The 144,179-nt window shown below is 38.9% G+C and overlaps 1 protein-coding gene across 1 annotated transcript; it reads left to right on the top strand.

Moving 5' to 3' along the window:
• The first annotated feature begins 59,296 nt into the window (after positions 1 to 59,296).
• On the top strand, positions 59,297 to 115,941 carry Tim9a (translocase of inner membrane 9). The gene is made up of 4 exons (XM_067155249.2): positions 59,297 to 59,449; positions 59,558 to 59,630; positions 59,714 to 59,809; positions 115,489 to 115,941. The coding sequence occupies exons 2-4, from the start codon at positions 59,574 to 59,576 to the stop codon at positions 115,624 to 115,626; spliced, it is 291 nt and encodes a 96-aa protein (XP_067011350.1). The 5' UTR covers positions 59,297 to 59,449; positions 59,558 to 59,573; the 3' UTR covers positions 115,627 to 115,941.
• The last annotated feature ends 28,238 nt before the right edge of the window (positions 115,942 to 144,179 follow it).

Below are 144,179 nucleotides of genomic sequence, written 5' to 3'. Positions count from 1 at the left end.
ATGCGAGGATCTTCAAAAGGCAGAAGTATTCAATCAGCAGTATGTAAAGACTGTTGGTTACAAGGATAATATCCAGATAGAAGAGGTGACTAAGGTGACTAATGCTAAAGAAGTATTAAAATTTACCTATGAGAACAATGACATTTACAGTAAGCTACAAAATTTGAAAACTAGAAAAGCAGCTGGAATTGATAAGGTTTCGGGGGATATACTATAGACAATGGGTTGGGATATAGTACCATATCTGAAGTACTTATTTGATTATTGTTTGGTCAGAGGAGCTATACCAGATGAATGGAGAGTTGTTATAGTAGCCCCTGTGTATAAAGGAAAGGGTAATAGACATAAAGCTTAAAATTACAGGCCAGTCAATTTGACATGCATTGCATGTAAGCTTTGGGAAAGCATTCTTTCTGATTATGTTAGACATGTTTGCAAAATTAATAACTGGTTTGACAGAAGGCAGTTGGTGTTTAGGAAATGTTATTCCACTGAAGCTCAACTTGTAGGATTCCAGCAAGTTATAGCAGATATCCTGGATTCAGAAGGTCAAATGGACTGTATCGCGATTGACCTACCTAAGGGTAGATCATGCGAGACTACTGGCACAAATGAGTGCAATTGGAGTTGACAAAAGAGTGACTAAGTTTCTAGAAAATAGAACGCAGTGAATTAGAGTAGGCAAAGCTTTATCTGTCCCTGTAAGAATTAAGAGGGGAATTCCTCAAGGTAGTATTATTTTTTTTGCTATTTGCTGTATGTCGCACCGACACAGATAGGTCTTATGGCGATGATGGGATAGGGATGGACTAGGAATGGAAAGGAAGCGGCCGTGGCCTTAATTAAGGTACAGCCCCAGCATTTGCCTGGTGTGAAAATGGGAAACCACGGAAAACCATCTTCAGGGCTGCGACAGTGGGGTTCGAACTCACTATCTCCCGCTTACTGGATACTGGCCGCACTTAAGCGACTGCAGCTATCGAGCTCGGTGGCAGTACTTTGATCCTTTATGTTTTCTTATATAGCCTATATCAATGATATGTGTAAAGAAGTGGAATCCCCAAGCTCGATAGCTGCAGTCACTTAAGTGCTGCCAGTATCCAGTAATCGGGAGATAGTGGGCTCGAGCCCCACTGTCGGCAGCCCTGAAGACGTTTTTCCGTGGTTTCCCATTTTCACACCAGGCAAATGCTGGGGCTGTACCTTAATTAAGGTCACGGCCGCTTCCTTCCACTTCCTAGGCCTTTGCTATCCCATCATCGCCATAAGACCTATCTGTGTCGATGCGACGTGAAGCAAAATAGCAAAAAAAAAAAAAAAAAGAAGTGGAATCAGAGATAAGGCTTTTTGCGGATGATGTTATTCTGTACAGAGTAACAAATAAGTTACAAGAATGTGAGCAACTGCAAAATGACCTTGATAATGTTGTAAGATGGACAGTAGGCAATGGTATGAGGATAAATGGGGTTAAAAGTCAGGTTGTGAGTTTCTCAAACAGGAAAAGTCCTCTCAGTTTTAATTGCTGCGTTGATGGGGTGAAATTTCCCTTTGGAGATCATTGTAAGTACCAAGGTCTTAATATAAGGAAAGATCTTCATTGGGGTAATCACATAAATATGACTGTAAATAAAGGGTACATATCTCTGCACATGGTTATGAGGGCATTTAGGGGTTGTAGTAAGGATGTAAAGGAGAGGGCATATAAGCCTCTAGTAAGACCCCACCTAGAGTATGGTTCCAGTGTATGGGACCCTCACCAGGATTACTTGATTCACGAACTGGAAAAAATCCAAAGGAAAGCAGCTTGATTTGTTCTGGGTGAAAAAGAGTAGTGTTACAAAAATGTTGCAAAGTTTGGGCAGGGAAGACTTTAGAGAAAGGAGACAAGCTGCTCGACTAAGAGGTATGTAAAGTCAAATAATAATACTAGATTAGAAATTCTACCTATTTCAATACATAAGAGTTTTTTAATTAAAATTTAAGAAATAGTACGGTACTTAACATATTAGATATAGGGACATGCTTCACCCATAATGAGAACATCATCAGCCTAAAAATCTCATACCTGAAAGAAAGATAGATCAGGATCCTGATTGTTCTTATACGTAGTTTTTAACAAGTCTAAATTATAAATAAGACGATACCGTTTTAGGTACAAATGTGTATAAAATGACTAGCAAGTGGAATATAGTAGCTATGGGTACTCTTATGACAAAGACTTATAATCAAGAGGTACCGGTACCATATGTCCCAAGCTGTCAGTGAAGAGATGGCGTGAAATGACATCAGTAGACGAATAAGTTTGAGTGGTGTCTTTAAAAGTAGGAAAGATCACAATATGAAGATAAAGTTGGAATTCAAGAGGACAAATTGGGGCAAATATTCGTTTATAGGAAGGGGAGTTAGGGATTGGAATAACTTACCAAGGGAGATGTTCAATAAATTTCCAATTTCTTTGCAATCATTTAAGAAAAGGCTAGGAAAACAACAGATAGGGAATCTGCCACCTGGGCGACTGCTCTAAATGCAGATCATTAGTGATTGATTGATTGATTGATTGATTGATTGATTGATTGGATTGAACTAAAACAGAAAAAAAAATAATGGATTCACACAAGAATAAAAATTCAGTGTCTAGTAATATGTAACGGATTTAATCTGTTCCATGTTAACATTGTCTATTCCAGGTTGAAGATTTGATGCCATTTGTTTTAATTTATATGACCTGAAATTAACAATATTTATTGAAAGTAGACACAAAATACCAATTATTTTACACCAATCTCATGTATTACATCAGTAAAGGAAGTGATTAATTATAAATAATGCTAAAAGTATTTCACACCAAAGGCATGAAATGATTAATTTAATATAAACTTGGCATATCAGGACCAAGTCTTCTTCAAAGTACCGACCGAGGAGACGAGTCGAATATCAAAACTCACTTAATTCGAGTTCTAATCGAGAATTTTTTTTCTGAGAACCGAGTAATCAATCACTTGTTCGCTCGAGTATGAGTGCAGAGATTAAGAAATGGTAGTGATGGGCTAGCGACGGAATCGAGTAGAATCGAGTAATGTGCTCTTAGAATCGGTATTACTCGACTCCAGACTCGAGTCCAAGCATACTGGTGTCGCTATCTGTGGACATACCTTAGAACTAAAATCTACTGTACTGGAGTGCACGGCATTCAGGGTCACCCACAGAATATTTTTGTGGTGTGGAGTGCAATATGTTTGCTGCTGATGATTGATGTTCAGTCATCGGTCGTCAATAATTCGATTGTTATGATTATTATTATCATCATCGTAGGCACTAAAGGTTGTGACTTACTAACAAACTGTCAGCTGTTTAGCTAGAACAGAATGACGTCAATAATTCGATTGTTATGATTATTATTATCATCATCATAGTCACTAAAGGTTGTGACTTACTAACAAACTGTCAGCTGTTTAGCTAGAACAGAATGACGTTCTGTCCGCTGATTTGCTGCGTGAACGTACGTCACATTCTGGACGCCTCATCTTAATACCCGACATTATATCTGCCGAAAGTAAGATGTACATATAAACTGCTGTAATTCACCTGTTCCCCCGGACGATTGTAGGCTTTGACACGGTTAGCAATAGGCTATGGTTACAATAAATCTGTCATACTACCAATCATATTAGCACATCTACGCCCGTGTATATGCATAATGGCTACATGAGATATAATTTACCAGTAGCGAAGCAATACAATGTGTGCAGAAATACCGTCTATAGTCTACAAATAGCACATGTTACTGGGAGAGTTGGCCGTGCGCGTAGAGGCGCGCGGCTGTGAGCTTGCATCCGGGAGATAGTAGGTTCGAATCCCACTATCGGCAGCCCTGAAGATGGTTTTCCGTGGTTTCCCATTTTCACACCAGGCAAATGCTGGGGCTGTACCTTAATTAAGGCCACGGCCGCTTCCTTCCAACTCCTAGGCCTTTCCTATCCCATCGTCGCCATAAGACCTATCTGTGTCGGTGCAAAAAAAAATAGCACATGTTTAAAATACACTAATTACAACATACATACCGTGACAGGGATTTGAAATAATAATAATAATAATAATACTGTTATAACTTTTACGTCCAAGTACGTACATTTGTATGGTTTTCGGGGATGCCGAGGTACCGCATTTAGTCCCCCGGGAGATTTTTTACGTCCCAATAATTCTACCGACACTAGGTTGACGTATTTGAGCACCTTCAAATACTACCGGAATAAACCAGTATCGAACCGGCCAAGTTGGGCTATGAAGGCCAGATAAGCTATATTATCAATATTAGAATAGATGGCATATTCAGTGAAGTGTGTGCGAGACGCCGTAAACGGATATTTTCATATCTTATTATGCGTATTAAGTGGCATTATTATCGTTCTCAAGTAATTATCAAATTTAGGTTATTCCTTTTCCGCATTCATTCAGTTTTTTCATATCGTACCGCGCTGTCGCAATCCCATAAACCCTCAGCGACCGCTTGTACGCATGCTTCATCCATCTACGAGCCGGCGAGTGAGCGAACGTGTGACGTCATGCTATCATCGAGCCTTCGCAAGCGAAGCGAGTCCGAGCCTGGACTCGAAAGAATCGAGTACCGCGATTCCAGGCATCACTCGCGCACATCACTACCATTTCTGAAATGGTAATGGAAGGGGAAGCAAGGATCATATAAGTGTCCGAAGAACACCGAGTGCTTTCCGTTGTTTACTTCGTTACCTAAATAAAAAACTTTTTGCTTTACAAATTATAGACACTTTTTCGTTTAGATTCAATATACTATAGAATTAGTTGTTGTTTATTTTTTTATTTTATTTTTTTCGTTTCAAAGGCTTGAGATAATCACTTGGTTCACGTTTGAGAATAACTCAAAATGTTTAACTTATAAATCGTCTTTCCAAGCTGCCAACCGATGTTAATCTAGCATGTATAACAATTCTGACCAAAAATACATTATATTATGACTCCTTCATGCCTCAAAAGAACAACCTCTACGTTCAGTCATAAGTCATAACTCACGTATTCAAGTAAAATCTATGAAAGCAAGAAGTTTCCTCCGCACCTCACTGTTTCGCCATGAATAGCATAATACATGCTTATTGCTTAATCACGTAATAATTCACATTTCAATTATAGTTCCATAGGAACTTCCAAAAATTCCACGCGTCTTTCGACGCCTTTAGCAACTGGGTTAGAGGACGGGCCCGCTCTTTTCCTGTAAGCTGAAACAGAATAGTCACATTACTGAGATTACAATATTTAAACTCTGTGATTTGTCTTGATGTTAAGAGTGCAGATGTGCTTAATGGTAAAATACGTACGATATATTCATTCAATGCAACCTAAATTATATTAGCTAATCAAAACAGAATTATTTTCATCGTAAAATATGCTCAGCGTACGTGATAGAAATTATGCAAGATCATGTAATTGTCCAATTCCATCTCCGCAAGCGGGTCACAGTCTTTCATCCCGGCAAACAACATAGTGCCCATATTATATCGATATATTGAAAAAATATCGATATGTCGCTAACGATAAGCCAAAACCGACTTCTTCTCTTCGATCACAGCCGACTGGATCCCTCGTTGCGCTCCTTATACCGACCTTGACAATCGTTTGTGAAGCCCAGCATAAAGCTGTAATTACAAAGTTTCACCGCAATGCCGCTGGAGCTGTGGCCTACTACCCACTGACCACGTGACGTTACTCGCAGCCCCTGCTCCTCTACCCACGAGCAATGTAAGTTCTGTGATGTAGTCCTATATACCCACTCTTGATCTTCTATGGTGGCTTCAGATTTCGTGATTGGTGGAAGTGATTTTTTGTAATCTAGGCGACTTCGGCGGAGTCCGACTGCGGGGAGGAGTCAAAATTCGCAGTAGTGGGCGGGTAGTGTGAGCGGAATTCAAATTTTGTGAAGCGAAGCCCATAAAATTATAAAGAAGTAGAAATTTTTTCTACTGTAACGCTTCTTCATCTGGATCAAATGCTCTATGAACAAAGGCCTAATTTTTATTTGTGGTAAAATTCTGTGAATGTGTGGCTGTGTTCTGACCATCCTTGTTTTCATTTTTTAATTTTTTGCGGCAGTAGCGTTTCACTGCACTCCACATGTTCTGAGCGTGGCTCTTTTAAATCCGCCTCGTGTTAGCTGCCATTATTTAATTTAACGTGTATTGATGCTTTCTTCTGTTGCAGGTTATGACTTTCGAACATCGCTGTTTTCTGTGTTTAATCCGTAGTTACTGGGAGCAGACTTCATATTTTTTCCCCAGGAACGCTTCGTGTCTTTAAAGTGCTCTACTATAAGGCCTATTTTTATTATTATTATTATTATTATTTTGGTATAATTCAGTGAATGTGTAGTTTTGAGTAAGTAGTTTTACACCACGTGTTCTGGTCATCCTTATTTTTATTTGGTGTAAGTAGCGTTTTGCAGATTTCCACGTGTTCTGGGCATGGCTGTTATAACCTTTATTTTACTGTAAAATCTAGGGATTGAATTGCCTCGTATTAGGTGCCAGTTATGTAATTTAACGTATAATGATGCTGTCTTCTATTGCAGGTACTCAACGTGTTCCGACTTTTCAACATACAGTAGCTTTTTTTTTTTCCTCCCTCTTTTGTAGGAAAAAGCAGTGAAAGTATTTTTATTTTGTGTTTTGTACGCTCTGTGTTTATTATGTTCCATATATTGACACTGGGTTGGTAAGTAGCATTTTCTTACAGCACTCCATTGTGTCTGCATGGCTATTTTTATTTTTGTATTGAGGTAAAATTCCGTGAACCAAATGCCACCTCTCGTTAGCTGCCAAATTTATGACAAAACTTTTCCCAGAATGTACAATTTGAAACGACACATTTCTGTAATTCATCCTGGAATGGAATATAATCCACAGGAAACTAGGCCTATAAGGAACCCGCCAGTTAATCCGTTTAGCTGTCAATTTTGTGACAAATCTTTCCTCAGGGCGCTGAGTTTAAAAAGACACATTTCTAATATTTATCCCAGAGGTGAATATAATCCAGTAGAAACTGTATCATGCCTGTTTAAGTGTGCAATTTACCAGCACGATTATGACCTTGACATTTACAAGGACCATGTGTCTGAGGACCATGGTATTGCAATCGAGACAGAAAGTCACGAATTTCTATCGGAATCAGAATTTTATAAGTGGAAGCAGAAAGGACGATGCATCCTTTGTGATACACAGACAGGGCAAGACTCTATGCGATAATTCTTTCGTTGTAACATTTTATTGCCATCGATCAGGGAAGTATAGGATAAATGTTTTGCCAGGAAGTATAAGGTAAGGTAAGGTTTTTTCTGCCCGAAGGCAGGTCCGAACCTCCGCAGAGGTGTTCCTGAGCCGGAGTTTACGTGCGGTAGGGTGGCCAGTTCCTTTCCGCTCCTCCATTCCCTTACCCCTCACCAACAGCGTGTGGCAACCCATCCAACTCCTGACCACGCCCAATGTTGCTTAACTTCGGAGATCTCACGGGATCTGGTGTTTCAACACGGCTACGGCCGTTGGCAGGAAGTATAAAAGAGAATAAAAAATACAGGGAACTTTAAAAACAGGTGGTTATTATCCTGCTAAATTGAACACAGTTTTTAAAAATGGGCACGTAGCAGTAGAATTTTGCAGTACTCATAGGACACCAAAATGAACTGGCAAAACTTTCTTTAGGCCCAGCTGAACGCCAAGAAATGAAAATTCAGTATTTAATAGTAGTTTTTATATTGATATATTAACTGTTAGTTGATTTAGTTGAACACGGCCTACAATCAAAAATTTCAACCGGAGATGAACAGGTTGACAGGTTGAACAGCTTGATAGTAGGGTAAGCCAGCTGAAAGGAGATATCTCGGACCTCAAGGAGGTCTCTCTGCTGTCAAGGGAAATTTTGGGAGCCGTATTTTTGCTGTTGAATGAAGGTTAGAAAACTGGTTTTCGACCATGAAGGGAGATATGCAGAATATAAGGGAAAACCTTATTTACACAGTAGAAATAGAGTAACTCAAGGACGTATCACCACACCTCGAACCCCCTCAAACCTAACCGTCAATACAGCACACCTTGACCCGAAGGTGCTTATAGAGAGCCTTCTGGAATTCCACGGGTGACTGGAAGAGGACCCGAATAGCTTCATTGAGGGATCGGTCAGTCTGTTTGGAAGGACTAACCTACCAGAGGACATCATCTTGCAACTCATCACACCGCGATAAAAGGGGCAAGCCGCTACCTGGTGGAATAACTTGAAGGGTCTAAATTTAAACTGGATGGACTTCAAGAGGGAATTCCTTGCTAGGTTTAATTTGAAGGGGTGATGAGCTCTGTGATTAGGAAGCTACTGACTGTGTCACAACCCACTGTCATGAGAGCTAGTGCCTTCTTCCTACAGAAGTACCAACTCTTCAAGCGTCTGCAACCCGAAGGATGCGAAAATGAGATCTTACCAGACATCGCAGAGCTACTCCACAATAACATTCGACCCATAGTGAAAGTATCACAACCAAAATCCTTTGATGATCTAAGTGGAATCATCACCCAACTGGAGGAACACAAGAGCAAAGCTACGGAAGATACCAGCACAGGAAGTGCTGCCAGTGTGGAAGAACAGGACACCTGAAGAACAAGTGCTCAACCTTGACGGCGGAACAGTTCAAAGTATGTGATAAGATAAACTCTTGAGGTCATCGAAGTCTGAATACATTTGTTATACTGTGACGTTCGAAGAGACCAATTCCTTGACACATGGTCACTGGCAAGGGATTAACTTCCTTGTAAACCACTCTTTCACATCATCTTTATAGTGTAAATGGTTTTTATTTGTGGCAACAGAAATTGACATTTGTTACTTACTAAGAAGCGTGTGGGTTTTTTCACCACACACAGGCCAACAGGCAGAGAAACGTATGCTGCTGCAGGGACACACACTGTATCCTGCATTACTTTCCTACCTGTCCTTTTTAAGTCATCTTCCTGCTCACTGTTAAATGTGAACCCTTTGTAATTATTCATCCTGTTGTACCAATTACCTTGAAATCCAAATCCATAAAGAAATCAATAATCATAATAATTATCTTGTTTCAGCTTTATTGTTTCCCTGGTAGGGACTGATAAATTATTATGAACCCTGTTTGAAAATTTAATTCTTTAAAATATACTGTATGTGACCAGTTGGCTCACCTCAACACTCGTAGGCATTACATCAGGAGACCTAATTGAAGAAGATGGCCAGTTTGTATTGCTTTGGTGATAATTGTCAGAAAGATCTTACATTTCCAGTGGGAACTCCACCTGTCATGATCCTTTCTTGATGGATTTTAACCCCTTCATTCCTGGATTTCTTCTCCTTATTGATTATTCATTGCACCTAAGGATTGTATCAACTCTTCGTACATTAAGGATTTCATTTTGGACTTTGCATATGATAAGTATTGCCCGAGTATGGGAAATAATTTTACCTTATTAATGTACGTTTTCTTTCAGGTGTCGGTGATTTGCCAATCATTGCCCTCGACAAGTGATTATCTGCTGCCAGGTCAAAAAGATGTTTTGGTGTTTGGCAACCTGATTGATCCGTAGATTATGTAACATTTGTAACTTTCCAATGTAAACATTCGGCTAACAGGAACTGTAAACTTCAGTTTTGAATAAATGTGTGGGTAATTTAAAAATATAAACTGTGTTCTTTGTTTTGTATTTAACTTTTTACTGTTGCATTACCATTAGTGTCATGGGGCGAGGGTGAACCAGGAAATTTGGTTGTGTAAAACGGGTATCCTTGGTAAGTATTTTGGTAATTATAGGTAAACTGATCAGGCGTCACATATTACAACAATCCTGTGTTTGGACGTTTTGTCCATTTGGTGAAGATAAAGGTTTGCTACACAATTGCTGACGTCTCTCGTTTCCAAACATCACTGCTCTGGCGATGGCTGTAAAAAAAAAAAAAAAGTCAGTTATTTCTTGTTCTTGAGTAGTTCGATCACATATTCTGTTTTACTGCATACAGTCAGTCTGGGGTAGCTATTAATTTCCAAGCGAGTTAGCCGTGCTGTTAGGGTCGCGCAGCTGAGAGCTTGCATTCAGGAGATAGTGGGTTCGAACCACACTGTCGACAGCCCTGAGGCTGGTTTCCGATTTTCACACCAAGGAAATGGTGGGGCTGAACCATAACTAAGGCTACGGCCATTTCCTATCCCATCATCGCCGTAAGACTTGTGTCAGTGAGATGTAAAGCAAATTGAAAAAAATATTGTAGGTAGTAATTTTTTATCGGTTGAAAGGAATTTTCTCCCACATGAACAAAGTGGATATTATACTTAAATTTGTGCTAAAATTTAACTCTTCAACTATAGAAATTAGATGTTGGCATTTTTGTTTTCAAGCAATTGTTTGAGAATCTTAGCAATTGTTGTACAGTACAAAGTTTGAACTTTTCCTTTAGGTCGCACTGACACAGATTGGGTCTTATGGCGATGACAGGAACGGACTTGGGGCGGGAAGCCAGTAACCGTGGCCTGGTATGAAAAGGGGAAACCACGGAAAACTAACTTCACGGTTGCTGACAGTGGGGTTCAAACCCACTATCTTCCAATGCGAGCTGACTGCTGCATGGCGCAAACCACGCAGCCACTCGCTCTGTCAAGTTTGAATCAAAGTGAATCTTTGAAATTCAGAATTAAAAATTGATAACAATAACACGTTATCTGTATGTGATTTGTGCTGATATTCAACCTCTGAATTCTTAAAATTTCCAAAATCCCACTGTCTCAGTTTGTCCCTCCGAACATTGCCAGTTTACAGCAATTGTCCTACTCTGAGTTTTCCAAAATACTGAGTTCTGTTTTTATATGGATATTATTGTAGTGATCATTAACCGAAGATTGCATTACTTAATCTGTAGGTGGAAAATTAAAGTAAAATGGTAATGTTGAAGGAATGATGAAGACTCCTGTAAGGGAAGCATTAATAATGTATGTGAATAACTGAAATATTGTTATCTGACAAGCCCTTCCTATCCATTATTTTCCTTGAGACTGGTCACGCCTCTCAGCCTCATGTTGTTATGTAGTCATCGGAACAATTTTTTTTCTGTTCATTTCTCTATGCTTACGAATAAGCGGAGCACAAGTACGTTGTGCAAACGTGCATTCATACAGTAAGGTTCATGATGGATATTTGCATCTCCTGCATACCTTCATAGCCAAATGCTTGTACAGGGGAATGGGAGGAAACAAATGGGGGCTTACAAGTTCTTCCAGGTAGGTCTCGAATGAGGTAAGTATAGGTAAAATCACAGGACAGTTATTTTCTATAGCCATTAAGTAGTGCTTTTTGTGTGTGTGTATGGTTCATGGTGTGCGTTACTGTACTCATGTCCTAGTTCGTGAACCTTGGGGAACGGCTGAGTGGCCTAGTAAGTGGTCCTGAGAGTCGGGATACCAGTTGCTATGGAATGGGAGTGAACATCTCGGACATATTCTGAGTCATGGCCCTCCTTGTGCTCAGGCGGATAGGACTATACAATCCACCAGTGGTCCCTAACCCGTTAGAGGAGAGATCCTCACTTGGACAATGTGTAAGTAGGGTAGCATCCTGCTTCATGAATTTACCAAGGTCAGAACATTTTAAACAAGCCTCGGACCTATGGGAGTAATGGAGTTCCACTACCTTTAGACAGGCGAGGGACTCCTTGGAAACAACTTGGTGAGCGAAATGGAATTCGATGGGCAGCTATAAATATTAGTAGGGCTTATGGAAGAAAGTAGAACTGGCTGAGTCAGCAAAGAGGATGCATCTGGATGTGCTAGGAGTAAGTGATATTCGGGTAAGGGGTGATAATGAGGAAGAGATAGGAGATTATAAAGTGTACTTGACAGGTGGTAAAAAGGGAAGGGCTGTTAATCAGGAATACTATTGCACGCAACATAGTTTCTGTTAGGCATGTAAATGAGCGAATGATGTGGGTAGATTTGGTAGTTCGTGGAATTAGGACGTGAATTGCTCAGTGTATCATGTGAGGATGAAGTTGACAAGTTTTATGAAACATTGAGCGACATTGTAGTCAGTGTCAACAGCAAGGATAGAATAGTGCTAATTGGCAATTTAAATGCGAGAGTTGGAAATAGAACTGAAGGATACGAAAGGGTGATTGTTAAATGCAGGGAAGATATGTAAGCTAATGGGAATGGGAAGAGTTTACTGGACTTCCGTGCGTATGGGTTTAGCAGTTATGAATACATTCTTCAAGCATAAGGCTATTCACCGCTACACATGGGAGGCTAGGGGTACCAGATCCATAATAGACTGTATCTTTACTCACTTCGAATTCAGGAAGTCTGTTGGGAATGTATAGGTTTTTTGGGGATTTTTCTGTTATACAGACTGCTATCTGATGTTTAGTGAACTAAGTGTCTCTAGGCCTAGGGTAGAGAAAGTGAAATCTGTCTGCAAACGAATAAGGGTAAAAAATCTCCAGGACGAGGAAGTTAGACAGAAGTACATGGATATGATTAGTGAGAAGTATTGAACAATAAGCTGTTTCAGGATAGAGAGAGAGAATGGGTGGCATACAGATATGCTTATCAGAAATGTCTCCAAACAGGGAATGGTAAGTACATGAAAGAAATAGAGCTAAACAAATAGTTGTTGAATCCAAAAGAAGTCATGGAAAGATTTTGGTAATAACCTGGAAAGGCTAGGTCAAGCAGCAGGGATACCCTTCTGGACAGTAAAAAAGAATCTTAGGAAAGGAGGGAAAAGGGAAATGAACAGTGTTTTGGGTAATTCAGGTGAACTCATAATAGATCCCAGGGAATCACTGAACAGGTGGAGGGAATATTTTGAAAATCTTCTCAATGTAAAAGGAAATCTTCCTGGTGGTGTCGCGAACAACCAAGCTCATGGGGAGTAGGATGATGTTGGTGAAATTATGCTTGAAGAAGTGGAAAGGATGGTAAATAAACTCCATTGTCCTAAAGCAGCAGGAATAGATGAAATTAGACCTGAAATTGTGAAGTATAGTGGGAAGGCAGGGATGAAATGGCTTCATAGAGTAGTAAGATTAGCATAGAATGTTGGTAAGATATTTTCAGATTGGACAATAGCAGTAATTGCACCTAACTATAAGCAGGAGAACAGGAAGGATTGCAACAACTATTGAGGTATCCCATTGATTAGTATACCAGGCAAAGTATCTCTGGCATCTTGGAAGGGAGGGTGTGATCACTGGTTGAGAGGAAGTTGGATGAAAACCAGTGTGGTTTCAGACCACAGAGCGGATGTCAGGATCAGATTTTCAGTATGTACCAGGCAATTGAAAAATGTTACGAGAGGAATAGGCAGTAGTGTTTATGGTTCGTAGATGTAGAGAAAGCATATGACAGGGTACCGAGGGTAAAGATGTTTGCCATACTGGGGGGCTATGGAATTAAGGGGAGATTATTAAAATCAATTAGAGGCATTTATGTTGAAAATTGGGCTGCAGTGAGAATTCTTGTTTCAGGTTACCTACAGGGGTTAGACAAGGCAATTCTTCCAAAAACCTATATCAGCTGATGATGACGCAAAAAGGGCGTCGAAACTAGTTCTGATTGAAATATATGTTGTAATTTCGTCTAAACAACAGTTTTTATCTATTGAATAAGGTGGATCCTAATTATAATAAAAGTTGTAATCTTGGTTCAGTACGGACAAACAATGAAATGTATTGATTTAACTAAAGGCTGTAATCTTTCACCTTTGTTGTTTGTAGTTTGCATGGATCATCTGCTGAAAGGTATAAAGTGGCAGTGAGGGATTCAGTTACTTGGAAATGTAGTTAGCATTCTGGCCTATGGTGATGACTTGGTCTTAATGGCAGATTGTGCCGAAAGCCTGCAGTCTAATATCTTGAAAATTGAAAATAGGTGCAATGAGTATGGTATGAAAATTAGCCTTTCAAAGACTAAACTGGTGAAATGTAGTTAGCATTCTGGCCTATGGTGATGACTTGGTCTTAATGGCAGATTGTGCCGAAAGCCTGCAGTCTAATATCTTGAAAATTGAAAATAGGTGCAATGAGTATGGTATGAAAATTAGCCTTTCAAAGACTAAACTGATGTAGTAGGTAAGAAATTCACAGAACTGAATGTCATATTGGTGATACAAACTTGGAACAGGTTAGATATTTTCAAGTATTTAGAATGTGTGTTCTCCCAGGATGGTTATATAGTAAGTGAGTCTGAATCAAGATGCAGTGAGCTTGCAGTTGCGATCAACAGTGTTCTGTAAGAAGGAAGTCAGTAACTTTCAGTGAAAATGAAAATCCACAGCCTTTTCCAGTCATTCGACCGCGTCAGGTATGGAATGAATGAAGCCCCCATCTAGCAGCGAGAATAGGAAATGTGCCAACTGCTGAAGCCTGTTGCACTCCTCTGGGGGCAATGATAAATGGCTGACAGATGAAATGAAATGTTAATATAGAGTGTTGCTGGAATGAGAGATTACAGAGAAAACTGGAGTACCCGAAGAAAAACCTGTCCCGCCTCCGCTTTGTCCAGCACAAATCTCGCATGGAGTGACTGGGATTTGAACCACAGTATCCAGCAGTGAGAGGCCAGCATGCTGCCGCCTGAGCAACGGAGGCTCAGTAACTTTCAGTAACAGCTCCAGTATTATTTTGGGCTTGATAACCTAATTATGTATCAGTATCACCTTTTTATTTGTATTTAGTTGAGACATTTTCTTTAAATATTAACATACTAAAAGAAAGTACAAAAGTTTTCAATGTAACACTTCACTTCTTACTACTTCATATCACTACAAAAACTCAAACCAAGCACTATTAATACTACAATGCAAGTGATCAACAGTATCTCTCTCATTTTTACTCCAGTAACTTAACCAGCAGTAAGTATTTGCAATGAAATCAGATTCTTGTGTCTGGCTACACAAATAAATGACAAGAATTACTTAAAATTCTTTAACCAGCCTGCCTGGTGGCCATGATCGTTAGCCACTTTGAGTCTCATGTTCACTGTCAGAATATTGGCCAGCAGAGAAAGAAGGAGAGGTGCAGGTATACAATTTCTAATCACTAGATTGCGTGCCAAAAACCGGGGTTCGATTTCAAACCTTTCTGCATTGCTCATGTGGAATGAGGACATATGACGCTGTTGATGGTGAACGTTGGTTCGATAGAGACGTAAAGTTTTGACCAGACTCCTTTGTGCTACTGGACATGAGTAGGGTATGTGCTGGCACCAGAAACTGCTATGAAGATTCATCTCACTTCATACCCAACCCCTCAGACAAATGGGACAAGGATTGGACATAGATAAACTTAATACCCTTTAACTGAGTGTGTTAACGCGCTACAGCTATGGAGCCAAGCTCCACATTCAGGAGACAGATGAAATCGGACCCCACCGTCAGCTGTCCGGAGAATGGTTTCCTGTGGTTTCCCATTTTCACTTCCAGGCAAATGCCAAGAATGTTCCTATTCATAGGCCACCTTCCACCTCCTTACCCTAATCCTATTTCATTCACCATCATTCATTTCATCTTCATTAGCTCCTCAACTGAGATTGGCATCCGGAAGGGTGTCCGGCTGTAAAAATAATATAATTTCATCTCATCTCATCCCTGACCCCATATCAGGAAACCAGGACTAACGGGTAGGCATACGTACACTTTACAATCTATTTTCCAAGATTTTCAAGTAAGTGGAGTCTAAGAGTTCTCATGCCACTACTTTAACATGCAAACTTTAAAAATCAACAATGAAATCAACAAATAACAATGTAATCTCTCTCTCTCCTCAACCTGATGGTTGGTGGGTAACATGACTGTCCTCATCCAACGACCTTCTGTCCTGAGCCAGCTGCTTGATTAATTGATATGGATGTCACCCTTTAATACCATCGAGGATCCCTGCTCTTGGTCATCCTCCTCTAGTCTTTCCTTCCAGTTTCCCTTCAAGCAGTGTGGTGTACCATGATGAATGCCAGAGTAAATGACTTATCCAACTACATCTTCTTTTCGTGATCATTTTCTCTAGACAGATGGTTTCTTCAGCTCTCTTGAGAACTTCTTCATTTGTTAGCCTGTGAGTCCAGGGTATTTGTAACATTTGACGCCAGCACCACATTTCAAACGCATCTATTCTTTTCTTATCAGCCTTTAATAGAGTCCAGGTTTCAGAGCCATGGGTTGCAATGCTCCAAATGAAGCTCTTAATGAAATGCTTTCTTACTGGTAGGGATATTCCCTTGGAGGTCAACAGGCTTCTTTTTTTATTGAAAGCTTCTTTAGCCTGGGCTATTCGAGAACGGACATGCATTCCACACCTCCCATCAGATGCAGTGATGCTTCCCAAATAACTGAACCGATTTATTTGAGTCAATTTTTCTCCTTCCAACCAAACATTAACATCTTGTTTACCATCCGGAGTACATTTCATTATCTTGGTTTTTGTTTTGTTAACATTCATGTTACATTTTAGTACTACAGGGCGAGTTGGCCATGCGGTTAAGAGCACGCAGCTGTGAAATTGCATCCGGGAGATGGTGGGTTCGACCCCACTGTCGGCAGCCCTAAAGATGGTTTTCCATGGTTTCCCTATTTTCACACCAGGCAAATGCTGGGACTGTACCTTAATCAAGGCCACGGCCGCTTCCTTTCCATTTCTAGGCTTTTCCTATCCCCTCATCACCATAAGACCTATCTGTGTTGGTGGATGTAAAGCAAATACAACCAAAAAAAACATTTTAGTATTAGTAGATCATTCAATTTCTTTAGTGAGGTCTCTATCTCTTTCTCAGTTTCATCTATGAGGGCAATATCATCTGCGAAACGTATTGTTTGGTATAGTTGGCCATTTATTTTTTTTCCATAGGTGGAGGTGGCTGAAAACTCTTTCATTGCTTCTTCTAAATACACATTGAATAATAAAGGTGATAGATCGCATCCTTGCCTTACTCTTTTTCTTATTTTCACATCGATTTGCTCCTTTCCTATAAGCGCTGTCTGGTTCTTGTACAGCTGATGGATGATTTTCCGATCTCTGTAGTCTACTTTCAAACTTCTAAGGGCTTTAAACATAATATTCGAGTTAACATTATCAAACGCTTTCTCTATATCAGTGAAAGCAATTAGGATGTTCTTATTGATTCTTAGGGCTTCTTCAATAATTGTTATAAGCCTCAGAATTGCTTCTCTTGTTCCTCTGTTTCATCTAAACCCGAATTGATCATCTGAGAGATTTTCTGCTATTCTATTCTCCATGCGACGGTAAACAATTCTTGTAATAATTTTGGAGGCATGTGTTACCAGGCTTAACGTTCTATAATCTTGACATCTCTTTGCATGATTACTTTTTGGGATGGGTATCAATACAGTTTTCTCAAAATCTTCTGCTATTTCTCTGCTAGTATAAATATCATTTACTAGTTGAAATAAAGAAGTTTTTGCCTTATCCCCTAGAGCTTGTAGTATTTCAACTGGAATTGAGTCTACTCCAGGAGCTTCCCTTTGTTTTAGCTCATTCAAAGCTTTATCAAATTTCTCTCTAAGAATACATGGTCCCAGCTCATCTTGTTCTATCTCACTATCATTTTCTGTTTCATTCATCTATTTGTCCTTCATATAGGCCTTCTACATATTCTTTCCATATTATAGCTATCTTATCCTGCTCTATTATCACATCTCCGTTGCTTCCTTTTATTGTACTAAAGGGATTTATTTTTCTTTGGAACTGCCTCCGGACTTCTGAAAAACCTTTTTTGGTATTACCTTTGGTTATATTTTCATCTATCTGTTTACAATGTACTTCGATCCACTCTTCCTTTGCTTTTTTAGCTTCTCAATGGAAATTTTTTCTTTTATTCTTCATGATTTCCTTTCCTTTTGGCCATCTGGCGCGCGTTAGTTAGTTCCAAAATGTGGGATGTAACCCATGGCTTATAGATTTTCCTCTCTTCTTTTCCAAAACAATCTTCTGCTGCATCAATTATTTATTTCTTGATTTTTTTTCCCATTTTTCTTGAGCACTACTTCCAACCAGTACTTCGGTATTAATTTTGTTATTAGTTTCTTCTTTGAACATTTTGATAGCCTCGCTGTCTTTCTTTTTACTCAAATTCCATTTTGCGGTGCGTCATTCTATTATTCTATTCTTAAGTTTCAGTTGCCCTGTCATTTCCACGGGGTTATGATCGGAGTCAATATCAGCCCCAGGATAGCTTTTACTTCATTTTGATACCGTTCTCTAACTATTATGTAGTGTATTTGGTATCTACTACCATTTCCAGGCATTGTTCATGTGTATCTTCTCCTTTTTGGCTGTTTGAAGAGAGTATTTGTAATTACAAGGGAGTGACATCGACAAAATTCGATGAGCTTTTCTTCCCTTTTGCTTCTGGAACCAAGACAATAATCACCCTCCATATCATCTCTGCCTTCTTCATATCGCCGAGGACGATGAGGTTTTCTTCATCCTGGACATTTAGCAACACTTCTTCCAGTTGATCGTATACTTCCTCCACTTCGTCATCTGTGTATGTAGAGGTGGGCATGTACATCTGGATTAGAGCTGTAACTCTAAGTTCTGTCTTTAATTTTATGAGCAGTATTCTTTCATTATATCCCCAAATACCTGACACTCGCTGTCCTAACTGCTTTGTCATTATAAATCCAACACCACCTTTTCTGTCTGAACAGCCAGAGTACAAAACTCTGAAATCTCTGCTCCATAAATCTCCGCTATCTGGCCATCTTACCTCACTCATTCCCAAAACATCCATTCCTAGTTGCTTCATTTCGTTCTTCACATTTTCCAGCTTACCAAATTTTTTTCAAGGATCTCACATTCCATGTACCTACTTTGTAGGATTTGCTCCTTGCCTTCTCCTGTACCCCCCTCTGGAGATCCAAATAGGGGGCTATTCCAGAATATTTTACGTTCGAAGATATCATGCTTTCTATTCTTGGGATATCACAAGAATCTTTAATATGGTGGTTTCCTGTTGCCTTCGACATCCCATGCCGTTGACCTACAATTAGTTTCATCCGCCTTAAGAAGTAATTTCTTACTCCAAGGACATCAGGGTGCCCTGCCCTCTTTCCGCTCATCCGCCCTCAAAGAGGCTGTTGGCACTTGGAAGAGGTGAGCCACTTATACCGGTGGTTACTCGGTGTCATACTCTATTAATCCTGAGAATTGGGTTGCCACTTCCGCCATCTATACCATACCGAAGTCCATCTTCTCCGCCACAGATGTCGTTGAGGTCTTCACTCGTAACCCTGAGCTGGGACCCATACCAGATTATACACACCGGGTCAGTACGCTCTGGGACTCACATTGGCAGGGGCGCCACTCCCTGGGTAGGGCTGCCTCCGAGGAGGCTCCCTACCTTTTACCTGTAACAATGTTATAATAACGGTTATATCAAAACATTCTAACACTTACCTAAACTGTCTTATACACCAAATCCATCCATTGGTTCTTGTTTGCTGTGAATGTGTCAAAGACTTTCCTAAAAAAAAAAAGGCAGCATCGGAGGACAGTTCTTCTAAAGTATTTTCTTTTCTACAGCTAAAATGCTTATATCACACAAAGAGGGATTTGTTGTTGAGTCTCATAACACGTTCGCTGCCACCATTTTCTAAAATATCTTTCTCAGGAGCTGTTTTGGCAGTATCAGTAAATCCTAATAAATGGCACTACATTTTATAAAAAATGTGTCCATCGAGTTTTAAAATGAAATACAGCATTACGCATTTAAAACACTTTTTTTTACGCTGTAAAGCGTCCGTGGCAATTTAGGCTGTGTTTCAGATAAGAGTGCCATCTGACGCTTTAAAGTGTCGAGCAATACGTTTCTTTTGTACTAATTATTTGTATAACAATGCACAAGGTGATGGATCATTGCTATTGGATCACCTACTCAGTTAATTTCATCTTCATTTGCGGATGTTGATTGCACATTTTCACGAACACTGTCGTCTTTATTCAGTGCAATTTTGTCACTTTCACTGTCAGAATTCCTCCACTCATTGTCCTCACTGCCTGACAATATATCAGATTCACTGTCAGAAACCTCTAACATTTTAATTAAATCTGCATTAGTATAAAATTGTCTCTCATACTTCTTCTTCTTAGGATGAGATGGACTGGGCTCTGACCTGTTGCTTCTCCATTTCGAAGCAATACTGATTGCCACCCAATTTCTCAACAATGGAACCGCATGGGGCAAATTGTTCTAAAGGCAACCTTCCTGGAGTGCCGGCATAACCACAAGCATCAATCGCCAAACCAGCACGTTTCTATGTAGCTTTAGAAACATAGGGCTCTGGACGCTTTAAAGCGGCAGCGGCATTGCTGTATATATCACCTTCATGCTTTAAAGCGTCAGTGGAAGTGAACGTGTTAAATAGGTTTTAATCCTCTTGCATGTACTCATGGCTCACTCACTACTTGCTGTGGTAGCGGGATATATTGTAACCAAACGCAATAGCTTAGTGATCTCCACCATTATGGTGTCTGTCATTTAAAACCAAATACATCAGTAGGTTTTGTGGTGATAAATGCTTTTGCTCGTAGCTTCTGTGGCTCAGGCAGCAGCCTCTCGCCGCTGGTTTCTGTAGATCAAATCCCAGTCACTCCAAGTGAGATTTTTGCTGGACAAAGCGAAGGCAGGACAGGTTTTTCTCCGAGTACTCTAGTTTTCCTTGTCATTTTTCATTCCAGCAACACTCTCCAATATCATTTCATTATATCTGTCAGTCATTAATAATTGCTCCAGAGGAGTACGACAGGCTTCAGCAGCCGGCACAATTTCTATTCTCACCGATAGATGGGGGCTTCATTCATTCCATTCCTGACCCAGTCGAATGACTGGAAACAGGCTGAGAATTTTCATTTTCAAAATAGCATAAATAATGAAGAGTTCATTTTCAAGCTCATCTACAATCATGGTACCTGTTTTTTACTAGTTTACACATTTTTGTCTTACAAAATTCTTTCATGTGTTCAGTAACTAATTCTACAGACTGGAGCTGTGGAAAATTTATAATTCTGGATTTCATTTGAAGAACTTGGCAGTCGACGATTTTGATGTCAGCACTTTCAACCTCAATTTTTGAGAGTCACTGAAACTTACATTCCCATCTTACATCTTGCATCTTACATCCTGTACACTTGCAACTGCTTTACAGTACTGTATTTTGTACACCCCTTGGTTGGTTTACCATTACCCAGCAAACGTAATAAGTTTGTTTTATAACTTTATTTTAGCTTATATTCTACTAGTAAATGTACCTGTGCTTTGCTACGGTTGTCTATCTTGTATTCGGATTCTCCATAAATTACTGTAAAGGCAGTGTTTAAGATTATATTAAATTGCATTTCTCTTAGCGCTATCCGAGATACAAAACAGAGAGGACACCATACATTGTGTTTCCGATGTTAGGTAGGCATTGAGGAAGTTTTGTTGATAATGGCAGGGTACATTTCCTACTGCCAGTTCCGGAGTTTCTACTATAATGGCAGGCTCACTTGGCACCTGCCATTCACAGTAGAGATGGAGATTTTTCATTATAAAGACAGGCCCCTTTTATAAATGCTGTCACAATCAAGCTGGAAAGATTTGATTATAATCTAAAAATGCAGCGCTATCTAACGTATCAACAATTGAGACACGACAATAAGTCATAGGACCAAAGTTGTAGATCTCTCCAAATTGAACAGTGATTGTGCTATCTGTTTTGTGATAAAACTTACCATTTAGCCACCAATTATCCTGAAACGAAGGTCTGCACCGTCATAAAAATTGCATCCATATTTCGATATTTTCCGGGGCCAAAAGTTATACATTTAAACAGCTTGGAATTTTTCTTAAAAGAAAAGAATGCCCAGGTTTCAGGATTAGCACTTGCATACATACAGAGGAATTAAGAAAGAAAGTAATACAGTTAAGAAAGTTGAAATTAATAGAAAATAGGATTATAACTGAAGACAGCGGTATAGGACAAATATGTAAATACCAAGTGGTTGTATTTAAAAATAAATTGCGATGGTATGAGTTATGGATATAAGAAGGTGGTAACAAAGGAGGAATTTAGGTGCAGGGATTCTTTGGTAAACAGATAAGAAGATGACTTATGGTGTTGTTACTTTAGCTTAAAGAGGCAAGGCAGAGGCAAGAAATTAAAGCAGAAAACAGAAGTAGAATAGAACATACATACATCATCATTATAGTCCATTATGCCTTTCAGTGTTCAGTCTGCAAGCCTCTGCAAATTTACTAAACATTGCCACAATCCTCTATTTGCAACTAGTGCTGTGGCCTCATTTAGTTCTATACCGATACCTCTTATCTTTAAATCATTAGAAACTGAGTCTAACCATCATTGTCTTGGACTCTCTCTACTTCTCTTACACTCCATAACAGTGTCCATTATTCTCCTAGGCAACCTATCCTTCTGTCCGGCCCCGCAGTGTAGGGGGCAACGCGTCTGCCTGTCACCTGGCGGCCCCGGCTTGGTCAGGGGTTTTTAATTGTAAATGATTAATATCAGTGGCCTGGGGACTGGGTGTTTGTGTAGTCCTTAACGTTCCTTTCCTCACATTCAACACTCTACACTTCCGCAATTCCAGTTACACGCAGGTTTATAACATATGGTGCAAGTAGTGGCAAAAGACCTCTACAGGTCAATGCCACGAACAAATAACATTTAAAAAAAGCTATCCTCCATCCGCCTCGCATGACCCCACCACCGAAGCCGGTTTAGTTTAGTTTATTGCCTTTCTTATATGGCGGGGCTCAGGCTATGAAGCCTGCTATTATGCCAAACCATATTATACAACAGCTTGATACAATTTACAGAATCATGTACATAAAATCATTTTTACATATATTTCTAAAAATCACTAAAATTAATTTACTTAACCTCTATTATTTTGTATCCTTATTGATAATTAAGAGCTAATTATTAAATTCTTACGTTAGTAAAATCTACTTTTTACATATTTGTGTACCACATTAAACATTTCCTTTTAAATAACTTTGGATTGCCTATGCCTCTAATTTCAGCTGGGATTGAGTTCCAGGAACGTATGGTAGCAGGTATGAATGAGCTGTTGTACGAGTTACTGTTGTGAATGGGAATGGACAAGAGGGAACGTGTGGATGACCTTGAGGGAGCTCTATCGAAAGGGGAGAGGTATTTAAAGTATGTTCTAAGATAGTCTGGTTTGTTTGTTTGCAGAATACTGTGGAGAAGGGAAACAGCGTGGTATTTCGTCGTTCAGTCAATCTTAGCCACGACAGCTGAGAGAGGAAAGAGCTAATATGAGTTTGGATTGGGATATTTAATACGAATCGGGCACAAGCATTGTAGGCTCGCTATAGTCGACATGAAAGTGTTTTGCTCATACTATTATAAACTACATCTCCGTTGTCAAATATTGGAAATATTAGACTCTGTACTAATAATTTTCTTGTGTTTCTTGGAAGGAAGTCCCTCATCCTTTTTGCAGAATGTAGTGAGTGGAATACTCTTTGACAAATTTTTGTGACATGTTCCGACCAACTTAAATATTTATTGAATACTACTCCAAGGTTCTTTACATGATCGCTAAATATTACTGGTATTCCACTGAGCATAACACTGGGTATAGACGTGTTTTGTATTTTAGCATGAGATTTATACGTGCCAATTATGATGGCCTGTGATTTTGATGGGTTCATTTTCAGGCCATGTCTGCTAGTCCAGTCATTAACATTTGCTAGGTCTTCGTTTAACTTAGTGATTGAATTGTTTAAGTCATTAGGCTTTGTGTGAATATATAACTGAATATCATCTGCATACAGGTGATATTTACAATTGGTCAGCGTCTCAGATAAGTCGTTCATGTACAGTGAGAACAAAAGTGGTGACAATACTCCTCCCTGAGCCACGCCCATCTTAGTGGTTTGCCACGAAGATGTATCGTTTCCCACTGAAGTGCGCTGCTGGCGATCACTAAGATAGGAGTGTACCCAGGTTAAAGTGCTGTAAGAAAATTTCAGTGCCTTAAGTTTAGCGAGTAATATGTCTCTATCTACACAATCGAAGGCTTTGCTTAAGTCCAAGAGAACAATTATAGTCATTTGTCCTTTATCTATCGCTAGTTGCAGCTTCATCCATAGAGTTCATTCCTAACTTAGCCTTTATGTTCTCATTCCAAGTGCCCTCCTGCCATTGTTCCTACCGGTTTGTACCAGCAATCATTCTCACTACTTTCATGTCTGTTACTTCAAACTTATGAATAAGACATCCTGAGTCCACCCAGCTTTCGCTCTCGTAAAGCAAAGTTGGTCTGAAAACAGACCGATGTAAAGATAGTTTCGTCCGGGAGCTGAATTCCTTCTTACAGAATACTGTTGATCGTACCTGTGAGCTCACTCCATTAGCTTTACTGCACCTTGATTCAATCTCACTTACTATAAGTTATTACCATCCTAGTAGAACATACTTGAAATTATCTACCTGTTCCAGCTTTGTATCACCAATCTGACATTCAATTCTGCTGAATTTCTTACCTACTGGCATCAACTTAGTCTTTTAAAGGCTAATTTTCATACCATACTCATTGCACCTATTTTCAAGTTCCAAGATATTAGACTGCAGACTTTTGGTACAATCTGCTAATAAGACCAAGTCGTCAGCATAGGCCAGATTGCTTACTACATTTCCACCTAACTGAATCCCTCCCTGCCACTTAATACCTTTCAGCAGATGATCCATGTAAACTATGAATAGCAAAGGTGAAAGATTACAGCCTTGTCTAACCTCTGTAAGTACCCTGAACCAAGAACTCATTTTACCATAAATTCTCACTGCAGCCCAATTGTCAACATAAATGCCTTTGATTAATTTTAATAATCTACCCTTAATTCCATAGTCCCCCAGTATGGTGAACATCTTCTCCCGCAGTACCCTGTCATATGATTTCTCTAGATCTATGAAACATAAACACAACTGCCTGTTCCTCTTGTAACATTTTTCAATTACCTGGTGCATACGGAAAAACTTACTGAATGGTCAGATTTGTCCAATATTCAGCTTATCTTCAATCCAAAGGAAAAAGGTTCCTTTGAAGTAGCAAGGTGGAACACAGAAACCAATCCTAACTTATGTTTTGTGTCCACTGATCTCCAGGGATACAGTTTACCTGCTATTCGTAGAGTGCTCACAAACTTCCCACACAGTCAGCACCGTCGTGTTCTTTTGGAAATAGCCATTCAGATCCTCATTATAAGATTTTCTCCTTTTCCACAGCGGAATTTTGTCAAAGCTAACTGTGATAGTTGTTGAAGCAATACTTGCCACTGCAAAAAGACACATTCCTAGAGGAGTCAGAAAGGAGTATATACCCGGATGGAAAGAAACATGCGAAAAACTCTACAGTCATTTTCAAAAGAATGGAGAAATGGATGTTGCTGATGAACTCATTAACTTAGATGAAGCCAGACGGAACAAGTGGACAGAAACTATGGAGACTATGGATTTAAAACATTCTAGCAGAAAGACTTGGAGCCTTGTTGACTGCCAGGACACATAGCAGGAAATGTCCCAGTGGCCAAATAATTTTTTCTTCTATGCATATAGTAAATAAACAATAAAGCAAAATTCAAAGTGATATTTCACTTAAGTGTTCAATGTATGTACGAAATACAATAAAAATTCCCAGCACCCCGAGGTACCGCCATGGCCTCACAGAAAAGTTCACTGCATGGTTTTGCCTAGACGGCCAGAGCAGTACAGTCTAGCAGTACTAGAAGCTTGCATTGCTTGAGAGTGAACATTGTAGATAACAGAGCAAGCCACGATTTGTTTACTAGCGCTTAGGATTACAATTGCAAGGCACTCATTCTTTTACAGTAGGGTGTGTGTGAAATAATTGCGAGATATTTCTAAGTTATTTTACCAGTGAACGGAGGGGTTAGTTATAAAAATGAAACCATTTTCTTCTCAAACTCTGAAGATAATGACGCTAGCCCTTCAGTATGAGAATTCTGGTAAGTAGTGTCCATGTCAAACTGATCTATTACGTTTTGCAACATAAAAAACTCCTCACAAAGTTAAATTTGAAGTACCGGTATATTTATTTCCTATTTACTCCTTGCCAAATGCTCGGTGGTAATGTAAAATGTTGCTATGTTGTCAATAATTTAGAAAATGCAAATACGCTCATGTTTACGCTATATTTAGTGCGATAAGCGTAGAAATCAGCTCAAGTATGGGTGCAACAATTTGGAAGGAACCAGTGTGGCCTATTGATTAGGTAAGCATAAGCTTGGGGTGAAAATGGGAAATCACAGAATACCATTAACCAGGTTTCCCGACAGTAGGATTCAAACGCACAGTCTTCAAAATCTTGAGCTTGCGAGTTAGCTAACCTGGTTCACCTAAGCGCATGGCTAAACTGATTGGACAAATACTCACATATTACCAATAAAAGGAGGTTGGATTAATAAAAAATAAAGACTATATTTTGGAAACCAAGCACGCCAGATTTGCTCCGAGGCAAAAGCGGTACCGCTAGCATAGCAAATTCAACGGCTCAGTGGTCCGCCGGCCCGGCAGAGAAAGTCTAATAGCAACACCTGTCAGTGGTACTTTGTACACCCGTTGCCTCATGAGGCACTCACTCAGCTGTACAATGTACCGCTCTGGCAGCCGTCGTGTTAAAGAAGTTGGGGAGATCACCTCACATTCCACAGCCCAAATCTGCTGTATCACCTGATCAAGTTGTCAAATGGATTGCTGGATTGTCTAAAGTGAAACCCAAGAAAGAACTCAATCAGTTAAGAAGAAAAGAACTAACCTTCATGAAAAGACATAATATTGGTTCATCAAATATTTCTGGCCCTTTCACCAAAGAGCTCCTGTCTGCTCTGAAGATAACAAAGAACCGCAAAGCACCTGGTTTTGATGGCATTCACCCTGAATTACTCAAGCATTGTGGGAAGAACACAAGGAAATGGTTGTCACGTTTTTTCTCAAATATTCTGATTACAGGCAAACTTCCTCCAGAGTTCAAACCAAGATTCTGGCTATTCTGAAACCAGGTAAACCTTCTGATTGTCCTGAAAGTTACCATCTAATTGCTCTAATGAGTGTTTGTTACAAACTTCTGGAACGGCTCATTTACAATAGAATAAGCCCTCTGATTTTATGATCACTCTCAGCAGAACAAGCTGGTTTTAGACCTAACCGTAGTTGTGAAGACCAAGTTCTTGTGTTAACAACCCACATAGAAGCAGGTTTTGAAAAATGACTGAAGAGTGGTGCAGTGTTCATAGACCTTACAGGCCACTTATGATGCGGTTTGGAGAGAGGGAGTTTTTCAAACTTGTTGATTTCAGAGTGATGTCACAACTCATAAACAACATGCTATCAGAATGATCCAGGAAGTTATGGATAACAAACATAGTAAAGTTAAAAAGCTCAACTGGTCTCCCTCAAGGATCTGTGGCCTCTCCATTGCTGTTTGATATGTACATTGGTGATATACCTGGCACTACATCACGTCAATATGCTTACGCGGATGACCTGGCAATAGTTACTCAGCAATCCAATGTGAATGAGACAGAAGCAATTCTAAACAGAGATCTTGACATTTTGAGCAAGTACTTTGATAAGTGGTGTTTGATACCTAGCACCAGTAAAACAGAAACCTGTCTCTTTCACCTTAATAACAGGCAGTCAAACATAACTTTGAATATTTCCCTTGATAACTCTCCTCTACCACACAATCCTAACCCCAAGTACCTTGGAGTCACACTATCCTTCAAGAAACTTTTAATGAATACCGCTGCTAAACTGAAGACCAGGAACAATATCGTTCAGAAACTTGCAGGTTCTACATGGAGAGCATCAGCATCCACTCTTAGGTCGTCAGCATTGGACTGGTATAGTCTACTGCCGAGTATTGTTCTTCTGTTTGGCTGAATAGCCCTTATGTTAAAGATATTGATGCTGTTCTGAATCAGACGACACGCACTGTCAGATCTACTCCTTTTTAGGTGCCAGTTTTCAGCCACATAACACCCCCAAGAATACGCAGACAAAACGCCCTAATATGCGAGTTTAGGAAGATAACAATGAACCCAAGTCTTCCCATTCATGAAGACATGGTTGTTAGATATGGATGTCTGATATCAAGATCTCCACCCATTCAGACTACAAGGGAACTCATCAATAGGAACTTTAACGGTTCTGATGAATGGCAATTGGAGTGGACCAACACAGCTCCAGATGAATAGCAGACCCTCTTTAGTCTCAACATCCACCACCTGGTTTTAATCTCCCCAGAAGAAATTGGGTTCTTCTCAACAGTCTGTACCAATCATGGACGATGTGGGTCATTGTTGCATAAGTGGGGTATGCGCTCCTCCCCTGAGTGCGACTGTGGTGAGAAGAAACAGACCATCTGTCATATTGTCATTGAATGTCCAAAGAGGTCATACTCCAGTCAGCTGAAGGCATTTGTGTGCTTCTGACTGGGTTGTACAATGGTTAGACAGTTCAGATTTAAGTTTGTGAACTCTTTTTTGACATTGGTTGATTGTTTGAATTGTTATATTGATTCTTATGTTTTTATGTAGAGTTATGTACTAGCCATAAGCTAAACTGAAAATCTGATCCTGAAATCCCCTCTGTGGTCTGAAACCACAATGGTTTTCATCCAACTTCATCTCAACCACAGATTGCACCCTCCCTTCCAAGATGCCAGTGGATACTTTGCCTGGTATACTAATCAATGGGATACCTCAATAGTTGTTGCAATCCTTCCTGTTCTCTTGCTCATAGATAGGTGCAATTACTGCTTTTGTCCAATCTGAAAGTATCTTACCAACACTCCATGCTAATCTTACTACTCTATGAAGCCATTTCAACTCTGCCTTCCCACTATACTTCACCATTTCAGGTCTAATTTCATCTATTCCTGCTGCTTTATGATAATGGAGTTTATTTACCATCCTTTCCATTTCCTCAAGCATAATTTCACCAACATCCTCCTACTCCCCATGAGCTTGGTTGTTCGCGACACCACCAGGAAGATTTGCTTTCATGTTGAGAAGATGTTCAAAATATTCCCTCCACCTGTTCAGCGATTCCCTGGGATCTATTACGAGTTCACCTGAAATACCCAAAACACTGTCAGACTTGTTGGCTGAATGGTCAGCGTACTGGCCTTCGGTTCAGAGGGTCCCGGGTTCGATTCCCGGCAGGGTCGGGGATTTTAACCTTCATTGGTTAATTCTAATGGCTTGGGGGCTGGGTGTTTGTGCTGTCTCCAACATCCCTGCAACTCGCACACCACACGTAACACTATCCTCCACCACAATAACACGCAGTTACCTCCACATCGCAGATACCGCCCACCCTCATCGGAAGATCTGCCGTATAAGGGCTGCACTCGGCTAGAAATAGCCATACAAAATTAAATTAAAACCCAAAACACTGTTCATTTCCTTTTTCCCTCCATTCCTAAGATTCTTTATTACTGTCCAGAAGGGTTTCCCTGCTGCTTGACCTAGCCTTTCCAGGTTACTACCAAAATCTTCCCACGACTTCTTTTTGGATTCAACAACTATTTGTTTCGCTCTGTTTCTTTCATCTACGAAACATTCCCTGTTGGGAGCCTTTTCTGATAAGCCTTCTTTTTACGTTTAAAAACTGCTCTCACTCCATCATTCCATCAGGATGTTAGTTTTTTCCCATCTTTACACACAGTTGTTCCTAGACTGTTTCTACTACAGCATATCTGTATGCCACCCGTTCTCTTTCTATATCCTGAACCTGCTTACTGTCCACTGTTTAATACTTCTCACTAATCATATCCATGTACTTCTGTCTAACTTCCTCGTCCTGGAGATTTTTTACCCTTATTTGTTTGCAGACAGATTTCACTTTCTCTACCCTAGGCCTAGAGATACTTAGTTCACTACACATCAGATAGTAGTCTGTATAATCGAAAAATCCCCAAAAAACCTGTACATTCCCAACAGACTTCCTGAATTTGAAGTCGGTAATGATACAGTCTATTATGGATCTGGTAACCCTAGCCACCCATGTGTAGCAGTGAAAACCTTATGCTTGAAAAATGAATTCATAACTGCTAAACCCGTACTAGCACAGAAGTCCAGTAAACTCTTCCCATTCCCATTAGCTTCCATATCTTCCCCGCATTTACCAGTCAACCTTTCGTATCCTTCAGTTCTATTTCCAACTCTCGCATTTAAATCGCCCATTAGCACTATCCTATCCTTGCTGTTGACCCTGACTACAATGTCGCTCAATGTTTCATAAAACTTGTCAACTTCATCCTCACATGGTGCATACACTGAGACAATTCACGTCCTAATTCCTCCAACTGCCAAATCTACCCACATCATTCGCACATTTACATGCCTAACAGAAACTATGTTGCGTGCAATAGTATTCCTGATTAACAGCCCTTCCCTTTTTACCACCTGTCAAGTATACTTTATAATCTCCTATCTCTTCCTCATTATCACCCCTTACCCGAATATCACTTACTCCTAGCACATCCAGATGCATCCTCTTTGCTGACTCAGCCAGTTCTACTTTCTTCCATAAGCCCTTCTAATATTTATAGCTCCCCATCGAATTCAATTTCGTTCACTAAGTTGTTTCCACGGAGTCCCTCGCCTGTCAAAAGGGAGTGGGACTCCGTTATTCCCATAGGTCCGAGGCTTGATTCAAATGTTCTGACCTTGGTAAATTCATGAAGCAGGATGCTACCCTACTTACACATTGTCCAAGTGAGGATCTCTCCTCTAACGGGTTAGGGACCACTGGTGGATTGTATAGTCCTAGCTGCCTGAGCACAAGGAAGGCCATGACTCAGAACATGTCCAAGATGCCCACTCCCATTCCATAGCAACTGGTATCGCGACTCTCAGGACCACTTACTAGGCCACTCAACCGTTACCCAAGGTTCACAAACTAGGATGTGACTACAGTAACGCGCACCATGAACCACACACACACACACACACAAAGCACTACTTAATGGCTATAGAAAATAACTGTCCTGTGATTTTACCTATACTTACCTCATTCGACACCTACCTGGAAGAACTTGTAAGCCTCCATTTGTTTCCTCCCATTCCCCTGTACAAGCATGTGACTATGAAGGTATCCAGGAGATGCAATTAATTATCATGAACCTTACTGTATGAATGCACGTTTGCACAACGTACTTGTGCTCCGCTTATTCGTAAGCATAGAGAAATGAACAGAAAAATAATCATTCCGAGGACTACATAACAACATGAGGCTGAGAGGCATGACCAGTCTCAAGGAAAATAATGGATAGGAAGGGCATTGTTAGATAACAATATTTCAGTTATTCATACATTAATAATGCTTCCCTTAGAGATGTCTTCATCATTCCTTCAACATTACCATTTTTCTTGAATTTTCCACCTATAGATTAAGTAATGCAATCTTCGGTTAATGAACATTGGAATAATATTCATATAAAAACAGAACTCAGTATTTTGGAAAACTCAAGAGTAGGACAACTGTAAACTGACAATGTTTGGAGAGACAAACTGTGACAGTGGGATTTTGGAAGTTTTAAGAATTCAGAAATTGAAAATCAGCACAAATCACATACAGATAACGTGTTATTGTTATCAATTCTTAATTTCAAAGATTCACTTTGATTCAAACTTGACAGAGCAGGTGGCTGTGTGGTTTGCACTATGTAGCAGTCAGCTCGCATTGGAAGATACTGGGTTTGAACCCCACTGTCAACAGCCCTGAAGTTAGTTTTCCGTGGTTTCTTGTTTTCACACCAGGCCATGGACACTTGCTTCCCGCCCCAAGTCTGTTCCTATCATCACCATAAGGCCTAATCTGTGTCAGAGCGACCTAAAGCAAATTGTAACAAAAGCAAAAGTTCAAACTTAGTACTGTACAACAATTGCAAAGATTCTCAAACAATTGCTTGAAAACAAAAATGCCAAGATCTGGTTTCTCTAGTTGAAGAGTTAAATTTTAGCACAAATTTAAATATAATATCCACTTTGTTCATTTGGAAGGAAATCCTTTCAACCGATAAACAAATTACTACCTACAATATTTTTTTCTTTCAATTTGCTTTAAATCACACTGACACAAGTCTTAAGGCGACGATGGGATAGGAAATGGCCGTGGCCTTAGTTATGGTTCACTTTCAACCGATAAACAAATTACTACCTACAATATTTTTTTCTTTCAATTTGCTTTAAATCACACTGACACAAGTCTTAAGGCGACGATGGGATAGGAAATGGCCGTGGCCTTAGTTATGGTTCAGCCCCACCATTTCCTTGGTGTGAAAATCGGAAACCAGCCTCACGGCTGTCGACAGTGTGGTTCGAACCCACTATCTCCCGAATGCAAGCTCTCAGCTGCGCGACCCTAACCGCACGGCTAACTCGCTTGGTCATTTTACCTATAATTACCAAAATATTTACCAATGATACCTGTTTTACACGACCACATTTCCTGGTTCACCCTCACCCCATGACAATAATGGTAATGGAGCAGTAAAAAGTTAAATACAAAACAAAGTACACATTTTATATTTTTAAATTACCCACACATTTATTCAAAACTGAAGTTTACAGTTCCTGTTAGGCGAATGTTTACATTGCAAAGTTACAAATGTTACATAATGTACAGATCAATTGAGTTGCCAAACACCAAAACATCTTTTACACCCAGCAGCAGATCATCACTTGTCGAGGGCGATGATTGACAAATCACCGACCCCTGAAAGAAAACGAGTAGAGTATCTAGAAGAATTCTGGACCAGCGCTGCGAGAGAAGAATTCTGGACCAGCGGCAGCCACTGCGCATGCCCCGTGCGCTTCACTCCCTGAAGGGGCCTCTCACTTGGCAAGGCGTGTGTGGAATGTTAACTACACATACTGCAAGTTCTTAATGTGAGAGGTAATTAATTCTTGAAAGGTGTGGGGGGGCAAGGTGCTGTGACTGGATTTTGCTGGAGTAGCTTTCACTGGCTAAGGGGGTCAACCACATGTAGAATGAGGACAACACACTCAGAGGTCTTTATGTAAGAGGTAATTAATTTTCTTGAAAGGTTACTCTTGTGGCCAAGGTACAGTAACTATGTGGCAACTGGATTTGCTTTAATAGGTCACTTGCTGGTGAAAGCTGAACAGGATGTTAGTTTATGTAAAAAAAAAATGATCCCTCACTCCTCTCTTACTAGAGGGGTGAGGGGGAAACACTAAGGAGTGCTACAGTGCAGCTGTTACTAGGCAAGATCCGCTTTCTAACTTGTTGAAGGTTATCTCTGTCACGAACAGGATGTTTATTGTAGGTTGTAATTTTGAGTGAAGGTGAACTAGTGACAAGTCCAGCCTACTGGTGAGGAGTGAAGGTGGTGGCAGGGAGTATTTAAGGAGCAGAGCACAACATGAAAACTATCATCTAGTTGGAAGAGTTCTCTACTACTACTTTTCTTTCCTCTTCAGTAAGTGTAAGTTTATTTAGTTTGTTAATTTTAAAAAGATATAGCAGTTTCAACAAAATGGATATGTTAATGAAATTAAACAAAATTGCCAAGGCACCACAATTTCATAATAGAAAGTTAAGTGAGTTGCAACTTAACCATCCATTTAAGGTTAAAGCGCTGAGAGCGGTAGAAACAAGATTTGGGAGGAAAATAATCGTTGATATAGAAGGGGAAGATGAGGAGACTGTGAGTGTTTTCCTGCCGGTGCAATTCTCAAAACTTACAGCAGAAGAAATAGAAGAAATAAATTCTTTAAAAAACAACTTGAAAATGATGTACAGAGGCATGGAGAGGGGCTACCATCAAGTGTGCTTCCTACAGTAGAATGTCTTCAGTTACGACATCTATTTTAACTAAGTAAGTATGCAGAGAGTATTTTCGTTCTTAATGTAATTTTTTTTTTTCGCCATATTCGCATAATTGTTTTGTTAATTGAAAATAGTATGTGGTGTTTCTTTTCAGGTCCGAGGTGGTAATATGATGAAGTGGAAGAAAGTTGAGATTAAACCAGGAACTGAACATCAAGCATATCCAAGCATACAGAGTCGTCGTCTGCAAGTACATCGAGAGGAGGATGTGGTCGCTACTTCACAGCCTGTTGAAGATGAAGCTGGACAACTGAGCGCACAACAAGAACAAGAAGTGAGTGCTAATTGTATTGAACTATGGAACAGAGGGGGTTCTCTTTTTAATTATACAGTATATGTGACGAACCTGAGTAAAGCTTATGAAAGCCAGCAGGAAGTGACAGCTGCTGTAGTGCGATTTCTTTTGAGTGAACTTTCAAGTAATGAACATTTTCTACTATTTCTTGGCTATAATACATTCGAAGAAATTTATAAAATTGAATTTTCCTTTTCGTCACAAGATTCAAATAACATTTCCTATTACCGTAATACATTGCTAGGGAAGCTTCAGGAGGAGTTTCCTAGCGAAGCTGTACACTGTTCACGCGATGCAGAAGGTAGTGACCTAGCTCGATGGTTATACTGTGTAATGACGGATTGTACATTCTTGATAAGTCGTTGCTACAGCAACTGCTGGACTTGTCTTGAGATTGCTGAAAAATTTAGCACCAAATCGTAATTTTTTTTTGTAGTCATGGAGTATCCTTTGAGCAGCAAACGTAGGAAACTAGACATTAATTTACAGACAGATGAAGATGCGGGTAGAATGCAAACTCATTTTGATAGAGCGTTTGAACGCATTCGCGCGTTTATGAGGGAGGTAAATGGATCAATACTAATTTCATATCGGTTCGAACCTAGCGACGAGCGAGAAGAAGCTCAGTTCAAGCTGATTGAAAATCTTAACGAGCTAGAGGAAATGCGTAATCAGATGTTAGAAATTTATTTTCACGCTCGCGCTGTTAATGGACTAACTTTTCAGATAGAAGATTTGTCTGCTTTCCAGTGTAAACAAATCGAGGAAGCTTTTCGGCGCAGAGTGTACACACTAGCGGTGGTAAATGTTAACAATGATTTCTTACTCCCCGAAGAGTTCCTAGATAAATCTTACGTGTGGTTTAATAAATACGTGAAGGAAGCACTCAAGACACAAGCATTAAAAGTAAATACCGTTCTCTGCACACAACATGTCCTTCACGATAAAATCGATAACAATTATTTTCATTCAAGGAACGCTGAAATTACTGAAGGTACTAATTTAAGAGAATGGTACAACGAACATGTAACGAGACCGATTCTGAAAAAATTATCAGAGTTCGAGGCTCGTGATTCGGGATGGTCTCTGCTACGAATTCGCGAATTGCGGATAAACATTAATAAAAATGTAGGTTTTCACGTGGGCAAGTCGCCAACTAGTCTAACGTTGCCTACAGCAATTCGAAACAAGAAAGCAGTTATTAATCTGCGGAACACACGAGATGCTTGCTTTGCGTGGAGTGTAGTTGCTGGCTTAGTTCCAGCTAAACATCATGTAGATCGCATTTCTTCTTATCCACATTATAATGCAATTTTAAATTTAAAAGACATACCAATCCCGATGGAAATGAGATACATGAGAAAATTTGAAGATCAAAACGAAATCTCCGTGAATGTATTCGGAGCGCAGTATGACGAGAACAACTGGGTGTGCATAGGACGGAATGATGACAAAAAAGAGTTTACTCTTGTACCTTTGTACATTTCACATAAAACGTGTGAAAAGATCGTAGATCTTCTAATGCTTCAGATTGGCGACAGTGAGAAGTATCACTTTTGTTTGATTAAGAATCTTCCACGTCTTGTGCGCTCATCTCTTACGAAGAACCATAATAGAATTTATATTTGCAGACGGTGTTTGTCTTACTTTTCTAATAAGGAAAAATTAGCTTTGCATACTAATAACTGTATACAATTTCCGGTGGGCAAAAGTATAATGCCTTCGGATAGCGAACGGCTAGTGTACTTTACCGAGTATAAGGTTAAAGAGCCAGTGCCTTTTATTGTGTATGCTGACACAGAATGCATACTGAAACCTGTGTCTACTTGTTTTCCAAGTGATGACACCTCACATTCAACTCCAATTCACGAACATGTGCCATACAGCGTAGCATATTATTTACACTGTAGTTTTGACAGAGATTTGTGCTCTTTCAAACTCTATCGAGGTAGTGATTGTGTAAAATGGTTCGTAGATGAGATGTATAACTTGGTGGACACGCTTGCGCCCTATTATTTTGATACGAAACCAATGTTAGCATTAACTGTTGAGCAAGAAAATGAATTTCTTTCGTCTACATTATGTCACATATGTGAGAAGGAAATTGCAGATAATGAAATTAAAGTTCGCGATCATTGTCATTTAACGGGTGTTTACAGGGGATCAGCACATCAATTGTGTAACTTACAGTATCGTAAAATTTCTATCTTGCCGGTAGCATTCCATAATTTGACAGCCTATGATGGTCATTTCATAATTAGAGAACTGCATAGGAAGGGAGGGGATGTTGTGACAAATCTCAGAACGAACATTAAACTATTAGCAGTGAACATGGAACGATACAAAGGATTTTCAAACTTTATACGTTATAACCAAAGACAGTGTGTTGAACTAAGATTTATAGACACTTACAACTTTATTCCTTTTTCGCTGGACAAAATGTCGCTATTACTTAGTGACGAGTCAAAGCTTGTAACGAGACGGTATTTCACCGATGATTTACAGTTTAAACTCGCTTCTCGGAAAGGGATATTTCCATACGAATATGTTACTAGTATGGAGGTGTTAGACGACACTAGTTTACCGTCAAGGAGTTCATTCTTTAGCTCTTTAAAGGGTGAAACTGTTTCGGAAGAAAACTACGCGTTTGCTCAGCTTATTTGGAATAAGTTTAACTGTAAATCGTTGGGTGAATATTCTGATCTTTACTTGAAAATCGATACTTTACTCTTGGCCGATGTATTTGAAAACTTTAGATTGAGTGGAAAAGAGACATATGGTATTGATGCCGCTCATTTCTACACGGTATCGTCTATGGCATGGAGTGCTATGAAGAAAATAACAGCTGTCCAGCTAGAATTACTTCAGGATATCGACATGCTGCAGTTTTTCGAACGCTCCATACGCGGTGGTAATGTGCAATGCGTTACGCGGCATGCAGTAGCAAATAACAAGTACATGTTAACATACGATGAGTCCAAACCGGAATCATACATAATGTACTTTGACGTGAACAATTTGTATGGATTCGCTATGCAACAGTTTCTTCCAACGGGCGGCTTTCAATGGGTCGAAAACGTTGAGAATTTAGACATTATGAATGTAGGAGATGAAGCAGATGTTGGGTTTATGGTAGAAGTTGATTTAATCTACCCGCTAGAACTTCATGATAAACATGCCGATTATCCATTGTGTCCTGAAAAATCTACGAAACTAATGAGCACTCTTTACAACAAGGAACGGTATGTTCTTCATTATAGGCTATTAAAACAGTGTGTAGAATTAGGTATGAAAGTAGCTCACATTTACAGAGCGATTCAGTTTAATCAGAGCGCATGGTTAAAATGCTACATTGATTTGAACACAGAGAAACGAAAGTTAGCAAAAAATGAGTTCGAGAAAAGTTTCTATAAATTAATGAATAACGCAATTTTTGGTCGTTCATTAATGAACGTAAGGAAGCTGCGCGACGTCAGATGGGTCACACAGTGGAAGGGACGTTATGGTGCAGGTACGTTGATCTCAAGAGCAAACTTCAAACGTCGTATTATAGTAGACGAACAGTGTATGGTTATCGAAATGAAGAAACTTCAAATTCATCACAATCAACCGGTTTACCTCGGTGCTACAATTTTGGATTTGTCAAAAATGAAAATGAACGATTTTCACTACAACGTTATTTTGAGAAACACAGAATCAAACTCACAACTACTCTACACTGACACCGACAGTTTGATATACAATTTTTCATTTGATATATATGAGTTTATGAAGGAAAATTCAGTTTTGTTTGATACAGGAAATTATGATGAAAATAATCCTTTCCAAATTGAAAGAAAAAATTCAGGTGAAATAGGATTGATGAAGGATGAAAACGGTGGAAGTATTGTTGAAGAATTTGTAGGTTTGCGACCAAAGATGTATGCTATTAAGTTGTGTGAAAAAGAGAAACCTACATGTAAAGCTAAGGGTGTCAAAAAAAATGTTGTCGATCACCTTACAATTGATCAGTATAGACGTTGTCTGTATGAAGGTGAACAAGTGACCAAACTACAAGTGTGCATTACTTCCAATTCTCATTCTGTGTTCACGGTTCGTCAATACAAACTAGCACTCACAGCTAATGATGACAAAAGGTACATCACAGATAACAAAATTAATACATTACCATTTGGACATTACAGTCTTGCAGAGAAAAGAAGTATAACTAATGTATAGCTATCTTGCAAAGTAGGTTTGCTTTTTTTGTGAACACCTCCTCCACTTTGTCATCAGTTTACCCCTCTGTATGTAAAATAATGTAATTTTCTCTGAAGGTGAATATTAAGTAATAAGAGGAGAAGCTCCTATGATTACTTTAATCATTTTTATTTTAGAGATACTTTTGTTTCATTCTGTAATTAATGAAAAAAATGTAAGCTTATAGAATTTCAAACTAGATAAACATTTCACTCGCTGTTTCTTTTATTCAATGTATTGTACTGTATTTATACTTTTAAAGTACATTGCATACTATTATATTTATTTAATTATGAAAAAAAAAGGAATCTTATAGAATTTCACTCGCTGTTTAAGTACATTGTATACTATTGTACTAACTAGTATTGTACTGTAAGTTAATTTTCTATCATTTATATATTAAAGTGCATTGTAAACCTTTATTTAATCTTTTTTCTTTTTCGAAAAAAAATATAAAAACTCTACACTAGATGATCAAAAAGTTGATTTTCTTTCAAACTATCCTGCGCAGCCTCTCCTTTTATTCCTTGTACTCTTAACTAAAGTAGGAGTAGGAGAATGAAAAAAAGAGAACATATTTCTTTTTTACAATCAAGTTTATTGAATAGGAAACTACAGAGGTTTTTCAAAATATAAACTTCTGATTGAATTTGTAACTGCAACCACGAGGAGAGATCTGCAGAGACTGAATCTTCTACCGCCACCAGAGGAGAGTCCTGCAGAGGGGGAAAAAAAGAAAGAAAAATTAGTTGATAGCAGCATAAAACAGAAAAAACAAGCAAGAAAAAATTGATGAATTAGTAACTAATATCAAGCTCAGACGTCGTTGTTGTTGTTGATTGCACTATGAGGAGACACCTGTTGTTGTTGATTGCACTATGAGGAGACACCTGCAGAGGAGAAAAAATAAATAAATTAGTTAGAAGCAGAATAAAACCGAAAAAACAAGCAAGGAAAAAAGGATGGTATTATATCTATTTTTTTCACCTTAATAATTGATGTATTAGTAGCTGATATCAAGCTCGAACGATGTTGTTGTTGTTAGCTCCTGAATCCTGACAAGCCTGGTGTAAGTTCGCCTTCAGATGATCTGGTAGATACTGCCAGAGCGCACTTAACTGATGTTGTTCGTAAATAGATAATATGTTTTCAGGGAAGAAAGTCCACTCAAATTTATTGAATCTGCTCACACCTTCTTTCTTAAATTTGTTTATCACTAAACACACTATTCTCATCACACCATCTGACGATTTTAGCCAACTATGAACTGCGTGAACGTTGAACATAGCACAGCTGCCTGAATGTCTTGCAACATGTGGTAAATGGCGCGGACAGTCAACAGGGAAACACTCGTTACGCATTGTTCTTAAATCAGGTACACCTTCTATAGTGTTCAAGTCAATTATGCATGTACGAGGATACTCTTGCAGTGCTAATAGACGTAACTCATTAACACAGTTGCACACAACCAGATATTGGTATTGTTGTTCACTGAGAAGATTGAAAAACGACGTAAGCGTGAAATCTAAATTAGGTACACTCATACCTAATAGAGCAGTAGATAACACATTTGTAGACGAATCTATATTACAACAGGCTATCTCGTAACCTCCAGTAGGTAACCTCTGAATGTCAACTATCACTCCTCTGGGTTTTGCACTCATGGTGTGCTTGATATCGAAGAACTGAAGCAGAGAATCTTCACTCTCTCGTTTATATACACTATTAGCAAGGGAAAAAAAAGGAAGAAAAACTCGCGCAAGATTATTGGAAGAAAAATACTTCATTCGTTAGTGGTTTATAATTTATTATGCGATCATGAATAATAATGCAATGTAGAGTAGTGTTGGCTGGAATAGGTTCGTTTGTTTCAATTTCAACGCGAACATCTACAGAAGAAGATTTTATCGATTCAACCTGTTCCATGCAATTAACAACAACAATAGGACAATGCGAGTGAAATTCACTTCGTGATATGTTCGGTTCGGAACGATTATCATCAAGCTGATAGTACGCATTACGAAACTTGATGAACATATCATACAATTCACTGTAGTCACCATTGTTAAAATTAGCTACAGCCTTTTCATAGGGATAAAAGTTTGAATTTAAGAATACGCCAACGGATCGAATATTACAGTGATCGAACAGAGAAGAAGAAACATTAATTTTCTTACGATCGGTTTGGAAAGCAAGCATAAAAACTCTCGGTTTTTCTATTTGTGACGTAGTCATAACAGTCCAATTAATTTTCGTTGAATTTGGAATAGTAGGTAACTCGTGATAACTCCACGATCGAAATGCTACAGGAATAGAAGGATTTTTTGGATTAACTTTATGCGTTTAACTTCTTCCTCGTCGGACAGTATTAGAGTTGGTAGCTTTATATACATTTTTCGTACTTTGACCTTAGCTGTATCTTCCGCGTTGGCTGAAAACAGTGCACATTTGTCATCTCTAGAACGAATAAAGATAAATTCAAGTTTACAGTTTATGAATGGTTTCCTGTAGTCTTCAAATAATCCACAAAGAAGACTCAGTGGGATAATTGCGTGGAACAGCTTTGTAGTTGCGTGGGCAATATTAGCTTCGTTTGGTGGTGTAGAAATTGATGGAAAATAGCCAGCATTTTGCAGCGCTAACATTTCATTTTTAGAATAAGAGGCGAAAGTTTTTATAGCACTAGTTGTGCCTACACGTCGTGTTCTTTCAATCTCTTTCCCATTCAATTCAATACGCATTTCATCGAAGAGATTTGCTGCAAAGTTTTGATCAGGAACGGCTGTAGCTGATGGTGTATTATCTGCGCTTGATCTAACTATTTCACCTTCGATGTGAACATCAGCTTCAGAGGGTAAAAATATATGTTCTTGGTTGTGTACAGGAACTCGAATTTCATCGTTGTTTTCATATTTCGTGCCAGCATATGGATGATAGCTCCTTACTTCCCGCCTAGCAACTCTGTTGTCAAATATAACTTTGTCCGTTACGTTGAACATATTTCTCCTTGATGTTAGCGTGATTGTACACAAAAAGAGACTAAAGTAGTTTTTGGTAGAGAATTAGAATTTATATGCTTTATCCTAGGGGGGTAGTCGGTAGCATTGTAAAGAGATTTCACACAAAAAGAGAGTGATGTTACCTTGATTACGCACACGAAAAGAGAGTAAAGTAGTTTCTGTAGGAGAAATAGAACTTATAGTAGTCGGTAGCCTAGCGATTGTAAAAAGTCTTTATTGTTTGTGGTTAATTTTTTCTTGTCGCGTACACGATGAGATTGTTTTTTTAGCTTTACTCTATATTTTACTACTCTAGCTGCTTCCTCTTTTAATCCTCGGTTTTTTGACTGGTTGTTGTAAATTACTACCATGATGTTGTTGTTCAACTGTTCCTTACTCGAATGATAGTACATAAGTGTACGCTTTATGTTATATATGATTACTGTATTTTTACTGGACGAATAATTAACTCTACTGTTACATCCTCATTTTGTAAGTCGATTGGGTTTTCGAACTGATCTTCGAGTACAACGGATATATGTTGAATAACACTAGTGTTTACCGGTAAGAAGCTTATAGTTGACGGTTGAACTACGATAGGATAGCCTGCTGGAACAAGCGGTTTAAAATTGTATAACGAATGTGTTTTTTTACCGTTGAGGTAGGAACCGGAACCTAACACGAGATTACAACATACACGAATCGAGTTCACGTTATTAATTTTAATAATCTCTCCTGAAATATGTAATTTATTAGCATCATATTTTCGACGTGAAAATCCTAACAAATCAGCAATTGAATCGGAAACATCAAAGTCTACGTCTAGGCTGGAGGACATTTTACAGCGAAGATAGGTCTTTTCGTAAGTAATAGTAATAAATTTACTATCTCCATCTAGAGGGTCATCCTCCTCTTCGAGAATAGGAAAGTTGTTAATTATTGCTTCTTGAACTAGAGCTCCTATTTCCGAAAAAGTGTAACTACCTTCCGGTAATGTGAGTACAGTTGTTTTGTCTCCCTTCATTTTAATACCAATCTGGTTATTTGTGCTATTAACGATTACGTTACCTATTTCATTCAGCTGTGATTCATGGTTAGCATATTTCTCACATACATTTAACAGATAACCTAAGCTAGTGCCAACACTGTTCGGTACATTGAAATCAATGTCAAACGGAGAATGCATAGTAGGTTTGTTGTTAATAGTCGAGATAAAAAAACTAAGTTTTGGAGTGTACTACCGCAGAAATAGTTTCACATTTTTAATAGTTAGCAAACTTTCTATTTTTGCAACAAGATCTTCGAATTCATAAATGCCTTCTGCTACACTCAAAAGAATTTTTTACCATTCAAATATATAGCAAACTTATTATTTTTACTAGTGACATTTCGAATACTATTAGATGTAAATAGTGCGGCAAGACCTATTTCATAGAAAGAAGCTCTATTCAAATAAATCGGAGTTTCTAATACTACATCAATCTTCGAGCCTCTACCCTCGAGTGTAATCCGTCTTTCATACGGCATCGTGCACACTGAACACAAATACTAAGGTCTTGCTTTATTTATACAGTATAAAAATAGTAAACACAGATGACCACAAATTGATGAATTAAAAGTTTGATAAGAATGAAAATTATATCGAATGTAACAGTTTCTTAAATATTCTAATACCTCTTTAGGGGGACGTAAATTACCAAAACTATCGAAGTAGTAGACATACGCACCTCGTTTACTGAACGCAACCCAGTGCGAACCAGATTTACTTATCGGATCTAAATTCAAAATACAACTCTCATTTTTACGAGAAATTTTCGGTAACGTATCTCGCATAAACACACCTCTGAAGTAGGGAATTTTTAAACGATATGCATAACGATACAGATCTATGTTAGTTAATGCTCTATTCGGCAGACCTTCCATTATCTTTTGTATGCTGGAGGATTTAAGTAAATGCCCTTTCCTTTGTTTCGAGTAGAAAGCCCTTTCCCACGCATCGCTTCTAGCATTCGATTGTGGCGCTTCATTTCTTTTAATTCTTCCTGTGCGGCTTTCGCCTTGTTTACAGCCGATGCTATGCCCGCAGCTCCACTTGCTAGACCGCCCAAGCCCGACAAGGCTGCAAATATCGGAAGGAGTGGAAGAAAACCACCTTTCTTTTTTTTACAGCATGTTGTCTTTTTTTTGGTTTTACTCGTTCTCTTCGATGTTTTGATTTTCTTCTTCGTCTACCACCACCTACTTTAGTTTTCGCTTTCATAATACCCGTAACTGCTAGTGCAGCTGCTCTTTCTCCTAATGATGCGTCCTGAGAGTTTACACGAGACCAAGCCTTAGAGGCTAAGATTTCATCTGCTTCTTTCCTTCTGTTCTGGTCTTTGTATGTAGCGTAAGCGATATCGTGTTCTTTACATGCCTTATCTAATAGATTTATTCCTTGATCACCACGCTTAAGTCGTTTTTCTAACTTTGTCCCAGGTCCACAGAATTCATAACCTGGTATGTGCAATTCTACTGGTAAATTATCTATAGCTTTATTAAGAACTTTGCCTATTATTCCTCCTTTCCCTACTCGTTTACATGGAGCTGCTACAACGTTGCGTCTTCGACGCAGCATACTCAAATAAGAGCTCCTGCTATCAAGTGTGTTGTTATATACGAATTACATTTTTACACGATGTGCAACTGTTGAGTACTAAAAATGTATGTAAGTTTATTTTTTTTTTCTTTTTTTTCTGAAAGGTAGAAAGATATATATAAGAGAGATATTTTTCTGCTCTCCTCATTTTACAGCGACATGGCGTACATTCCTCGTCCGTTAAATTTAAAATCTGAGGTAGATCGGATAAGGACTTTCGCTAGATGGCGTGTACCGTGGATAGACCCCTTAAGTTTAGCTAAAGCTGGATTTTACTTCACGGGATACCTAGACACAGTTAAATGTATTTTTTGCGGAATCGAATTATTTTCGTGGGATAAAGATGATGATCCGTTAACAGAACATAGAAAATGGTCGCCTTCTTGTCGGTATATGAGGGGTTGTGAAGTTGGTAACATAGTATTAGATCACTATAACAGGACAGTTCTTCCAGCACTTCTTAATACTACGTGTAGTGTGATGCACGAACCATTTTGGAACTAGATAAGTAAAACAGAAGGTAAAAAAAGTTCGTGTTTATTTAGTAATCAACAATAACTTTGAGAAAAAAGAAATCCACTGTGCACTCGATCGTTGAAAATTATCATCATCAAAAGAAAGTGATGGTGAAGACAATAAAACAATCGATATCTTTACCTGTTGCAAATCTGAACGACACAAAACGTTCAGTAGGAAAGAAAAATAAACATAGTAAACTGTTGCCGGACACAATACGCTGTCTCATATGCGGACCATCGAATGCAGGGAAGACTAATGTAATGATTAATTTGTTATTGCAACCGAACGGGTTACGTTTTGAGAATGTGTATGTTTACTCAAAATCATTGTCGCAGAAGAAATATATTGAGCTAGAGAAGCTTTTAAAATCTATTAAAGAAATAAAATGCGAGTTTTACTCTGATCGTGAGCAAGTAATACCGCCAGAAAAAGCTCAAAGAAATTCCGTGTTTATTTTTGACGATGTAGCAAGCGACAAACAGCAGCACATGAAAGACTACTTTAGTAGAGGTCGACACCATATCGTGGATGTTTTTACTTATGTCAGACCTATTCCTGCATTCCCAAACAACTTATTAGAGACAACGCTAATTTCATTATTCTGTTTAAACAAGATGCAAGAAATCTTCGGCATGTCTACGACGATCACGTGAACACCGATATGAGTTACAACCAGTTCACTGATTTATGTTATCGTTGTTGGTCACAGTCGAAATTCAGCTTTCTCGTTATCGATAAGGATAGCGAAATAAGCAAAGGTCGATATCGAAATGGATTCGATATATTTTATGTGATATAAATACGAGAGTGTATACATTAACGAACTCATTTTCGAATTGTTGAGTAGAGAAAGAACATCACGATGGCATCAAACAACAGAACCAGTAACGTGTATGTAACGCGACCATCATCACGTCATGATATTGCTACTAAATCATATGTAGATGAAAAAATGATGGTTAATACAAATTACGTAACATCAACATCTGACGGAAACTTAAGTATTCATGGTAAACGTTTAAAGAACGTCGGCAATCCTATAAACATGGAGGATGCTTGTAATAAAAATTATGTGTTAAAAACCGTTAAGGACAGTATTAATAAAGAAGAAATACAACGTGACATTTTAGATCTTAAAAATGAAATACATGACATATGTGAACTAGAAGAGGATGCAGTTGATTTTAAGAACAAAAGGCTGAAAGGAATAGCTCCAGCGATGAATGGAAACGAAGCAGTTTCGCTTGACACAATGCGTACGCACACTAACCATGTGCAGAGAAATTTAGAGAAACGAGTTAACGACGTTTCTGCACGCATAGAATATGATGATTCTCTTTTACGTGATATTGTGGATGATCACCTTCCTGTAACTGACAATAACCTCAACATGAACAACAAGAAAATATCGGGTGTGGCAGATCCTGAAGAGGAACAAGATGCAATTTCGCTTTTATTTTTAGAAAAGCATACAAAAGGTAGACTACTACAAGTGAATGACGATGGATCGATAGATATGCAAAATAAACGAGTAACAAACATCGGTAAACCTATTCATTCGACGGATGCGATTAATAAAGCATACCTAGAAAAACATTCAGCAGCGCGTGAAGAACTCGAAAAACTGAAGAATGAAATAAGCAATCAACAGAAACTAAACGTTGATGTGGGTGGTACTTTGAGTATGGAAAATAAGCGAATTACTAACGTACATAATCCGTTAAATGAGAAAGATGTTGCAAATAAAGTCTTTGTAGAACAGTATGCAGCTGCGCGGAGAGAAGTTGACGAGTTAAAACTTGTCATATCTAAACTTCAGAAAAATTCTCTACCAGTAGAATCTAACGGAGAATTAAATATGAAGAACAAACGAATTACAAATGTTGATTCACCTATCCACGAGCAAGATGTTGTTAACAAACAGTATTTAGAAACGTTTGCTACTGCAAAAGAAGAGTTTGAAGTGATGAAAAAGGAACTGCACAAAAAACCAAGAAAAGCTCTTTTTCAAATTAACAGTCTACCGTCAAATCAGTCACCAATATATATGCTACAAAACTGTCGTCTTATGTATAAGCTTCCCTACACGGGTACACTTACACCGTTAACAGTTTCACGTGGTTCTCTGGTATATGCGATGATTAATCACGTGAACAATCCAATCGAATTAGAAGTAGGTACACCAATTGCTGTAAAGGAAGGTGATGAAATTCAATTCCGCCTAAAAGACCCAGAACAATGGAATACTAACGATCTTCCGCTCCATATACTCTTTGAATATACTATATATGAGTAAAACAATAGACGTTACGCTTCAGTTTAAAAAATGCAGGCGAACATAGTGGAAAAAAGTCGTGTAAAGGACAAACTAGCAAAATTAAGAAAAGATGTAAAAAAAATATAACTCTCTTAAAGCAGATATGGCTTTAAACCAACTATAGTTAGAAGAAACATTTAAACCAATAACTGCACCATTAAATAAACTACAGCAGCTTACAGTTAACTCGAATGGATTAATTGCAAAGAAAAATCGAAAATTAAATAGTTATATAAGTGATGAGGAAGAAGAAGAATCAGAAGAAGAAGAAACTCTGGACAGAAAGGTTACAACTCTCCTGCAAAATTATCTTAACCCACAATTGAGACACAAAGTTGATAGAATATTCGGGGTTCGAGTAGTTCATGGAGAACACTATTTAGGGAGTAAAAAAGTACTGTTTCGCGATAACAATCTTATAATTGACAATTTTAACTATCCTTTAACTGAAGGTCTCCTTGAATTAATATTTCAGAAAGATCCGGACGCACAGTTGTATGATGATAAGGATCTGTCAGCTTACAGTCATATATTAAATTACACTAACGTGCACAGGAAACAGTATGACGCAGGCAAGCCAATGAGAGGCACGAAATCGCTCAAATTTCAAAAAATTATCAAGCCATTAGTAGAAGATGCAAAAGTGAAAAAAGGAAGGAGCACACCAAAATTTGTAAGTGTACACAAATACAAACGTACAGGAAGAGGATCAAAAGTAGCCAAGTGGAAAAATGAATAAAGAAAGAAGATCGAATTAGTTCACTGGAATGATCCAAACAGTCTAGTGGAGAGACTGAAAAAGTTAATAGCATCTAGAAGTGCTGGTCATTCGTCACACGAAAACGAAATCTTGTCAATCGAAGAAGAACTTCGAAAGTCGAGGTACATCGAATAAATGAACACTGCGCGGTGGGACGAACTTCCGTTCGCAAATATATTTAAAGCGGTTAGATTCTCAAAGGATATTTCAGTAATCTATGAAATTGGATGTGAAGACAGAAGAAGCAACTGGCAACAACTGGCTATAGATCGACTGCGATTCAAGAAACGAATAGACGACACAGAACGAATTCTTTTACCTATACTTTATGAACAATATCAGAGAAGAAATAGCGAAAGAACTCCACGCTCCAGTGCGAAAGAATTTTGAAAGACGGAGCGTTATTAGCCGGGGGAGAGATGATTTACATCAAGCGGATCTTGTTGATATGTCTCTGTTTTCGAAAGTTAATAGTGGATATAAATACATGTTAACTGTTATTGATGTTTATTCAAAGTATGCCTGGGCAGTTCCACTTAAAACAAAAACAGGAAACGAAGTAGTGGAGAATATAGAACGCATCTATTCAAAATGTAAACGCTATCCAAAACATCTGCAAACTGACAGGGGAAAAGAATTTTATAATAAGATTTTTCAACAGTGGATTACAATAAGAAAAATTAAGCACTATTCGACAGGGAGCAGCTTGAAGGCAAGCGTAGTTGAACGCTTCAATCGAACACTGAAGCAGTGGATGTGGAGGAAATTCTCGGCGTGCGGATCATACCACTGGCTTCGCATGCTACCAAAACTATTAGATGAATATAATAATCGAAAACATCGTACGATTGGTATGAAACCTATAGACGTCACAAACAATCTACAACAACTTGCTACTGTGTACAAATTACGGGAAATGAAGAAAAAGAAGTCACCTTATCCACCAAAATTTAAAGTAGGTGACACAGTACGAATAAGTAAAATTAAGCGATATTTTACAAAGGGCTATACTCCTAATTGGAGTAATGAATTATTTACTGTAAGAAAAGTAAAAGAAACATCACCGAGAACTTACTTGCTTCACGACTATCAAAATAAACCAATATTTGGTGCGTTCTATGAACAAGAACTGCAGAAGACAAAACATCCTAAAATATACCTCATTGATAAAATTTTAAAAAGAAAGAACGACAAAGTTTTCGTATCGTGGCTAGGATTCGACGCCACGCATAATTCATGGATTCCGAAGGAATACGTATTCTAAAAAAATCAATAGTAAGTACGCTAGTATAATATATTTTTAATTTTTTACTCTAATGTCTGATAGATTTACCATCTTATAGTGTCCTCTCTCTATTGTTGCAGACTTCCCTTGCTCAAGAAACTGTGCTGTTTGTTTTGTTGATGACAACGTTGGACATTACCTCAAGCAAGAAGATATTTCCACCTCAACTCTGCATAATTAATTCGAAACATTTGTGTAACATGTATCTGAATAAATTATAATAAACAAAATTTAACTAAAGATAACCTATTGTAATTTTTTAATATTAAATTAAATTCTATCCTTTTTCCTACTCCTTTACGTATCTGTGTTAGTGCGACGTAAAAAAATTATATTTAATTAGTTTATCTTCCTAAGAGCAGAAAAGAAAGCAAGATAAATAAAATATATTTTTGCACTCACCTATAACAGTTCAAATAAATTAAATTCTCCTCTTCCTCCAGGCTCACTTCTTAATCTTCTCCTATATAGAAAGAAAAAGTTAATGTAAGATTAAAATCTTTCGCAATCCGACAATAGACGAAGTCTTGAAATTTAGAAAAAAGTTAAAACTCACCAAAAATATCGCCATCACTTCCGTGATCGTCCATTAGCTCTCTTAGTTCAGCTAACATCGCGTTGCAGGAAAAGAAACTAAATTTGTGGATAAATAATATATTGAAGTTCGGGCTTTCGCGCCGTAACAAAATACGTGTATGCAGCCTAACGAGAAGCCGAAACTCTTCGTTAGTCATATGTCGGATTCTGTTTACAATCGCTCTTTCAAATGAGCCCTGTACTTCCACTATATTATTTATCTCACACATTTCCATTAATCTAACTATTTCCCGCAGCGCTAGAAGCTTTTCAAAGAGAGTTTCTTGGACGGACGGCATTTCGAAGGCAGTTTGAAACTGTAACGTACCTACAGCAAGCGATCGCAGTATATATATACCCGTTCTAACGGCGATATGTAATTTGAAAAAAAAAACTAGTTTCAAAAAACCTGCCTGGATACAACATCTGCTAGTAAGCTGCGTAGCGATCCGGACTTGAGTTCACGCATCCTCTTTTTTTGTAGCCTTGATGAAACCGTGGTCAAAGCACGACCATGACCAGCAATGACCGCGAAAGAAGTAAGGCGTTAACCGGTTTATGCGAAAGCTGCTTGCAGAAAACATCCGGGATAGATATACACTACAAAGGAATGTTCTGCTTCAAACATATGTCTACAAAATAATAATTTTACACACAATAAAGTTGCGTCTGGTAATATAATGTGAGATTATCTTACACCTAGCATTAAAATTTTTATATAAAGCAAGTGAATTCGCTCACATCTAGATGAGTACAAGTTCGATCCTCCTCGTTGGCAATCATAAAATTATTCTCTCTAGTTCGCTATTTTAACACTAGGTAACTGCTAAGAGAAGTGTACTTTAAAGCTAACTGGAGTATACACCATGTCAGTGTGACGTAACGTAAACTGTAGCACACTATTTAAAAAAGTGTGTGAATAAATATTAAGGTATTGTCTTTGTTGGCAACAGTGTGTGCGTGTCATCAGTCATGGAGCGACAAGTAAAGAATGAGTTTGGTGAGAAGAGAAACCGTAACATCCAGTGTAAATGTGAACTTTGTACACCAAGTATTAAACCTGATCCTTTACGTACAATATATTTCTCACTAGTAAGTGAGGCTATTACATCATACTATACACATGGCAGTTTACTTCGAATGCCACAACATCTAATTCGCTATTTACCATCTGGGTTTCTCTCAACATATGCCGCTAAAGATTTAGATGAAGCATGGGAGAAACTACCCTACTATGTAAAAGCAAAACTGGAAATAGCAGTCTGCAGCCCATGTGTCAGACATTATTGCTACAGAGGACAAGACGAGGTTGATGGTTTTGACGGAGCAAATCCAATGATTAAAGACTGTGAGGGATGCAAGAAAGAATTTAATCATGTATTTTGAACTAACAGGTAAATAAAACAGTGTGATGTTCCACTTATTATTCGAGTTGCTTGAATAATTCATCCTAACCTATATATATACATACACATATTTTTTTTGTTTTTACACCATCCAAATGCTATAACCTTGAATCCTTTACTAGATTTTATTTTTTCTACCCTCAAATCACCAACCTGTGTAGGTGTGACAAATTATAGCTTTCACTCACACACTGTCTCAATTCAGAGGTTGATTAAGAAATAATTCGTAATATTTTATTTAAAAAGAAACCATGCTTTACAGTTTTTCAACCAATATTTCAGCTACGTGGCAGCACGTTCTTTTGTTTTGTTAAAACACTGTCGTGTTTGATGTCTTTGTTCACTGAAGTTCTTTGCTGTTGTTCTTTGCGGTGAATTCACGCGCCCCTAACTGATTCATTAGACGATTTATTATTTCATCTTCCGTGCTAAACATATATATTCGATATAATTTTTGATGAGATAGCACATCATGTGTTTGCCTAACTAATTTATTAGTTCAGAGATCATAATGCTTTTTTTTGTGTTAGCCATCTTGGACAAAGATAATAAGAAATCACAGACATGACACTCTCATGTATGAGCTGTTTGACCTCGATGAGTATAAACAGTTGCCGACGTATCCAACAAAAATGGCGAGATGTTTTTGTTTTATTCCGTATGTAAAAATTCATACTATCGCGTTCGTAACAACGGAATGTCTTAATTAACCTCTGATTTCAGACTTTATCAGAGTTTTTTTCTTTTTTTACCTAGTACAATGATATTTCATTGATGACATTTATTGATGTAAGGTTAGTAAACAATGCGTGTATCTATCGTCAAGAATTACAGCTAGATGTGTATCCTGTTGAAAAAATAATTAAAGGTACCGGTAAGTAGTCAAGAAAAATATTTTTATTATTTAATTAAACTAAGCACTTTTGTGTTGTCCTTCACTCATCACCAGTTGGCTAGAGTTGTTACTCGCTAACCTTCAACAGACCAAAGCAGGAGGAGAGGAGCGATTCTTTTTTACAAAAAAAATCTCATATCCTGTTCACCTTTTGGGCAGCAAGTAACCTTGTCAAGCAAATCCAGTTGCTGCAATTATTTAACATGTAGCTGTCTCACCTTGAGCAGTGAGAGGAACTCCAGCAAATAACTTTTAGAAGCAAATCTACTCACAGAACCTTGCCTTTCAAGAAATATTTACCTCTTACATAAAGACCTCTGGGAAGTGTAGTTAACTTTTCCTACATGCACCCTAACAAGTAAAAAGAACTCTGCAAAAAAAATATAAATTTAGTACCATATCTAACATGATGATTTTTGTCAAAATGTCTTTCCTGTCACCAACATAAACATTTCAAGAGGTAATCACATAGGCAAGTAGGGTAGAATATATTTTTTTTTGCTAATTGAACAAAGCAGTTAATTACACTCAATAGAGGATCTTTTTTTTTAAATCTCTACTAGAAGAGTGAGGTTAATAGTGAACTTGTTTTGCTCTTACAATACCTTTCAGTAAAAAGATACTCAATTACGCACCAAAACAAGTGATGTTACCTATCACGCCCACCCACCCTAAGCATAGCAGTAGTAAGCTACCGCAAGGAGCGACATTCCACACTTGTGTGTAGCCTTGACAGCGAGAGGCGCCCCCCGCACGTGCCTTGCCAAGTGAGAGGCCCCTTCAGGGAGTGAAGCGCACGGGGCATGCGCAGTGGCTGCCGCTGGTCCAGAATTCTTCTCTCGCAGCGCTGGTCCAGAATTCTTCTAGATACTCTACTAAAACGTACATTAATAGGGTAAAATTATTTCCCATACTCTGGCAATACTAATCATATGCAAAGTCCAAAATGAAATCCTTAATATATGAAGAGTTGATACAATCCTTAGGTGCAATGAAAGATCAATAAGGAGAAGAAATCCAGGAATGAAGGGGTTAGAACCCATCAAGAAAGAATCATGACAGGTGGAGTTCCCACTGGAATCCACTGATGACAATCATCGCTGAAGCAATACAAAATGCCATCTTCTTCAATTAGATCTCCTCATATAACGCCTATGAGTGTTGAGGTGAGTCAACTGGTCATATATATTTTAAAGAATTAAATTTTCGAATAGAGTTGATAATTTATCGGTCCCTACCAGGGAAAACAATAAAGCTGAAACAAGATAATTATTATGTTTTTCTTTATGGAGTTGGATTTCAAGGTAATTGGTACAACAGGATGAATAGTTACAAAGGGTTCACATTTAACATTGAGCAGGAAGACGACTTAAAAAGGACAGATTGGAAAGTAATGCAGGATACAATGTGGGTCCTTGCCAGCAGCATACGTTTCTCTGCCTGTTGGCCTGTGGGTGGTGAAAAAACCCACACGCTTCTTAGTAAGTAACAAATGTCAATTTCTGTTGCCACAAATAAAAACCATTTACACTATAAAGATGATGTGAAAGAGTGTTTTATGAGGAAGTTAATCCCTTGCCAGGGGCCATGTGTCAAAGAAGTGGTCCCTTCGAACGTCACAGTATAACAATATTAAGACATCGATGAGCTCAAGAGTTTTGCTTCGTGGCTGAGGAAGCGCTGCATTCATTGGTGTGCGTTACTGTGGTAGTCTGTCCTATTTTATTGGTGGTGACTTCCGGAAGGTCCTTTGATGTGTGTCTCAGCTCCGCTTCTTCACTCAGTCGAAGATGTGTTATATGGATAACTCCCAGGTATTCATGCGAGTCCGGAGATTTCCATCTTGCCAGGCGACCCTCAGACGTCTGTCTTTTCTCAAAAAGACTTCATGAGCTGCATAGTCTAGGAACACCTTGTATTCCACCAGAAAGTCATGACCTAATATGATGTCAGCTATCAGGTTCTGAATCACTGCAATGTCAATTACAATAGGCATGTTAATGCATTTAGCGGTTATGTTAGTCTGCCCTTGAATGGAATATGTTTCCCCATCCGCTGCTTCTACTACCCTTTTTGAGATGGTGAGACTTCTTAGGCGGTAGTAACCTGGCAACAGTCACGTTGACAACTGAATGGCTTGCTTGGCTGTCGAGTATGGCTGAAAAAGTCTCGTTGCCAATCCTCAAGATTAGTTGGGTGGGGTTGGCCTATTCTACTCACTATCTGACTAATCCCTCTCCTACTTGACCAGGGTTGCTTATCTGTCAGGTTTTAAGGCGCATTCCTCTTCCCAGTCCCATCCCCCCTCAATCCAGAATGGGCCGGACCTAGTTTTCCGCCGTCAAGGTTGAGCACTTGTTCTTCAGGTGTCCTGTTCTTCCACACTGGTAGCACTTCCTAACTGTGCTAGTATCTTCCGTAGCTTTGCTCGTGTGTTCCTCCAGCTGGGTGATGATTCCGCCTAGATCATCAAAGTATTTTGGTTGTGATACTTTCACTAAGGGTCGAATCTTATTGTGGAGTACCTCTGCGATGTCTGGTAAGATCTCGTTTTCGCTTCCTTCCAGTTGCAGACGCTTGAAGAGTTGGTACTTCTGTAGGTCAAGGCGCTAGCTCTCATGACAGTGGGATGTGCCTCAGTCAGTAGCTTCTTTATCACAGAGCTCATCACCCCTTCAGAATTAAACCTAGCAAGGAATTCCCTCTTGAAGTCCATCAGTTTAAATTTAGACCCTTTAAGTTATTCCACCAGGTAGCGGCTTGCCCCTTTTATCGCGGTGTGGTGAGTTGCACGAAGATGTCCGCTTGTAGGTTAGTCCTTCCTAATAGATTGACCGATCCCTCGATGAAGATAGTCGGGTCCTCTTCCAGTCACCCGTGGAATTCCAGAAGGCTCCCTATAAGCACCTTCGGGTCTAGGTGTGCTGTATTGACGGTTAGGTTTGAGGGGGTTAAAGGTGTGGTGATACGTCCTTTTTGAGTTACCCTATTTCTACTGTGTAAATAATGTTTTCCCTTGTATTCTGCATATCTCCCTTGATGGTCGAAAACCAGTTTTCTGACCTTCCTTCAACAGCAGAAATATGGCTCCCAAAATTTTCCTCTACAGCAGAGAGACCTCCTTGCGGTTCGAGATATCCCCTTCCAGCTGGCTTACCCTACTATCAAGCTGTTCAACCTGTCCATCTCCGGTTAAAATTTTCGATTGTAGGCCGTGTTCAACCAAATCACTGCGTTCAGCTGGGCCTAAAGAAAGTTTTGCCAGTTCATTTTGGTGTCCTATGAGTACTGCAAAATTCTACTGGCACGTGACCATTTTTAAAAACGGTGTTCATTTTAGCAGGACAATAACCACCTGTTTTTGAAGTTCCCTGTATTTTTTATTCTCTTTTATACTTTCTGGCAAAACATTTATCCTATACTTTCCCGATCGATGACAATAAACTGTTACAATGAAAGAATTATCGCAAAGAGTTGCTTAGTCAGTGTATCACACAGGATGGATTGTCCTTATGCTCAACTGTCTGCTTCCACTCATAAAATTCTGATTCCGATAGAAATTCATGACTTTGTCTCAAATGCAATACCATGGGCCTCACACACATGCTCCTTTTAAATGTCTAGGTCATAACAATCTTGCTGGTAAATTGCACACTTAAACAGGCATGATACAGTTTCTACTGGATTATATTCACCTCCGGGATAAATATTAGAAATGTGTCTTTTTAAACTGAACGCTCTGGGGGAAAGATTTGTCATAAAATTGACAGCTAAACGGATTAACTTGCGGGTTCCTTAAAGGCCTAGTTTCTTGTGGATTATATTCCATTCCAGGATGAATTATAGAAATGTGTCGTTTCAAATTGTACATCCTGGGAAAAGTTTTGTCACAAATTCGGCAGCTAACGAGAGGTGGCATTTCGTTCACGGAATTTTACCTCAATACAAAAATAAAAATAGCCACGCAGACACAATGGAGCGCTGTAAGAAAATGCTACTTACCAACCCAGTGTGAATATATGGAACATAATAAACACAGAGTGTACAAAATACAAAATAAAAATACTTTCACTGCTAGTATAACAGCCACGCTCAGAACACGTGGAAAGCTGCGAAACGCTACTTCCACCAAATAAAAACAAGGATGATCAGAACACGTGGTGTAAAACTACTTACTCAAAACTACACATTCACTGAATTATACCAAAATAATAATAATAATAATAATAATAATAATAATAATAATAATAATAATAATAATAATAATAATAATAATAATAATAATAATAAAACTAGGGCTTATAGTACAGCACTTTAAACACACGACGCGTTCCTGGGGAAAAAAATATGAAGTCTGCTCCCACTAACTACGGATTAAACACAGAAAACAGCGATGTTCGAAAGTCGTAACCTGCAACAGAAGAAATCAATATACGTTAAATTAAATAATGGCAGCTAACACGAGGCGGATTTAAAAGAGCCACGCTCAGAACATGTGGAGTGCAGTGAAACGCTACTGCCGCAAAAAATTAAAAAATGAAAACAAGGATGGTCAGAACACAGCCACACATTCACAGAATTTTGCCACAAATAAAAATTAGGCCTTCGTTCATAGAGCATTTGATCCAGATGAAGAAGCGTTACAGTAGAAAAAATAATTTTATGGGTTTCGCTTCACAAAATTTGAATTCCGCTCACACTACCCGCCCACTACTGCGAATTTTGGCTCCTCCCCGCAGTCGGACTCAGCCACTCAGCCCAAGTCGCCTAGATTACAAAAAATCACTTCCACCAATCACGAAATCTGAAGCCACCATAGATGATCAAGAGTGGGTATATAGGACTACATCACAGAATTTACATTGCTCGTGGGTAGAGGAGCAGGGGCTGCGAGTAACGTCACGTGAATAGGGATGTACTGAAACACTACCGATAGATGTCTCACGTGTAGTACCCGGTATGCGCTTGTCGATCGTCATTTGTTTGTATGTGTTTTTAATGCAAGTTACCTAGTTAAATGCTGAAATTAAAGATTTAATATACCGTTACGACAAAAAGATGACAAGAAAATTGTGATGCCTGACTACTGCTGTGTCCCAATGTCCCAAAATCAAGGTCGACCGTATTCATACCATCAATTTCCTAAGCAAGATGCTTTCCGTAAAAAGTGGTTGCATGCGATTCGTGGGCAGGACCTACGAATTAAAAATATGACTCCTAATATCAAAGTCTGCACGAAACATTTTACAGTTGAAGATTATGTCATTACTGAAACTGGTAAGTAAGCTAATTAGTACTAATTAAGAAATAATTTTATAATAAGGTAGTACATTCTGAAAAGTTAATATGACCTATTTCAATAATTTTAGGAGAAAGACGAAGACTTAAGGAGAACGCTGTACCTTCGATATTGTCATGGTATGGCACCGGTACCTTGCAAAATAACTCCGAGAGCAAGAAGATATAGAAGTAGAAAAACAGCCATAACACCGTGTGCGGTACGGTTCCCTGAATCACACAGTGACCTATAATTTGACATTGGGGCACCATCATTTTCAGACTTCCTGAACATTACTTCCAAATTTGAAATTTTTATACCGGTATTTGTCTTATGATCCGAAACAATATCCTGAAACTCGTGCGCTACACGGAAATGAAGTTCAGTCGTACTGGATGTAGCCCCAGGCACTGCTGTCACACCAATGTCGTGCCTTATGTACGCCTATAACCGGCAGAGAAAAGGAAAAAAAATACCGTATTAGGAATGTTTTCAAAATGCTATTTGTACTTTAAGAATTCAATCTTAACAAAAACGCTAAAATAAGGAGTTGCTGCATTTATTCCTTAGTGGTACCTTTCAATCAACTCTTGCATTTTTCCGGATATTTTTTTCGCCCCTTTTCTTCAATTCTGCTTCCAAATCCGCAATCGTCATTGCACCTATATCATTTCCCGTCTTGTTGAAAACATTAGCAGAATATGGTAACTCCATTTTAATGCATTTAAAGCAAACGTTTCGTTTCGATGATCGCAAATGTAGGCATACTCCATATAAGTCTCATGTAAAACAATCGAGCAGCGGAAAGCGCATACCGGGTAATACCATTACGCTGCCTAGCGGACAAGTTTTGCGTGATACATCCCTATTTGACATGCGTGGAGGAAACGTTAGGATCCCTTATCGTAGATGAAATGGCTATCAAGCGCAGAGTACACTATAATCGTAATCCTGATCATCAACAGTTCTGGAAATAGGCCTACTTGATGAGACGCTTGAAGGTAAGCTAACTAATCAATTCGCGATTATTGTATTTTCTTTCAGATGTGCTATTTTTAATAGGCCTAAAATATCTGGAAGTTTTTTTGTTATTGGTTTTACGTCGCACTGACACAGATAGGTCTTATGGCGACGATGGGATAGGAAAGGACTAGGAAGGTAAGGAAGCGGCCGTGGCCTTAATTAAGGTACAGCCCCAGCATTTGCCTGGTGTGAAAGTGGAAAACCATATTCAGGGCTGCTGACAGTAGGAATCGAACCGACTATCTCTCGGATGCAAGCTCACAGCTGCGTGCTCCAAACCGCACGGCCAACTCACCCGGTGGTTTTATATTATCTAAGATGCTATTGATATTAAGAATGACACCATGTCCTGTCACTCTGGAGTTGTCTTCCTTGGCCATGATATGTGGTTATCTTGTTCGAGTTGCGGAAGAAAATTCGAACTGTGAATCATGCTTGGGACAGATATCCTCGGCCACTACCGACAGTCCATTGATGTGCCTCATTAGGATGAAAGATCGTGGAGCATTACGCTACCCCTCAAAAGAATTTGTTTACTTCCAGCGAAATATGTTAAATTTTACGCGTTACTTATTACGTTATCTGGGAAATACGAATTTAGTTTAAAAACTTCGTTTTTGTTGTTCCAAAGTTCATTGAGGCATTCAAAAGTGACGAATGTGATCAGAGAGCACTGACTGTAACTCTCATTACAAAACTTTTAAAACCAATACTCGACAATGAAGCTCATACAATGACAGATGCTCATGACTTGGAAAAGAACTTCAGGACGAAGCCTTTAAGTTGGAAGATATTAAAAATGTGAGTGACACGAGTAGTGATCATGGTCATTTTTAATGTATTTCTTTTATTAATTATCGCACTTGACTTCGCCTAAAATAATTCCGAATACCACTTAAATGTGCTTTACTTTACATCGAATCACTCGAAATCACATTTATGTGGTCCTAACTTCATTATTTGTAGATTTTTTACGTCTTTAGAAACAAACGTGTACCTAGCGGACGTTCGTAAAACTAGTTGCGTTCCGCATTTCTATCGGTCCACTTCCCGGCCTTGTATATCTCGTAGGCAACGGAAGAAAGAAAGAAATAAGAGGAAGGAGAAGAAGAAGTCTCCTCGGAATAATGCTGTGATGAAGACTTGGTCCTGATTTGTCAAGTTTATATGATATTAATCATTTTTTGCTTATAAGTGAAATATTTTTTAGCATTATTTGTAAGTTAATCACTTCCTTTACTGATGTAAAACACGGCATTGGTGCAAAATAATTGGAATTTAATGTCTGACATAACCCTACTTTCAGTAAATATTGTTATTTTTCAGGTCATAAATTCACAAAATGGCATCAAATCTTCAACCTGGAATGGACAATGTTAACACAGAACAGATTAAATCCGTAAGTCCGTTACATAACGTTACATGTTATTAGACGCAGAATTTTATTCTTGTGTGAAATCCATTTTATTTTTTCTGTTTCAGTTTCGTGATTTCCTGTTGTCTTACAACAAACTCTCAGAAATTTGCTTTAATGATTGCATTTGGGATTTCACTACAAGAAAAGTAAAAAACCAGGAGGTAATTTTAATGCTTAATCGTTGTTATGATTTTGTGTTAAATTTTGAAGATTTGTGGTTGTGTAGGGTCTTTAAAATCTAGGCCTACTGCTTTTGTTATGTTACCGAAGTTTTGAGTAGTTATTACGAATTTTGGAAGGTGTGTGCGCGCTTATGTAAAAAATGTTTTAAAATTTAATTTGTCTGTGTCCGAAAATGAGTTTCTTAGGTTGTTTCGGCGCTTTTGCAATCCCTTATTTAATGGTATCTGCTGAAAGCTGTATTTCCCATACAGTGTTAAGGATTTCTGGGTGTGGGGAAACTACAAACCTTCTATGTGTTTTAATGCTGCCATCGCTTTGACTTCCTTATTTCTCTCACTACCTGGGAGAGTAATGTCTATTGTAATGTCAGGCAGATGCGAATGATATTGATCTGATTTAATAAGCTGTAGACACACTTCAGGCTGTAAGAGTCCGGAGGTATAATATATCCTCTGGAACAGTTTACTGTAGGCCTATGATAAGGTCTCATTTACTGTTAAAAACTTTAATCGTAAGGCCATTAAAATACTGTCCTTCATGGCTGATTGGCTAGTGTGCTTTTTTGCATTCAGTCTCCTGTGTTGAAGGTTAATCCCACTAAAGTCGCTTGCTTTTAAAGACATTGTAAATAGTTCCCAGCCTTCTGTTCATGGCACACTATTCTTTATAGTGAGTTCCGTGGCACACAAATGTACAAGTTGGCAAGAGTGTGGGAGATTTGGTCTTGCATCTGTATACACATATTGACAGCAATCGGTTGCTTGTAGTCTTACAGCACCAGGCGAGTTGGCCGTGCACGTAGAGGCGCGCGGCTGTGAGCTTGCATCTGGGAGATAGATAGGTTCGAATGCCACTACTTGGCAGCCCTGAAGATGGTTTTCCGTGGTTTCCCATTTTCACACCAGGCAAATGCTGGGGCTGTACCTTAATTAAGGCCATGGCTGCTTCCTTCCAACTCCTAGGTCTTTCCTATCCCATCGTCGCCATAAGACCTATCTGTGTCGGTGCGACGTAAAGCCCCTAGCAAAAAGAAAAAAATTGTCTTACAGTCGTAATGCCATTTCATCTGTGTTCTTGCCTGTTCTGAGGTTAATTTGTGCGGTTAGGAGCGCGCAGCTGTGAGCTCGCATCCAGGAGATAGTGGGTTCGAATCCCACTGTCGGCAGCCCTGAAGATGGTTTTTCCGTGGTTTCCCATTTTTACACCAGGCAAATGCTTGGGCTGTACCTTAATTAAGGCCACGGCCGCTTCCTTCCCATTCCTAGGCCTTTCCCATCCCATCATCGCCATAAGACCTATCTGTGTCGGTGCAACGTAAAGCAAGTGGCAAAAAAAAGGTAAAATAAATAACTAGAGGACTGGTGCTGCTCTGCAGCATTTGTTATTGCCTAAATAGATCAGGTAACTTGTCTTGTTTTGCCTGTCATAGTCATATTGTTTTGCGTGTCCTTTTCAGTGGTTTTATGAACATTTAATAAGAAGCCCATTATCGTATGCCACAGTTCGCAGTTGGAATTCATCCATTCTGTCATCATGTCGTCCGTTTGATAAAAATCTATCCATATATTTGCTTTCTTGATCCTGCAGTTCTTGATGTAAAGCTTGGTATTGTGTCATTGAAGGCAATGATACTTTTAATTGCAGTTCTTCTATATAGAATGGTTGTCTTGTGAGCACATAGGTTAGTCTCAAAGGAGTGGGTTCTTTTTGCCAGGCAGAGAACTTTTTTAAAGTACTATACGCGCACTTTTTCTTGAGCCCGGAGCTCCCTAGTACTGAATCGGTAAACCTCGGTTATCTTCGACGTCCATATCGGCAACCTTTGAAACACAAACTATGAATCGCTTATTCATCGCTGTGCGACATCTGGCGTACACATTGCATACTAGTACTGTTGTTGTTTACACAGCAAAGCCAAACTATATAATTCATGCTAGTAACAAGATTCGCATTGAGAAATGTTATATAATGTTAAATAATGTATGTGTGACACAATTTTTGACGTAAGATAATAAATGTTTAGAAAATTCATATCGATCGATCATATTATCGATTCAATTCAGATTTCATTTCTATCCAGTTGGCAGTATAACCGGAACTGGCAGCACTCCCTCCTTGCTCCTCACCCCATAAAAATCGGGCTCAAGAAAAAGTGCGCGTATAGTACATGGCCTTATCCCTTTCTCATGTAGCTAGTTTATCCTTTGATAGGTGTTCCCAGATAACGCCTAAGGCATTTGTCATAATGGGATCAGTTTGTACGTAAACTTTTTTTATCTTAGCAGCATGTAAGTTATTATGAACGTCCTGCCATCTGTTGAATATATTGGAAGGTAGGAAAAGTTAGAGAATCAAAGAGTATCTTAACAGGGAATAGTATTTTACCATGATTAGAGGAATGTATATTGTCTGGCTTGACAGGTGGTACTCAAACATGGCTGCATGCAATGACATTACTAGGAATGAAAATTACATGTTCACTGGAAGAGATCATGTGTAGTGGAGCTCCACGATCTTAACATCTTTTCTCGCGTTCTGTTTAGTGTTAGTGGGTATCAGGGAGTATTTGAGCATTTAATTGGTGTGGTGGTTGTGTGAACGTGTTATCTTAAGAGTCTAGAGCTTGTTTTAATTGTTTTGAGAGCATAATTTTATTTCATTTTATTGCCCTAAGTGCCTTCATGCTGGATTTTGCTACAGTTGCTCCATAGATAAATTACTAAGAGTGTATTTTGTTTGCTAACCTTGCCCTAACAACCACCCACTCGCTAAATTTTCTTGGTCTCCATAGATACTACTAACTAGATATATAACTCCACTTTTCCACTGAGGCGTTTCTAAGGCAACAGATCTTTGCCTACTGCTGGGAGCCATCTTGGTGGTCTGCGATAACACAATAATAAACTTAAGAGAAAAACGGTCAACGGCTTCTGAGGCGGATGAAGATGGTTTACATCATCCAACGGCAAGGAAGGCGGAAGAACCACTGTGGGGAAGATTGGTCTCCGTTGTAAGCCTGGGAAGGCAACCAGTCTAAGGGAGAAAACCCTAAATAAACCTACCGGAGCTCACAACCTTGGTAGTAACTCGATCAAGGGGTTTAACCTCTGGTCTCCTAAGACAATTTTCAACTAAAGCATGGAGGACAAACTCACTGAAGTAACTACCCCTTTGGATTCTGGGGAGCCCACACCAACATGCTTTGAGGACGAGTCTGAGCGTCCTGGAACTATTAACATTAAGATCCGATATAAGGAACAGAACTATTTCGCCACATTGAACATCAGCTCACTACTTAAGCTAGGCGAATTGAAGCATTTAACAGACACTTTGACTCACCACAAGATACTACTCACAGCAATACAGGAAACCAGGTATACAGATGAGCATGCCTTTGATTCTCAGGGGTACCGTATTTTTAAGGGAAAAGTAGGGCGCAGGCGAATGAAGAATGTGCCATACCTGGGGACTGGATTCATTGTAAGCCATAAGATACTGGACTCGGTAATTGACTTCAACTCGCCCAATAGTCGAGTATCCCTTCTAACCATCCGGTGCACAAACAAGATATACACTGCATTAAATGTTCACGCACCTATCAGTGAAGACAATAAACGTAGCACTGAAAGTACCGACAAATTTTGGGAAGAACTAGAGGACCTCGTCAGCAAAGTCCCAGAGTGTCATACAATCATTTTACTCTAGGACTTCAACGCACAGTTAGGGAAAGAGCGCAAATTTAGAGACCTGGGAGAATACCCAGCTCACTTACGAACAAATAGAAATGGGGAGCGTCTAGTGGGACTCTGCAAAGCCTTCAACCTGGTAATGAAGTCAACGGCCTTTAAGAGACTACCAAAGAAACAGAAGACCTGGACGTCACCCAACAACCTCTTAGGAGAATTTCAGATGGATCATGTTGCCATTACAAGGAAAGCTTATAGAGAGATCCAGAATGTAAGTGTGTTATGAGGAGCAAATTTGGACTCCGACCACTACCTCTCCAAAATAAAGCTGAAATTTCTACCTAGGAACACTAAAAGAACCAAGTCAGTTAAACTTACTAAGTTTGATTTAGAAAAACTTGCAACTTGCAAATAGTTCACAGAGAAAATGGAAAGAATAGAATGCAGAGACTGGGATGAATTGAGAGAAAAACTAGTTAAAGTAGCACCAGAGATGTGCCATTACTAAAACAGAAGAAACATGCCTGGTGGACAGCTAGATGTGAAGAAGCGGTAATGCAGAGGCAGATGGCCTGGTTAAAGTGGAACTCACAGAAGACAGAAGACACAAGACAACAGAGTGAAGTTCTTAGAGCAACGGAAGATAACTGCCAATATCATCAGACAAGTGAAACGGCAATTCACAAAAGACCAATTGACACAGCTGGATGATGACTTCAAGAGGAAGAACACCAGAAACTTTTACAGAGGCTTTAAACGGAACCTTAGTCACTACAGTCCACCCAGTCTCCATTTCCGTGGACCAGATGGGAAGATAGCATATAATGACTCTGACACTTGCCACCTTCTCGCCAAGTACTTCGAGGATCTCCTTAATTGTGAATCACCTGATACTTTTTTTACTTACCAAGACAACATCAAGCAACCAAACTCGCAACTACCATCCAAAGAAGGAGTATACAAATCATCCAGTCTCTGAAAAACAACAAAGCATCTGGAGAAGATTTAATAGTAGCCAAACTTTGGAAGCAGGCTGGAGACAAGACTGTAAGCAAGTTGACAGAAATTCTACAAAACATCTGGGAGACCGAAACATTACCTAGTGACTGGACGACTGCATTGATTCAGCCTTTGCACAAGAAAGGAGACTTGACTGACATCAATAATTATCGAGGAATCTCATTGGTACCTGTCACATACAAAATTTTCTCTAAAGCCTTATTAAATAGAGCAACCTCAACTAGACCCACAATTAGGAGAGTACCAGGCAGGATTTGGAAAAGGACGCTCTTGTACAGAACAGATACTCAATCTTCAATCAGTATTACATCAAGCAAAAATGGCCGGTAAGAAATATGTTGTCATTTTTGTCGACTTTACAAAGGCGTATGACTCAGTAGACAGACCTACTCTTATGAAGATTTTGCAGGAACTAAGACTAGATGAGAAGACCCACAACCTAATCAAACAGACTTTAAGCAACACCAGGTCACGAGTAAAGTTCAGAGGAACCATATCAGAAAGTTTTGAAATTAAATCAGGAGTGAGACAGGGAGATGGTTTGTCCCCTTTCCTCTTTAACTGTGCCCTGGAAAAGGTAATAAGAGAGTGGTGAAAGGAATTAGCTAGAAAGGGGATTCCAAGTGGCATTTATCTGGGATATAAGCGCAATGAGCTCATTGTTGACTGTCTGGCGTTTGCCGATGACCTGGCCATTATATCTAATTCAATAGAAACTTCAGTGAAACAACTAAATGTTCTCAGACAACAAGCAGCGAAGGTTGGGCTACATGTATCTCTTGAAAAAACACAATTCATCACGAACATCGATGAATCTCCTTGTACATTGCATCTGGAACAGGGAGAGATCAGGAAAACCAACAGGTTTAAGTACTTGGGAGAATGGTTGGAATCTAATGTCACTGAAGGAACAGCTTTGTCAACTCGAGTTAACAGGCTTGAAATGGCCTACCAACTGACGAAGAATACCTATAATAAAAAGTGTCTCTCTCGTAATACTAAGATGAAGCACTACCGGACAGTCATCCGCCCTGAAGCCTTATATGCTTCAGAATGTTTACTCAACAGGAAGGGACTTATGGAAAAACTTGAAATCTGGGAGAGAAAGATAATGAGGAAGATTTTGGGGCCAGTCAAGGAAGGTGACAGTTATAGAAGACGGCCTAACCAAGAGCTCTACAAGTACTGTGAAAGAATAATGAATGTAGCAAGGAAGAGACGCCTAGCATTCTATGGGCACATCTATAGGATGCATCCGACCAGGTTGACCAACCGGATTCTCAGCTACTGGCAAAATAGGAAGACCAAGTCACCATGGTTGATGGAAGTAGATAAAGATCTACAGGAACTGGGAGTAACAGAAGGAAACTTAAAGGTCGGACAACACTCAGGAAGATACTTAAACATAAGGAGTTCCAGGACAGACTACCAACGAAGAAGACTGGCGCCCTTTGGACAAAGGAGAGGAAGGAGCAACACAGCCTGAGGATGCGCAACTACTGGGCAAACATCAAAGCCCATTCCAAAATGTAATAGTTGAATGTCGTGGTCCTTAGCTGGCCTATACGAAACAAGAAGAAGAAAGTGTTGGTCGCTTAGCAACTTGCTAAGTACAGATTGTATTGCAGGTTAGGGTAAGCCTTCGCCTGCAATTATTGGTGTAATCCTTTAATGATATGATTTTATGATTACTCAAAGTTGGCTGAACTTACGGACCTATCAGAGTCTCATAATTCACCGGCAGGTAATTCCGGAGAGAAAACAAAAATAAAGCAAACCGGTCCAGTAGAACCTGTTTTTAGTAAACTCTTTTAATATATAGATGTTAGTGGTTTTACTTCCTACAAGCTACGGCTTTTAAGGCCTTTGGAGATGCTGACGTGATAGAATTTAGTTCCTTTTTTGTATATGCTGGTAAATGTACCGACACAAGACTGACTGTATTTGAGTACTTTCAAATACCACTGGACTGAGGCAGTATCAAACCCCCCAACTTGAGCTCGGAAGGCCAGTGGTCTACCATCTGAGCTACTCAGCAGTGATTTGTATTGAAAATGTGGACTCCATTCAATGTTTCTCTTAATATACGAGTTCATTGTCAATACGGGCTCTAAACATGAAATTTATTTCATGCAATGGGCTACTCAGCCTGGTGCTGTAAAATAGTATTCATAGGCTATACTTAAACACTTGAAAAAAAATTTCTCTGGATTCTTTATCAGAATAAATATTGAGTGAAATTATTTTGATTATTGTTAGCAGCAATATCACAAGGGATCTGGGTGCTTCTTTCCAAACAAGCTCATGTTAATGAAATTGAAATTAGGTTAATACATTGAATGAATATATGCTGTGTGTTATTGAATGCTCACGTCCCACCATCCTGTCGTAAATAGATGTGCGACTTAAAGTATATAGGTGAATGTTTCTTTACAGATGAGTAAATAACGCTGCCATTACGTGTGTATGCTTCATAATTGAAAGAAATTGGGGAGCACTATGAAGCTTACAATATAACTGCTGCGCCTCCCACATGGAGTGAAATGCGCAGATTATGCATAGTTTGTTATTGTCGCATATCACCATTTCCTTGAATTTGTTGTGGTCCCCGATCTTAGACTTTAGTTTGCGTGCATGTATAGAACAGATTTATTATCTAACCAGCTATGGCTCCTCACTTTTTTGTCACAACTGGACTCCAGAGGATGTTATGGGCCTTTTGGCTGCTTTGCGACCCTAAACCTCTTTGCTTGTCCCTGGACCAGTGGTCTTGTCTAGACATCGTGTGGGTGGGTGTGGTGGAATAACAACCACGGTATACCCTGCCTGTCGTAAGAGGCTACTGAAAGGGGCCCCACGGTCTCTTAACTTGGGAGCATGGGTTGGTGACCTTGGGCCCTTACCTGAGTCTTTTCATTGATTCCACTTACATGTGCCAGGCTTCTCACTTTCATCTATCCTATCTGACCTCCCTTGGTCAACACTTGTTCATTTCAGACCCTGGCAGTATTAGATAATTTGAGGTCTAGGGAGACTTTCATTTAAATGCCCTCGTGGCCCTTGTCATTCTTTGGCCGATATCTTCATTTTTTGAAATGTCAGACCTCTTCCATTTTTTCTTCTGATTAGTGTCAATAGAGGATGGTTGCCTACCCCTTTCACGCACAGGCATATTGCAAGATTAAAATTATTAGTGGTGTCACTGAAAACCTGCCATAGTACAACGTGAATGGCTGGCACCCCTCAGAGAGTCTCAAGCTTGGGTGCATGGAGTGGTGATCACAAGGGCTCTAGCTGAATCTGGCATTTTTCCACCTTTTTTGGCCAGGCTCTTGACTATCATCTTTCCTTAATACGTTGAATGCTGTGGTGGTTACTAGCGACTCCCACAGGATATACAAATTTTAGTGAAAAGTGAAAGGGTATGTGTACTTTAAGGCAGAAACAGGTTCAAATAAGAACATTCCAGGAATCATTAATGAACAAGGGGAGTGTGTATGCGAGGATCTTCAAAGGCAGAAGTATTCAGTCAGCAGTATGTAAAGATTGTTGGTTTCAAGGATAATGTCCAGATAGGGGATGTGAGTAATACTAAAGAAGTATTAAAATTTACCTATGATGATAATGACATTTACAGTAAGATACAAAAGGTGAAAACTAGAAAAGCAGCTGGAATTGATATTTCTGTGGATATACTAAAGACAATGGGTTGGGATATAGTACCATATCTGAAATACTTATTTGATTATTGTTTGGTTGAAGGAGCTATACCAAATGAATGGAGAGTTGCTATAGTAGCCCCTGTGTATAAAGGACAGGGTGATAGACATAAAGCTTAAAATTACAGGCCAGTCAGTTTGACATGCATTTTATGTAAGCTTTGGGAAGGCATTCCTTCTTATTATATTAGACATGTTTGCAAAATTAATAACTGGTTTGACAGAAGGCAGTTTGGGTTTAAGAAAGGTTATTCAACTGAAGCTCAGCTTGTAGGATTTCAGCAAGATATAGCAGATATCCTAGATTCAGGAGGCCGAATGGACTGTATTGCGATTGACCTATCTAAGGCATTTGATAGGGTAGATCATGGAAGACTACTGGCAAAAATGAGTGCAATTGGACTAGAAAAAAGTGTGACTCATAGGGTGGCTATATTTCTAGAAAATAGAACTCAGAGAATTAGAGTAGGTGAAGCTTTATCTGACCCTGTAATAATTAAGCGGGGAATTCCTCAAGACAGTATTATTGGACCTTTATGTTTTCTTATATATATCAATGATATGTGTAAAGAAGTGGAATCAGAGATAAGGCTGTTTTGCAGATGATGTTATTCTGTACAGAGTAATAAATAAGTTACAAGATTGTGAGCGGCTGCAGGGTGACCTCGATAGTGTTGTGAGATGGACGGTGGGCAATGGTATGATGATAAACGGGGTTAAAAGTCAGGTTGTGAGTTTCACAAATAGGAAAAGTCCTCGCAGTTTTAATTACTGCGTTGATGGGGTGGAAGTTCCTTTTGGGGATCATTGTAAGTACCTAGGTGTTAATATAAGAAAAGACCTTCATTGGGGTAATCACATAAATATGATTGTGAATAAAGGGTACAGATCTCTGCACATGGTTATGAGGGTATTTAGGGGTTGTAGTAAGGATGTAAAGGAGAGGGCATATAAGTCTCTGGTAAGACCCCAACTGGAGTATGGTTCCAGTGTATAGGACCCTCAGCAGGATAACTTGATTCAAGAACTGGAAAAAATCCAAAGAAAAGCAGCTCGATTTATTCTGGGTGATTTCCGACAAAAGAGTAACGTTACAAAAATGTTGCAAAGTTTGGGCTGGGAAGATTCGGGAGAAAGGAGACGAGCTGCTCGATTAAGTGGTATCTTCCGAGCTGTCAGTGGAGAGATAGCTTGGGAGGACATCAGTAGACGAATAAGTTTGAGTGGTGTCTTTAAAAGTAGGAAAGATCACAATATGAAGATAAAGTTGGAATTCAAGAGGACAAATTGGGGTAAATATTCGTTTATAGGAAGGGGAGTTAGGGATTGGAATAACTTACCAAGGGAAATGTTCAATAATTTTCCAATTTCTTTGCGATCATTTAAGAAAAGGCTAGGGAAACAACGGATAGGGAATCTGCCACCTGGGCGACTGCCCTAAATGCGGGTCAGTAGTGATTGAAAAGATATTATCATCAGGCCATGGAGATCCATAATGACTGCTAGATATCTACTTCATTTATATCACCAGACAAGCTAAGGACCTGCTGCTGAGTAAAATTACACAAATGTTGGGGCTGCTATGGCTCTTGTGAGTTTTTTGACACAACTGAGGTGGGGCTGAGTGTGGGTGTAGTATAGAATTATATTACAATGGTGATGAAAAAAATAATATAATTTGTTTTCTGTATCATTCCACATTGCACCCATCTGCACCCGAGTTGCCTCACATTACTCACAAGGGCCATAGCCATCCCACACATACGTGTAATTTTACTTTGCAATGGTCCATGCCTGTCCATAGTCTAATGGCAGTATCATGTTGCGGTCACTAAAATATGCCGGTAGCAGGGTGAGTAGGTCGACAGTCATTAACGTCACACTTTTCTTTTCTTTTTTATCAGTTGTGTTTGCAAAGGAAAAAAATACAGTAATCTTAAACACAGATAAAGAATATGGTATACACCGTTATACAGGACCGTACATTTAGCAGTAAATTTTTTTTGGCTAGATCCATCACAAATTTTTCGTAAAGTGTGATTTATGAATGCCTTAAATTGCATAATGTTACAGAAACAAATTTCATATTATTCACTGAAATTCATTTTGTGCTGGTCCATAAATTATTTTTCTGAATATCTCCTGGTGCTGAGCCTGTTAATCTCACTCAGTTATCACTGATATGCATTTAAGACTGTCGCCCAGGTGGTAGATTCCTTATCAGTTGTTTACCTAGTCTTTACTTAAATAATTTCAAAGAACTTGGAAATTTATCAAACATTCCCCTTGATAAATTACTCAGTTTTCTAATGCCTCTTCCAATAAATTAATAGTTGCCCCAATTTGTCCTCTTGAATTCCAAATATATCTTTATATTGTGATCTTCCCTACCTTTAAAAGCTCCGAACACTCCAGTTAGTCAAGCAGCTTTTCTCCTTGATCCCAAGTCTCAGCCCAAAATTCACAGCATTGTCATAACACTACTCTTTTGTCGGAAATCACCCAGAATTAATCATGTTGCTTTCCTTTGGATCTGGTTTAGTCAAGTATTGTTTTCATCTAACTTCAACAATATTAATTTTGTGAGGCCTTGTGTGTCTTTAATGGCCCTTCATATGTAGGATGATGCACTTCCTTCAAATTGGATTTGCTTACTGGAAGAGCCTTGCTTTCTGTCTAAAATTGAGAGGGTTGATACAATGTGTACTGAAATGTAGCCTTATGCTGCCTGATTGTACTTGTCGTGGAAGAGTTAGTTTTTGTACAGGTGCATCAATAATACATTCTGGTGGAGAAAAGATTGAGCACACCTCATCAACAATAGTCAGTCAGTTTTTTCATTGTTGACAGTAGGAATAGACCATCACCCCTATTTACTTGGGGCAAAACACTGACAACCAAGAACGAGTTACCTGAAAGATTTATAATTTCCATTAACAGTCTAATTTTATTGGAATTACAGTACTCGTTTGTCAGAAATCACCCAGAACAAATCATGCTGCTTTCCGTTGGATCTTTTCCAGTACTCAGATCAAGTAATCCTGGTGAGGATCCCATACGTTAAAACTGTACTCCTATTGGGGTGCTACTAGTGACGTATATGCCCTCTCCTTTACATCCTTATTCATCATCATCATCATCATCATCATCAATGTCCCACTCCAGTCGCCTGGGTGTGGTTAGCAAGCCTCCTCTACTCCTTTCGGTCCTTCCACTTTTCCTGCTCCATTACTTCTGCTACATCCAATCCAGCTTCTCTTATGTCCTTCCAGATCTGTTCCATCCACCTTCTCCTCGGTCTTCCGACTGGTCTCTTTTCCTTAACTTCTCTTTCTAATTTCCTTTTTGCTACCCATTCCTTTCCCATTCTTTTTACATGTCCGATCCATCTCAGTCTTGTTGGTCTCTTTCCCTTAACTTCTCTTTCTAATTTCCTTTTTGCTACCCGTTCCTTTCCCATTCTTTTTACATGTCCGATCCATCTCAGTCTTGTTGGTCTCTTTCTCTTAACTTCTCTTTCTAATTTCCTTTTTGCTACCCATTCCTTTCCCATTCTTTTTACATGTCCGATCCATCTCAGTCTTGTTTTCTGTATGTTCTGTACTAACGGTTCTATATTTAGCTCTTCTCTGATTCTAATATTTTTTGGCTTCTATCCCTTCTTGCCTTTTTAACTGATCTTAAAAATTTCATTTCTACTGCTTGGATCTTACATCTTGCCTCTTATTAGTTACCAGCGTTTCTAGTCCGTATGTTACAATTCGTATGAAATACTGTTTATATAATGTTAATTTTGTTCTCTTGGGTACTTTGTCATCCCATAAAAGCTCTCTGACTTGATGATAAAATGTTGTACCTTTACTTAGTCTGTTATTGATTTCAGGGTTGATTTCATTACTTCCATTAATAATGCTACCCAGATATGTAAACTGTTCTACATTTTCTAACTGTTCTCCATCTATGTTCACTTGGCTTCTCTTTTTCTTTTTTTTTCACAGTGCATGACTACAGTTTTCTTTTTACTAATTACCATTCCGACCTCCTTCAGATTTTCATTCCAAATGTCCAGTCTCCTTTATACTTCCTTTTCTCCTTTTCTCCAAATCACATCATCTGCAAATACCAAAGCATTCACTTCATCACTACTGATACTCTGTTTTACATGTTTTATGATTTCATCCATCAATATAATAAACAATAATGGCAACAGTGCACTTCCTTGCTTGAGAACTTTTTTTGTATAAAATGTTTCAGAGTCACTGTTCCCCACTTGTACACTGCTTTTACTCTCATGATACAACATTCTTATGTTGTTAATTAATGATTTTGGTTCATTCCTTTTCCGTATGCATTTGCATACATGTTTTCTCGTAACTGTATCATAAGCTTTTTCCAAATCCAAAAATACGAAGATGATTTCCTTGTTCCTTTCCATGTTTTTTTTCTCCATTATCATTCACACTGTAAATATCAAGTCTGTTGTTGATCTAAAGTGGAACCTCGATTCTCCGTTTTTGGTGGGACCCTGGGAAAAAAGCGCACGACACGAGAAAACGGAATATCCGGGAACGAATGAACCATCAACAATTTGGCTAAACATCACAAAAAAAAAAGATATATGTATACTTATAATCTTACAAACACCCCTAAACCAAACCAAACTACAGCCCCAGTGGACCCTCCGCCTACCAAGCGACCACTGCTCGGTCCGAAGGCCTGCAGATTACGAGGTGACGCATGGTCAGTGTGACGAATCTCTCGGCCGTTATTCCTGGCTCTCTAGACCGGGGTCGCTATCTCACCATTAAATAGCGCCTCAATTAAAGGTAATCGTAGAATGAGTGAACCTGGAACCAGCCCCCATATCCAGGTAAAAAATGCCTGACCTGGCCGGGAATCGAACCTGGGCCCTCCGACCGCGGGGCCGGCTTCAAACATTAATTACCGGTACGCGACTTAAAAATTTTGAAACTTTCCATTCAGTTTTACTGGGGAAACTTCGTCATTTTCCTTTGAAAACTTCTTTCAGTTCAGCAACTTTGATCAGTCAGACTGTTCGAAAAACCTAATAACACCAAGCCAAACAACAGTCGACCACAAGTAGTTTTTAATTCTCTAATGTAATAAAAATAAAGCACATTGGATACAAAAGCGCCCAACATGATGGCAAAATCCCGTTTTTTAAATCTTCCGTTGTAATCTGGTCACCGGTATACTGTTCATAGTCAGTTTATGGAAATCTTGTACTTCGTAAATTAGGCCTACATCGACTTTTAAAGGTTGTGTTGAACTCGAGAATATGGTTTCGAATATAAGGATCAATTCTCAAGATCTCAAATGCATTATATTCAATACTGCCCATCACTAATCACAATCATATTGTAAAGAAAGAAATATCATCAAAACTTCTGAAATTACGGTTATTCGCAACCTTGAGCTCAGCTGGATGGAAAGCGCGCTCGCTGTACAAGTTTGTACGAGTGCGAAATAATACAATTTTTTAAAATGTAACGTGCACAGATAAAACGACTGCAGTTTTTATAACATTTTAACACAAAAACATTAAATTCCCAGTCTTATATTAGGACCAGAACCATAATAGGCAATCCCAAAACCTCCCATGGCTTTATGTACTGGTATGTAAGGTGCAACATCTGTTCTGGTCTCGATAACATAATCATATACGATAATATTAAAATATTAGATTTGTGTTGCTTACGGAGGAACAGTTTTGATTCCCTCCTGAAAGCTCAGGGACTATACAGTGCCCTGAGGGAGGTGCCGAAATCCTGTTCAGCGATACACTCGAAAAAAGTAATAAAATAAACATCTATCCCTGGACACAATGTAGACATTTTGCAAGTACGAACATGTGACGAAACTCGTTCCGTCATCAGGTACAGTTGTCTCCTTCCAAATGTTGTGGAAACTCTCTGCTCTGTGATTTTGAATCTCTAAAAAATACCACCAAATGCGTTGTTAAGATGGTTCCTTATGCAAGTTCACCGCCAATCGCTTTTCCGGTATAGTACCGTACTTCCTCAAATTACCGTAATGAGGGGACGTTAACACGTTGGAACGAAATAGAGTTAGAAATGGTTGTGGAAGTAAGGAGAAATTGAAGAACTTACTAGGAAATTGAATCTAGCAGAAGTCAGCTAAGGATAACATGATGGCAAGCATAATTGGTGGTCATACAAATTTTAGTGAAAAATGGAAGGGTATGTATAGGTACTTTAAGGCAGAAACAGCTTCAAAGAAGGACATTCCAGGAATCATTAATGAACAAGGGGAGTGTGTATGCGAGGATCTTCAAAAGGCAGAAGTATTCAGTCAGCAGTATGTAAAGATTGTTGGTTACAAGGATAATGTCCAGATAGAGGAGGTGAGTAATTCTAAAGAAGTATTAAAATTTACCTATGATAACAATGACATTAACAGTAAGGTACAAAAGTTGAAAACTAGAAAAGCAGCTGGAATTGATAAGATTTCGGGGGATATACTAAAGACAATGGGTTGGGATATAGTACCATATCTGAAGTACTTATTTGATTATTGTTTGGTTGAAGGAGCTATACCAAATGAATGGAGGGTTGCTATAGTAGCACCTATGTATAAAGGACAGGGTGATAGACATAAAGCTTAAAATTACAGGCCAGTCATTTTGACATGCATTTTATGTAAGCTTTGGGAAAGCATTCTTTCTGATTATATTAAACATGTTTGCAAAATTAATAACTGGTTTGACAGAAGGCAGTTTGGGTTTAGGAAAGGTTGTTCGACTGAAGCTCAGCTTGTAGGATTTCAGCAAGATATAGCAGATATTCTGGATTCAGGAGGCCAATGGACTGCATTGTGATTGACCTATCTAAGGCATTTGATAGGGTAGATCATGGAAGACTACTGGCAAAAATGAGTGCTATTGGACTAGAAAAAAGAGTGACTGAATGGGTGGCTATATTTCTAGAAAATAGAACTCGGAGAATTAGAGTAGGCGAAGCTTTATCTGAACCTGTAATAATTAAGCGGGGAATTCCTCAAGGTAGTATTATTGGACCTTTATGTTTTCTTATATATATCAATGATATGTGTAAAGAAGTGGAATCAGAGATAAGGCTGTTTTGCAGATGATGTTATTCTGTACAGAGTAATAAATAAGTTACAAGATTGTGAGCGGCTGCAGGGTGACCTCGATAGTGTTGTGAGATGGACGGTGGGCAATGGTATGATGATAAACGGGGATAAAAGTCAGGTTGTGAGTTTCACAAATAGGAAAAGTCCTCTCAGTTTTAATTACTGCGTTGATGGGGGTGAAAGTTCCTTTTGGGGATCATTGTAAGTACCTAGGTGTTAATATAAGAAAAGACCTTCATTGGGGTAATCACATAAATATGAATGTTATTAAAGGGTACAGATCTCTGGACATGGTTATGAGGGTATTTAGGAGTTTAGTAAGGATGTAAAGGAGAGGGCATATAAGTCTCTGGTAAGATCCCAACTAAAGTATGGTTCCATTTTATGGGACCCTCACCAGGATTACTTGATTCAAGAACTGGAAAAAATCCAAAGAAAAGCAGCTCGATTTGTTCTGGGTGATTTCCGACAAAAGAGTAGCGTTACAAAAATGGGCTGGGAAGACTTGGGAGAAACGAGCTGCTCGATTAAGTGGTATGTTCCAAGCTGTCAGTGGAGAGATAGCGTGGGAGGACATCAGTAGACGAATAAGTTTGAGTGGTGTCTTTAAAAGTAGGAAAGATCACAATATGAAGATAAAGTTGGAATTCAAGAGGACAAATTGGGGTAAATATTCGTTTATAGGAAGGGGAGTTAGGGATTGGAATAACTTACCAAGGGAGATGATCAATAATTTTCCAATTTCTTTGCAATCATTTAAGACAAGGCTAGGAAAACAACAGATAGGGAATCTGCCACTTGGGCGACTGCCCTAAATGCAGATCAGAAGTGATTGATTGAAGATCTGTAAGTATGCCGTAGCTGTCCTTTCATGAGATACAGTTTCTTGAAAAACGCATGATCCGAGGATTTAGCGTTGATGGGACTGAAATTTCTGGACGGTTCATATGGGAAATAATTTCTTCGAGGAACGGATAATGCGAGATTTTTAAAACGTGATTTAATTAGGATACTCGCTGAACCACGTAATTTGAATGAAAAATACGGGAAAACTTAGTTTCCAGGAATGTATAATTGAGGTTCTACTGTATTAGGTATAAAGCCATATTGTTCTTCCTCTAACTGTGTTTCTATTATATCTCTCAGTGTTTTGTCTATGACTTTCTCCATTATTTTTAGCCCATGTGATAATAGGGTTATACCTCTATAATTTTCACATTTCTTCCTATTTCTTTTTTGAAATCTTCAGGTATCCTTTCATACTTTTTCCATATGTCATTGAGGGCTCGGTATAGCCACTATAGTCCACTGCTTCCTGCTGCCTTAATCATATCAGCATTGAATTCGTCTTTTCCACTTACTTTACCTTTGGTCATTGCTTTCACTTTCAAGTTCCAACCATGTTATCGAGTTCTCTTCTTTTTCTCCATCTGTTATTTTCATTTTCTTATCTCCGTATTCCTCCGAGCAGTCATCCTCATTATAACGTTTTTCAAAATATATTGCTATCACCTTCTGAAGACCCTTTTCGTCATGTACTATGAATTCATCTTCTCTCTCTAAGGCTTTGATTTTTTCTTGATTTATCCTTTTCAATTTTATTACTCTGTATAATAGTTTCTGATTTACTCGACTATCTTGCTCAATTTTGTTTGTAAACTCTCTCCAACATTTCTCCTTTTTTTCCTTGATACTCCTGTTTACTTGTATTTTCTCTCTTTTGTATTCTACATTTTACATCCTAAATACTTTCATAACCATACAAAGAGATCTGTAACCTGTATTTGCAATAACGTTTATGCAGTGTTGCCAACTTATATTTTCAAGATCCGCTAAATACTACTAAAATCCGCTAAAATTCCGCCAAGAAATCCGATCTCAAATAATGAAAATAGAAATGAGCAGCAATAATAATAATAATAATAATAATAATAATAAATATCTGCACTCACCTGATCTGTGAGTGTCACTGGAATTAACCCCCTGTCTGCTAGCCGGCGAGCTAAAACTTGTAGGCTTTTTAGTGCCGGGTGCAAACTAGGTGAATCCCCTACCTCAAGGGCCACACACAGAACAGGCCAATTCATTAAAGGGTCTTCCTTCATAGCATAAATATAAATGCTACTCTCTCACAGTTTCATTATCTGTCGTCATGCGTCAACTAAGAGAAAAGTACCCTTTCCCCACACATTACAAATTTATGATACCATGATCTCATAACATCAAATCCAAGTAACATGTTTTCTTCATGTGATGCTAGCTCCTGATAAGAAATACAGAATAGCTTGGAGACAGACTGGAGTACAAATTTAAAAAAAGTAAAATAGATAAAACACTAAATTTCGCAATAATGAATCTAGAATTCCGCCAAAAAATCCGCTGTCCGCTAAATTATGTATTTCTCCACCGACAGTATTCTAATTCCGCCAAATTTAGCGGAAAATCTGCTAAGTTGGCAACACTGCGTTTATGTGATTACCCCAATGATCTTTCCTTACATTAACATCTAAGTACTTGTAGTTATCCCCATGAGTTGCTGTCACTCCTGCAACACAGTAATTATAACTGAGAAGACTTCTCCCCTTCTTGATACTTAACAACCTGACGTTTCACTGTTTACCGTCATAACACTTTCAGACCTGAAAGAAAACTGGCGGTGTGGATTTTTGTTTGTTTATACGTCAAAAACTGACTAAAATGCTCTTAAATACATATATTTTTAGTTTATTCTACAAAATGAAAATGGTTCATGGTGTGGTTACTGTAGTCACGCCCTAGTTCGTGAACCATAGGCAACGGCTGATTGGCCTAGTAAGTATTCCTGAGAGTCAGGATACCATTTGCTACGGAGTGGGATTGGGCATCTCGGACATATTCTGTGTCATGGCCTTCCTTGTGCTCAGGAGGCTAGGGCTATACAATCCACCGGTGGTCCCTAACCGGTTAGAGGAGAGATCCTCATTTGGACTATGTGTAAGTAGGGTAGCATCCTGCTTCATGAATTTACCGAGCTCAGAACATTTTAAGCCTGCCTCAGACCTATGGGAGTAACGGAGACCCACTCGCATTTGACAGGCGAGGGACTCTTTGGAAACAACTTGGCGAACAAAATGGAATTCGATGGGGAGCTATCAGTATTAATAGGGCTTATGGAAGAAAGAAAGTAGAACTGGCTGAGTCAGCAAAGACGATGCATCTGATTTTGCTAAGAGTAAGTGATATTCGGGTAAGGGAGATAACGAGGAGGAGCTAGGAGATTATAAAGTGTACTTGACGGGTGTTAAAAAGGGAAGGGCAGAGTCTAGGGTAGGGCTCTTCATCAGGAATTCTATTGCACACAATATAGTTTTTGTTAGGCACATAAAAGAGCAAATGATGTGGGTAGATTTGGCAGTTGGAGGAATTAGGTCGAGAATTGTCTCTGTGTATTCACCACGTGAGGGTGCAGATGAGGATGAAATTGACAAGTTTTATGAAGTATTGAGTGACATCGTAGTCAGGGTCAACAGCAAGGATAGGATAGTGCTAATGGGCGATTTCAATGCGAGAGTTGGAAATAGAACTGAAGTATACGAAGAGTGATGTGTAAATGTGGGGAAGATATGGAAGCTAATGGGAATGGGAAGCGTTTGCTGGACTTTTGAGCTAGTATGTGTTTAGTAGTTACGAATGCATTCTTCATGCATAAGGCTATACACCGCTACATATGGGAGGCTAGGGGTACCAGATCCATAATAAACTATATCTTAACCAACTTCGAATTCTGGAAATCTGTTAGGAATGTACATGTTTTTCGGGGATTTTTCGATGATGCAAACCCCTCTCTGACCTGTGATTTAAGTATCTCTAGGCCTAGGATAGAGAAAGTGAAATCTGACTGTAAACGAATAATGGTAGAAAATCTCCAGGACGAGGAAATTAGGCAGATATACATGGATATACTTAGTAGGAAGTTCCAAACAGTGAACAGTAAGCAGGTTCATGATATAGAAAGAGAATGGGTGGCATGCAGGGATGCTGTAGTAGCAACAGCAAGGGAATGCCTAGGAACAACTGTGTGTAAAGATGGGAAAAACACCAATATAAATGGTCCATTATTGGACACTACAAATTTTCCAGCCAACTCATTTCCGGTTGCCAGCGCCTCGCCCCCGTGTGCCAGGCCGGGCCCATCAGCCGGTACCCAGCACACCCACCAAGACGCATGGCCAGTGCACACCGTGGAGGCCACTGCGCAGGCCACATGGAGCCACCGGCAGTGCCAATGCACTATGAGAGACTCCGTCCCACCACCAAAAACCGATGCCTGCCTGGCCATCAGATGATCAGGTTCCCTATGGGAATCGACATCTACTGTATATCAAAAGATGGGAAAAAGCGAACATCTTGGTGGAATGATGAAGTGAGAGCAGCTCGTAAATGTAAAAGGAAGGCTTATCAGAAATGGCTCCAAACAAAGGCTGATGCAGACAGGGAATTGTACATAGGTGAAAGGAACAGAGCGAAACAAATAGTTGCTGAATCCAAAAAGAAGTCGTGGGAAGATTTTGATAATAACCTGGACAGTAATAAAGAATCTTAGGAAGGAAGGGAAAAAGAAAATGAACAGTGTTTTGGGTAATTCAGATGAACTCATAATAGATCGCAGGGAATCACTGGACAGGTGGAGGGAATATTTTGAAAATCTTCTCAACGTATAAGGAAATCTTCCTGGTGGTGTAGCGAACAACGGAGCTCATGGGGAGGAGGAAAATGATGTAGGTGAAATTATGCTTGAGGAAGTGGAAAGGATGGTAAATAAACTCCATTGCCATAAAGCAGCAGGAATAGATGAAATTAGACCTGAAATGGTGAAGTATAGTGGGAAGGCAGGGATAAAATGGCTTCATGGAATAATAAGATTAGCATGGAGTGTTGGTAAGGTACCTTTAGATTGGACAAAAGCAGTAATTGCACCTATCTATAAGCAAGGGAACAGGAAGGACTGCAACAACTATCGAGGTATCTCGTTGATTAGTGTACTAGGCAAAGTATTCACTGGCATCTTGGAAGGGAGGGTGTGATCAGTGGTTGAGAGGAAGTTGGATGAAAACCAGTGTACCGGGCGAGTTGGCCGTGCGCGTAGAGGCGCACGGCTGTGAGCTTGCATCCGGGAGATAGTAGGTTCGAATCCCACTATCGGCAGCCCTGAAAATGGTTTTCCTGGTTTCCCATTTTCACACCAGGCAAATGCTGGGGCTGTACCTTAATTAAGGCCACGGCCGCTTCCTTCCAACTCCTAGGCCTTTCCTATCCCATCGTCGCCATAAGACCTACCTGTGTCGGTGCGACGTAAAGCCCATAGCAAAAAAAAAAACCAGTGTGGTTTCAGACCACAGAGGGGCTGTCAGGATCAGATTTTCAGTATGCACCAGGTAATTGAAACATGCTATGAGAGGAATATACAGTTTTATTTATGTTTCGTAGGTCTAGAGAAAGCATATGACAGGGTACCAAGGGAAAAGATGTTCACCATACTTGGGGACTATGGGATTAAGGGTAGATTATTAAAATCAATCAAAAGTATTTATGTTGACAATTGGGCTGGAGTGAGAATTGATGGTAGAATGAATACTTGGTTCAGGGTACTTGCAGGGATTATACAAGGCTGTAATCTTTCACCTTTGTTGTTCGTAGTCTACATGGATCATCTACTGAAAGGTATAAAGTGGCAGAGAGGAATTCAGTTAGGTGGAAATGTAGTAAGCAGTCTGGCCTATGCTGATGACTTGGTCTTAATGGCAGATTATGCCGCAAGCCTGCAGTCTAATACCTTGGAACTTGAAAATAGGTACAATGAGTATGGTATGAAAATTAGCCTTTCAAAGACTAAATTGATGTAGTAGGTGAGAAATCCAAGAGAACTGAATGTCAGATTGGTGATACAAAGCTGGAACAGGTAAGTAATTTCAAGTATTTAGGATGTGTGTTCTCCCAGGATAGTCGTACAATAAGTGAGATTGAATCAAGGTGCAGTAAAGCTAATGCATTGAGCTTCAGTTGCGATCAACAGTGATCTGTAAGAAGGAAGTCAGCTCCCAGACAAAAATTTCTTTACATTGATCCGTTTTCAGACAAAGGTTGCTTTATGGGAGTGAAAGCTGGGTGGACTCAGGATATCTTATTCACAAATTAGAAGTAACAGACATGAAAGTACCGAGAATGATTCCTGGTACAAACAGGTGGGAACAATGTCAGGAGGGTACTAGGAATGAGGAGATAAAGGCTAAGTTAGGAATGAACTCGATGGATGAAGCTGTACGCTTAAACCAGCCTCTGTGGTGGGGTCATCTGAGGCGAATGGAGGAGGATTAGTTACCTAGGAAAACACTGGACTCTGTTATGGAGGGTAGGAGAAGTAGATGGAGACCAAGACAACGATAGTTAGAATCAGTTTCTAACGATTTAAAGATAAGAGGTATAGAACTAAATGAGGCCACAGCACTAGTTGCAAATAGACGATTGTGGCAACATTTAGTAAATTCACAGAGGCTTGCAGACTGAACGCTGAAAGGCATAACGGTCTATAATGATGATGTATGTATGCATATACAAAATGAAAATTAACATCTGAGGAAAAGCACCCACACAATTGTGCATGTCAGGACTTAATTCACTATTTTACAAAAAGGAAATATTACCCCAGTGCATGTGAATATACATATGTACATGATCAGATGTTCTGTTTTACTGTGTGGAATAATTTAAAACAATTAAAATCTTTGTTCAAACACAAGTATACATTACATTACATTTTCTACACTGAGGACGAATTTTGATTTTACAGCCCTTGTGGTGGCAGCACCTTGTCGTCAGACCTGAAAGAAAACTGGAGGTGTGAATTTTTGTTTGTACGTCAAAAATTTACTAAACTGCTATAAAATACACGTGTTTACAGTTTATTTTACAGAATAAGAACTATCGTCTGAAAAACAGCACCCACACAATTGTGCGTGTCAGGATTTACAAAAAAAAATTCAGCTCAGTACATGTGAATATACACATGTGCATGATCAAATGTTCTATTTTACAGTATGGAACGATTTTAAACAATTAAAATCTTATACATTACATTTCTCACGTAAAGTATGAATTCTGCTTTCACAGTCTTTCGGTCACAGCACCCAGCACTTCTGCGTGCATTGTCTGTAGGGAAACCTAGCTCGCACAATTGTGCATATCAGCATTCAAAACCTCATGGTATTATGCACAATGTTTTAAGTTCACAATTTACATTCACTAAACAATTCACACACTTCATTGATTACATTCTGATATTCAGTAAAGCTTCTAAATTAATATGAATGCAATAAATAAATACTTACTTTTGGCATTACTGCTTCCCACCATTTTGCCGATGAACTGTATTTTTAAACTCTTCTTCCTGCCCCCTGGTGGTCAAGCGCTAAATAAAAACAACCGAAGTACATGCTACGTCTCCCACACAATCACTGCAGTCCGGTCTAGCGCCAAGAAAACTTCAAATAAGCTCAGACATAAATAAAATACGAACCTGCACAATTGTGCGTACACGGTCTAAAAAGGGATAACATTGTCTGCTGTCCATCTCACAAGTTTATAAGATATGTTTGCAGTCGCTTACAATCCTTTAACTTATTTATTACTCTATACCACAGGTACTCAGGGCATACCGTCCCACGGGCACCCAGTGCTCTAAGTAGCGGGCTGGCAGGCGATGAGCGCAGCTTATCGTCGTTGTCGGGACAAAACCTCCTATGTGATAATATTTTTGGAGATACAGTGACCCGCAACACATACATCATGAAGAGCGAGAATGCCTTGACAATATGCACGCAGTATTGCACCTCAGGTGACAGAACCATACCGGCCAAAGTTCTGACCTAAAATATTTCGTATAGGAGGTTTTGCCCCGAGAGCGACGATATGCTCTTCAACCACAGTGACGTTGTGGTTACGTCACAGGCCGTGAAGGTTGAGCGAAGTTCTCCCCATCACTCTCGATCACTGCTGCGATACCAGAGTTTGAAATTGAGGCAGAAAATAATGAAAGAAAGAGGGCAGACATCCACGTCATTTTGAATTTACTTTCTAAGAAATAAGTTATTTATGTTCATTGCAGTTTATGTATTTTGGCCGGATACAATGAAGACTTAGGCCTACAACCTCAAATATTTTTATAATGTACGTAATGAATAACAATTTTCACTATTAATTTTAAGAAGTGCTTTAGAAACATGTCTAATATAATATGAAGTTAAGGTGGATAAACTGTGGCTTGTGGTTGTTTGGGATTAAATTATCTGATAAACTCACCAACAATCCAGTCATGCTTGCCACGAATGACATCAGTTGGGTTATTTATTTGAAGGCATACAGTATATCTATTGGTAGATATATTTACATTTTTGTTGTGCTCTAATCTTGGATAGTAAATATCTATGTCCTGACTCGTGATAAAACACCCCCTAGCCATTTAGAGGCTAGCGATTATCATTGGACGCCTGTTAAATTTTAAGTACTATTTTCAGAAATTTACTGAACAGACAGTCACACCACACTACAACACTGTGCAAAATCAAAGCAGTAAACTTGTTGAATTACCGACCTCAATAGCTGCAGTCGCTTAAGTGCGGCCAGTATCCAGTAATCGGGAGATACTGGGTTCGAGCCCCACTGTCGTTGGCCCTGAAGATGGTTTTCCGTGGTTTCCCATTTTCACACCAGGCAAATGCCGGGGCTATACCTTAATTAAGGCCACGGCCGCTTCCTTCCAATTCCTAGGCCTTTCCTCTCCCATCGTCGCCGTAAGACATATCTGTGTCGGTGCTACGTAAAGCAAAATAGCAACAACAACAAACTTGTTGAATTATGTAATTATATTACTTTTTGCTTAATGAATAACAGAAATATTACTTTTTTTTTTTTTTTTTTTTTTCTCCTACAATTGGAAATACTATAATTTCATCCAAGGAATTGTAAATTGTAGCTTGTACGCTTAAACAACCTTTGTAGATTGTAACAAGAAAATTATAACGTGTCGGTTTTCTTTGAATGAATAAATATAATAAAATCAAATAGACTGTTTATATCAAGCACAGTATAAATCAGTCTGGAATATCTTGAAAAGGTCTTTTTTTTTTTTTTTTTTCAATTATAGCACTTCGTTTTAAATACTGTACCTCAATCAGCACTTGGCTGAGTAGTGGAGGAGAGCTTCGTAATGACAATCGAACTTCGCCGTTCCCTCCCTGCAAAGTGTGTTCGCTCTCTCACTTCACTGTGGTGTATGCTTGTTACGTAGGCTACCCACATTTACATCACACCAGCCCGGCCGCACTGGGCTAGCCTCAAGGGGCGCCCTGCTGAGCAACTCTGCTCTATACAGTATAACATCATCTGCAAAAAGCCTAATTCATGATTCCAGTTCTTTACGCGTATCATATATATATGCTGGGTGTCACCCTGCCCCTTGCGATCTAGTTTTATGCAACCTGCTGCGCTTACTGCAATTCTGAAATACATCGGTCCCTTTCCCTATAAAGGGTGATATAACGAGATGTGTGGTTATGGGCTACAAAACAGCAGCAATCGTGAGCACCACTATTAATTCATTAAGGGTATCCCCAATGAACCTGTAAAATGAGCACAGACTCAAAATTACAATGTTTTTCTGACGTTGCCACCTAATCAATACTATTTGTAATAAAATTAAGTTATTAACATCTAAATTGCAATACTTGTATTGATCCATGGATCATTCTCAGTTGTTTACATTAACTATTAAAATAGTAACGCACAATCATTAAAACCCACTTCTTGAGTTCGTCATAAATTAAGTTTTAAAATCTAATGACCGTCCATGTTACTGTTGAATGAAAACACCCTTCTTGATTTTTTTTAACTTAAATTTCCTGTCTTAAAATCTAGTGAACTATTAGTTTAATTTGTTTCACTGTCGAGGAGTACAATCACAGTCATTCAAAACCAGTGTGTGTAGTATTTGAATTGTTAATGCAGACAACTGAGGATGATCCATGGATCAAATCTAGTATTGTAATTTTGATGTTAATAAATTCATTTTATAACGTAAATAGTATTGATTAGGTGAGAACGTCAGAAAAAATCTGTAATTGAGAGTCAAAACCACCAGTACAGAAAAATGAAAGTAATCATAGATGAAATGAGCGCCGATGTGAAGATCACGTACCTAACAATGGGAGATGCAAACAGACCAGAAATAGTTATTGTATAGACTGAAAACTGCCCGCTGCATGTCAAACCTTGCAATAGCTCACTTGGCAGGGGTGTAGTGGGGTGCTCGATGATATGAAGAATTTAATTCAATGCAATTATTTTTTCTTCTTTTGCTGTCAGTTTCTTGGGATGTGGTAAGTTTGCATACTTAATAGCTTTCATAGACTGATTTATTTGGCCATGAAAAGGGTCATTGGTATCGTGGCATACAATATGGAGCTGGGTTGGACAAGGATGAGAAGTTGATGTTCTGTGGCTAGGACACAGGCAACCAGTCAGCTATATCATAAGTGTTCCAAACTTCATAGGACACAGGTAGGGCAAAGTATACCCCAATGGAATGATAAATTGTGATGGAAGGTAGGTACAGAATTTTTCTTCAGACTCTGACTCACTGCAACATAGTTACAAAAGGTGTCCACACAGACCAGGAACAGGTAATGTATAGGCTGGGAACTGCTCGCTGCAGGTGAAGCCTCGCAATAGCTTACTTGGCAGGGGTGCAGTCGGACAGTGCTAAGGGTATAGAGATTCGAATCCCACGCTAGTAAGTTTTATATTACTGCCAATTTCTTCGCATATGTCAAGGTTGCATACTTAATAGTTTCCACAGACTGATGGTTTATTTGGCCATGTGTGTTAGTTCCCATATAGCTGATTATTATCGTATCAAATAATTGCACTTCAACGTCAGCCCCACCATTGCCATGTCTGTACACCCCAAAAACATCAAGTTGCCTTTGTTTTTAGAGATGAGCCTTACGCATAGAATTTCATGTTTTTCATCCTTAACTTCTTCATAGCTTACAAATACTTGCCTCACCAGTATGAATAGTCACCCACACTGTCTCTACAATAAACACTCCAGGTCCGGGAGGAAATTTCTGCATCCATAATATCACTTCTTAGCTATGATTAAATACCCATCCCTATTACAATAGGGGCTACCTGTCCGAGATGGTAAAGGCGTGCTCTGTTCACCCGGAAGGACATGGGTTTGTATCCCCGTCAGAAAGTCGTAAAATTTAAGAAACAAGATTTCCACTTCCGGATGTGCATATGGCCCTGAGGTTCACTCAGCCTACACAAAAAATGAGTACCAGGTTAATTCCTGGGGGCAAAGGCGGCCGGGTGTAGAGCTAACCACTCTACCCCATCACGTGCCGAGGCTAACAATGGTGGAAACCTTTACCTTCCACTCCTCCAAGGGCCTTCATGGCCTGTACGGAGGTGATTTTGCTTTGCTTTGCTTTGCTTTGCTTTGCTTTGCCCTATTACAATATGTGGTAAATATATCTATTATTTTTTATTTGATGATGATTAGATTCGTGGAGTTTGCCAGGGGAATGTGAGGTTGCTCACGAGTAAAATTGTCAACATAGCACCCCCAAGAAAGCTAACAAACCTGCTTTCTCTGACCTGATTGTGTCAGCATGTCAAGTGTTGGCTGCCCTGCGCCTCTAGGCAGTCAGAAACACCTACGTAAATTCGCTACAGTCAGTTGTCGTGCAGCTGTGGCATATGACGCACCGGTTGACAGCAGCCGTTGAAGGTAAGGGAAATATTTCCAACACCTAGCGAGTCTCGCAGGCTCACATGTCGCAACAGGCTATAAAATAATATGGATCTGGTGTACTCACGTGTCATCACGGGTTGGTGAGAAACTGCAGTTACATGTAGATGTGTGTTTCCTGACCGTGAATACTTTTTTTTTCCCCCTAGTAATTCGCATTTATTCTTCATCGTAGTATTATTACTATTCCAATATATGAAAATAAGTGAGATTTTCGTTCAGTGCATGGTAAATTAGTTTTGTAACTTGTACTTTTATTTCCTTCTTTATTCAGCGCTTTGTGCAAATGGATAGAAACAAGCTGAGAAAGGACGACCCCAACTTCGCAAAAAAAATTTCAGGATTTGGTTTCTCTTAGTGAAAATGAAGATTATTTAGCAGCCTCGTCTGGTGGTGATGATTCAGACTTTGGTGATCATGGTGCCAGTGGTCTTTTATACTACAGGCCATTGATAAGCAGGATACAATCAGATACATTTTTCGAAGATTCCGACCCAGACTTTCACCCATCGTCCTTAGACCTAGAGTTGCATACCAGCAGTTCAGACGAATCCAGCAGTGATGAAGACAGCTCGGTCGGAAATAAAGGTTTGGCATGTGCAGGTAGTGGAAATACAATTTCGCGTGTTTCAGATAGTGAGAATAACGTAATAATATACAAAGGTAAAAATGGATTGCAGTGGGCATCTTAGGAACCTCAAAGAAGGGGACGGCCCCAAGCCCACAACATTTTGAAATGCAAATTGCCAGGGCTGACTAGCAATGTTTAGATATGAGTCACCCTCTGAACTGGATGTTTGGCGGCAGTTTATAGATTGTGAAATGATCCAAGACATTTGTAAATTCACTACCATTCACATGTCACAATCCCAAATAAAGGCAAGCCTTTCTAAGGAGGAATTACTATGATATTTCAGATAACAAAATAACTGCTTTTATTGGTTTGTTACTGCTCACGTCAATTTATAAATCGAATAAAGAGAGTAGTAAGGCTCTTTTTGTTGCAGGCTATAAGGGTCGCCCAATCTTCAGGGCCATCATGTCTTACCGTCAATTCACTGTATTGAAAGAAGCTTTACGCTTTGATGATCCTGCCACAAGGGCTGTTAGAAGACAAGTCGACATCGCTGCACCCATTTCGGAAATGTTTTCAAAACTTGTGGCAAACAGCCAATGCTTGTATAATGTTAGTGACAGGTGCACCATCGATAAAACCCTTCTTCCCTTCCAGGCTCGATAACATTTCGGGTCTTCATGCCCAATAAGCTGGCACAGTACAGTATTAAGCTGATGACTATGACAGTTGCTAGGACCTCCTATTTTTATAATTCGTACATTTATACTGGGAGAAGATCAGATGAAAAAGGCCTCACAGATGCAGAAAAGTCTCTTAGTGTTCCAACACAATCGCTGATTAAGTTGTCAAAACGTATTCATGATAGCAACAGGAATATTACTGGTGACAACTGGTTCAGTTCAATGGAAGCCGTGGTGGAGCTTCGAAAAAGAGGGTTGACATACGTAGGTACTGTGAAAAAGAAAAAAAGAGTGTTGCCACCAGAGTTCTCGACAATCAAGGGCATTGCTCTGAAAGATTAGTTGTACGGTTTTACCCTCGACGTAAAAACAACACTCTTCGTCGAAGATGAAGAACAACAAAGTTTTGAACGTAATTTCTTCAGTGCATCATTCCAAGGGTAAAAGTGAAGATGGAAAGGCTGTCAAGAGCAGTTTCTACAACGAAACAAAGGGTGGCGTAGATGCTCTTGATTACAAGTGCACTCTCTACAGCTCGCAAAGGAAGGATGAGAGGTGGCCGTTGTGTGTCTTCAGTGCAATGCTGAATATAGCACTGGTTAATTCTTTTATAGTTCACAAATGCTTTGTTTCAAGTAAATTCGAACCTAGATTCAACTTCATCAAAAAGCTAGCCTTACAACTCATAGAATCTCACCTGAAAGACAGAGTTTTGAACCCATAAATCAGTAAAGACATGAAGATGTGGATCAAAAAAGTACTGAATATTGATCCTGAAACAGTCCCCCTTCTTTCGTCTCTCGATGACAGAATCCAAAGAAGAAGTATTGCTCATTGTGCTCGTACAAGAAACATCGGCAAACCGGTCACAGGTGTGTGAAATGTAACAATCATATTTGCCTTGAATGTTCACGGAAGGTGTGCTTGAAATGCCTGCAGGAAAACTAAAAGTGGTCTAATTCTTATTCGACAGAAGCTTTCAGATGATAGCAACCTAGGAATAACATAGGTGCAGTTTTCTTTCAGATGATGACTGCCAGTAACTGTCGAAGAATATGAAAAATGTAATTCTGTTCCTCTTTAGTCTCTGTTTATGAACGTTATTTCAAAGATTAATAGTTCCTGCTTATGAAGTTCATTTCAAAGTTCACGATTTCTGTGTTTTGTTTCTGTTTATAAATTTTATTTGAAAGCTTATAGATTCTACATTTATAATTTAGCTTACCCTTATTTTCTCCCTCCCTTTGGCATTTCAAATCCTTTAAAATGTATAATTTTAATTGAATTACCATTAGTAACTTCAGCTTCAGTTTCATATTCTGGGAATTCGTTGATATTTTAAATTTTTCGTGGATATGAGTCTCTCATGCTCACGTGTCGCTACGGAGTGGTTAAGAGTACGTGTCGCATTATGGGTTAAATACCGATTTAAGTTCCCTCCCCTGTACAATTCTTTAATCACCCACGCTAGAATTTTTTGTTCATCTTGTTTTAATATCTCTTGGTTACTTCAACTCAAAAGCTTCCCTCTTAGCTTTTCTGTTGCTTTGCATCGACCTACCAAATGTAGGTCATCAATCCTCTTCCCTCATAATATACATAATGCATTATCTTTGTTCTTGATCCACCCTTTATTTTTGTATAATCCCATAAGCCACCACAATAGACCCCCTCTCATCATTCTGTCCCCCTTCCTAATATTTATTTCTGCGACTGTTATTACTTATTGAATACACTGAGGGATGCTCTATTTCTGCTTTCTTCTATCTGTCTCTGTTTCTGTATATCCTTAATCCTCGTAATCGCTCTCTGGCTTCTACCACCCTTCCTGTTCCAGACCTCTTTCCAAATATATCCCATCCCAATCGTCTCCACATACCTTTTAATTTTTGATAGCCAGCTCTCAGCATACATATTTTCCGTTGTTGTTTGTAAGCCATTTGCAGCACCCCTCTTTTCAAACGCATCCAGTAGCTGAGTACTCTCTTAACACATTCTATTTCCATAAATTCTCCACAGATTATTACCGCTCCGGCATTTGCTGTCCACTGCGGGAGCTGCATTATCACCTTACTAAATTTACAAATAATTTGCTTTAGCATATCTCTCTTTTCCTCAAGACCCCATAATTCGGCCCCATATAATACTCTACTTAACACTAATGTCCTGAACATTAACATTAGTATTTTATAATTTATCCCCAGGAACTTTGACTCTAGAATTTTGACAACTGAGAGGGCTGCTACCTCCTTTCATTTTGCTCTCTTTATTTGATCTTCCCATCCGCCTCTTCTGTTTAAAATTGCTCCTAAATATTTTAATTTATCTACTTGTTCAATCCTCTCCACCTGAACTATCCATTTCTTTCTTTTTTCCTTCCTTTATTTTTTTGTATTACTATCACCTTTGATTTGTTTCCATGAATTTTTAGTGTCCACTTCTTAGCGTATTCCGAGATGTTATTCAAACTTCTCTGCAGCTCCCCCCACCTCGTTAAAATCATCAGAATCATGTCGTTGGCAATAATCAGTCCTGCGATCTCTAATCCGTTCATCACCGGCAGCGCCCAATTAATTCCTCGGTGCCCTTGCAGTATGTCATTAATGAATAATAGAAATAGAATCGGTGATAATTTGCATCCCTCTTTTAAATCCATCTTACAATCTATTGGATTACTTATTATATTTTCCTCTAGTTTAATACCACAATAAACATTCTGATATATTGCTTCAACTGCTCTGATGATTTTCCTTGATACCCTTCCTAGTTTTTCTATCAAGGCCTTTCTACTTACAGTATCAAACGCTTTTTAGAAGTCTATGGCAGCTAAGTATACTTTGCCTCTTTCCCTGTTCAGGTGTTTTTCTAGTATCATCTTCACTGTCATTATATTGTCTGACGTCCTTCTGCCCTTCCTAAAACCGCCCTGGAAAAAAAGACAGTACTGAATTCTCTTCTGCCCAATCCCTTAATCTATTTGCTACTACACCTGTAATGTTTTACTTCATAAGAACACTGAAATGTCATAGGTTACTGATTTATTCTTACAAAGAATTATCCTCTGCTACAACAGCATCAAACATCACCATGACTACTATACTATTACTTTCATGGAGTCCATATTAAGTAGATAGCAAGAGTATGTTAACGACCATGGAGGCTCAAACTCCTTAGCTGTGTAGCGAACAGGTACGGTCAATTAGATAATTCTCCACACTCCCCACCTTGAGCTGTATCACGGTTGCTCAACTCCAGTGGATGTACCAGTTGAATGGGTCTTCGAAACACTCTCCCCTCTTTGTCAGTCAGCTCACAGGACCTGGTCTTCCCATCTCGTCCCATGATGAGTTTGGAGATTCTAGCTATCTTCCAAATTTGCCTTGGTAGTTTATCGTCGCTTAGCAGCGCCAGATCTCCTTGGTGAAGAAGTGGACGATTCTGTTCCGTTGCTGAACTTCATGGAAACGATTTAGATCCAACAGATACTCGTTCCTCCACTGCTTCCAAAATGTGTTCAGTGCAGACTGTTTTTCTATCCACATCTGATTCATTTCTTCCTTTGTTTTGTTACTATCTTCAACATTGGTCTCTCTGTCTGGTAGCCTTGTTGTGTTATCACCAATAAGAAAATGTGCTGGTGTCAGCGCACGATGCTGAGGATCGTTTTCCACATACGTCAAGGGTCTACTGTTGATTGTTGCTTCAATTCCGACGAGAACTGTGTAAATTTCTTCATCATCGAACCGCCTGCTTCCTAAGGCTTTCTTCAAACAGCTTTTCACTGTCTGTACCATTCTCTCCCAGAATCCTCCCCGCCAAGCAGCGCGTTCGACTGTATATTGCCAATGAATATTTTTACCATTCAAAAAATGCACAATGTCTTCTGTTTTCAGATTTTCCCATAATGTGCTAAGTTCTCTTTCAGCTTTCTTAAATGTTCGTGCGTTATCAGACCAAATTGTTCGACATAAACCTCTTCGTCCAATAAATCGCTGTAAGGAGTGAATGAATTTCTCCGTACTCATATCTGTCACAAGCTCCAAGTGTACAGCGCGTGTGACAGCGCATGTGAACAATGCAATGTATCTTTTCCGTAATATGCCTCCATTCTTGGAATATAATGGACCTGCGAAGTCCACACCAGTGGTCTCAAATGGTCTGCTAGGAGTTACGCGTTCTGCCGGAAGAGAGGGTTCAACTTCCGAAGCTGCCTTTGCTTTCAGTTTTTTGCACGGTAAGCACTGTCTAATTATTTTCTTGATGATCTGTAGTTCCCGTGGCTGCTCCTGTAAGTTGAAATCGTACTCAGTTGCGTATTGTTGCTTTACCGTGATGTTCAAGCGTTGAAATAATTAAGGACTCTCTTCCAATGTTTTCCAAGTTTAGTTTATCTGTTAGATCTTTGACGATATAACTGCGTTCACTTCCGGCATCAAGTAGTATTTTTGTCATATGCTGATTGCCGTTGCGATCAGAAATCCACACTAATGCTGTGTTCAAAAACATCTCGTGCAAACTCCTTAGCTGAGTAGCGAACAGGTACGGTCAATTAGATAATTCTCCACAACACCTGTGTAAATCTTGTTTAATGACTCCAATAGAGTTATCCCTCTATAATTACTTGGGAGATTTTTATTGCCTTTCTCCTTGTAAATTGGGCATATAATTCCTGTTTCTCACTCTTTTGGAAATTTACCACCTTCAAAGATTTTGTTAAATAATTTTACTATGCCCTCTATCATCTGTCCATATTTACCTATCTCTTTCCAAAACTGGTTGTTGATACCGTTCCTTCCCGCCAACCTACCCTTTAATTTACCTATCACCTTAAGTACTTCTTCTTTTGCAATTTCTTCATATATCGTTACCTCTATATCTACCCATACAACCCTCTCCTCTTTTCTATAATTCCAGTTGTCCATATGTCCTCATAATTTGCGCAAGTGGATCACCCACTGGTCATATTCAGTGCTCGGTTTATCAAACCTCTTTCCTCCCTTATAATTCCTGTTTACTACCCCCTGTGGGTGGGGGACGCAGATGAAGAATACACCCATGGTATTCCCTGCCTGTCGTAAGAGGCAACTAAAAGGGGCGATCAAGGGATGGTCAAATTAGAACCGTGAAACTACTTGTTATTAGTACCAAAACGCGGGGAACACCATGGGTCGCTTTTACTTGTGCGTAGTACCACTATGTTAGGTACCAAATAGGTTTGTCATTAGTAGCATACGAGAGCTTGGCGGCTTTTACAGTACCTGTGATTAGTAGCACTATATGAGCGACACCATCGGATGAGGGAACCCATGGTTCTGGCTTGCCTGTGATTAGTACCCACTATATCAGGAACACCACAGGATAGTATGAGTCCCTGTGGTTAGTACCCTTATGTGATGAACACCATGGGTTTGCATTGCCCTGTAAATGTCACTGCGCAATGTGCGAAACAGCGTAGGTCTGTAATACATGTGCAAATTTTATTACCTGTGCTTAGTACCATAATATGTGGAATACCACGAGTCTACGCTCCTCTTGATTAGTACCACAACATGACAAATACCATGGTTCTACTTCCATAGCAATAAGTACCATTGTGAGGGGCCGCTGACTTGGATTTTGGGCCCCTTTTGACTACTACGATCATCGATTCAGTATTGTGCTATAGAAGCAGTCCCTTGGTCAGTAATGCTATTGTTCTACGCCAGCATGTGAGGCACTGTGGGTTGGTTGTGGAGGTGGCTTGTTTCAGTTCTATTCCTTTCCTTACAATACAATACTTGTACAGTTAAACTCTAACAACTTTGTCATCCTTACTTGAGTTCCAGCTCCCTGTTGTCTCATCACCCCTCCCTAGTCCACCCTGTTTCCCTAGAACCTTCTAAACAAACTTCCTAAAGTATACATACCACTGCTGTTCAAGTGTAGACAATTTGAGTGCGCATCCCTATCTCCTACCATCAATTAGAATCTACAAATACCACTCCCAGTTTCTTGCATACACACTCTATAATTTAATTTAAATTCCTGATCATCCTCCAGTATCTCTCCTACATAGTACCCCACTGATAACTTCTCCTGAGTTGCGTCAACCGGATCCCACACATCTCAAACTATGTTGTTACCTATTCCTGTTTGCCTATAATTGTTGGTACTAACGTGAAAAAAGTACCACTTTCTCGTTACCCTTCTCCTTCCTTTCTTCTTTTCTCAACATCCGCTTTAAACTAATTCCTGGATAAAACTCTACCCAGGTTCCCTCATACACTTTCCCCACATGGCTAACAGTAGAATCTTCCACGACTACAGCTTCATCCCCACCCACCTCATTAGATCCTTTCCTCTCCTGGTCTCCTTAACTATTTCTTGCTACTTGTTTAACGTCGCATTAACACATCAGAGGTTTTTGGGCAACGGGTTGGAAAGGGTGTGAAAATGGAAAACTAGGAAAAAACATCTTCGGGACTGCTGATACTGGGATCCGAATCCACTATGTCCCGAATGCAAGCTCACAGCTGTGCGAACCCAACCGCATGGCCAACTTGCTCGGTCTCCCCTAAATTCCCTGTTAACTGTAAAACTTACTCCAGTCTCCCTTCTCCCTCTCTCTCATGACCTTGTTTCACCTCCCTCTGCCTGTCTTCTACTCTGTGCTTCCCTTTTCTCTTGCCTTGTCCCTCCTCTGTAACACACCCCTCTGCTCTGTTCTACTAGTGTGACTCATACCTATTCCACACAGATTCCTCTTCTAAACTTGCTCCCTGGTGAGAACCCTTAGCCTGTAATTTCCTTCCACTTAAAACATTAGACCACCTCTCATCCACAGCTTTCCCCCTTCCTTCTCCTCCCTCTTGTATACCTACCATATCCTGTACATTGTTGGAAGAAGACTTACTTTCTTTCTTGTCTGCTGTTAGAATCCTACTTATCTCCTTAAACTCTAACTCTTCCATCCTACTCCTTAATGTCTGATCACACCAACTGTCTTTGCACCCACATTCCGTAGCCATTCTGTTTCATCTACGGAAAATGAAGTATTATTTTAAAAATTCCACAAGTTTAAAGATAAGTATTCTGTGAATAAAAGTAAATAAAATGGAAGAAATATTGTATACTGTACTACACAAGAAATACATGAGAATTTTTAAAGCACACAAACTGGACTGCAATACTACTTAGGCATGTTACTGTATTACTATTATAACCCTCTATGCTCTCATGAATTCCTTCCAGCGAGCCAGGCAGTATGTTTTAGAAGATGTGCCTCCATTTGTTACGGTCTTGGTATGCTTCTCTCTCTCTCTCTCTCTCTCTCTCTCTCATATATCTGGTCTAAGCACCTTTTTCTAGGGCATCCAATTGGCCTTGTCCCGGAACGTTCGTCTGAAAATACGGCCGTGGTATACGAGTTGGCCTAGCCACTTAAACCTCACAACACTCATCCTTTCTAACATGATCAGTCTAACCTGCAGATCTCTTTGTGTCAATCATTCGTCATTCTTGTTTTCTGTACAGCTGATCTAAGGAACTGTATTGCACAAGCTTTCAGCAACTTTCTTCTCTTATGTATGATGCAACTCTCCAGATTATAGGTCATGATGGGCAGGAGATAAGTTTCAAACATGGTCTGTTTAGTCCTCTGAGGAACTCCCTAGTCCCATACTATGTTTCATACTTGATGAAAGAAGTTGGATCATTTTTGCACCCTGCTCAACCCTTCATTGTTGGCACTTCCATCATTTGATATTTTACTCCCCATTTATTTCAAGGTATTCACACATTCAGTCTTCTGTCTCAAAGGTGAAGTTACAGTTAACTTATATTCTTTAAACGTGGTCTTCCAAAGATCCGATCTCCTCAGAACATCCCTCTCATTTTCTCCCCAAATGGCAACACCATCAGCAAAAACAAATGTATTGAGATCTTCATTTTCTATTACTTTGAGTTCCTTTATAATAGTATTCATGAGTGTAACGAACAGCAATGAGGAAAAAGAACTCCCTTGTTGGACCTCTTCTTGTTTTAAACCACTGAGGTCTTCCATCTCCTACTTTCAAACTACTTTCACAACCATCATGCATCTGAACTTTTTAAATTAGCGTTTCTGGGATATAGTGTTTTTGTAAACATTCCTTTTTTTTCCTCTCTCCATACTGTTATATGCTCTTTCCAAATCCAAAAACACTATTATCAAGTCCTTCCAAAAACTTTTCCATGAATTGCCTGAGTGGTTCCTCTTTCTTTTCTAAATCCATGTTATTCCTCTTCAGATTGGTCTTCCATTATTTTTCCCAATTTCTTTTCTATAATCTTCTCCATTATCTTAAGGCAGTGTGACATAAGTTTGATACTTCTATAATTGGTGCACTTCTTTTTTAGAATAGTATTATAAATTATACATACTAATTATAAACAATCAATTTAATTCCATAGGACTGTTGAATTTTATCTCCTTTCATGTTCCATGAGTTAGAGCTCGCAAGAACACGGTATTTTCCAAGATCCAGAACATCTCATCACTGGAACTCATCATTTATTAAATTGCTACACATATGCTGCAGAAATAGATTTATTTTCAGAATCACACACTGTCATTAATACACATTTAAAGGCATGTGTTTCTTATTTGTAAATCTAGATTTTTTAAAAATAATCTGTGCTTAAGATCTTTATTATTATAGTCCATTAGTACTTTAGTTTTATCTTTGTTTAAATTCCTGTATTTTCATAGTATAGAAATATTCTTGACTTACTTTAGATCGTTATTACTTACATATGTATTATAAGTATTGTTGTGTTGAGATGGTACTGTATTGGGCCTGCTGCCTGTATACTTTCAAGTAAATAAATAAATAATTCCTTTTCTTCCAATCATCTGGCAACTTGTTCTCTTTCCATATATGAGTTAGTAATGGAGTGTATTCCATAGTCTAGTGGCCGTGACTAAACAGCAGTTGTAAGCTATGGAATGACTGAGAGATACAGTTAAAGAGGAGCCAGATCGTGTATCGTGATTATGATAGGAGGAGAGGTAATTAAACTTTAATGAAAGGTTATTTCGTACACCTGAATTTAGGACTCCACACTGAAGGAGAATGCGACACTCGTCTACATGAAGCCATCGTAGCCACTGTATTCCAGGGATTCCAGCTGCCTTAATCATGTCTGCTGTTAGTTCATCTGCTCCCATTGACTTTCCACTTTTCATTTTCTTCAGGGCATTTTCTGTCTCTATCCAAGTAAATGTAGGTTGTTCTATTTCTAATTCATCAGTAACTTTGATGACCTGTTCTTGTTCATACTCCCCATTCAGTAATTTTTCAAAACAACAATTCATCTCTTCTCTGATTCCTACCATGTCTCTTGATATTTATCTCATTCACTGTTTCAATAGCTCTGTCTGATTTTTTTTTCCAACCCATATAACTTTTTCTGATTTCCTTTAGTATCTTCTTCAATTCTTTGGGTGAACAGTTTCCAGCTCTTCTCCTTTTCTTCTTTCACTACTCTTTCTGCCTGGAGTTTCTTATTGCTTGTCCAGTCTTTTTATTTTTTCATTGTACTTTGGTACAATTCCCTGAGCCTGATTGTGTTTTTAATGTTTTTCTTTGCCATGTTTCTTTCTCTGATTGTATGATTTACGCAGGGTTGCCGCAGTTAATACATGACGCGACCCTGAGCATACTTGCCGTCCTGGAAGCAGTTGCATGTTGTTATTTTTGGTTCTGTATTGTCAGTGTGATTTAGAGAAGTGCCATGTAGAGTCATATCATACCATTGTTACCTCATGGCCTGGCTAATTGCAGATATATGGCAAGGCTACATTGTTGGCCTTACTGATGCTAATTTCTCATTATCGGGGATTGTATACCAGTGTAAATTGAAAGGTCTCAACACTAGAAAATCCTCTGTAGGCAATGTGATAAAATTACATGGTTTCCCGCCCAAAACAATAACTTTGAAAAATCTGCCGGGGAAGAGAGTTCCACCCTCGAGGACTCCGGAATTATTCAGAAAGTAACGGCTGCCGTCCTGAAGGAAAATCCACAGACTCATAGACACCTTGCCAGCTACACAAACACATTTTAAGGTACATTGTACCGTGAAATTAAAGATGATCTGAACCTGGTAAAGCAGAAAAGGCACGTAGACATGCTTTGAAGGCAAGGCACGTTAAAGAACGGTTCATTAGTGCAAGAAAATTATACGAAAACAACCTCGCAGGGGATAAATGGCAGTCGGTTCTTACCCTGGATGAAGCTTTAGTTTATTTGGATGACGCCAACAAGGCCCTGGCAATGTACTGTCGTCCAAAAGGCCAAAAGGGGTACTCATACTTCGTCAAAGAAAACAAACAAAGAAACAAAGGAAAGTTTGCTAGGAGCCTCAAGGTAGTGGCAGGATATTGTGCCTGCGGTAAACTCAGAATCCTCAGAATGTCAAAAAATATGAAGATCAATGCTACCTGCTTCCAGAAGAATGTTATTGACTCATACCATTGTTGCCTTATGGCCTGCCGAATTGCAGATGGACTTCTGTGCCTATAGGCTCCGTGTGCTGCTGGGAAAAATGCACCGCTGCGCTGCGAATGGTGAACATTATAAGTTCATGCGATCACCGCGCACATATCTCTATCGTTTCACAGTGTGTTGCCATGGCCAACTAAATAATAACGGTGGGATTTCAGAGTGTTTTATGCAAAAACAATCGGCCGAATTATTCCAGACATCCAGAAAGTGGTCATGTATTAAATTTACAAGAAAAAGTGTTTGCAGCAAATAGCAACAGAGCTAAAAACTGCAAATATGATAAGAGAAAAACGTTGGTTCACTAGAGACACTACCATTTCACGATAGAGGCAACATAGTAATTTATGTATTATTTGTGGTGATAATGAGATTAATTTTCATGTACACACTCAACAATGCTGTCTTCAGAAAAATACACTGACTTAGCAAATGTCATGGGATAGTCGCCTAATAGCGTGTGGGGCCTCCTCTGGCCCTGCAAACAGCAGTGAGACGCCGTGGAAGTAAGTCGACAAGTCCGTGGTAGTCCTCTGAACGCAGCTGACACCAAATTGTTTGCAGAGCGGCCGCCAGTGCTGGTCTGTTCATGGGTGCGGGATCCATGGTATGGAACCTGCGTTCCAGGACATCCCAAGTATGCTCGATAGGGTTCATATTGAGGCTCCTGGGTGGCCATGGCAGTCGTTGGACCTCTGCTGCATGTTCCTGAAACCATTCCTGGGCGACGTGGGAGCAATGTGGCGGCGCATTATCATCTTGAAACACCGCAGAACCGTCTGGGCGCTGGAAGGCCAAAAATGGGCGGAGATGGTCTCCGAGCAGGTCATCATACCGCGTACCATTCAGAGTCTCTTCCAGAACAACTAGGGGGCCCATTCCATACCAGGAAAATGCACCCCAGGCCATAACAGAGACACCTGCGCCCTGGACCACACCTTCGAGGCAGGTGGGATCCATCGCTTCGTGTGGTCTGCACTATATATGGTGCCTCCCATCGGCATGGTGCAGTTGAAATCGTGATTCGTCCGACCATATCACGTTATGCCATTGTTCCAGTGTCCATCCCTGGTGTCTGGCGACAAATGCGCGTCGTCGTGCCCGATGACGTTGGGTTAATAGTGGCACCCATGTGCGGCGCCGACTCCCGCACCCCATAGAACCCACGTTCCTATGGATTGTCCACTGGGAGACATGTCTAGCACGGCCTGTGTTGAATTGAGCCGTGATTTGTTGCATGGTTACCCGTCTGTTGTTATTGACAGTCCGTCTCAGATGTCGCCAGTCACGGTCATCGAGGGTGGCTGGACGGTCGTTCGTCTGTTGTGGACGGTGACACCCGCATTCAACCATTCACGATACACCCTGGACACTGTTGATCGTGTAAAGCTGAATTCCCACACCACTTCCGAAATCACACTTCCCATCCGTCGGGCACCGACCACCATACCCCGTTTGAACGGTTTCAGCTCATGTCGACATTCCATGTTACACCTGTCACATGCACAGCCACTGTTCACAAGGTCTCCTATACAACTGCCGCTGGCACAGGGGGCGTGTGGTGCGCAGACAACACACCTGCGCATCAGTGCTCCGCTATCCCATGACATTTGCTCAGTCAGTGTATATTTGGCTTATCTCTAATACAGTATCATGTTGGCGTAGGTTAACGTTGCGAGGGAGGCCGTGGTAAAAGAATAAAAATATTTCCATGGTATGTAAGCATATTTCTGCTGTTATTTATACAGTTTACTCAGAACATGTCACCTCGCGTACTGATGAACACTGTGAATGGTCTCGACCTCGCATCTCAAAAGGGGGGAAAGAGAAATACAACAAGGAGAAGAGCTTAGAGGAACTTTTTCTGATAAAAAGGTATGGGTTTGTTGTTGGACCAATTGAAAATATCTGAATATCTTAACGTTGCCAATCAATTATTGTGTTTGTATTTATAATATGATCGCGACCACCTCTGTAATATAACGGGTTAGTGCTACTAGTTTCCTTCTTCGGGGGCCTGGTCTTGATTCCCGATACAGGCAGAAATTTAAGATTGAAATGAGGATACATGCAGCTCATGTATTTAGGGGTTGCTTGAAAAGAGTTGCGCAGGGCATGGACATACTTTAGGTATGTAAAATGCAGTATTTCTGTGAGCTATTGATATTATGTATTGGAGGCCTATTTTTATAATTATCCTATATTTGTCTACTGCCTTTTTAAATCCATTTTGTGTGGTTGTAATTGAATACTATAAAATTTCACATTGTGGTCTGTAGTACTGTACAGTATGTTATTCTTCTTCTTATTATTTATTTTGCACTCTTTCGCGGTAATGATATTCAACCAATTGTACAGATTTTAGGAAATCAAAGCAGAATAAACCTTAATTTACACTACAGTTTTACGTAGAATTTGAACCCATAAATTTCCGTACATTTCCAGTCGTGGCAATGGCCACAGTCTTCTGCATGGTCCTGTAGGTGTTGGTGATGACATCCAACTTCATTATTATTATTATTATTATTATTATTATTATTATTATTATTATTATTATTATTATTATTATTATTGCTATCATTAAGACTATGTTAATAGAATACTATGTATCTGTTATAGTATGATGTGTGTGCTTTAAAAAAGATGGCCTATTGTAGCTTACTTTGAAATTTAACCTTGATATAATAATTTGTGTTGCGTGCAAACACAAGTTGGCAGGACAAGTTGGTTCAAAATAACTAGTGGGCTGAGACAGGGAAGTGTTCTATCACCAATCCTGTTTACAATAGTAATGGATGACATCATGAGAACGGCAAAAGCAGCATATGGAGGAAGAGAAATGAACATGATGTTATTTGTAGATGATATTGTGATTTGGGGAGAAGACGACAGGAAGGTTCAAGAACAGTTGAATGTGATGAATGGGAAGATTGAAGAATGTGGATTGAAAATAAGTGTAGAAAAGAGTAATTCTCTTGTTATGACTAGAGGGGAGAAAGAAGGGAAAGGTCAGATTAGACTTGCAGACAAGCCCCTGGAAGTAGTGGAAACGTTTAAATACCTGGGGAGTGAATTAATGGAGAATGCTCAACTGGATGCTGAGATTAGTAAAAGGATTCAAGCTGGAAGTTGTTTCTATCATAGTGTAAGAAATATGTTATGGGACAAAGATGTGCCAATGGAAGCAAAGGATACTATGTACAAGATGTATTACGTACCCATAACAACTTACGGAGCAGAAACTTGGACAATGACAAAGAAGGATTTTATTTATTTGGCGTATGATGAATAATGACAACCCATAAACTATTTACACAACCAGTGAAAGATCAGTACAAAGTAAATACAAATTATCATATCTATACAGTCAAAGAAAGCAATTTACAAAGTTTGAAAGTACAAGAAGAAAACACAATATATTTACATCGCTAACCACCTATCAACTCTGACAGTTCATATATACACACTGAGTGCGAGTGATGTACATGTCACTAAATGTGAATGTCCAAACCCGCCACCCACTTCACTGCTTCGGGTGTTGCTGTGTTGAGGTCTTCCATGGTGCCAGTGAAAGCACGGAGTGGACATTCCTGCACTACATGTTTCATTGTTTGTCGAACCTCCCCACAATCACAGTATGGAGAAACTGACCAGCCCCAGGTGTGTAAAGTAGATGCTGTTCTACCTACTCCACATCTCATGCGGTTTAGTCTACTCCAGGTGCAATGTGGCAGATCAAAGCCTGCCAGCTTTGTGGATGGGTTATTAATATCCACTATTGCCCGAGCTGGGGATAAAGACCACTCTGTTAACCATTTAGAGGTGGGGTTGAATTCACTAGATGTTATCTTCACGGCTGTCTTCCAAGCAGGCTGGCGAGACTTCAGGCGTGTGCATTTCTGTCTGATATCCTCATGAACAGGTAGACGTTCATTCTTTAGCATTCTGGTCCATAGCTGAAAAAGGGCCTTCTGTCTCCTGATATGTGGAGGTAGTATATTGCTGAGAACCGGTAACCATTGGGTCGGTGTAGCACGAAGTGTACCAGTTATGATTCGCATGGTTTGACGAAGTTGTGAATCTACTAGCTGTGTGTGAGCACTGTTAAGCCAAACACCAGAGCAGTATTCTGCTGCAGAATAGACTAAGGCCAGAGATGTTGTCCTTAATGTGTTTCCATCCGCTCCCCAGGAAGTGCCAGCCAAGCGTTGGAGAATGTTATTACGACTTTTTAGTTTGTTGGCGGTTTTCTGCAGATGATTTTTGTACGTAAGAGACCTGTCGAATGTTACTCCTAAGTAACTGGGATTGGCACAATATTGTAGTTCATGGCCCTTGAAGAATACCCTTGGATGGTGGTTTGCTTCTGCGTTGTTCAGATGGAATGTAGATGTCACTGTTTTCTGTGGATTGGGGTGAAGGTACCATCTTTGAAAGTAGTCATCCAACAGTTCAAGGTCTCGGTTAAGAACTATTTCAGCTTCTGCGAAGTTGGGTCGTTGAATTGTAAGGCAAATATCGTCCGCATATATGAATTTTCGGGACACTGTTTCAGGCAGGTCGTGGATGTATAAGTTGAAGAGAGTAGGAGATAGAACCGACCCTTGAGGCTGACCATTGTTGACTTTGTGGAATTTGCTTCTGTTGTGTTCTGAATGAACTTGAAATAGTCGGTTGCTTAACATTCTGTCAATTAGTGTAGTAATTTTTAAGCAAGGAACAGCTTTAATCAGTTTAAGCATAAGACCTTCCCTCCAGACTGTGTCATATGCAGCTGTAAGATCTAAGAAGACAGAGACGCTTTTCAATTTCTTCTCAAAACTAACCTCCAGATATGTGGTCAAGGACAGTACTTGGTGACTGCAGTCACGGCTGGGACGAAATCCTGCTTGTTCAACTGGAAGGAATGCTTCGATGGCTGGTGCTATTCGGTTTAGTATCAGTCTTTCTAATAACTTGTAGGTGACGCAGAGTAGAGCTATAGGTCGATAGCTTTGTGGGAGAGTTGGATCCTTTCCTGGTTTCAGAAGGGCAATAATTTTTGACTTCTTGAAGATTGGGGGAAGTCTTCCTGACTGAAGTATGGAGCTGAAGAATGCAGCAACCATCTTCTTGTAGCTGGACCACAGTTTTTTAGTAGTTCTGGGTAGATTCCATCTAGTCCTGCAGCTTTGCCATTTTAGAGTGATTTTAATCCCTTATCGACCTCTTGTGATGTGAAAGGTTGTGAATAGGTTGCGTTTGGTTGTGTTTCTCGTTTTGCCCGTTTAAGCTCAGTTTTAACCCATTTCGTGGTCAGTTTATTCCTTGTTGTTTTAGAGGTGGAAACGAGGTGATTTGCTATTGCTTCTACCTTGATTGGGGAATGTTGCTTTGGTGGTATGGATGTGGAATCTAATTTCCGAATAAGTGACCATGCTTTTCTGCTGGAATGGGTAAAATTCATGTCTTTTACAGTCTTCACCCACTTCTCTTTTCTAGCAAGATCAAGTGATTGTAGTAAATCTGTTGCTTTCTCGTGACTGCTATTTTCTTCAAATTCCTTACTCAGTCTGCTGGACTCTTCACTCCATCCCGGTATATAGTCTTTACGGAATCCTCTAGGAATATAGGTTTTTGCTGCTGATTTTATTAAGCCAACAAACCTCATGTAGTAGTTCTCTGGGGTAGGTTTAATCCATCTGATGTTGGCATCAGTAGACTTGGCATAAGCAACCCAGTCTGCTTTCTGAAAGTTCCAGCGAGGTCTGGGTGTAGATTGTATAACTGGGATCTGAATTCCTATTTGGTAGATTATGGGTCTGTGCTGGCTGTGCGGGAAGTTATTGAGCACTTGTCTCCTAACACGGCAAGATGGTAACATAAAACTGTGCGAGACAAAGCAAAGGTCTGGTGTGTAGTCACATTTCCAACGGCCAGAGTGAAATGTTCCCTTATCTTTGGGGTCATATATCAGTGCAAGGTTGTTTACTTCTGCCCATTCTGAGACCTTAGTTCCATTTTCATCATCTCGCTTATAGCCCCAAGATGTATGGTGGCTGTTGAAATCTCCAAGGATGATGTTATTATGAGAGGGTATTATGGGAATGGGATCAGGCCATATTTCATTGGGTGGCTTGTAAATATTCGTTACCATGATGTCTTCTATTTGTACTGAGGTGGAGAAATAGGTTGGATGATCGCTTACTGGTAGGGTACTGTAGTTGCAAATGTTATTTCTAATGTAAGTAGCAATTCCGTATTGAGCATGGTCGTGAGCTGCTATCATTTTAAATCCTGGTATCTTTCCCCTTGCCAATAACTGTTCAGTGTTCTCTGTATGTGTTTCCTGTAGTACAACAATGTCAACTGAGTGCTTCTGTAAAATGCTTGATAAATACTCACTCTTGGCTCTACTAATGCCTTCGATGTTAAACTGGCAGATGTTGATCTGTGGGCCGATCTTCCGTGTTTGAAATTCATAGTCCGTAGAAGGACTGTTCGACGAATATAGGTTATCATGACCAAGAGGTCGTTTATGACAGTTCGGTCTCATCTTGATCGTAGTTGCTGATCGTAGTTGCTCGCTTAGCACCACCCGGGGGACACGTGCAGGGTAATGGTAGGTAATACCTGCGGACGTGAGCAACAGTGGACCCCCACAAAGAAGGATGAGAGTCGAATACAGGCAGCTGAAATGAAATTCTTGAGGAGTATGATACAGAAAAGTAGAAGAGACAAAATAAGGAATGAGAAAATCCGGGAAGAAATTGGAGTGGAAAAAATGAATGATAGAATAGAGAAGAGCCGACAGATGGTTTGGGCACATAAAGCGAATGAGCAACGAAAGAATGCCAAAAAAGGTGATGGAAATGCAAATCCAAGGAAGGAGAGGCCGTGGACGACCACGATTGAGATGGAACGATACCATCCAACGCAGCATTATAGAAAGAAACCTGGACTGGGACACAGTGTTGGAGGAGTGGTGGAATGACCGAAGAAAGTGGAGAGGAACCATATTTGCCCCTACCCGGCTACAGCTGGATAAAGGGAAATGGTGATGATGATGATGATGATGATAATAATTTGTTTGTAAGTGTTAACCTTTACATTGTGTAAAGAGTTGTTGTGTATTAAATAAATGTACAAATCCTGAATCACTTCCTGCGATTTGCTGCTAAGATCCACCATCTTTCAAATCCATTTCATGAGGTCGTGGATGAAAGCTCTCTACTACAGTATCTATTAATGCAACCAAGAACAAGCTCATCATTCTGTCGGAAAGTTGTGACATTAAAATGTAATCATCTGAAGACAGCTCTGTGAAATAATTGAGTAAATGCATGTAAATGTCACATAAATTCCAGCTTATGGTGAGCTGTTGATGAAGATGTCTCTATGTAGTTCTTGTAGTATCCACCCACAGCAGCACAGTGCTATACGCACGGAGCCTATAGTGCACCACGACGTTGAGGGGATATCTTTTTTGCGCCACGACGGCCGTCCAATTTATTGCACTGGCTATTTCCCCTCTTCCGACTACACCACGTATTGGAGTCAATTGTATGAATCGTGCATTAAATATGATGCTAAGTATCGGCAGCTGCATTTATCTCCATTAATCCGTCAATAATAAATTCTTTACGCCTTCATATTTTCCGATTAAGGTAATTATCTCCTTTACACGTTTCACTGTAGGCGTCATAAATTATTCTCTGATTAGCTACACGATACCTCTCAGGGATAACTAATATGCATCAATAAAATATATTTTTTTATGTGAGATCAACTGGGGACCCGCATATCCTCTCTTATAGTTAACCAGCATTTCCATAAAAATCATCACTCAAACTTGTCCAACCAAAAATAATCTTGCAAGAATTCAACGTAAATTGATCTGCTATAATAATGAAATCAATTGCAATAATAATAATTTAAATGTTTAAATTCTTGTTTTATTCATGATCATGAATTGCCTTGGGATTAATTATTAAATTATTAAAATATCTAATTACATTCAACGTCTCTTCATTCAAAAGATAAATTAACAAAGTCTTTGACTGAGATCAAAACATTATTTCATTAAAGAAATATGGTTCTCACTATATAAAAGCAAAGAAAAGTTTACGAAGTATCATATGTCTTAATTATCAATCTCATTAAGTAGCAATCCTGCTGGATATTTATGAAATGAAAGTGTCAAGAAAGTTAAAAATTGTGAATGAATTCATAAGTGAATAAAGTCAAAAGTGTGGTTAAAATCAAAATTGAACTAGATCAAAAGTGCTTATTTATCTTCTCATCAAGTCATTAATCTTCTCGTTCATCCTTGCTTGATTTTCAATTGTAACGCTAGCAGAAAAAGCAAAGTTCCAAATATCATAGCTTCAAATGGCTATTCTAAATATATTCTGATGCATAAAAAAAAAATATCAATCAGTTTCACCTGTTACTGGATAAATATGTCCATATTATTTCCTAAAAAGTAAATGTAGGTATCGCCTAATAAATTCTAACCATTATCCTATCAGGTCTTACATCTATCAAGATTCACGATCGCATCTAAGTTCAATCACTAGCTCATGGAATTCTAGAGAATATTGCTGGTGATAATTATTTATTTGTCAATCGCAGAGACTTAAACTATAGAGATGCTTTCTCCCATCAAATCATGGCTTCGACATAAATCAAACAGGACTTATCACAACATGTGAAATTTTCCTAGAAGAAATCAGGTTTACACCTTAATATTTATTATTTGGAAATTTTATTTTGATGACTGTGTATGGTTATCAGCCTGTAACGTATTTCACCATATGAATATCCTATCAAACCAAAAACATCCTATGCCGCTACTAAAATCATGCCGCAAACACATCAATTATAACCTATGGTTAGTATCACGACGCATAATTACTACCAATAAATCACAAATACATATCTCTCGCCATTTTCCAACCGTAAACATTATAATTCCACATTATTCATATCAACAAATATATCCCTCAGAATATTCATACTTATAATCTCATCATTACGTTGTATGTACTCTTAATTATATATATATAAATATCAATCATTTCTCCTTTAGCGGCGTATCGTTTCAAATATTCCATTATCATATGACAGTGATGCATGAATGGGTTTAATTTCTATTCAAATACACATAATCACACTTTTCCAGTAAAAGAAATACATGTATGAATGAATCAGGCTCGTATTTACTTACATGCGGTGATGAACTGGCGATAACCAAGTCTTAATATCCTATGGAACCATCTATTTCCACTCTGCATTACAGCTGGATTAAATCACATTATGTATATCACTTTTCTTTGGCAATAGTCGTAATATCGTTTTCCAATCTCTCCACATTTGACTATAAGCATCCCTACATAAGAATGTTGATTTACGTAATCGAAGATTATCTACATCCATGGTTTTAAGACAATTATGATAATTTCTTTGCGAAGACACTGCACATTGAAATCAATTCTCGAAGATATAAATGACGACCCTCTTAAAATCACATTACTAACATCTACACACTACTTCTTAAAGTTATACATGTATGATTACTTTGAATAGATAAAACTGCATGGAACTTAACTTTTATCTGCTGGCGTTATTGGACTGGGCTAGATTTCAATTCGATCATCTTTGGTTCCCTGGCGCCAGGTGATGGCTGCGTCATATTTGGGCAGTGGCTACCAGTCTCGGGCTCGTAGAATCAGCTGGCTGGTGTCCATCAGTTGTCAGCCCCATCTCAGACTTGGTTACTCATCTCGATGCCGTCGTTTGCATGTGATAAAAACATATTTAACACCATCATTAGTACCACAATTCAGTCTCGCAACAAATTCTCCTGTGTCTAATTTCTAATTCTTAAAACAGGTTATTCTATCAAAATTCAATGACAGTCTCGAGTTAAAAGACTTGTAAGTACTCTAGATAACTTCTAGTTTGTCGTAAATATATTTTGATTTGGCGATATCTTATTTTTCACTAAGTAACTCGCGTTAGCTTTCAATTTGAGCTTTGGTCTCCGATAATTTAATTCTTCGATTTTCTTTTTTGACCTCATTAACCGTGATATTTAGTTGTAGATTGGCGTAATATCTTTATAATATTACTCGATCATCCAATTATTCTTCAAATCTTCTTCCGTAAAAGCTTCCTCCTTCTTTACGTGACAAATTTCGCGTGAATAATTTCGTTCCGATGCTCAACGTAATTGTGATTGTTCACTTTGCCATTTTAACAATTTAAATTATTCTGCATTTTTCTTAGTCACGGCTGTGTGGATTCTGTAGGTCTGAATGTCTTACTTCCTGACCATGGCTTACTTGATTTGTTAAATATGTATTCTTTTCGGCACATTCACGGCCTCTTTAGTTCTATATGTCTGTACTTTTATTATAACATAATCACAGCCTATTTAATTCTGTATGTCCGTACTTCATTCTAATGTATTTCTCTACTATATAATCTTTGTCATTTTCTTACAATGCATAGCAAACATTGGTGTCGTAATATCTCGTTTTTCATATGATCAGGGCAATGAAATGGTACAATAGTCTCCTGCAAAGAGGGCTTTCTTCTAGACATCCCACCACTATTGAGTGTCTTTGGAAAGTGTGGAAGGAGGTATGGTACAATATTCCTATTCCTGTACTCCATACAAATCCTTTACAGTAGAAATTGAGTTGTAGGGCAATAGTCCGTGCCCAGCGGCTATCACATTGAGCACAACCAGGTCTGGAGAAAAGGAATCGTCTAAGACAAAAGGGTACGTCAAAATCGTCCAAACTTAACTGGGGCAATCCTCCGTACTCTATCACTCCACCAACTTGTTTCTTTCTCCTTCACTTTACCTTTCCTTTTACCACATACCTCTATTACTGGGTGAATCCCAGCCTGAAGATGGTTTTCCATTTTCGCACCAAACAAAAAGCTGGGACTGTACCTTAATTAAGGCCACGGCCGCTTCCTTCTAACTCTTAGGCCTTTCCTATCTCATCGTTGCCAGAAGACCTATCGGTGTCGGTGCGACATAAAGCCACTAGCATACCTCTATTGCACAATTAACGTTGTTCTAAATGTGTTCCATTCCTCATCAACACAACCTGTCTCATTTCTCGACAATTTAGGTGCTATAATATTTTGAAAATCCTTCTTGATTTCTTCATTTTTCAGTTTCAGTTCTTTAATCTATGGCAATCTTCAAATTGCTTTACCTGGTGTGAAAATGGGAAACCACGGAAAACCATCTTCAGGGATACCATCATTGTGTGGTTTGAATGCAAGCCCACAGCTGCGCGCCCCTAACCGCACTGCCAGCTTGCACGGTTTTGGCAATCTTTTACGCATTAACAAATTAAAATGAAATTTCATAAGCACTATGAAAGAATTACACAGCAGATAAGGAAGCAAGATACCAAGTAATAACCACACTACAATTCTAAACTGCAGTTGTGCCTAACAGGTTAACAAACAATAGAAATATAGATAAAACTAAGTAACTTATATTATTCAACAGATTATTACATTTGTTTTCCTACTGCATGCTATAGTTCTTCTTGGCACTATAAAAGGTTGCAGTTACTACCATCTTACTTAGCTTCAATTCATTTAACTTCACTACACTGTCAGTGTACAAGCTGTTAGCACAATACGGAATAGGATGAGGTAAGATTGAAAATACTGGCTATTAACATATTTCTGCAGAAGATATTCCTAGAATGTGAAAGAAGGTTCTAAGTTCCATTCCTTGGCTGAATGCTCAGTTAAGAGGACCTTCAATTCCTGGCTGGTCCGGAGATTTTAATTGTGTGCGGTTAATTACTACGGCTCTGGTACTGGGTGTTTGACCTTGTCTCCCAGCACATTCCTCATAATAATCACACAAAGCATCACGCTACCAACCACCACAGAAACTCTGAATAGTGAAGTCAGGAAGTGCATCCAGCCGTAAAACCAAGGCAGGCTAACATGTGTCACTCAATTTGCGACCCGCGATCCCACCGTTATGTAATAAGCAGTAGAAGAGGAAGAATGTGATAGAAGGTACTAAACTAGGGTGTTCTATGCAGAAACTTGGAATATACAATACCAAGATACTAATTGAAATGAATGAAAATCCAACAGCCTGTTTCCAGTTTCAACCGGCTCAGGAATGGAATGAATGAAACCCCCAACGAGCAGTGAGGATAGGAACTGTGCTGGCTGTCGAAGCCTGTCGCACTCCTCTGGGGCAATGCGTAATGACTGACAGGTGAAATGAAATGGAGTATGTTGGAATGAAAGATGACAGGGAAAACTGGAATACGTGGAGAAAAGCCTGCAATACCTTCACTCACCCACAGTACCTCCTGCCTGTCATAAGAGGCACCTAAAAGGAGCCCCAAGGGCCCTTAACTTGAGAGTGTGGGTTGGCGACCTAGGGACCCTTGGCTGAGTCCTGGCATTGCTTCTACTTATGCCAGGCTCCTCACTTTCATCTATCCTATCTGACCTCCCTTGGTCAACTCTGTTCTTTTCCAACTTCAACAATATTAAGTTGCGAATCCTAGGGAGCATTTAATTTTGACACCCTTCATGGCCCGTGTCTTTCTTTGGCCGATACCTTCATTTTTCGAAGTGTTGGATCCCTTCCATTTTTCCCCTTAGAGGATGGTTGCCTAGTTGTACCCCTCTTAAAACAATAATCACCACCTACCTCCACTTTGTCCAGCACAAATCTCATGTGGAGTGACTGGGATTTGAACCGCAGAAGCCGGTGGTGAGAGGCCGGTGCTTTGTTGCCTGAGCTGTGGAAGCTTTTCCAAGATACTAAATAACAAACATAATTAAATGAGCACAAATGTATGAAACTAATAAGCTATTACTCGATTTTTGGCAAATAAATTTGCAAATAATATATTTTCAGGTCAGTATTTTGAAATAAAATAATCATGTGACCGACCTTGTTAGAATGTTTGTTCAAAATTTCATGAAATCGATGATAAGCTAAATGACTTAGCTTTTGGCTTCTCACCGGAAAGCTGAGATTTGAATCCTGGTCAATTCTGGGTTGAGATTTTCATCTCAAAAATCATGTGGTATGAGGGAGGGCATCTGGACTTTAAACCCAATCCAAAAGGAAAATGATTCTGGGTGGCTTTAGCAACCTTTGAAATAGCAGGGACAAGCTGAAGAAAGTTCATTGCAGCAGTTTAAGCGTGATGTAATTTCGGAAGGCAGCGAGACAGCATTTTATTCTTATACAGGGTGGCGCATGAAATGGTAACCGTTTTGTTGTTGAATAAAAACTTTGTGAATACGAACTCTAAGAAACATATACTACAATGAAAAACATACTATGGAGAATTGTTCTAACTCAGCACATGCTCAGTATGGCCACCATTTTGATTTCTAACTTCTTCAAACGAACACAGATGTTAGCAATTATCCTACAGTACATGTTGTCTGTGATTTCACCGTTTCACTTGAAAACTGAGTCTTCTGAGCTCAATCAAATTGTGGATGTTTTGGAAAAGAAATCTTTTCCTTTAGGTATCCCCTAGGAATAGTACCACATGGTTCCTGGAGGGCCAAGATTATCAGTCATTGAAACGCTCATGTAAGAAGTGCAACGCAGTGTTTGCCGTGTGTGGCCTTGCTCCGTCTTGGATGAACTTCTGGTGTTGAAGGGCAACACAATAGCAAGAAGCTGTGGAATTAAGTTATTACGGAGCATGTTCAAAGAACGCTCATTCTTCACATTTTCTTCAAAGGAAAAGGGTCCAGTAAGTCCGTGAATGGAAATTGCAGCCTACACTGTAATTTTCAGAGCTTGACGTCGTTCATTCAGCGCTTCTGGATTTTCAGTAACCCTAAAGCATACAGTTTGTTTATCAACTTCAGCGTCCAAATGCAGATGCGCCTTATCAGAAAACCAAACATTGTTAAGAGTGTGTTGCCTATCCTCCGCCCACCAAGCACAGAGTAGTCTCTGCCGCCTGTGTTCATCAGTGAGCTTCTGTGCAGAGGTCATCTTGTACGGGTACATATTAGGTCACTTTTAAGAATCTGTTAAACGGAGCATTTAGATATGCCCAGTTGTACTGCTGCCTTTCTACATGATTTTCCTGGGCTTCTCTGTGAGCAACTCATACTGTTTAACTATTCTCCGGTGAACAAACAGGCTTTGGTCGAGGCCGCTTCAATATTCTTCCTTCCTGTACAAATTTCTCGTACAGCCTGTGAATGGTTCTCTTGCAAAGGGCCCATTGTGTATTAAACTGCTGTTGAAAATGCTTCTGGGTCACAACAAGGCTTTCAGTTTCATGAAAAAGTAACACAACTGCTCATCGCTGCTGCGTCATCATTCTTTCCCTCTCGGCTATTGTTGTAAAGAAGCCTAGTGTCCTAGTGACGGCATCCTGAATTACGTGTCATTTCATAACTCGTTTGTTTCTCCATACTCTACTGCTATTGCTGTTGACATGCTCAATGGGATATCTCATGGGACTGATAAATTATCTATGTAAGAAACAAATGGCAACTCATTTTGTGTGTGCCACTCTGTACATACTGAACAAATTGGCTGTTCGCTTAGGATCACGTAACTGTGAGCTTCCATTCGGGAGATGGTGGCTTCGAATCCGACTATCGGCAGCCCTTAAGAAGTATTTCCGTGGTTTCTCATTTACACACCAGCTGCTGTATCTTAATTAAGGTGGCACTCCAGAGATAAAAATTGATTTTTTTGTCCATTTTGGCAAATTTTTTTAAATGTCTGAAATTGAAAGGATTGAGTTTCTTCTTTCTTGTCACAAAGTTATTTCATTGAATTCAAACAATATATCACTTTAATAATGCCATGTTTGTCAGTCTGCACACAGCAGAAATGGGCGTGGCATCTGCTGAACTGCTTTGTTAGGTAATGTCATTGTCATGTATCCATTCAATCAAATATGCCTGTTCTTTACAATTATGCATCCATGGGATGGGCCAAAAGCCCCCCCCCCCCCCTTTCTCCGATATATTTATACAGACTCAAGCTGTAAGATCTACCATATTTCGGAATGAATTTATAAAGCCTGTTATGGACTAATATTTCGTACTCGACTGTCATTGAGCAACATTTTATGCTTGTATTGGTATTCCTGATGGTACTACAATAGTGCCGACAACTATAAGTTTTGTTATTCGTGTATGTTTAATCTTTTTTGGTGGGTTCTGTGGTGGTAGACAGTCTGTTTACTTTTGTGAAGTAAGTGCGCAAGTAACGTCTTGTAGTTGCGTATCAAGATACTGTTATTATTGAAAGACATTGTGCTGTAATAATTGATAGCTTGTATTCAAGGGAATAAACAATATGCGTAAACATAAATCAGCCTTAGCTAAGCGACGATTTGCTGAACTTTCGTTAATAAAGAGATGGGGATCCGCTATTACCGAACAGGAGTCTGCATTGTAGAAATCAGGGACAAAAGGTCATGAAATGTTATTGGAATCAGATTGTTCTCATCAGGAAAGTGTCGCATCAACTTCAAGCCATGTCCTGCACCTACACCCAACAATCATGACATGACAGAAACTACAATCCCCATTACTTCGACTCAGGAAAGATAGAATTGTGATAAACAAAATGCAGGTGAATAATTTTCCGTTCTTTGGAGAAGGAGAAGTGACAAGATTCCAGAGTTACCAGTATTCGTACAGAAGCTGCTAGGAAAGGAAGGGAAGGAAAAACATAGGGTTTCTGGTAACTTTTAGGTAACAAATCAGGAATAAAACGTCACTTGAACTTTGATTTAATTTTCCCACCAATTGTAATTTTTACACTTTAATCCCATTTTTCTCCCATAATATTCAGCCAATTGTAACAAAATTTGTAGGGTATATGTATCACAGCTATATTAAGAAACCTGCAACTGGAATTTTTGATTGCAGAATTTTTTCAAGTAGTAGAGATTTTTTTTATGTCCTAAATTTTAGAACTAAAATTTACGCAAACTTTAGTACGATATATCTCCTTATATAAATTATGTACAGAAAAACTGATATGTAGTGTTTTAAAAAGACATATTATCTACCTAAATACAAATTAACATTAACATGTTACTTAAATTTCTTGAGAAAATTTGAATTAAAAATTTCAAAAAATTAAAAAAATTGAAAAAACTATTAATTGTATATAAATGAAATTTTTGTGATATCTCTACTTTTATATAGGTGACATTCCCACAAAGTTTCGTGAATATCCATGCTTTAGGTAAAAATATATTTTTATCTCCCGAGTGTCACCTTAAGACCATGGCTGCTTCCTTCCCAGTCCTAACCCTTTCCCATCCTTGTATTACCAAAAACTTTTAATGTGTTAGCGGGGAAAAAAAAATTTTAATAATTAAAAATTCTTATACATGTCAGTATACCTTGACGTTAACTTTTTGCATATTTTTCACTTTTGGACAATACTAATGTTAAGTTTATTCCTTTCTTCAGGAGCGGTGTGCCCTCAACTGTATGGAAAAGTACATGAAGATGAACCAGAGAGTGTCCCAACGGTTTCAAGAGTTCCAGATGATTGCCAATGAGAATGCATTGGCAGCAGCCCAGAAAGTCGGTGGTGTACCTCGGTGATACTTGTCCCATGCAATCTGAGTTGTTAAGTTTGCATGTGGCCAGTTATGCTGGTGCTGTTTTGAAATATATAGTTGTTGGTACATGTGTTGTGGCTGGTCCTAAACTTGTGGAATTATAAGTTTTGGGTACTGTATCAAGTATGTTACACTTATAAATATGGATTGGAGTTTGGAGTTTGTCAGACTTGCCATTTGCTCTGCACCTGTGAAAATGTAAGATCATTGTAGTTAAATAAATTTAGTGCCAAAATACCATCCTTTTACATGACCACTTTGTATCTTAATTGGTGAAATATATGTTGAAGAAGACTCATCAGTGTGTTAATTTGTCTGTTTTATCAGAAGATTGGAAGATTGCATGTACCATAATATATGAATGTCTTAACTCACTAAGATTGCAATATCTTCAAAACAGAAATCATTTACCGTGGGATTCAGCGGCCACTTCCAATACGGTTTTATGCAACCCACAGTATTAATTCTGTCCAGAAAACATCTGCCATGCCGGTTTGCTCAGACAACACAACTGGATATCTTGCTATTTACCACCTCACCATGATACGATGCCGTAATATTATACTTGTATTAAACACTGGAAGGCATGCGTGTGCCTTCTAGATCACATGAACCCGACATACCGGCGAAACACTAAATTGATATTGTGACCGCAGTAAATCTAATACATGCTATAAGCTGCACAGTGTGCCGTATGGAACCGGAGCTTAGTTGGTAAAGGTGTGGCGGCTAGGGCTTGCGTCTGACGTGGGAGGTTTGAGTCCGGGGCGAAGAATCCATATTTTTGAAATATTTGTTTAACACATACTGCACGTAATGTAAGTTCACTACCCGCTTTCATGCAAATTGTGTGTGAATGAACATGTTTGTGGCCCTAATAAGGGCCGATTAGTTAGCAGACCGGAAATACAGGAGAACCCCTTTTTAACAAATCTCAGTGGGACTTAATATTTCTTCCTTAAAAGGGGGTTCAAAGAAAATAGGCTATATATCACAAGAAATAGTAATACATTTATGTCTTTAGCTAATGTAATGTCAAGAAATAATAAATGAACATATTATTACTAAAAACTCAAATTTATACAAGAATAACAGAAAATATTTACAAAACAGCAGACGTAACAAATTCCTTAGTGGACCATTGGGAGCACAATTTGCAGCAAGAAAAAGAGAAATAGGTAATTACTGACTTGCAGTTTTAAATTGTAGGAACGAAGACCTAACATGATTTTAAAGATATTTGTGAAAAACAGAGCATGCAAACCATGAGAATAAGCATATTAACCTTCACTTTCTGAAATAGTCCAGTACAGGAGTTTGCTTCCTCTTGCCCAGATGACCATCGGAAGTACCGACGGACAATATCCAGTCCTTCCACTACTGCCCCAAAAGTTGGTTCTGCTGGATCCTCCTCCTCCTCTTCTTCTTCTACTTCTTCCTCTTCAGTACTTTGTTTCTTTGCATCGTCAAGGTCTCCCACATCCGTCTGTGGTGCTGAGCTTAAGATATCATCATCATAATTATGAAATTCTTCGAATGTTGTGGCACTTAAGTCCTTTGATACAACCCTCCAATCTTCCCTAATGTCATGGCACTTCTGAAATGGCACCAAAACCTGCATGGCCAAAGCAGTTTTGAATAGCGTCTATTGTGACTAGTTGCCATGCAGCTACAAACTTATGCATGGCTTGGAGTATATTCAGTTTCATTTCCTCATTTATTTCAAGGAAAGAAATAGCTCTTTGAACCAGGGCCTTCCTGTACTTCACTTTCACAGAATGAATAATGCCAAAGTCCAAAGGTTGCAGGTGCCTAGTGCAGTTAGGAGGAAAGAAAACCACTTTGATATTCCGCAGGAAAGATGTATCTGAAGGATGAGCTGGACTGCGCAGTGCCCTCTTTAACTGACTCCACGCAAGTATTGCCGAGCCGCTGTTATTTCAGTAACAGGATATTATAATACTGGTTAGTAAAAATACAGGCTATGGGGGACAGTTACTGGTAATGACTTGCCGCGCCCTACCCTTATTAACCGAGTACACACGAGTATTGCCGAGCTGCTGTTATTTCAGTAACTGGGTATCTCCTGTAATCGTTACAAGCCTCAAGCGCATACTGGTGAACGATCCTTGTTAAGTTATTTACTAGCCACAATTTTCACAAAAATATCACTTCCTGTCTGTAACATCTGCAAGTTAGAGACAAGTAGGCTAAGTTAAGCTTCGTAATTTCCTCTTACATACTATTTTCTCAGTCTCCACTGTACAACCAACATTTAACGTCAAGAATTTCATCTTCGGGTTCCTTATTGAATCGAGATTCACATTAAACAAAAGGAAAACAATAAGATCCACCTTTTCAATACTGCATATTATGTGAGGAATCTACATTTCTGTTAAAATCATCACTTTTATTTAAACTTTTTCATACTGGTTTTGACAAAACTGTATCTTATCATCAGCCCAGGAGAAATTACACAAAGACAATGAAAATGCATTGAAACATGACTCTTATAGTAATATTGTGACATCAATTTAAAATAATATTCATGCTAAAGCTAGAACAGTATTTACAATATTCATTAATATAATGATAATCGCTATATAATAAGGTGTACACCTTAATGATTGTAATTAAAAGAAAATCCTAAAAAAGGATACATTTTTTTACTATATTTTTTTGTTTAGTGGTTTTTTTTGTAATAAAATATTGGTAGTTATCAGCTTTTGATCTGTTGCGAGTGAATATAATATTTGTATCTATTAGACATTGTGGTTCAATTATTCAAATAAAAAGGCGTTGTAGCCATGTTTGACATCTTAAAAGAAGCGACCAAACACTTAGTCATAAATTGTTCCTCATGAGTATATACAATAAAATGTGTAGACAGTTCTAATTGGGCTTCAACTTGGACTTAATCGAAGGTAGTAATTTCAGTGTAAGTGAATTGACCAAGTCCATATATTACGGCGAACTGAAGTTAACAAACAAAGTGCTCGTTAAAAGGTTTCTTTAAAACAGCTTTTTTCACTTATATATTCATGCATATCATAGTAAAATGTGATATGAGTTACACTGTAAAGTAACCAAGGTTCTTGTTCAATAATATTTCAAGGAAGGATCTTATGTTGCAATTTATAAGTTGATCTAGGTTGATCTAGAAAGGTCTCAAACCAAGGCGGAACCTATAAGAAGGATAAGACGCAAATTAGAGTTGCGTAAAAGAACGGAAAAACATTTTCAAATGAGTAGAAGACTCGCCTCGGGTGCCAAATTGATAGTAGATAGGTTGGTGAGGAAAGGACAGTGCAGAGAGAGCGAGAGGGGTGGGGTTTGCTAGGTATAATTTGTAAGCTGGAAGATCTCCATATGTGGCATGAGTAATTTGTTTTGTACGACGGTTGGGAAAATATTGCTAGTCATAACTGGGGAACTTTGTATGACTCAGGTGAATAGCCAAGAGTTTGTTGAGGTGAGCTTGTTGATGTAGTCAGAAAGTTCCGATAACTCACGTGAAACGCCCCAGAGTCTGTTTTTGTCTTGGGACCAGGAAGAAGTTCAGGGCGTGGTCTTGACTAGAGGATCTACTCATGATTGGCTGGCCAGGATCAATCTAGATGTATCATCTGAGAGGAAGGGGGAAGCGGAGATCTATATAAACTTCGACATCACAGCGGAAGTGAACTGGACAGACTGTACGGGAATGAAGTAGTGCTGGTACACTTACAACTGGATATATGGTACTGGAGTGACACGATTGCACTAAACAGACTGGACTGGACTTCAAATGTTCATGGAACATAGCCTTTTTATGTTCGTAGAACGTGGCTGACCTACAAACCGTGGAGTGCTTAGGCACTGGGTATTGTATCACTTTGTGGCGGCCTGGTATTATGTGTTGGTGAAAGCTATCTCAGATTTTCCATTGTATATGTTCAGGAACGACAAGCGTGTGTGACTCAAGTGAATATATGTTTAAAACAAGTGTTAGAGGCAGTGAACATAGTATTATGAGGTACAGTATCTGTGCGATATAATAAGTGCCGATTATGAGAATCGGCAAGTCGTGTTGGTACAGAGACAGTGAAGGATTCTTGTCTACGTATATGTACATTGTTCAACGGACTAACTACAAATGGTGGCCTAGTTCTTGCTTTCGTTGTTGTTGTGGCAAATATGGAGTCTTCCAGCAATATTTTGTGTGTGTATTATATGTATATTTTTGCGTATTGATGAGGTGCTCATGCACAGATTTTATTTGAATATAGTTAGTTACTGTATTTTAGAATCAGTGGAGTTATTGATGAACCTAGGTGCAGTTCCTACCTATTTAGTCATTTTCAGAAGGTTAGGTAAGGCCTGAAGCAGATGTACCAGTACGCAGCTTTTATGTAAACGCCCTGGGAGAAAAAAGATTTTTTATTATTATTATGCTCTATTAAAATTCAAGGGATCCATTCTGGTGAACTCTGGCGCCCATACTATGGGCATTTCGATTAGTTATTGTTATTAATTTTATTTATTCATTTTTTAATTCTTTTATTAAGTTTTTGAGTAATTATATTCGTTCAGATATTTTATTTATTATATTTTTAAGAAAGTTACAATCCAAAAAGAAAACTCGGTTGAATTTGAATTTACAACTTTACAAGTCCCATTTAAAAGTGGCACAATTTCTGGCCCCATTGGAATGGTATTCATTCCAACAATATATGGAATATAAATTAATATGAGATAAAGAACAGGCGACTTTAGATAAAAAAAAAACTAGGACAGCTAAAAGATTCCCAGTCACAATCCTTTGATCAGAATAAGACCCCAACGCTTACCAGTAATCCCACGATAATAAATTTGACTAATGTAGAGTTTACAGATAGGGAAATGGAGTTCCTTAATAAAGGCCCTAAACACAACTGGCCTAATAAGAAGAAGGAAATAGATATCATTAACACAGTGGCAGAGGTGGAGGCGAACGTCGCTGAAATCCCGTACGAAATACTCACTGACATCAGATCAGAAATAAAGAAAAAATGAAATGGGCTAATGAAGGAACTTGATACTAAATTTGATTCTAATCAACAAAAGCTAATACAGAACACAAAAACAAAAATAGAAAACAATAAAATTTGGTTACAAAGGCTGATAAAGTGGGTTCAGTAGTATTTATGGACAAAGATGTTTATGTCAAAAAGCAGAAGAGTTCTTCAATGATAACAATTACACAGTAGTTACAAAAGACCATTTAATAAGAGTACAACAGAATTTAAAGTCTTTAATTAAGAAATAAACGTTTTTATTTAATGAACAGGACCAGCAAAAACTCATCAATATGAATCCTAACACACCATTAGCAAGGGCCTTACCTAAGGTAGATTTTTAAAAAAATCCAATCCGCCCTATTATTAATTATCGTAATAGTCCAACTTACAAGGTATCTAAATACATCCACAATTTCCTAAAAATACACTACGTTTGTAATAATAAACAAAAAGTGTTACGACCCCAGAATTTATCGCAAAAGAACATAAAATGGACATGGAGGATCGTCGACTGAAAGTGCGGGAGATTGCTGAAGCTGTAGGGATATCTTCTGAACGGGTATATTATATTTTAACCAAAGAATTGGGTATGAAAAAATTATCTGCAAGATGTGTGCCGCGGCTCTTGACATTGGACAATAAACACACCCTATTGGAAATTTCCGAACAAAGTCTGGCCCGTTTTCAGTGCAACCAACAAGATTTTTTGCGCCGGTTTGTGACTACAGATGAAACTTGGGTCCACTACTATACCCCAGAGACAAAACAGCAGTCAAAGCAGTGGAAACATGCTGATTCACCACCACCAAAGAAAGCAAAGGCCGGAAAGGTCATGGCCTCAGTTTTCTGGGATGCAAAAGGCACTCTGCTGATAGATTATCTTCCTACTGGCCAAACAATTACGGGGTAATACTATGCAAACCTCCTAGACCAACTACAGGAAAAGATACGCGAAACAAGGCCTGGTTTGGCATGGAAAAAGGTCATCTTTCATCAGGACAACGCTCCGCCGCACACAAGTGTTATTGCCATGGCAAAACTTCATAAACTGAGGTACGAATTGTTGCCACATCCACCTTATTGACCTGATTTGGCACAATCAGACTTTCATCTATTCCCCAAGCTGAAAATTTTCCTCGGTGGGCGGAGATTTTCTACAAGGGAAGAACTGACAGCCGAATTGGAGAGGTATTTTGCAGGCCTGGAGGAATCTCATTTTCGAGATGGGATCAAGGCATTGGAACATCGCTGGATCAAATGCATTAGTCTGCAGGGAGATTATGTTGAAAAATAAAAGCAATTCCACCGAGGTAAGATACTTAATTCTAGTACATTCCGAGAACTTTTCAAACCACCTACGTATTTCCAAACACAGCGGCCTCATTAGGTTGGAGGTGACCGAATTTATGACGATATTAGAATTCATATTGAGTGATAACTTTTTTTTCGTTTAATGGTAAAATTTTCCAACAAAGAGGATTGGTAATGGGAGACCCTTTATCTGGCATCATGGAGGACATATACATGGACACGATCGAGCACACAAAGATGAAGGATAATATCAGAGGCATAGATTTATGGTTAAGATGTGTAGATGACACGTTCGTTGTTATTGATATCACTAATAGTAATGAGATACTAGAAAGTTTAAATAGGATTGACTCCAACTTGAAATTTACTAAAGAAGACGAATCTAATAAGGCTTTTAATTTTTTAGAGATAACGGTTACAAGATAAAAAAATAACACTTTTGAATTTCAAATATACAGGAAACCTACACAGGTTCCAATAACCATAAACAATTCATCATTGCACCCCAGTTCACAAAAATAGGCATCTTGCCATAGTTTGGTTCATAGAGCTTTGAGAATTCCACTCTCTCCTAGTAAATTGAAGATAGAGTTAAACTACATAAGGAATCTAGCTAAATTGAATGGATTTAAAGTTGAGATGGTCAACCGTCTAATTAACAAAATCAGAAATAGGTTGTCTACAAATCTGACACCAGACAGAACCCAAAAAAAAAATATATATATATATATATATACCACATTTACGTACAATAACCCGATGACTAACCAAATTATGAAAACGTTCACAAAACATGATATGAACATAGCCTACAGAACAACTAATACGAACCAAAATATGTTTCAAATCAAATTAACTTCTCTTTATTTGCAAATGAGGTGTCTACCTCGGTGGCAAATGGTACACTAAAATACATTATTGTCAAGCACTAAATTTTTAATTAACAAGAGACGAAGAAAATATTCCTAGAATACAATATTATACAATTTACGCTAATAATTTGTTCTATTAAACACACACATCATCCTTAATAAATTTATATTGTTTACAAAATTCTACTTATAATATCTCCTGTACTTACATAGTCAACTCGTATACAGTACGTGAAATTACTTCAAATAATACTATACAACTGGTATAAGATTAAAATTAACATTGTATTTATTTACATATTTATATTTTACCCATTTTGGAACCTAAGTAGCATAACGACCTGCTGCGTCTTAACCAAAGCCCCTTTTGCCACCACTTTTCAGAGTTCCTGAAGGGCCTTCACAGCTACCGTAGCGGTCCCAGGGCCCTCGAAGTCCCCACTGTACTTCACCCCTACAGGTAGTCCCCTACTTGGGCTGTCCAAACTCCATGGACCAGGGGATGGAATTAATTTAATCGCACACATTTTTTTATTTACAATATCCTGCACTGGTCGAATGCCCTCTAACATTTCATTTATTTTCTCTGTTGCTGTTTATTCTCTTCTTGAATATCTGTACAGATTTTGGAAAAGGATCAAACACTACCTCTGGTAAACTGTTCCACTCCTTCACGCCCTTCCCAATGAATGAAAATTTACCCCAATCGCTTCTGCTAAAATTCCTTCTAATTTTGTACTTGTGGTCACTTCTGCCAATATAATTATTTTCCAACTGAAACCTCTCACAGATTTCTCTCCATGCTGCTTCTCCTGTATAGGATCTATATAATCCTGTAAGTCTAGTTTTCTCCCTTCTCTTACTTAACGTTTCCCACCAAAGTTCCTTTAACATTTCTGTTACACTACTCTTTCTCCTGAAATCCCCTGTTACAAATCTTGCTGCTTTCCTCTGCTCACCATCTAGTTCTTTTATAAAGTATTCTTGGTGAGGATCCCAAACACTGTTTGCATATTCCAATAAGGGACGAACCATACTTAAGTAACTTTTTTCTTTTAATTCTTTGTTGCATCTTTTAAGTAGCCTCATTATGACATGTAACGATCTGCATGCTTTCCCAACAATGTCATCAACATGACCCTTCCCGTGTAAATTACATTCAAATCTCACACCTAAGTATTTGCATTTGTCATCTTTTGGGATAACTACCTCATCCAAAGTATATTTAAATTCAGTTTTAAAGCTCCTGTTTGTAAATCTTGTAACAGTTGATTTGCATCCATTAACCTTTATATTATTTTCTTCAACCCATTCTTGGATACTCTCAAGGTCCCTTTGTAATTCTGAACAATCCTCAATGTTATTTATTTCCCTATAAACAATTATGTCATCTGCATACAATCTTATTTTCGATGTTATATTGTTCCCTAAATCATTTGCGTATATTAAGAAAAGTAACGGACCGATTATACTACCCTCTGTGCAATTCCCTTCCAAACTTTCTCTTCCTGTGATATATTATTTCCAACTTTGACTTTCTGAACCCTTGAATTTAGAAATGTTCTTATCCAACGTATAACCCTTACGTCCAATCCTATTCCCTCCAATTTCTTTAATAATATTCCATGTTCCACTCTATCAAAGGCTTTGGAAAGATCTATGGCTATGCAATCTAACTGGCCTCCTGAATCCAACTGCTCTGATATGTCTTGCTGAAATCCTACCAGTTGTGCTTCACAAGAAAATTTCTTTCTAAATCCATACTGGCTCCTCATGAACCAATTTTTATCATCATATATCCCTCTGATGTACTTTGCTATTAAACTCTCCAGTATTTTACAAACTATACTGGTCAGGCTGATTGGTCTGTAGTTCTCTGGTTTCTTTTTATCACCCTTTCCTTTATAAATTGGTATTATTATAGATTCCTTCCATTCCTTTGGTATTACACTATTATTTATGACATAGTCAAAGAGAAATTTTAAATAACGCACTATGTACCACCCCATTGTCTTTAATACCTCCCCAGTAATTTGATCACTTCCTACTGCTTTTCCTTGCTGAAGCAGTTGGATTTCTCTGAAAATATCTTCATTTGTGAATGAGAAATTCTTGTTTCCCTATGTGTCTCTCCCTCTCTATCTTCTGTTACGGTTTCCAACTCCTGACAATCTTCTACTGAATCTCTGAATTTCCTACTAAATAGATTTGCTTTCTCAGTATCTGTTAAATAGTGTTCACCCCTTCTCCCACCATTGTGGGAATTTGGATTCGATTCCTAATATATGAATACAGCTTTTTCCATTTCCCTTTGTGGTCATTACCCTCTTGAAGTATGCCATTCATATAATTCTCATTTGCTTCTTTTTTCACTCTATTCAGTTCCCTCATTAACTGTTTTCTAGTTTCTCCATTCTCCCTACCCTCTTTGATTTTCCTGTTTACTATTCTACATTTTCTTTTTAATTTTCTTATTTCCCTTGCATAATAAACAGGGTCTGAGGTCATTTTAGCCTTCTTGTACAAATCTCTTCTCTCCTTCCCAAATGATTCCTTTAAATTTAGCCCAAAGTGTATCCACATTATTCCCTTCACTTATCCAACAACTGAATTGTGATTTAAGGTAAGTCCCAAATTCATCAACTTTAGTTTTTCTGTATAATTTCTTGTCTTTTGTGACCCTCTTATTGAGCATTTTTGGTACGAGTCCTACATCCATTATAACAGCCTTATGGTCACCTATTCCTTCAATTACCTCAGTTTTATCAACAATTTCCCATGGTTTAACCAAGAATATATCTAGCAAGTTATTGAGACGAGTCGGTTCTTGTACTAATTGTGTAAATCCTCCCTCCCAAATTAACTTATTTGCCAGTTTCTGTTCATGGGCTTCACTTGCAGCTCCATTCCATTCAACTTCAGGCAAGTTTAGATCTCCCCCAATTAGTACCATATCATTATTGTTTTTATGAGTATAATCTATTATTTTCTCAAATATTTCCATGTCTCTTTCCTCTCTTCCAGGCCTATATGTTCCTATAATTCTCACCTCCTTCATATTATCACAAACTATTTTTATCCCTAATATTTCATCCCTTTCATCAGTAAACTATTCATGGGAACAATAAGTTTCCTTCACCAGAATAAACACCCCCCTCCCATTTTATCTCCTGGGTTTCTACGATAGACTGTATACCCTTCTGGAAATACTTCTGTATTACCCACCCCTTCTCTCAACCACAATTCCACTCCTATCACCAAATCAGTCTCGTAAGATTCCATCAATGTACCGAATTTTAATTGTTTATTTACTACACTCTGACAGTTTACCAAGAGCAATCTCAGACCCCCTTCCTCCCTAAAACTTGACTGTTGCTATTGGGTAACGTTTGACTCATGAGTTGAGAACTTCCCTGGAACCCAGATCCTTGTACATAGATCTTGATTTAAGGATCTGGGTTTTCTGGCAAGTTTCCCTGTAAGTGCCATTTTAGTGGTATGGGTTTTCTTAAATACAGATTAGTTTGCAAATCTCTGTTGATAATTGTAGCAATTTGTCTACAGAGAGTTGCTTTTCCATTACCATTCAGATGTAACCCATGCCTAGTGAACATTTGCCTGCCAAGACCTGAAGTATCTACTACATAGACATTTCTAAAACTATATAATAAAAATCTTCCGGGCTATTATGCCGTGGTCCACTCCTCTCGCTTCTCCCAGACGTTTCGACTACTGCTGCGGTAGTCATCTTCTATGGCGTCGTGCCGATACGCTCTCCTGTATCCCGCTGGCGACTGCAGTCGAGAGGAGTGGACCCCGGCATAATAGCCCGGAAGATTTTTATTATATTGATACCGGTCGTGAAAGCCTTCATACTTTAATTTCTAAAACTCTTACATAATCTCTTGATTTTTATATTTACTTCATGTACAGCTTTGTTCACACACGAGTCCTCTAAAAGGTCATACCTGGGTGGCACATTAACTACAATTACTTTTGAGTCAGGTAGTTTGGAAATCTTACCTCTGAGGGTCGTAATTAGTTCCTCACCTTCATTTGCAGCAATGTCATTTGTACCACTCACAATCACCACATAATTGTCCTTCTCTAACACAGGATCACAACTTGAAAGGACGTCTTCAGTTTTGGCACCTGGTTTTATTAGTCCTAAAACCTCAGTTTCTGGATTCTGCAGCTCATCTTTGATGCCTTCTGCCATACCCCGCCCTTGACTGTCTGCATAGAGATGAATCTTTGGCGATCTTGATTTTCGGTTGGTTTTCTTCTTCTGTAGGTTACCTCCACTGGATTTAAAATTATTTGGAAAACTTGGTGTGTCTTTTGGAACTTGTTGCAATAACTGAAATCTATTTTGGCACTGCAAAGAGTTTTTTCCCGGTTTTAAGTTGCACGTAGTTTCTCCCATATGTTTAACATCAGGCCTAAAATGGCTATGCGTCACCTCCGTCCACGGCGATCTTTCTTCTCCAATGTCTTCTTTATCTTCCAGTTTCTTTATTCTGCCCTTTAAGCTTTCATTTTCATGTTTCAGAGTGCATAAGTCTTCTTGTAGCACTCCTAAAATCTTAATTATAGTTTCGTAAGTCTCTCTTTCTTGTTGTTCTGCCTCACAATCAGTTTGTTTACACTCGGGACACAACCACACACTTTCTTCAATATCAGTCCTATTTACAATATTTGCACAACGAAAATGGTACCATTCATCACACTTACGACACAGAATCCCATTTTTAACTACTCTTCTGCATTTGCCACATTTTTCACTGCATCTTACACCATTATCTACTACGGATATCACAGACTCACACACAGTAGTCGCCATCTCACAGTGTAACATGTTTCAATCATGGTAAAGTTAATCAGGGAAATCATCTTTACTCGGGATCAGGAGTTTTTTTTAACATGCTCAGAATGTGGATATTCATATATCAGAGAAACTGGGAGGAGCTTTTTTACGAGGTATATGGAGCACTTTAATGCAGAAAAGCATAATAAATACTTAGCAATGAGTATACACTTGAGGGAGACAGGACACTATTTTACTTCCATAGAAAAAGATTTAACGATAATTAGGATTATGGGGAAAGGTAAGCTTTTGAACGAACTAGAAAGCCTGTACATATTCTTGGACCAGAATTATAATAAAAATCAAAACCTCAACGACGTTACAGAAGTCAGACGTCCATTACATGAATTAACACCCAAATCATTAAACACAGTTAAATCTGGCCAGAAAGGAATCCAACAGATGTGTAAGTTGTTTGGTACAAAGGCTTCCGCCCCTCCTCCAAACGTTAAGCATGCTCCTGTCATTCGTAAGAATGCCCCTCCTATACCGGCGATGACGCAAAAGGGTCCACCTACCTCCTCTCCTCCTTCCAGGTTCCCCACCAACTCTGCCGCATAGATACAATACTAAGAGCCCCACTGGCAGACACATTAACAACTCCGGACCTGTAGGACGTACCTAACATCTTGAATAACAAGTAAGTACCTATTCAAATTTGGTCTGTTAGGAGAACTCACACGTACCCACAACATTAAGTTTTCTTTTTCATTACAGATCCCACTATCCATAGTTGAAGGTCAAACATGAAGCTTTATACTTCATAAACTGTGTAACACAACCTTTTTTATCTACATTGAAAATAAGTTTGACAGCAACTTCAACTGGGTCCTACTTTTGGCTTCCGCACGCATTGTGCGTTCTGCCTGTTGTGTCTTAAGGCAGTATGATATCTAGTGTATTCACAATTCATGATGATGACACTCTAGTTTAATACACATATCTCAGATACACTACGTCATATAAGTTTCGTGTTCAGTTTCGTTTCCATAAGATCGGAGTTTACCTTGGAGCTGTTTGAGATTATAAAAGCTTACTACTGCCTATAAGATGAAGATCTATTATTAGTTTCAGACACAAGGCTTTGGACTGACAATGTGATAATTTTAGATGTTCAGTGAATTTCTAATTTCTTTGCAATCATTTAAGAAAAGGCTAGGAAAACAACAGATGGGGAATCGGCCACATGGGCGACTGCGCTAAATGCAGATCAGTAGTGATTGATTGACTTTCTTTTTGTAGTACAGGTGAATCATCAGTCTGCGTCTCTTCTTAAAAAATAAGCCCAAATTTCACGAGAAGTGAAGTATTTCTATAGTTTTTATTCAGCTAAATGACTTGCACTCGAAAGTGACATAACAAATGAAAGTCTTGCCCGAACTATGACTGGATATGTTATCTGGTTCATAAGTAGATTATTCATCACTGTCATCTATTTCTGAACCCGCTTCTCCCGATGAAATATCTAAGATATCACTATCATTGAGCCAACATGAGGACAGGTCTGTACAGTAACACAGCTGACGACACAACATATTTGGCGCGCTCCGCACCCGGCACATTGAGTGCTTTGGTACAGGTCACGGCAAGAGAAACTAACCTTTTCATCGTTTAGGTTTGAACTTCCCAACAAATGCTGCATTCTTGTGGACATTAGATATACTGCTACCTCCGAGCAACGGACGGGGACCATATGGGATACGTGCAGCTGCCTATACACAGCGCGAAAATCACGCCCGTGTTGTATTTCCGCCGTCCACAACCAGGAAAGCAGTGCGCCCTTATCCCGTACGGGCATAGTGTTAACCGCATAAACATAACCTACATACGCCAATTGGTGGTACACAAATTACACTCAGCAAACTATTCTAGATCATTGTGGTTAATTACATTAGAACCGCAAAGTCATTAAATTAAAATTCCTTCAAAACCTACCACATGCAGCAAACTTTAACCACACACTCTGAGACAGTGCTTCGGCTAATTTTGAGGCTGCTCGATGCAGCTCGTGTCTGTCACTCGTCCTTTCACTAGCGACAACCTAGACTATGTTCTCGGCCTCCCTTCTTGCTTCCCATAGCACTGGGCCTAGCGCACCCTCCTTACGTCCCGCAGCCCTGCACCTTCATTTTAGAAATTAAACTTCTTGCCTGGTTCTGGCGAGTAACCAAGTGTTGATGTCAATATTGTTGCAACATGCGTGAATATACAGAACTAATTAAAGGACTATGACTTATCTATTTCTAAGGGGGTTCACTGAACCACTGAACATACAGAATGCGCTGCACCTGCTACTGAGTTAAATACATTCTTCTGCACTTTTTTCCAATATTTTTATATTAGCCAGGAAACCACTTTTTTTTAATCTGTACTGACCATCTGCCATTGCTACTTATAATAATCCCTAAGTATTCAATATTTTTTGAATTTCTGCCGCTGTTTCCTCTTTGAATGCTTGTCACCTCTGTTACAAACCATTACTCTGGTTTTCTATGGGTTAACCTTTAGATTCCACTCTTTGCATTGGCGTAATATGGGGAGTGACAAGGAGTGGAGGTTGCCACCCCAATATTTTGAAGGAAACCAAATTTTCAGATTATGCAGATTTAGAAATACATATTTTACAAGTAAGTTTTTCGTTACTCTGTTTAATTTAGCTCAGTGAAACAAAATGATCGTTGCAAAATTGTTTAGGCTACCTACATAATGTTGCTAGAAATAATTTCTATTATTGTTCAATTTTACCTTCCTCCATCATTCTAATTTAAATGCTGCTAAAATGTTCCGATTTTTTTTTCTTTTTCTTTACGTTGCACTGACACAGATAGGTCTTATGGCAACAATGGGTTAGGAAAGACCGAGAAGTGGAAAGGAAACGGCCGTGGCCTTAATTAAGGTACAGCCCCAGCATTTGCCTGGTGTGAAAATGTGAAACCACGGAAAACCATCTTCGGGGCTGCCGACAGTGGTATTCGAACCCACTATCTCCCGGATGCAGCTCACAGCTGCAAGACCCTAACCGCATGGACAACTCGCCCGGTAGTTCCGATTTTCACACCAGGTTAACTCTGGGGCTTTTCCTTAATTGAAGCCAGGGCCGCTTCCTTCCCACTCCTCGGCCTTTCCTATCCCATCATCGCCATAAGACCTGTCTGTATCGGTGTGACATAAAACTAATTGTAAAAAAAAAAAAATGTTCAGAAAAAATTTTGACACGTGGGCGCCAAACGCACCGGACTGCTACATGCAACTGTATTACAAAGCTACAATACTGTTTCCTGTTCTGGACATTCCTAAGCAAGAGAGAGACCAGGCTTCAAGAAAATAACTTGGATGTTTTCAACCATTTAAGTCAAGTTATAAACAGAAGCAAAATAGAGGTGGTCAGTGTAAAATATGTTAGTAAGTTTTACACTTTGGACAAAAAACTTATTTTGTATGAGGTGCAGTGTTGGAAGAATTAAAAAAACAAATATATCCAAGAAAGAGCTGTCACTTTTGTAGAGAATTATTTGGAAAGTGTATTTGGTATAAGATTTTAATTGTTTAAAATACGTTGTTCCACACTGTAAAATAGAACATTTGATCATGTACATGTGTATATTCACATATACTGAGCTGAACATCCTTATTTTTTTTATTTTTTGTAAGTATTGAATAAAGTCCTGACATGCACAATTGTGTGGGTTCTGTTTTTTAGCTGAAAGTTCTCATTTTGTAAAATAAACTGGAAAAACACGTATTTGAGAGCATTTTAGTAATGTTAAAAATTAAATAACTGGAAAGGAGGTTCAACCTATTCAATACTCAAAAGAAAGAAACGTAGCAATCACATTTCTATTTAAATGGGACCGGTTTCGACCTTAGTCTAGGTCATCATCAGCCATAAAAAACATGTAAAATGTTTATGAATGTTGGAGGTCAGTTTCACACTCTGTTAGGCACAAAGACACGACACCACATTCTGTCCTGCACAAAGTCACAACACTACCAATCAACATGCGAAGATCAAAAAGGCTTGAATTCGCAGACGAACAGATCTGTAGTAGAAAGCCGCCAGCTCCCGGTGACCAGCGCGGCACACTCAAGGTCACGCGCTGCGGCCAAACACCAAAGTAAAGTGGAGAACGTTTCGAAGGTCCAGAACCTGTCACGGCTGCGGGAAGCCAAGTACGTATATAAAAATATACGACGCCAATTAGTACAACCGAATGAGCACCCGTACTCCAGTTAAGTTCTTGGTAAACAGTTGACTTGAAAAAACAATTGTAGAGAGAAGAAAAAAATGTAGTAAAAGGCGCAATATCGGAAAACAAATGAAAACTTATATGCACAGTGCGCTATTTTTTAAAAAGAAAAAATTTTTAGGTTATGATTGAAGTAGTCGAAGTTGGCGTAAGACAAAAATTTATGAAAGAGAAGAATAAATTAAACGAGGAAGAGTGATAGTGAAATAAGAGAAAGAATAAAAGAAATTGAAGTTAGATGGTAATGAGGAAAGATAAGATAGGGAAATGAAGGAGGGGTAGTTTAAGGTGGGTTAGGAGGGTGGGTTATTGGAGGTAGAAAATGTGGGTGGGAACTATGTAAGACATGGAAAATAGAATTGGGGTTTTGGAATTTGGAATTTTTGAGAAGAAGAATTAGGAAGTCAAAAAGGATATTGGGTTTTTCAGAAATGTCGTTTAAATTGAAATTAGGGTTGAAGTACTGGTCAAGGTGGATAAAGCAATTTTCAGTAATGTTTAAGAGGGGGCCTTTGTTAATGATTTTAAGTATGTTTATGTCATTGTCAATACTGGTGAAACTATGTTTGGAGTCTTGTATGTGCTGTCCTATGGCAGAGAATCTGTTGTATTTAATGGCGTTGACATGTTCAGAGTACCTGATATTGAAGTTGCGGCCAGTTTGTCCGACGTAGGAGGAACTGCAGTTGTTGCATTTAAATCTGTATACACCAGATTTAGAAAAAGCATTAGACTTATTTAGAGATTTAGAGTTGTGTAAGATATCAAGACTTCTATTGTTAGTTCTAAAAGAAATTTTCATATTATGTTTTTTAAAGATGTTAGTTATTTTATAAGCATCCTGAGTAAAAGTGAAGGTGGAAAAAGCAGTTGGTTTTATTGTGTCTTTAGATAAAGTGGTTTTTGGACGGTGTTTGAATTTGTTGATGATGCGGTTAATGAAGGAGTTGTTAAAGCCATTAAATTTACCAATGTTGCGGATGGTGTTTAATTCATTATTTAAATCTTTTTTGGACATAGGGGTGTTGAAGGCACGAAAAATTAAGCTGTTATAAGTAGCACGTTTATGAGCTTGGGGGTGCGAAGAATCTTGTCTTATTGTAGTTGCTGTTTGGGTTGGTTTTCTGAAAATTTTGTAAGATAAAGAAGAAGGATGTCTAGTAATAGTTAGGTCTAGAAAATTAAGAGTTTGGTTGTGTTCTGATTCGAGGGTGAATTTAATGTTAGAGTCCAAGTTGTTGAGATGAAGAAGTGTAGAGGCTGCGTTGGTTGATTCCTCATTTAATATTACCAATGTGTCGTCGACATATCTCGCCCAAAAGAGGATGTTTGAGAAATTATTATTATTATTAATTCTTGTGTTTTCTAAGAAGTCGAGGTAAATTTCAGCAAGAATGCCAGAAGCAGGTGAGCCCATAGCCAAGCCATCTTGTTGATACATGGTGTTGTCAAAGGTAAAATAATTATTGTTGAGAACTAATTTTAAAATAGACATGAAGTCTTGAATTTCAAGTTTACTTAGGTTACTGAATTTGTTTAGGTTGTTGTTTATAATGGGGAATAATTTTGGAATTGGAATACTAGGGTACATGTTGACAATGTCAAAAGAATGGAGAGAAAAATTTGGTTGGATTTCAAAATTTTTTAATTTGTTGATTAGATCAGAAGTGTTTTTGATAGATTTGTTGGATAAAAATCGATAATTTTTTAGTAAAAATGTTTGGATGAATTTAGAAGTGTTGTATAGGGGACTGGGTCTGTAATTGATAATTGGACGGATAGGAATGTTAGTTTTGTGAATTTTAGGGAGGGCTTTGGCAGTGGGTAGTCCAGGGTTCATGTTTATTAGTTTAGTTTTTTCTTGATCTGTGAGGAGAAAGGAAACGTTTTTTAAAGTATGTTTGAGTAGGCGTTGGATTTTTGTGGTTGGGTCTTTTTTTATTATAGAAAAAGAAGGGTCACTGAAAAAGTTTTTGGTTTTATCTAAGTAGTCAGTTTTATCCATTATGACAGTAGTGTTGCCTTTATCAGATTTGGTGATAATGAGATTATTGTCATTGATTTTCTTTTTAAGATCTGAAATGGTTTTATTATCTTTAATTAAATTATTATTATTATTATTATTATTATTATTATTATTATTATTATTATTATTATTATTATTATTATTATTATTATTATTATTATAATTAATAAGAGAAGTGTTTTTGTTATTGTTAATGAAGATTTTTTCAAGTTTCCTTTTTACTTCATATCTGATTTCATCTTGTTCATCTGTTGGCATTTTGTTAATGGCTATTTCAGATTCAATAATTAAATTGGTGGCTACATTGAAAGTGTTGAGATTGGGCCAATTGTGTTTGAAGCCCTTCGAAAGGATTGAGTTTTCATCATCACTCAGAGTTGTTTTAGATAGATTTACGATGGGAGGATGGAATTGTTCAATAGTTTTGGAGGGTGTGTTACGGTTCTTAAACTGGAATTTATGTGAAGAAGAGTTGTTCTTAAGAATTTTGAGTTTTTTCTCTAGGGTTTGTTGTTTGATTGACAGTACATGAAATAATTTATCGTCTACTTGAGTTAAGAAAAGGTTCCATTGTGCACTCGGGAGAAGATTAGCAATTTCTAGATGTGTTTCGTATATTCTGTTGTTTAAAAATGATTTTTTCTTGTATAAGAAACGAATTTCGTTTTTTAACCAAATTTTGTTGGTTATTTTTTGGGTTTTTAACATGTGAGGAGAAGAAATGTTTTTTCTGGTACAACTTTGAAGAAATTTGGGGGTAAGATTGTAGGATATGCATTGTTTCAGGAAGTCGATGTCTTTTCCTAATTTAGCGATCTTGATCTTAAGGCCCATGTAAGAGAAGGCTTTTTGTTTAGCTTGGTTAGCTTGTGCATTTAAAGATAAAAATTTCATTGTTCCGTATTGAAATTATTGATGTTAAAAATTAAATAACTGGAAAGGAGGTTCAACCTATTCAATACTCAAAAGAAAGAAACGTAGCAATCACATTTCTATTTAAATGGGACCGGTTTTGACCTTAGTCTAGGTCATCATCAGCCATAAAAAACATGTAAAATGTTTATGAATGTTGGAGGTCAGTTTCACACTCTGTTAGGCACAAAGACACGACACCACATTCTGTCCTGCACAAAGTCACAACACTACCAATCAACATGCGAAGATCAAAAAGGCTTGAATTCGCAGACGAACAGATCTGTAGTAGAAAGCCGCCAGCTCCCGGTGACCAGCGCGGCACACTCAAGGTCACGCGCTGCGGCCAAACACCAAAGTAGAGTGGAGAACGTTTCGAAGGTCCAGAACCTGTCACGGCTGCGGGAAGCCAAGTACGTATATAAAAATATACTTAACTGGAGTACGGGTGCTCATTCGGTTGTACTAATTGGCGTCGTATATTTTTATATACGTACTTGGCTTCCCGCAGCCGTGACAGGTTCTGGACCTTCGAAACGTTCTCCACTCTACTTTGGTGTTTGGCCGCAGCGCGTGACCTTGAGTGTGCCGCGCTGGTCACCGGGAGCTGGCGGCTTTCTACTACAGATCTGTTCGTCTGCGAATTCAAGCCTTTTTGATCTTCGCATGTTGATTGGTAGTGTTGTGACTTTGTGCAGGACAGAATGTGGTGTTGTGTCTTTGTGCCTAACAGAGTGTGAAACTGACCTCCAACATTCATAAACATTTTACATGTTTTTTATGGCTGATGATGACCTAGACTAAGGTCGAAACCGGTCCCATTTAAATAGAAATGTGATTGCTACGTTTCTTTCTTTTGAGTATTGAATAGGTTGAACCTCTTTTCCAGTTATTTAATTTTTAACATCAATAATTTCAATACGGAACAATGAAATTTTTATCTTTAAAAGCATTTTAGTAAGTTTATGACAAATTCTCACGTCCAGTTTTCTTTCAGATCCGACGACAGGGTGCTGATGCCAAAAGGGCAGGACATTTGATGTGCTAAGATAATGTATAATAAATAAAAGGTTTATTTTTGTCTACATTGTCTGCTTGATTTTTTTTTTTTAATAAAAACCGGCAAGTAACAAATACATTTGAATTAGGTCTACTTTTTAATTCTCTGAGAGGTTTGGTTATTAAATTACAGTGATTAACATAGAATATTAGCAATACTTTTATGGTCGTAAATTGATCTCAAAAGAGAGGAGCCGTGGACCCCGTGGTAATCTTTGCCCCCCCCAAAATCAAAATGTTCAATTTGCACCCAAGGCATTTTACAGTAATTTATATTTCATTAATACTATTTTTGCATCTTGACAGGTATTAATTTGTGTAGAAAGTTGGTTCTTGAGACACAAAAATGCTCTTTTACAAAGCCTTTTGATTGGAAGGTATCATTAATAAAAATAATATAGGTGACAGTTTACACCCCAGTTTGTGATGCGATTTTGAAAATATCTCCCCCCACTAATACACCATCTTATACTTTGATAGAACATTTAAATTCTGAATGTATATTTTCAATTGGTCTCATCATTTTTCCTGATACTCCCATCTGCCCCAACTTGTATACAAAAGCCCGTCTGCTCACCACTTTCTCTAAATTGATTACTGCAATGTACATCTTGCCTCTTTTGTTCATGTATTTATCCACTATTGTTTTTACTACCATTATATTATTACTTGTTCTCGTTCCCTTTCTGAATCTTGATTGGGGTCTTGACAGAATCAAGCACCCCTCTGCTCAATTCATTAGGCGTTTTGCCATCCTGTGATAATAAGACACACTATTCTCCTCCTTACTGATCAGATGCATAATTATGGGTACTTGATGAGATTCTCCCCATCCTTTAACTGATATCCACTTGAGTGATAATACCTGTCTTGAACAAATTACTAGATCTAGAGCACTACCTCCTCTATCTGCTGTAAACGATAAATTACCACTTTCACCTCCTGTTCAAAGTATACAGTTCTTTGCTACCACATAGTTCTGCTAATTTTTCACAATAATTATTATAACCTTTATCTTGTATTGTTCATTTTTTTTTTTGAATTAATATTTCCTCTACCTCTTTACAACATTTTGGCTTTTGGAGTGCAACCCTCACACTGAAGTCTCCCAACAGCCCAGCATCTAAGTATTGTTTAAACTATTTTTCTCTGCAAATGATGAGCCCTCGGGAGGGTTGTAGACAAAACTGAAGCATAAGTTTACATCTCCTTTCTGAGTCGTCCCTCTTTTCACCTAAAGTATTTCTTCCGTATCTGTTTTTATTATTTCAATTTTCTCCTCTCTTTCTTCTCGTATTAAAGTTAGTACTCCATCAGGATATCTACCCATACGAGCACTCGTACACCATATCTTGCTGTATGTTCCTTGGCTGAATGGTCAGTGTAGTAGTTCAGTTAGAGTGCCCCAGGTTCAACTCCCGGCCAGGTCAGGTATTTTAATCTTAAAAGTTAAATCTTTTATGTTTTGCCCAAGGATGACCCATGTTGATGACCTCCACCTCAAGGTCGACCACGATATATGCAAGGGTGGTGCTCTCAGTCAGTGTTAGATTCTTGTAGAAGTCCTGATATACTGGAGGAATGAACTGTAGCAGGGACATCAAGTCATCAATTTGGCAGACAGTGGAAAGGTGTTATTACCTTAATTAAGGTACACTTTTATCTAAAGAATACTCTCTAGTCTTTGTACGGTACACAGTTCATCAAAAGATCAAAACACACACTTCTGTTACTGCTACATCTGGTGCAAAATGGCCCTAAGATAATTTACCTTGTTCATAAACCCTCGGTTGAATCGTCTTCTGATTCTGTTCTTCATTTGTTTCAGAACTGTACTGAAATAGGATTGAAAAAAACTATCACTAATATTTGGAACAGAATCTTTGATTAAAAACATGATTGTAGAAATGGTTTTGCCATTATGACATTCGCTGCAGATTTGAAGTTGATGAATGGGGGTGCACCATTAAACATGAACAATGAGATAAGGTGGGTGCCAGCGACACTGCCATCAGGGTTTTCTTGCGTGAAAAGTCTTTTTGTGAGTTGGAGATGTACATGAGTAGGAGGAATAAATGAAATGAAACAAATAAACAAAATGAATATCTTTTTTGTTTACAAATTTGTTGTCATATTTGCACAGCAGTACAATATTGTCGCATTCCATTGTACTCGAATCTCGTCACCATTAGAGGTCAACTAAGGTTGGGTTGAAGGAAGAATCCCACCTTCCAATACTTATTTGCTTTTTATTGCTAGTCTATGTAATTATAGAACATATTTCAACTTAAAATCTAGTTAAATTATTTAAAGAGTACATGTTTTGTTCCTGATTTGGAACATCTTCAGCTAAGAAAAACTTGTGCAGAGGTACAAAAATTGGCATAAATGAAATAAAAACACTTATAATGATGATGATGATGATGATGCTGATGATAATGGTGAGAGAAAATATTCCTTCATGTTGAGCTAAAACGCTCAACAAGTCAATGTTCAAGTTTGTGATAACTCTGTACGTACATGATCCTAGAAAGTGATCTTTCTTCAGAACGCTGGAGAAGTTGCTATAGTGGGGTATTTTACAGGGTGATCCACTATTATATCCCTATTTTTATTTCTCTATTTTGTCATTAACAATGTTACATGGTTGCTTTCAATTCTATTGTGTACAATGGCCCTTGCCGTTTCATATTTCAACGTAGGCACCAGCATTAGCAGCACACCATTGCAGTCGGGGCCCAACGTTCCTGACAGACCTTTGCAACATGTCGTTTGGTACCCGGCACACTCTTCCCTAATGACTGCTTCCGAAGTGTACAAGTCATGCGGGTTTCTGGCATACACCTACTCTTTCAAATACCCCCAGAGGAAAAAATTCAATGGTGTCAAGTCTGGACTTTTCGGTGGCCACTCAATATTTCCGCGACGTTCAATAACGCGGCCCTGAAAAGGATTGTCTAGCCATTCTCAAGAAATCAATGCAAAATGGGGAGGTGCCCCTCCATGCATAAAGTGTACATTGTCCACTCCGTCCCAAGTTGAAACAATGGGATAAACAAAAGTTTGTAGCATACACATACCTCTCCGCATTCATTGTTTCACGAAGAATGTAAGGTCCGATAATAGTGTCATCATGAATACCACACCACACAGTTAATGAAGGACCTGATTGTAATTTTTCAATTGTAGCTGCAGGATTGTTGTTACTAGGGGCCCAGTAATGGCAGTTATGGCGATTTATGAGCCCACCCACATGAAACACGGCTTCGTCGGACGACAGAATGTTACTGAGGATATCTGGTTCTTCTTCCGTCCATTGTAATGTGGATTCAGCAAACTCTATCCTAATATCACAGTCTTCCGGTGACAATGCTTGCACAGAATGTGGTTTCCATGGTCTCCAGTCAATCTCCTTCATTATCCTTTGGACCAAACCATGTACAATAAACCTGATTCCCTCTGATATTGTCTCAGGGACTTGTTGGGACTTTGCGCAAAAGCCGGAGCAGCGTTGGTTTTAGCCTCTTCAGTGACAACTGTCTTTGGGGGCCCAGCAATAGTTTGGTGAGTAACTGCACCCGTACGCAACAAATTCGCATGCAGTCTCTTTATTGTCTTCACGCTCAGAGTCGTGTGTCTTCCCCTCTCCCGTCTTCACCATCTTTGCACTATTACAGGCGACTGCCATACTTCCATCCTAGCTGCATTCTGAGCACGGTCAGCAATATTCAGTCTATGAGTCATCTTCACTTAATTCACGGTTAGAACTCCTTAAAAATAACTGAAGTTGAGATTAAATCTTGATATAAAGTTTTAAGGTATTGAAGGGAGTTTCTCGGCAGGTCCCAATTTGTTTACTTCCCTTACATCATTAGTTGAAGGTAATGATGGGAGATCAGAAGAATGCACATGCTCGGTGAGGCACGGGGCGAAGAGGTTTTCACCAGCAGAGCCAGTGACGCAATGGTTACCATAGCAACCCCGCTACTACCCAGGTGACTTTACTGGCAGCTCTTCGCTCTTGTCAGTTGTAATCCAGCAAACTGCAAAGTGTGAGTCAATGTTTTCATGTAGCAGATAAGAGCAGATAAGAGCTGATCTGTCTGGGCAGAACAGGAAGTTCGTGCTTGCAGGCCACATTCCTCATTCTTGCATTCTTCTCATCTCTAAACAGTAGAACAACACCCACGGTATCCCTTGCCTGTCATAAGAAGTAACTAAAAGGGGCCCGAGAGCTCTGAACTTTGAAGCGTGGGCTGACGACCACGGTGCCCTTAGCTGAGTCCTGGCTTTGCTTCCACTTACTTGTGCCATGCTCTTAAGCCTCATTCACAATGCAAACGTAACCGTAAACTTAACGACGTAACCGTAAAATTAACGTAACATTTGTGGTATTCACAATGGAGAAACGTAACATTAACGTAAAGAGTACACAGCAGCCAATCAAAACACTGCCATGTTATTTAGCACGGAAGTCGGGTTTTGGGCTATCTCGCAGTTTTATATTTCAATACCTCGATGGAATCAAACAACGTGGTAGCGGAATTCATATTACGGTACTTCAAACATATATTGCTTTGCTCCTGGGAACTGTGTAGGCCTATGGCACCTGAAAAGGCGATCTAAACAACGGTGCAGAAAATGGGTTCATCCCTTGAATCAAAGAAGGTTATCTTAGGGCGGATTTCGGTAATCTACTGTAAGAAATGACCCTCATCAGTTCGTCTTGGACATGCGGATGAAACCTGAACGGTTCGCCTTTCTTACGATTCGCTTCTCCTTTTCTAATAAAAAGAAATGTAAGGTCTCCTTTACCAACATCTAAGGTAAAGGGACCAGTAGATGACAGTGGACCAGTAGATGGCACTTGCAGAGGGATGTTATAATAATTTTCAATTAGTAGTTCCCTTCTATGATTCCAGAGTGCAGCATATGAAATAAAGTGAAATATGGTAGAACCTTCTCCATATTTCCAAAGAGGTTTTATAAAGAGCCGTATGAGCATTAGATGTAAAAATGGCGTCTGCTTAAAGTTAGTGTTAAGGAGGAGGTAACAATACAGGTATGTTGCTGGGCAGGGTTTTGTTGTATCTTGGTGATTTGATTCATTTTTACCAAATACATTCTTTGGGGAGGGTAATAATAGCATATTCGGAAGTTATAACTTCGACTGAAGAAATATATTGTTAGTGTCATCTATTGGTCCCTAATATAGCTAGTGGACTAGTAGTTGGCAGGGTATGCCATCTTCTCAACCCGTCCACAAGACCTCATGGGTCTAGTAGTTGACATGGCAGCCTGAATGTGTATACTTCAATGTGATAGCAAATTCTGGTGAATACAGTAGTTCATATCAATCTCTAATTGGTAAATTATATTGTAGGAAGGAAAGGAAAACTTAAAGGTGATGGAATATTACATTAATGATAAGTAGCAGTCTATGTAAGCCTATAAATCATGACACGGTTTTAAGCACACTTAGGACAGAGGTTATGGCCTGTTTTGATTTATTTAACTTCAGTCAAAATTAACAGAATTTGTTAAACATTATCAAATGTAGGTTCATGTGTGTTTAAGTGCATTCCATATATACATTTCTGATAAAGTCATGTTATACGTTAGTTACTACAGGTTGTTGAAGGTATGTTCAATTTGCAGGTTATGCTCTGAGCTAAGCATTGCTTTTGTTATTAATTTCAGAGTCCTGTATCTATCTTATCATGCCTGCCAGGGGGAAAGGATCTCTTTTTAAATACTCCTTGGAGTCAATGCAAAATGCCATCGAAGCAGTTAAGAAGGGCACACCATATGCCACTGCAGCTACTAGATTTGGTGTTCCACGTGCAACATTGATGAACATTTGCAAAAAATGCAAGAGTGAACAAACGCCTTTCAGAAGAAAAATGGGCCCACCAAGTGTTCTAAATGAAGAAGAAGAACATATGCTGTGTGACTGGATAGTGAAAATGGGAAAAGCTGGATTCCCAATAACAAAAAACGAACTCTTAGTGAGCGTGCAACGATTAGTGCACGAATTGAAGCGTGACAATCCGTTTACTGATGGTAAGCCTAGCAAATCCTGGTACACATCATTCATGAAGAGACACCAGGAATTAAGTATACGAACTCCTCAAAATTTAGCAATGTCTCGAGCAAAGGTAACCAAAGAACAGATTCAAAATTGGTTTACCGAAGTCCTTCAGTTTTTAATTAGTGCAAAGTGCGAGTCCATTCTCAACCATCCGAATAGAATTTTCAATGCTGATGAGGCTGCATTCTTCTTGAACCCCAAAGGCTCTAAAGTGCTTTTTGCAAAGGGCGAACGAAATGTGTACAGTGTTGTGAACACAGACGAGAAGGAATGTCTAACTGTGCTCTTAAATGCAAATGCAGAGGGTAAAATTGCACCACCGATGGTACTGTATGCATATGAAAGGATACCTTCGGATGTCTCTGGAAGTGTCCCTGAGGATTGGGCAATTGGAAGATCAAGCAATGGCTGGATGACATGCGAAACATTTTTTGAGTATGTTACAAATGTGTTTCATCCTTGGCTTCTGAAAGAGAAGATTCCCCTCCCAATTTTGTTTTTTGTAGATGGACATAAATCACACATGTCCCTGCACTTGAGCAAGTTTTGTGAGGATAATGGTATCATCTTAGTTGCTCTGTTTCCTAATGCAACGCATCTAATACAACCGATGGACGTAGCTGTGTTTAGGACATTGAAGAGTGCTTGGCGAGAGAAGAACAATGAATTTCGACATAACAGGCAAGACATTATACTCAAGAAGAGACATTTTGCCCCTCTCCTCAAGGAGGCTATAATAGCTTCTGTGACACCACAAGTAGTCAAAAGTGGATTTAGAAAGTGTGGGCTGTCACCATGGGATCCAAACGCCATTGATTTTTCAAAGATTCCTTCGACTGAGGGGAAGGAAGAAGTCCCAGTTTTTCGGCAACCCAGCAGCATGTGGCATGAATACCAAGTAGCCATAGAAGTAATGGAAAAAGAAATTGGTGGAAGTAAAATTGAATACTTCAAGCAGAAAAAGAACTGTGAAAACTGGATAGAAGACATTGAAGAAGAGGACAGAAACTTATTTTTATTGTGGAAGAAGTTGGTGGAAATTGTTGAAGTCCGCTCACCTCCCATGATGAAGAGCCCATTAATAATCGATAAGGACATACCAGTGCTTGATGCCACACCTACTGTCATGAATCAAGTTACTGTTCTGGCAGTTGCAAATGAAAACACAGCACATATGCCTCAAAATGAACTGTCATTGTCAGAGGTTTCTCCTTCCACAACTCAGTCAGCAACTCAAGGATCATCATCAGATTTTCAGCCCATCCCCTCAACATCAACACGGAATCTAAATCCAACTGAAAATATTTCAATCACTCCAACAATGCAACCTTCACTTGAGGACAATATGTATCATCATTCCAATGCTACTGGTGCAGAATGTTCCACAAGCAATGTCCCTTCACCCTTCAAACGAGCGTTATTTTACCCTAAAGAACTACCTTCAACAACGCCAAAAAGAAAGAAAGAAAAAATTCCAAGTGTTGTGGTATCAAAAGATTGGCAGTTATTCCAGGAAAGGAAGCAAAAAGCAAAAGATGAAGCAGAGAGATTGAAAGAAGAAAGAGCAAGGTTCAGAGAAGAAAGTATGAAGAAAAAATGTGCTGAATTAGAAATGAAAAAAGCCAAGAAGAGGCTTAAGTTGACTGAAATTCCAGAAAATGACAGTGAATCAGAAGAACGTGTTTTGACAAGTTCCCCAATGAATTTACGTAAGGGAGTTTATGTGATATGTGATTATGATGGTGAATATTATCCTGGAATTATTTTGAAGTTAGATACAAATCGGGCATATATCAAAGTAATGGCCGTGGCAGGAATTAATGCATGGAAGTGGCCAAAAACTGACGATGTGTGTTGGTATGATAAGGAAGATATAAAGGAAGTGATTTCAAGCCCCAAATTGTACACTAACAGAGGACACTATCGAGTACCAGAAATTAATAAATATCGCACATTTTAAGATATCTGGTTCAATGATATAACCTTGTTTCAGTATTGCTTTGTATTCCCGTTATTAAAGTTTTCTATATATGAATAATGAAAAGTTTGTGGGTTAGTAACTTTTTATAAATAAACTGTCAACAACTGGTGTCGTGATGTGTCAACTACTGG

This window comes from Anabrus simplex, chromosome 11 (genome assembly GCF_040414725.1).
Source record: "Anabrus simplex isolate iqAnaSimp1 chromosome 11, ASM4041472v1, whole genome shotgun sequence".
In the NCBI taxonomy this organism is placed as follows: Eukaryota; Metazoa; Arthropoda; class Insecta; order Orthoptera; family Tettigoniidae; genus Anabrus; species Anabrus simplex.
The sequence above is the reverse complement of the archived record's forward strand: the minus strand, read 5'-3'. Positions and strand labels throughout refer to the sequence as shown.

Bases quoted from the DNA above. Each gene is read 5' to 3' on its own strand.
- Tim9a (XM_067155249.2), top strand. From the start codon at position 59,574: ATGGCATCAAATCTTCAACCTGGAATGGACAATGTTAACACAGAACAG. The intron at 59,631-59,713 runs GTAAGTCCGTTA...TTTCTGTTTCAG, and splicing joins ACACAGAACAGATTAAATCC to TTTCGTGATTTCCTGTTGTC. The intron at 59,810-115,488 runs GTAATTTTAATG...TCCTTTCTTCAG, and splicing joins GAAAAGTAAAAAACCAGGAG to GAGCGGTGTGCCCTCAACTG.